Below are 135,318 nucleotides of genomic sequence, written 5' to 3' on the forward strand. Positions count from 1 at the left end.
GAGGATGGTCCTGGTGGAGCTGCACTGATTTTTCACTGGCTGGGTGGAGGAGTACCACGCATGTAGAAGGCTATGCATGAGCACAGGAGCCGGGTGGAGACAAGGGCACATTGAGTGGTAAGCAAGTCTTTTTTTTTTTAAATTAATTAATTTTTGGCCATGCTGGTTTTTAGTTGTGGCATGAGGGCTTCTCTCTAATTGAGGTGTGTGGGCTCAGTAGTTTTGTCGTGTGGGCTCAGTTGCCCCTCCACATGGAACATCTTATTTCCCCTACCAGGGTGCAAACCCCTGCCCCATGCATTGGAAGGTGAATTCTTAACCACTGGACCACCAGGGAAGTCCCATGAGCAAGCCTTCTTCACCTTGAGTGTCTTGTGAAGTCAGGTAGGCAAAACAACGCTTGTCTTCTGCTCCTCTTAGGTTCAGTGGCTGCAGCCTGAGAATAAAACTGAAGACAGATTACAGGCATACCCTGTTTTTTGTGCTTTGCTTTATTGTACTTCACAGATACTGTGCTTTTTACAAATTGAAGGCTGGTGGCCATAGCAACCCACTCCAGTGTTCTTGCTCGGAGAATCCCATGGACAGAGAAGCCTGGTGGGCTACAGTCCATAGGATCACAAACAGCTGGACACGACTGAAGCGACTTAGGTGGCACGGCATGGCCATCCTGCAAGAGCAAGTCTACTGGTGCCATTTCTCCAATGGCATTTGCTCACTCTGTGTCTCTGTGCCACATTTTGCTCATTTTTAAAATATTTCAAACTTTTTCATTATTATGTTTTTTATGGCAATCTGTGATCTTTGATATCTTTGATATGACTGTTGTAATCATTTTGGGCACCAGAAACCACACCCATGTATCATGGTGTACTTAATAAATGTGTGTGTTCTAACTACTCCACCAACCAGCCATTCCCCCATCTCTCTCCCTCTCCTCAGGACTCCCTACTCCCTGAGACACAGCAATAATGAAATTAGGCCAACTGATAACGCTGCCATGGTCTTTTAGTGTTCAAGTGAAAGGAAGACGGACATGTCCCTCACTTTACATCAAAAGCTAGAAATGAAAAAAAAAAGCTAGAAATGATTAAACTTAGGAAGTCATTTTGAAAGCCGAGATAGGCTACAAGCTAAGCCTTCTGAGCCAAAGAGCCAAGTTGTTAGCATAAAGGGAAAATTCTTGAAGTAAATTAGAGTGGCTACTCCAGGGACTTTCCTGGTAGTCTAGTGGCTAAGATGTTGCACTCCCAATGCAGGGGGCCCAGACTCGATTCCTGTTCAGGGAACTAGATGCCATTTGCTGCGACTGAGAGTTTGCATCCCGCAACTTAAAGGTCCTGTGTGTTACAACTAAGATCCGGCACAGCCAAATAAATTAGTATTTTTAAAAATTGCTTCTCCAAGCATTGAAACATATACATTACCGTATGTAAAACAGATAGCCAGTGGGAATTTGCTGTATGATGCATGGAGCTCAAATCGGATGCTCAATGATACCCTAGGGTGGTAGGATGAGGTAGGAGTTGGGAGGGAGGTTCAAGAGGGAGGGGACATATATATATACCTATGGCTGATTCATGTTGATGTATGGCAGAAACCAACACAATATTGTAGTTATCCTTCAATTAAATAAATTAAGAAAAAATTGCTACTCCAGTGAATACATAAATGATGAGGAAGCAAAACAGCCTTACTGCTGATATGGAAGAAGTTTCACTAGTCTGGTTAGAAAATCAAATCAACCACAACATTGCCTTAAGCCAAAGTCTAACACAGAGCAAGACCCTAACTCTCTTCAGTTCTGTCAAGGCTGAGAGGTGAGGAAGCTGCAGAAGAAAAATTTGAAGCTAGCAGAGGTTGGATCAGTTCAGTTCAGTTCAATTACTCAGTGGTATCCGACTCTTTGCGACCCCATGGACTACAGCACGCCAGGCTTCTTTGTCTATCACCAACTCCCGGAGTTTACTCAAACTCATGTCCATCAAGTCGGTGATGCCATCCAACCATCTCATCCTCTGTCTTCCCCTTCTCCCACCTTCAATCTTTCCCAGCATTAGGGTCTTTTCCAATGAGTCAGTTCTTCTCATCAGGTGGCCAAAGTATTGGAGTTTCAGCTTCAACATTAGTCCTTCCAGTGAATATTCAGGACTGATTTCCTTTAGGACGGACTGGTTGGATCTCCTTGCAGTTCAAGGGACTCTTAAGAGTCTTCTCCAACACCACAGTTCAAAAGCATCAATTCTTCGGCGCTCAGCTTTCTTTATAGTCCAACTCTAACATGCATACACCACTACTGGAAAAACCATAGTTTTTTACTAGATGGACATTTGTTGGCAAAGTAATGTCTCTGGTTTTTAATATGCTGTCTAAGTTGGTCATAAATTTTCTTCCAAGCAGCAAGTGTCTCTTAATTTCATGGCTGCAGTCCCCATCTGTAGTGATTTTGGAGCCCAGAAAGAAAAAGTCTGTCACTGTTTCCATTGTTTCCCCATCTATTTGCCATGAAGTGATGGGACCAGATGCCATGATCTTAGTTTTCTGAATGTTGAGCTTTAAACCAACTTTTTCACTCTCCTCTTTCACTTTCATCAAGAGGCTCTTTTGATGAGGTTGGCTCATGCAGTCTTAAAAAACAAGCCAGCTCCATAACATAAAAGTGCAAGGTAAAGGGTAAGGGCTGATGCAGAAGCAGCAGCAAGTTATCCAGAAGATCTACCAGAGATAATTGATGAAGCTGGTACACTGAACAAGAGATTTTTCAATGTAGACAAAACAGCCTTCTCAGGGAAGAAGACACTATCTGAGATTTTCATAGCTAGAGAGGAGAAGTCAATGCCTGGCTTCAAATCTGCTCTTTTAAGGAGTTAACACAGCTGGTGACTTGAAGTTGAAGCCAATGCTCATTTACCATTCTGAAAATCCTAGGGCCCTTGAGAATTATGCTAAATCTATTCTGCCTATGCTCAGTAAATGAAACCATAAAACCTGGAATAACAGCACATATGTTTACCAGTATTGAATATCTTAAGCCCACTGTTGAGACCTACTGCTCAGAAAAAAAGGATTCACTTCTAAATATTACTGCTTATTGACACTGCACCAAGTCACCCAAGAGTGCTGATGGAGATGGACAATGAGACTGATGTATTGTTTTCATGCCAAGGAGTAATTTCGACTTTCAAGTCTTATGATTTAAGAAATACAGCCAGAACAGCCATAGATAGTGATTCCTCTGATGGATCTGGGCAAGGGAAATTGAAAATCTCTGGAAAGAATTCACATTCTAGATGCCATTAAGAATATTTGTGGTTCAAGGGAAGAGGTTAAAATATCAACATTAACAGTTTAGAGGAAACTGTTGATTGATTCCAACCCTCATGGATAAGTTTGAGGGGTTCAAGACTTCAGTGGAGGAAGTAGCCGCAGGTGTGGTGGAAAGAGCAAGAGAACTAGAATTAGAAGTGGAGCCTGAAGATGTGACTGAGTTGCTGCAACCTCAATATAAAACTTTAATGCACAAAAAAGTACTTTTTCTGGATGAGCCAAAAACGTAGTTTCTTGAGATGGGAACCTGCTCTTGATAAAGGTGCTATGAAGATTGTTGACCAGACAATAAATGATTTAGGATATTATATAAATTTAGTTGAGAAAGCAGTGGGAGAGCTTGAGAGAATTGACTCCTGTTCTGAAAGAAGTTCCACTGTGGGAAGAGTGCTATCAAATAGGATTGCATACTACAGAGAAATCGTTCATGAAAGGAAGAGCTGGCAGCCTACATCATTGTCTTATTCTTAAAAAACTGTGCCTTTTGAGACACTTCACTCCCTGTCTATGGAATGTGTACTGCTACTGCTAAGTCGATTCAGTCGTGTCCGACTCTGTGCGACCCCATAGACGGCAGCCCACGGGGCTCCCCCGTCCCTGGGATTCACCAGGCAAGAACACTGGAGTGGGTTGCCATTTCCTTCTCCAGTGCATGAAAGTGAAAAGTGAAAGTGAAGGCGCTCAGTTGTGTGCGACCCTCAGCGATCCCATGGACTGCAGCCTTCCAGGCTCCTCCGTCCATGGGATTTTCCAGGCAAGAGTACTGGAGTGGGGTGCCATTGCCTTCTCCGATGGAATGTGTATCTCTCTAAATAAACCTGCTCTCATTTTATTATGGCTAACTCTTGAATTCTCTCCTATGCAAAGCCAAAGACCCTCACGTGGGGCTGGTCCCAGGGACTTGCCTGAGACCTGGAATGAGACCATTCTCTGTCTCCCATTCTCCCGCAACGGTTGCACATCCCAAAGTGTGATTTTTGCTGCTCCTGGATTAATCCATTTTGCTGGTAAAAATAACTTGGTTGGTGCTGCTGCTGCCAAGTCGCTTCAGTCGTGTCCGACTCTGTGTGACCCCCATAGACAGCAGCCCACCAGGCTCCCCCATCCCTGGGATTCTCCAGGCAAGAATACTGGAGTGGGTTGCCATTTCCTTCTCCATCCAATGCATGCATGAATGCTAAGTCACTTCAGTCGTGTCCAAGTCTATAACTTGGCTGTTTTATTGTTAACAAATGTAATCCAAAGGGCATTGGAGATTGACTTGTTCACTGCTCTGTGCTCAGCACTTAGAAGAGTGACTGGTGCTGGACGTTGTTAAATTGCATGTGCTGGAGTCCCCCAGATCCTGTAGGAGTAGCAGGTAAGCGACCTGGGAGGGTGGCAAGAAACTGGTAGCCTGAGCAGCCTCTTTAACCAGGGAGGGAAAACCAAAGTCACAGGAAAGAATGTGCTGTGTGTTAAGTTGCTTCAGTCGTATCCAGCTCTTTGTGATTCTATGGACTGTAGCCCACCAGCTCCTCTGTCCATGGAATTCTGCAGGCTAGAATACTAGAGCGGGTTGCCATTTCCTCCTCCAGGGGATCTTCCCGACCCAGGGATTGAACCTGCCTCTCTTATGTTTCCGGCCTTGGCAGGCGGGTTGTTCACCACTAGTACCACCTGGAAAGCCCCTCTTAACTGCCCTCTGTGTAGCTTTTCTCTGCTGAGGGTCACAGACTTGCTTAAGAAGGGAGGCAGATCCTGTACCTACTCCAGCCAACACTCGAAAGCATCCAGCCTCTCTCTCTCTCTTTTTTTTCTCTTGTTGCAGAGCACGGACTCTAGAGTGCAAGGGCTCAGTAGTTGCAGTGTGTGAGTTTCTAGTTACCCTGAGGCATGAGGGATCTTAGTTCCCCAACCAGGGATTGAACCCACATCCCCTGCTTTGGAAGGTGGCTTCTTAACCACTGGACCACAAAGGAAGTCCCCCCCCCCAGCTTCTCTCTTTTGTGTAACCTAAACCCTTCATCCTGAACCTCCAGCTCAGGTCTGAAACCTGGTAGGGGAGCAGGATTGATCTGTGAGCTTTTTTTTTTCCTTTTAAAATGAAGTGTAATAAATGTACAGAGAAGTGCACATGTGTGTGTAGTTTGATGAATTTTCACAAAGTGAACAAACCAGATAGTCCTCAATTCAGGAAACAGAATATCGTCCACCAGCCTTTCTGATGTTCCCCAAGTGCCACCTCCCCGTCACTACCCCCGCCTCTTTCCCTTGGGAGTCAGGGGGATCCTTCCCCCAGAGCCTCTGCTTTATGAAGCTGACCGGAGGCCCGGTGTCAAAGCTGCACAGGTGGTTTACATGCATAGAGAGGTTTGGCAACTACTCCTGGAAGTCGCATCATCTCTGTTGCAAGTGGAATCAGAAGCTGCTCTATTCCCAGTCTTGGGCTCAGCACCAGTAGCTGTCTGGCTAGGTTTCCCCATGAAGCAGTGGGCATTTCCTGTATCTGGGGCCTGCAGAACACGGGAGGGGCAACTCCTGGGCTCAGGAAGGCTGGTGGGTTAGTTCCAGCCTGGGCATGTGGCCCTCCTTCTCTGGCAGGAGGTGCATGAAGAGGTATTTTTGGAAGGTGCAGGAGTTCTGTAGCCATTTGGAAAATGCCTGCTCATAGGCTGGGCTGGATTTTCATTTTAAAATGATGATGTGGCTGAAGGGCCTGACCTGGCCAGTTTTCCTGGATCTACGGGTGGGGAAAGCGAAGAGACATGCTCATTTTTTTCCCCTTTTTCTTTAAATTGTGTCACCATTTTCTTTTTGTCTCAAATCCCTCTAACCCACAAGCTTCAAGAGAATCGTGAAGTGTCTCCCGCAGTTCATTGGCTCTTTGATGCTGTTTGCAGGTAGGTGTTTTTTCTTGTCTCAAATCAGCCAGGGCTCTGGGGTCACTTTAAGTCGAGTGAGAGTTTAACCTTCAGTTCTCCACCAAGGATCTCTGGCTCTGGAGCCCTCACCTGGAGTCCCCTGCGCTTCCAGGCAGGGCCCTGAGTGCCCTCCTACTCTCTCCCCTGCGTCTCTCTCTGCTTTGCCCTGCTGCCTTCATCCTCACTGAGAGCTGCAGCTTTTTTTTAAAAAAAAAATTGTAATTGATTTACAGTGTTGAGCTAATCCCTACTGTATAGCAAAGTGATTCTGTTATATATACGTATGTACATCTTTTTCATGTGTTTTCTATTATGGTTTATCACAGGATATTGAATAGAGTTCCCTGTACTGTACAGTCGGACCTTGTTGTTCACCCAGTGTATATATAATAGCTTACATCTGCTAACCCAACCTCCCACTCTGCCCCTCGCCCAGCCCCCTCCCCCTTGGCGATCACCAGTCTGTCTTCTGTGTCTGTGAGTCTTTCTGTTTTGTAGATAGGTTCACATTTTAGGTTCCGTATGTAAGTGATATCATACTGTATTTGTCTTTCTCTTTCTGTCTGACTTAGTATGATCATCTCTAGGTCCATCCATGTTGTGGAAAAGGCATTATTTCATTCTTCTTTATGGTTGCGTAGTATTCCATAAATATAATATTACATCTTGTCTATCCTTTCATCTGTCGATGGACATTTGTTTTCTTGTCTTGGCTATTGTGAATAGTGCTGCTGTGAGCACTATTATAGAGGTGCATGTATCTTTTTGAACTGTGGTTTTGCCTGGATATATGCCCAGGAGTGGGCTTACTGGACCATATGGCAACTCTAGTTTTAGTTTTCTGAGGATCATCCATACTGTTTTACGTACTGGTTGTACCAACTTACCTTCCCACCAACAGGGTAGGAGGATTCCCTTTTCTGTACACCCTCTCCATCATTTATTTGTAGACCCTTTTTTTAATTGGAGCATAATTGTTTTATGAGGTTGTGTTAGTGTCTGTTGTACAATGAAATGAATCAGCTATATGTATACGTATATCCCCTCCCTTTTGGACTTCTCTCCCCAACCCTCCATCCCACCCATCTAGGTCACCAAAGAGCAACAAGCTGAGTTCTCTGTACTGTATCACAAGTTCTCCATTTTGACCGGCATGAGGTGGTACCTTACTGTAGTTTTGATTTGCATTTCTCTAATAATTACCAATGTTGAGCATCTTTAATGTGCTTATTGGCCATTCATATGCCATCTTTTGGGATACCCTCATAGCTCAGTTGGTAAAGAATCCGCCTGCAATGCAGGAGACCCCGGTTCGATTCCTGAATCAGGAAGATCCCTTGGAGAAGGGATAGGCTACCCACTCCAGTATTCTGGCCTGGAGAATTCCATGGACTGTATAGTCCTTGGGGTCACAAAGAGTCGAATACGACTGAGTGACTTTCACTTTCATATGCCTTTTAGAGAAATGTCTATTTAGCAGCTGCAGGTGTTTTTTATTTTAAGTGATTTTATTTATGTATTTATTGGCTGTGCTGGGTCTTGTTGCTGCTCAGGCTTTTGCTGTAGTTGATGTGAGCGGGGGCTACTCTCCAGTTGTGGTGGGTGGGCTTCTCATCGCAGTGGCTTCTCTTGTTGCAGAGCACAGGCTCCAGGGCATGTGGGCTGCAGTAGTTGCAGTTCCTGAGCTCTAGCGCACAGGCTCAATAGTTGTGGCACGCAGGCTTGGTTGTTCTGCTTATGGGGGATCTTCCCAGATCAGGGATCAAACCCATGTCTCCTGTATTGACGGGCAGATTCTTTACCACTGAGCCACCTAGGAAGCCCCAGTTGCAGTTTTTGCTAATCATCTATCCATTCACTCACTCATCCATTCATTTGACCAGTGCCAAGCCCTGTCCTGGAAACAGGATGGAGGATCAGGTAGACAAACGACTTTGTATCATCACCATTTTTGCCTTCACCCTTGAGAACTCTTTGTCCCCACTTCTCTACTTCCTCCCAAGGCCATTTCCATGCTCTCTGAAGAACCTCTGCTCCTTCACTTCCATAGCAAAGGGAGCCTGTCCTCTCCATTATCTGTGTCCAAACCCCTTGCTCAGTTCAGTTCAGTCGCTCAGTCATGTCTGACTCTTTGCGACCCCATGAACTGCAGCACACCAGGCCTCCCTGTCCATCACCAATTCCTAGAGCTTACTCAAACTCATCTCCATTGAGTTGGTGATGCCGTCCAACCATCTCATCCTCTGTCGTCCCCTTCGCCTCCCGTCTTCGATCTTTCCCAGCATCAGGGTCTTTTCCAATGAGTCAGCTCTTCGCATCCAGTGGCCAAAGTATTGGAGTTTCAGCTTCAACATCAATCCTTCCAATGAACACTCAGGACTCATATCCTTTAGGATGGACTGGTTGGATCTCCTTGTAGTCTAAGGAACTCTCAAGAGTCTTCTCCAACACCACAGTTCAAAAGCATCAATTCTTCGGCGCTCAGCCTTCTTCACAGTCCAACTCTCACATCCATACATGACCACTGGAAAAACCATAGCCTTGACTAGATGGACCTTTGTTGGCAAAGTGATGTCTCTACTTTTCAATATGCTGTCTATGTTGGTCATAACTTTTCTTCCAATGGCCGCACTCACCATCTGCAGTGATTTTGGAGCGCAAAAAAATAAAGTCTGCCACTGTTTCCACTGTTTCTCCATCTATTTCGCATGAAGTGATGGGACCAGATGCCATGATCTCAGTTTTCTGAATGTTGAGCTTTTAGCCAACTTTTTCACTCTCCTCTTTCACTTTCGTCAAGAGGCTCTTTAGTTCTTCACTTTCTGCCATACGGGTTGTGTCATCTGCATATCTGAGGTTATTGATATTTTTCTCAGCAATCTTGATTCCAGCTTGTGCTTCATCCAGCCCAGCATTTCTCACGATGTACTCTCAGTTCAGTTCAGTTCAGTCACTCAGTCGTGTCCCACTCTTTGCGACCCCATGAATCGCAGCACGCCAGGCCTCCTTGTCCATCACCAACTCCCAGAGTTCACTCAGACTCACGTCCATCGAGTCAGTGATGCCATCCAGCCATCTCATCCTCTGTCGTCCCCTTCTCCTCTTGCCCCCAATCCCTCCCAGCATCAGAGTCTTTTCCAATGAGTCAACTCTTCGCATGAGGTGGCCAAAGTACTGGAGTTTCAGCTTTAGCATCATTCTTTCCAAAGAAATCCCAGGGCTGATCTCTTTCAGAATGGACTGGTTGGATCTCCTTGCAGTCCAAGGGACTCTCAAGAGCCTTCTCCAACACCACAGTTCAAAAGCATCAATTCTTCGGCACTCAGCCTTCTTCACAGTCCAACTCTCACATCCATACATGACCACAGGAAAAACCATAGCCTTGACTAGACGGACCTTTGTTGGCAGTAATGTCTCTGCTTTTGAATATGCTATCTAGGTTGGTCATAACTTTCCTTCCAAGGAGTAAGCGTCTTTTAATCTCATGGCTGCAGTCACCATCTGCAGTGATTTTGGAGCCCAGAAAAATAAAGTCTGACACTGTTTCCACTGTTTCCCCATCTATTTCCCATGAAGTGATGGGACTGGATGCCATGAGCTTTAAGCCCACTTTTTAACTCTCCACTTTCACTTTCATCAAGAGGCTTTTGAGTTCCTCTTCACTTTCTGCCATAAGGGTGATGTCATCTGCATATCTGAGGTTATTGATATTTCTCCCAGCAATCTTGATTCCAGCTTGTGTTTCTTCCAGTCCAGCGTTTCTCATAATGTACTCTGCATATAAGTTAAATAAGCAGGGTGACAATATACAGCCTTGACGTACTCCTTTTCCTATTTGGAACCAGTCTGTTGTTCCATGTCCAGTTCTAACTGTTGCTTCCTGACCTGCATACAGATTTCTCAAGAGGCAGGTCAGGTGGTCTGGTATTCCCATCTCTTTCAGAATTTTCCACAGTTTGTTGTGATCCACACAGTCAAAGTCTTTGGCGTAGTCAATAATGCAGAAGTAGATGTTTTTTCTGGAACTCTCTTGCTTTTTTGATGATCCAATGGATGTTGGCAATTTGATCTCTGGTTCCTCTGCCTTTTCTAAATCCAGATGCCTTCTCTAAACCCCTTGCTGCTGACCCTCATTTCTAGCTCTCTCGGTCTGAGACAGAGAATAAAAAAGTAATTCCTTTGGCATGAGTTTCTTCCGCAGCTTTCCCTTTCTGAGACCCTCTCTGTCCCCCATCCTCTCTCCATGCCAGATCCTGGAATGGAAGTGCCATTTGTGGGCACTGCTGTACTTTTGTCCTTCCAGAAACCAAAGCAGGGAGTTCCCCAGTTGCCTAATGGTTAGGACTCGGAGCTGTTACTGCCCAGGCCCCAGATTTGATCCCTATTTGGGGAACTAAGATCCCATAAGCTGCATGGGTCAGTCCAAATAAAAGAAACCAAAGCAAAACCAAAGAGTGGTGGCAGAGGTGAGAGGAAGGGATGGAGAGGGTCTCAGAAAAGAAAAGTTGGGGAAGAAAATAAAATAAGGGCTCTGAAGGGCTGGGCTGCTTGCTGGGAGATGACTCTCTGAGGCAGAAGCAGGGTAAAGGGTGACCTAGAAGATGGCAGTGGCTTCCGGGTGCTCACCGGGGTGTCAGTGAACACTCTTCCACTTCTTCTCTTTTCTTGGACCTGCCAGACTGTTTGAAAGAAGCAGTCTCTGAGTCGTTTAAACTGCCTATTGGTCAGAGGGAGAAGCTGTCTAGGCTCTCAGGTAAGGTCTCTGAATCTGAGCTGATCACCTGGAAGAGGTGTATAGCTAGGGAGGGAAAATAGATCCAGGGCATTCAGAGAATATGTGCTGAACCTGAGAGTCACTAAATGACACAGAGCAATACATATGCCATGTGAACTGGATGTTCATAAAGCCTTGATCAGTGAGTTTTCCAGAAAAGAGTCTTTAAAAAAATTACATATTTGTTCATTTCAAATAGATAATCCAAGCACAGGGCACAACATTTCAAAAAGTGCCAGAAGGTATGCGTAGTAAAAAATAAATGTCTTTCCCTCTTCTGTGCCCAAGTTCTTCAGTTCCCTTTGCAGAAACAACTACTGTTGTCAGTTTTTATTATTGTTGTTCAGTTGCTAAGTTGTGTCTGATTCTTGGCAATCCTGGCATGGATTGCAGCACGCCAGGCTCCCCTTCACTATCTCCCAGAGTTTGTTCAAACTCATATCCATTGAGTTGGTGATGCCATCCAGCTCATCCTCTGTCACCCCTTCAATCTTTCCCAGCATCAGGGTCCTTTCCAATGAGTTGGTTCTTTACATCAGGTGGCTAAACAAAGTATTGGAGCTTCAGCTTCAGCATCAGTCCTTCCAATGAATGTTCAGGGTTGATTTCATTTAGGATTGACTGATTTGATCTCTGAAAATCACAAGTGTGTTTGTGTGTCTGTGTGTACTTGAAAAAATACAAATGGGCATATTATATATACTGTTTTTAACTGTGTTCTTTTAAGAGTATATTTTAGAGTCTATTTTCTTAACATATACTGTATGGGTTGGGGTAGCTTTGAAAAGCAGAAAAACTTTGTTCCCATACAGCCCTGGAGCTTTACTTCAGATCAAACAGCTCCTTATTTGCAGCTGTTTTTTTTTTTTTTTTACAGACAGTGTGGTCCCGGGGCGACCTGAAGCTGTCTTGCTCAGGGAAACATCCTGGCATGGAACAGGCAAGGAGCTAACATCCCTGCCAGATTTCACTGGGATTCACGTCCCCCATTCATATGGAATTCCCTACATCTGGAATTTGTTCTCAGAGTTTATATGAGAGATACCAGCACCAAGCTCCTACCTGGCTACTCAATTTTTTTTTTTCCCCCAGGTCTTGTAGGTGGGTGAAGTGTTTTCTGGGTGTTGTGGAGGTCATTTCACAAAGCTGCATTTCTGGCTCATGGAGAGAGGCTGGCAGGGGCTGTGTTTAAGGGATTAATGCCCCATGGTGCTGTCTGTGGCTTCAAGATTACTCAGGTCAGGGTGAGCTGTTTCCCTGAAGCGGTCTGGAATGCAGGAAGTGGAATGGGACATAGCTCTTAATGTTAAAAGACTGGTTAATCAAACCACTTTGGGTGCAGGTGTATCTGAATCACCTTGTAGAATGCTGTGTCCTTTCCCTTTCCTCTTGCTCTCTGCCTGCCAACGTTGTTCATTTTCTTTTCTTTTTCATATTTATTTTATTCATTTATTTGGCTGTATTGGGTCTTAGTTGCATGGCACAGGGAATCTCTGATCTTTGCGGCATGTGGGGTCTTTAGTTGTGGCCTGTGGGATCTAGTTCCCTGACCAGGGATCAATCCCGGGTCCCCTGCATAGGGAACAAAGAGTCTTAGCCACTGGACTACCAGGGAAGTCCTGCTCCTTTTCTTTTGATGAGCTTTCTAATCCTAGTGGTCCATTTCTGCTGCCCCAAAGCAGCTTGGGTCAGATCAGATCAGCTTCCTATTTGATTTAATGTTCCAAAGAAAAAATATCACGGTGGGTATTTCTTTAAATTTCGTCAGATCGAATTGCTTACAAGATTTTTCCAATCAAATAAAGGGAAAACAACCAGATATAGTGATCCCTTGTTCTTAGAGTGGCACCATAGCCTGAGGCTCTTGGAGGTTTATTACCTTATTTGCTCTTTTAAAAAATAACAGCTTTATTCAGATATAATCCACATACCATATAACTCACTGATTTCAAGTAAACAATTCAGTGGGTTTTTTTTTTAATATATTCAAAGAATTGCACAACTATCGCCTCAATCAATTTTAGAACATTTTCATCAATCACTCCCTCCCATCAAAAAGCCCCATAGCCATTAGCAATTACTTCCCCCTCAGTCCAAGGCATCCACTAATATACTTGTTTTTTTCTATGGATTTGCCTGTTCTGGACATTTCATATAAAGGGGCTTATATAATATATGGTCTTTCAAGACTGGCTTCTTTCATCTAGCAGGATATTTTCAAGATTCAGCCCTGTTGTAGCATTTATCAGTACTGACTGGAAGAAACACAAGCTGGAATCAAGATTGCCGGGAGAAATATCAATAACCTCAGATATGCAGATGACACCACCCTTATGGCAGAAAGTGAAGAGGAACTCAAACGCCTCTTGATGAAAGTGAAAGTGGAGAGTGAAAAAGTTGGCTTAAAGCTCAACATTCAGAAAACGAAGATCATGGCATCCGGTCCCATCACTTCATGGGAAATAGATGGGGAAACAGTGGAAACAGTGTCAGACTTTATTTTTCTGGGCTCCAAAATCACTACAGATGGTGACTGCAGCCATGAAATTAAAAGACGCTTACTCCTTGGAAGGAAAGTTATGACCAACCTAGATAGCGTATTCAAAAGCAGATACATTACTTTGCCAACAAAGGTTCATCTAGTCAAGGCTATGGTTTTTCCTGTGGTCATGTATGGATGTGAGAGTTGCACTGTGATAAAGGCTGAGCGCTGAAGAATTGATGCTTTTAAACTGTGATGTTGGAGAAGACTCTTGAGAGTCCCTTGGACTGCAAGGAGATCCAACCAGTCCATTCTGAAAGAGATCAGCCCTGGGATTTCTTTGGAAGGAATGATGCTAAAGCTGAAACTCCAGTACTTTGGCCACCTCATGGCGAAGAGTTGACTCATTGGAAAAGACTCTGATGCTGGGAGGGATTGGGGGCAAGAGGAGAAGGGGATGACAGAGGATGAGATGGCTGGATGGCATCACTGACTCGATGGACATGAGTCTCAGTGAACTCCAGGAGTTGGTGATGGACAGGGAGGCCTGGCGTGCTGCGATTCATGGGGTCGCAAAGAGTCGGACACGACTGAGCGACTGATCTGATCTGATCACTCTTGTTTATGGTCAAGTAATATTCCATTGTGTGGCTCTGTCATATTTTACTTATTCATTAATTAGCTGATGGACATCTGGGTTTTTTCCACTTTGTTGGCTATAATGAGTAAGGGTTCTATGAACATTCCTGTAGACATTTTTGTGTGGACCTCACTTGAACTTGGGCATCCCCAGTGGCTCAGCGGTAAAGAATCTACCTGCAATGGAAGAGATGCGGTTCTATCCCTGGGTTGGGAAGGTCCCCTGGAGGTGGAAATGGCAACCCACTCCAATGTTCTTCCCTGGGAAATCCTATGGACAAAGGAGCGTGGTGAGCTACAGTCCATGGGGTCACAGTCAGACATGACTGAGCACATAGGTACACTTGATCTTTACAGCAACTCTCAGAGGTTTACAGACCTAGTTCTATAGACAACAAAACTCATTCCAAGATTGTAGACAGAGCCCATGCTTTTTCCAGTCTATGTTCACAGAGCTGAAATAACTGCTTCGACAGAACGTGCTGTGGATATGTCCGCAGGAAGGACCTGTGAACAGGAATGGTTATTTTTCAGTTGTGAAATTTCAGCCCTCTCCCCAATGTCCCCCTTCTCTTTGCCTTTTCCCTCCTCTCCTAGTTTTCACTTTTAAGTATCGGGGTTTCCGCCTCTCTGGTGGGTACAGAATCCACTCTCACTCATTTATACTTTGATGTGGAATATAATTTTGTGAGAATGTGATATTTGCACTTTCGAATCACCCCGATGAGGTGAAATCTCCTCTGCTAGTAGCAAGCACTGAGGTGCTATTTGAAGCAGGGACAGGCAGAGGGAGGATTTCTTGGAAAAGCTCCTTCTCCTGTCGGGTCCCAGGTTTCCAGGATGAAGGCCACCCACCGTGGGGGTTGGGCTGCGTGGACCGCCACCTGTCCGCGGCCTCCCCTCTACCCCCAGCTAGGCCGCGCGCACCGTTGCTCTGCAACCACCCGCTCACGCAGGTGGCGGCCCCAGAACCCTGCAGGGAGCGCGCGCACACACCGGGACTCAGGGCCGCCCGCGCAGCCCCGACGTCAGACCCACCCCTCTCCTCAGTGCCTGCCGGGCCCGGCGGGAGGCCGAGCCCCGCCCCCCTCGGAGGGCAGCCTGTGGAACCCACGAATCAGAGAGACCGACACATCGCCCGGCCGGGAGCCGGGCAACCAATCGCCGCACGTGTGTGATCCCGTGCCCGCTGGGGAGGCCGGCTGCGGGAGCTGAGGCGGCGACGGCGGGAGTCGCTGCTGAGGCGGCCGCGGGCGCGGGTCGTGTCAGCGCAGCTCCTCGGGGCCGGGCCAGGCTGGCAGCAGCTGGCGCCTGGCGGTGAGGGCGGGCTCCCGGGGTGGGCGGAATGGCCCCCACCTAGGGCCGTGGCAGTAGTGGCTGAGCCCAGGATGCTGAGGAGGCGGCGCGGCGGCTCCTCGCTCTTTCCAGGTAAGGGTGACGCCGCGCTCGTGGCGGCGCGCCTCCCCGGCCCCGCTGTCTCCCTGCTGCCGCTCACCTGGCTCCGAGTCCCGGCCGCGTCTGTCCTGGCATCCCTCGGCCCCAGTCACCGCCGGCCCGCGTATCTCCCCTGGGGCTAGTCCAGCCCCGCCCCCTCAGCGCGGAGCCCCGTGTCCCGGCCCGGCCGGGCCCGGCTCCGGAGCCCGCACCCCTGTCCTCGGCGCCCGCGTTTCCCGGTCTCGGGCTTCCCCGTGGCCCGACTCGCCCCCGCCGTGGTCGGCCTTCGCTCTCTCCCGCCCCCTCCTCGCCTTCCTGTCCCTCAGGCTGGGCCGGCACAGTTTCCCAGCCTCCGCAGTCCTTCGGGGCGCCTTCCGGGGATGAGCCGCCAGGGCGTCCCCCGGATCGGACTTCTGCCCTCGTCTCTACCGGGACTTCCCTTACCCAGGCTCACCCCATCCTTGCCCTCCTGTACTGGGTCCTCTAGGCATTTCACTCGAGCCCTCCCGCCCCCCACCCCACGCACTGTGTCCCTGGGTTTTGCCCTTTTGCCCCCAGATGCTTTCCTTTCCCAACTCGCCCCTTCTCTCTACATTTTCATTCCCCACCGTCGCTAACACATCTTTTCCTCTACGCTTAAACCTTCAGACATTGCTCCTCTCCTGAGTGCCCGGTCTATACAGTTTTAGCGTAAGTCGTCTTTAAATGAGCTACACCCATAACAGGTAAAGTGTGTTGCTTAGAGTTTGGCACACAGTAGGTCTGGTACGTGGTAGGTGCTCACGCGTGTTACCCTCTTCCTCCTTTGAGGCCTTTGTGCCCTCCAGATAGAGGTAGCAAGACGTCCAGTATCCAGTACCTCAAGAGTAGAATGGGAGGTGGCAGGATGAATTAGGCACCTCCAAGTGTGATGAAGAGATTGCATTGTCAGTTATTTACTTACAGCAGTCATTCCGAAGAATTGAATTTTGCCATCTTTGTGTCATGTATCGTTTTCTAATAATTGGCTTTGTAAAGAGTTCTTAATAAGGTTTGCAACTTAGTCCCACCACCCCATCTCCTTTGCTGAACTTTTATTTTTAGGGAAGGAAGAGCCCGCACCTCCTAGTTGAAATTGCATTGTGTCTAAGAAGGGTTTAGAGTGTTTATCTCCCAGCTGGATAGTCCAGTCCCGCAGTGAATTTTCACCCTTTAAGAACCTAGAGAAATCAGGTTTAGATTTCTTGGAATCAACCGTGGAAGGGATCAGAAATGCTTAGGAGTGGAAGTTCTGACAAGTTCTCTCAGAGTGAAGGAGGAATTAGCCACCCCCGCCCCGCTTTCTGGCTATCAGAGGAAATAACTAGAGTCGATTTTTAAAAAGAATAAAATAAGTTTGACTTTTGAAAATTATAAGCCGTGTTACTGGCCTCAAGCCATTCTTGCTCATTTGCTCTGATGATTTCCAAGCCTGGGTGAATCAAACAGTTGGCTTTTTCTGCTCCTGGAGGCTTGAGGAAAGCGTGTGACTGAACTGCTGGTGCTGTTCTAAACTTTTGGATTCCAACTTTGCTCGCGCTGCCTGGAGATCCTTTGACTCACTACCTATGTACCTCTTATGTACCTAGACCTCATTGCTATTTCTAGAGCTTTACCATTTTCCTCTTCTTGACTTATCTTACTCTTGATTTCTTTACATTTCTTATTTTGCCTCTTACCTCGCAGAATTGGTGGGCATCAGCCCTGAACCCTTAAGGGTCTGTCGTTTATCTGTGTGCTTGTACCTATCTGATTTCTGATCGCCTTTTCTTTTATCAGAGGAAGAAGGTATTACTTTCTGAGGCTAACATCTTTCATGTTCTGTATTCTCTCTTTTTCTCAGCTTGCACACATGCTCAGGTTTTCACCATCTACAACAAACCAAAACGAAACATTGCCTTGATGTTCTTTCCCTTAGATTAATGTGGTATTCCTTAGGATTTTGTTTTCTGTTCTTTCCCCTGTCCTCTAGTTTGTGTTATTACACTTTCGTTCATGGCTTCTAGTAGCACCCATATATTTTTGGTTTCAGTTCAGTTCAGTCGCTCAGTCGTGTCCGACTCTTTGTGACCCCATGAATCACAGCATGCCAGGCCTCCCTGTCCATCACCAACTCCTGGAGTTCACTCAGACTCATGTCCATCAAGTCAGTGATGCCATCCAGCCATCTCATCCTCTGTCGTCCCCTCTCCTCCTGCCCCCAATCCCTCCCAGCATCAGAGTCTTTTCCAATGAGTCAACTCTTCGCATGAGGTGGCCAAAGTACTGGAGTTTCAGCTTTAGCATCATTCCTTCCAAAGAAATCCCAGGGCTGATCTCCTTCAGAATGGACTGGTTGGATCTCCTTGCAGTCCAAGGGACTCTCAAGAGCCTTCTCCAACACCACAGTTCAAAAGCATCAATTCTTCGGCGCTCAGCCTTCTTCACAGTCCAACTCTCACATCCATACATGAGCACTGGAAAAACATGACCAAAAAAAATATTTTTGGTTTACAACGGTATATATTCAGTCCTCATTTTTCTTGAACTTCAGGTATTTCATATGTTTGTCTATAGGATAACTATACTTGGATACTTGTACTTCAAACTGGGGTATTTTTTCCTTTCTCTTCTTACTCATAGCTGCCTTAAGGACATCCACAAACCTCCTATTTTAAGTTCTGTACCCTAGAAACTTTAGAATCCTCTTCTTCTCTCCTATCATTATATCTGCCATAGATCCTGTTGTTGCTACCTGAAATCCTTTTCTTTTCTCTCCTCATTGCCAGAAGATTGCTTGTGGCCTGGGTTATGTTTTTCCTGAACAGATTGCAACCCAGGCTCTACTTTAAAACCACCTGGGAGTTTCAAAGGTTGAGGATGAAGGGATCAAGGCCTCCATAGAGATTCTGAGTCTTGGTCTGCTGTGGGGCCAGACCTTTTCATTTAAAAAATCTTTCTCATGCAGCAGTAATAGGCAGCAAAGGCTGAGAACTGGCTTGAGAGCTCTAAGAGGGACTGAGAATGGCGAGGAGCTATATATAGCATTTAACTCATCCTTTAAAAATCAACGTAAATGTCACTTTTGTTGGCATGGTTACTTTCCTGACTTTGTATGTTTACCTGTTAAAGTACTTATCACATTAAAAAATTTTTTTTTTAATTAGAGGGTAATTTCTTTACAATGTTGTGAATTTCTGCTATACAACAATGCAAGTCAGTCATCATTTTATATTTATATGTATGTATATATCCCTTTCCTCTTGAGCCTTCCTCCCACCTCTCATCCTACCCCCCAAATTTTATTTAAATCATTTCTCATGGGCCCATTTTTCTCATAACTAGGATTTTCTTGAGGTCTGTGATTATGCCCAAAGGTAAATTATTGTTTCTTACACTATTCACAGCACTTCTGATACCAAATATGTAGGTTTTTCCCTCACATTAAATAGTTCTCCAATTCTCCAGACAGCAACTGAGTATTCTACACTTTAACTTAATTATTACTATTAATACCTGGATTTAGTGCAGACCCCATAGATTAAGGACTCAGTCCCACAAGACTCCTCTCAACTTCAGACCAATCCCAAGTCTTAGGTTGTGACCTGTACTTGAAGCCAGTTGGCAATAAATTGAGGCTTCTTACAACTCCCTCCTCAGGTGTATAATTTGCTATAAAGGCTCACGGAATTCAGGAAAGCTCATTACTTACTTTTACCCATTGACTAAACAATGAAAACAGTGACAGATTTTATTTTCTTTGGCTTCAAAGTTACTGTGGACTGCCACCATGAACTTAAAAGATGCTTGCTCCTTGGAAGAAAAGCTATGACAAATCTAGTCAGCGTATTAAAAAGCAGAGACATCACTTTGCCAACAAAGGTTTGTCTAGTCAAAGCTATGGTTTTCCCAGTGTGAGAGTTGGACCATAAAGAAGGCTGAGCACCGAAAAATTGATACTTTTGAACTGTGGTGTTGGAGAAGACTCTTGAGAGTCCCTTGGACTGAAAGGAGATCCAACCAGTCAATCCTAAAGGAAATTAACCGTAAATATTCATTGGAAAAACTGGTGCTGAAGCTCCAGTACTTTGGTTACCTGATACAAAGAACTGACTCATTGGAAAAGACCCTGATGCTGGGAAAGATAGAAGACAGGAGGAGAAAGGGATGACAGAGGATGAGATGGTTGGATGGCATCACCGACTTGATGGACCATGAGTTTGAGCAAACTCTGGGAGATAGTGAAGGACAGGGAAACCTGACATGCTGCAGTCCATGGGGTCACAAAGAGTTGGACACGGCTGAGCGACTGAACAACAAAATTCTGGAAGCCGTTCCATATGCTATTAAGAGGTTCCAGGGAAACTGAGACTCCATTGTTCCTGGGTTAAATTTGTGGTTAAACACACTTTTATACTGGCTTTTGATGACTGACTTTTGATTGTATCCTGGACCTTTGTGATATTTTGTTAGGAGACTCTGGATCCTATTTAAATCTTTTATAGGTGAGGGAGATTAAGAATTGCTTCTAGTTATAAAATAAATCTTGGGGATGTAATATATAGCGTAGGGAATGTAGTCAAATATTGTAATAACTTTGTATGGTGACAGGTGGTAACTAGACTTATGGTAGTGACCATTTTGTAATGTTTAAAAATATTAAATCACTATGTTGTACACCTAAAATTAATATAGTAATGTAAGTCAGTTACCCTTCAATAAAAAGAAAAGTCTTCTGTTTTAGTAGCAGTTGCCCTAAAAAGTTTCATGCATAGGGCCCAGTCTACTTTCTTTTATTTTTGGTAGCAGCTTTATTGAGCTATCATTCACATTTCATACGTTCGCCCATTTAAGGTATAATTTTTTTTAGTATGTTTGGTATATTTTAGTTGTTGTTTAGTTGCTATAGTTGTGCCAGATTTTTTTGCAGTCCCATGGACTATATCCCGCCAGGTTCCTCTGTCCATGGGATTCCCCAGGCAAGAATACCGAAGTGGTTTGCCATTTCCTTCTCCAGGGGATTTCCTGACCCAGGGATCAAACCTGGATCTCCTGCATTGGCAGGCAGATTCTTTAGCACTGAGGCACCAGCAAAGTCGTGTGCAACCCTTATTACAGACAACTTTAGAATGTTTTCAAGAAACTGTGCACTCCCTACCTGTCACTTCCAACCCCCACTTGTCATCCTGTGAGTTTAGTTCAGTTGCTCAGTTTTGTCCGACTCTTTGCGACCCCATGGACTGCAGCACTCCAGGTTTCCCTGTCCATCACCAATGCCTGGAACTTGCTCAAACTCATGTCCATCAAGTCGGTGATGCCATCCAACCATCTCATCTTCTGTTGTCCCCTTCTCTTCTTGCTTTTAATCTTTCCCAGCATCAGGGTCTTTTCCAATGAGTCGGTTCTTTGTATCAGGTGGCCAAAGTATTGGAGCTTCAGCATCAGTCCTTCCAATGAATATTCAGGACTGATTTCCTTTAGGATGGACTGGTTGGATCTCCTTGCAGTCCAAGGGACTCTCAAGAGTCTTCTCCAACACCACAGTTCAAAAGCATCCATTCTTTGGTGCTCAGATTTCTTTATGGTCCAACTCTCACATCCACACGTGACTACTGGAGAAACCATAGCTTTGACTAGATAGACCTTTGTCAGCAAAGTTATGTTTCTGCTTTTTAATATGCTGTCTAGGTTGGTTATAGCTTTTCTTCCAAGGAGCAAGCATGTTTTAATTTCATGGCTGCAGTCACCATCAGCAGTGATTTTCGAGCCCAAGAAAATAAGGTCTTTCACTGTTTCCATTGTTTCCCCATGTGTTTCCCATGAAGTGATAGGACCGGATGCCATGATCTTAGTTGTTTGAATGTTGTTTTAAGCCAGCTTTTTCACTCTCCTCTTTCACTTTCATCAAGAGGCTCTTTAGTTCTTCTTCGCTTTCTACCATAAGGGTTGTGTCATCTGCGTATCTGAGGTTATTGATATTTCTCCCGGCTGCCTTGATTCCAGTTCCTGCTTCATCCAGCCTGGCATTTTGCATGATGTAATAAGCAGGATGACAACATACAGCCTTGACGTACTCCTTCCCCAATTTGAAACCAGTCCGTTGTTCCATGTCTGGTTCTAGCTGTTGCTACTTGACCTGCATACAGATTTCTCAGGAGGCAAGTCAGGTGGTCTGGTATTCCCATCTCTTTCAGAATTTTCCACAGTTTATTGTGACCCACACAGTCAAAGGCTTTGGCGTAGTCAATAAAGCAGAAATAGATGTTTTTCTGGAAGTCTCTTGCTTTTTCGATGATCCAGCAGATGTTGGCAATTTGATCTCTGGTTCCTCTGCCTTTTCTAAAACCAGCTTGTACATCTGGAAGTTCTCAGTTCACGTACTGTTGAAGCCTCGCTTGGAGAATTTTGAGCATTACTTTGCTAGCGTGTGAGATGAGTGCAATTGTGTGGTAGTTTGAACATTCTTTGGCATTGCCTTTCTTTGGGATTGGAATGAAAACTGACCTTTTCCAGTCCTGTGGCCACTGCTGAGTTTTCCAGATTTGCTGGCATATTGAGTACAGCACTTTCACTGCATCATCTTTTAAGATTTGAAATACTGGAATTCTGTCACCTCCATTAGCTTCGTTGGTAGTGATGCTTCCTGTGGCCCAGTTGACTTTGCATTCCAGGATGTCTGGCTCTAGGTGAGTGATCACATCATCATGATTATCTGGGTCATGAAGATCTTTTCTGTATAATTGTTCTGTGTATTCTTGCCATCTCTTCTTAATATCTTCTACTTCTGTTAGGTCCATACTGTTTCTGTGTTTATTGTGCCCATCTTTGCATGAAATGTTCCCTTGATATCTCTAATTTTCTTGAAGAGATCTCTAGTCTTTCCCATTCTATTGTTTTCCTCTATTTCGTTGCACTGATCACTGGGGAAGGCTTTCTTGTATCTCCTTGCTATTCTGTGGAACTCTGCATTCAGATGTGTATATCTTTCTTTTCTCCTTTGACTTTAGCTTCTCTTCTTTTCTTAGCTATTTGTAAAGCCTCCTCAGACAACCGTTTTGCCCTTTTGCATTTCTTTTTCTGGGGATGGTCTTGATCAGCGCCTCCTGTTGTGCAGTGTCACGAACGTCCATCCATAGTTCTTCAGGCACTCCGTCTATCAAATCTAATCCCTGTCCCTTGGCAACTGCTAATGTGTTTTCTCTCTCTACAGATTTGCTTGTTCTGGACATTTCATATGAATGTAATCATACGACATGTAGTCCTTTGTTACTGGTTTCTTTCACTTTGCATGTTTTCATGGTTCTTCAATGTTGTAGAATGTATCAGTATTTTATTTCTTTTTCTTGCTGGATAATATTGTTTTGTGTGTAGACCACATTTATATATTAATCAGTTGATGGGTGTTTGGGTATTTGTACATTTTAACTATTACGACTAATGCTGCTATAAACATCTGTGTACAAATTTTTGGGTGCGCATGTTTCATTTCTCTTGGATATACACCTGTGGGTGGAATTGCTGGGTCATATAACTCTAGAACTGTAGGTCTGATATCTTGAGCAACTGCTAGACTGTTTTCCAAAATGGCTACTCTGTTTTGCATTTCTGTTAGCAATGTATGAAGGTTCCAATTTTTCTACCTCCTTGCCAAAACTTGTTATTGTCTGACCTTCATGTTCTAGCTATCCTAATATGTGTGAAGTAATATCTCATTGTGGTTTTGATTGCATTTCCCTGATGGTTAAAGATGTTGAGCAACTTTTCATGGGCTTTTTGGCTATTTGTATATCTTTGGAGAAATCTGTATTCTTTGTCCATTTTCAGATTGAGTTATTTGTCTTTCTGTTTCTGAGTTGTAAGGTTTCTTTATATATTCTGGATACTAGACCCTTATCAGATATGATTAACAGATATAAATCTCCCATTCTGTAGGTGTCTTCACTTTCTTGATGGCATAAAGTTTTAAAATTTTGATTAAGTCCAATTTGTCTTTTTTTCTTTTGTTGCTTGTGTTTTGTGTTTCATATTTAAGAAACTGGTGCCTGTTCAAAGTCATGAAAATCTCCTATGTTTTCTTCCAGGAGTTTCATAGTTTCAGCTCTTACATTTAGATCTTTAATTCATCTTTGTGAATTTTGTATGAGGTATGAGATAGGGGTCCAATCTCATTTTTTGCTTATAGATATTCAGTTGTCCTAGCACCATATGTTGTAAAAATACTCTTTTACTCTTTGATTTGTCTTGACACCATTGATTGGAATTTTGATAGAGATTGCATTGAACAGTTTGGGGAATATTGGCATGTTAATTCTTATTAGTCTTCTAACTCATGAGTGTGTAATGACTTTTCACTCATTTAGATCATCATTAATTTACTTCAAAAGCGTTTTCTGTTTTTCAGTGTACAAATTTTGCATTTTTTTTGTTAAATATTTTTCTTTTGTTTGTTTCATTTATTTTAAACTAAGGAGCATCTTAGATTAGTCATTATATACATGTATTTTTATCCACTTTCCAGTTTTTCTTTTTTTTTAAATTTTTGTTTTGTTTTGGAGTATAGTCAATTAACAGTGTTGTGATAGTTTCAGGTGGACAACAAGGGGATTCAACCATACGTGTACGTGTATCCATTCTCCCCCAAACCCCCTCCCATCCAGGATGCCACATATCTCTGAGCAGAGTTCCATGTGTGTATTTCTTAATGTTTCATTCTTTTGGTGCTATTGTGAGTGGAATTCTTTTGTTAATTTTGTTTTTGGATTGTCAATGATAATATATAGAAATATAATTGAATTCTTCATATTAGTCAAGTATCTTAAAATTATACCAAACTCATGTAACAGTTCTGATAGTTTTTTAGTGTTTTATTAGAATTTTATATATACGATATATACTCTCTGAAGAGAGGTAGTTTTACTTCTTCCTTCCAATCTGGATTGCTTTCTTTTTCTTTCCTAATTGCTCTGGCTAAAATTTCCTGTATAATACTATTAGAAATGGTGAGAGTGTACATCTTGTCTTGGTCCTGATCTTAGAGGGAATTGTTAAATGTGAAGTTATCTGTGGGTTTTCTTAGTTGTCGTTTTTCAAGTTGATGATGTCCTCTTCTATTTCTAGCGTATTAATTGTGTTTATTGTGAAAGAGTGTTGTGGTGGTGGTTTAGTCACTAAGTTGGGTCCGACTGCATGACAGGCTCCTCTGTCCATAGGATTCTCCAGGCAAGAATACTGAAGTGAGTTGCCATTTCCTTCTCCAGGGGATCTTCCCAACCCAGGAATCGAACCTGGGTCTCCTGCACTGCAGGCAGACTGAGCTATGAGGGAAGCCTGAAAGAGTGTTGGATTTTGTCAAATGCTTCTTCAGCGCCTATTAAGATTTATCAGGTAGTTTTTGGTCTTTTATTCTATTAATAATGGTGTGTGACATTAATCTATTTTCATATGTTAAGTCACCTTTACACACATGGGATATACCACATTTGGTCATGGTGTGTGATCCTTTATATGTGTTGCTGGATTGATTTGCTGCTATTTTGTTGGAGATTTTTGCATTTAGATAGTGAATATTTGTTTATAGTTTTCTTGTATTGTTTTCGTCTGGTTTTGGAATCAGGGAAAACTGGCTTCACAGAATGAGCTGGAAAGTATTCCTATCTTTTCTGTATTTTGGAAGAATTTATGGGTTGGTGTTCATTCTTAATGTTTCATAGCATTCACCAGTGAAGCCATCTGGTCCTGGACTTTGGGGGAAGTTTTGTTTGCTAATTCAATTTCTTTACTTGTTATAGCTTTATTCAGATTACTTCTTTGTGAGTTGATTTTAGTACTCTGTGTTTTCTAGGAATTTGTCCATTTCATGTAGGTTTTGTAATTTGTTAGATTATAGTTTTTTTATAGCATTCCCTATAGCCCTTTATAATCATTAATGTAAAGTCAGTAGTTATTTACTGATTTTAGTTTTGGGTCTTCTCTCTTTTGTTCTTGTTCAGTCTAGCTAAGTGATTGTCAATTCTTCTGATCTTCTCAAAGAATCAACCTTTTATTTTGTTGATTTTCTGTATTCTTTTATTCTCTTCTGTATTTATTTCACTAATTATTTCCTTCTGGCTTTGGGTTTAGTTTGTTCTTCTTTTACTAATTTCTTGAAGTGGACAGTTAGGTTGTTGATTTGAAATCTTCTTAATTTTTAAAATTTAAAAGTTGAAAATTGAGATATAATTTACATAACATTGTATAAGTTTAAGATGTATAACATGCTAACTTGAGATCTTTTTTTATGCCATAAGTTTATTTACAAAGATAACAAGGCTGCTGAGTTCAAATGTTTGATCCTTTTTTCAGAGATTGCACCGCTTAAAATGATCCTCTTCATATCTGTCTCATGGATAATTTTTTAAGCAATTAATGTCTTACTATAAAGAAAAGTGCAGCAAATCCAGTCCCAGAGCACAAAATCATGCTAGTAACTTACACTTGTTTTCCACTGAAAATGGTATATTCTTCCCTGGACTTTCCTCCTAGTGGCTCCTACAGACCACGAAGATTGTGAACCTCTGGACGCTGTGTCCCATCATAGTGCCAAAGGCGCAGAGACTGAAGGCACAAGAAATGGCAGCAGGGTACCATGCGCTCCTTTCCTCACGACCTTGTTCCCCTGAGTTGAGTTTTTTTTTTTTAACTAGAAGTATTTACAGCTATAAATTTTCTCATAGTGTGCCTCTTGCTGCTTTTGTTACATACCATAGGTTTTGTGTTTTTATCTTAAAGTATTTTCTAACTTCCCTTACGATTTCTTCTTTGGCTTATTGGTTATTTAGGGGAGTAGTGTTTATTTTCACATCTTTGTGTGAATTTCCTAAGCTTTTTTTCTGCTATTGTTTTCCAGTTTCATTCCATTATCTTTGGAGAATATACTTTGTATGATTCCAGTCCTTTAAATTTACCAAGACTTCTTTTATGGCCTGTTTTAGAGAATGTTAACATGTGCACTTGGAAACAAAATATATTCTGCCATTGTTGTTTGGACTGTTTTATAGATGTTTGCTGTATCTAGTTGACTTGAGTGTTGTTCAGGTCTTCTGGTTCCTTGTGAATCCTTTGTCTGGTTATGTTATCCATATTGAAAGTAGAGTATTGAAGTCTCTAACTATTATTATTGAATTATCTATTTCTTCTTTCAATTCTATCAGTTTGTAGTTGTTGCTTCTTATATTTGGGGGTTTTGTTAGGTGCATATGTGTTTACATATGTACCTAATATGTTGACATACTTTCTACAAGTATGTCTTATAGAAAGCATATATTTGGATTTTTTAAAATTGTTTTTTATTAATGTTTTGATCCATTCTGCCAATCCTCACCTCTTGAGTGTTTAATCCATTTACATTTAATGTGATTACTGGTATATTAGGATTTATTGGGTTGACCAAAAAGTTCATTCAGGTTTCCTGGTAACATCTTATGGAAAAATCCAGTGAACTTTTTGGTCAACTGAATGTGCTGTACTTGGTTGCTGAGTCATGCCCGACTCTCTGTGACCCCGTGGATGATAGCCCGCCAGTCTTCTCTGTCCATGGGGATACTCCAGGCAAGAATACTGGAGTGGGTTGCAATGCCCTCTTCCAGGGCATCTTCCCAACCCAGGGATCGCAGCCAGGTCACCCACAATGCAGGCGGATTCTTTACTGTCTGAGCCACCAGGGAAGCCCTGGCCAATCGAATATGTCTCCCATTTTGCTATTTGTTTTCTATATGTCTTAACGTCTTTTTAGTTTCTCTATTCCTCCTATTCCTATACAAGAAATAAAGGGAGCCCTTAATGCTGAAATGAAAAGACACTAGACAGTAACCCAAATCCACACGAAGAAATAAGCACTAATAAAGGTAACTGCACAGATAAATACAAGAGATGGTGAACATATTTTTGCTTGTAACTTGTTTCTATATGAAAGAAGACAGCTGCATAAAGCAATAACTATAAAACTGTTGACAGGATTAAATTTTTTTGTATTAAAATTTTCCAGTATATGTTTTCATTAGCTTATTTCTTTTATTATAATATTTTTTATTTTTCTGAAGATTACAGTTAATATCTTAGAGCAATCTACTTTGGATTAATATCAATTTAATTTCAATAGTACACAAAAACTTTGTTTTAATAGAGTTCTGCTCATTTCCTCTTTCTTTGTATTCTTATTGCAAGGTGCATACTTTGTATTACAATCCTGTCAACGGTTTTATAGTTATTGCTTTATGCAGTTGTCTCCTTTTGTATAAAAAATAAGTTACAAGCAAAAATATGTTCACTGTCTTTTGTATTTATCTGTGCAGTTACCTTTATTAGTGCTTATTTCTTCGTGTGGATTTGGGTTACTGTCTAGTCTTTTCATTTCAGCATTAAGGGCTCCCTTTATTTCTTGTATAGGAAGAAATCTACTTTTTTCCTTAAAAAATATTTTTAAGGAAAGGAAGCAGCCCTTCTAGCATTGAATTCTTTCAGTTTTGTTTACTGGGAATGTCTTAGTTTCTCCTTCATTTTTGAAGGATAGTTTTACTGGATATAGAATTTTTGATTGATATTCTTTGTCATTTAGCAATGTGAATATGTCATCTCACTGTCTCTGGCCTCTGGTTTTGACTGAGAAGTCAGCTCATTATCTTACTGAGGATTTTCAATGCAGCAAGTCACTTTTTTCTTGGTATCTTCAATATCATGTTTTTGGCTTCTGACAGTTTGATTATAATGTGTTTAACTATACATCTCTTCGATTTATCCTACTTGATGTTTAGAGATTAATATTTTTGACTGAATTCAGGGTGTTTTCAGCTATTTCTATAAGTCTGATTTTTTCTTTTTGTCTTCTGAGACTTTGGCATATTTTGGTAAACTTGATGATATCCCACAGATCTGAGGCTGAATTCATTTTTGTTCATTCTTCTTTCTGTTATTCAGACTGAAGATTGATCTCTCTTTAAGTTTGCAGATTCTTCAGCTAGCTTAAATCTACTGTGGAGCCCCTTTAGTGAAGTTTTCATTTTAATTATTGTACTTTTCAACTCCAGAATGTCTGCTTCTTTTTTTTAAAGAATAATTTTTATCTCTATTGATACTCTCTATTTGGTGAGAAATCATTTTCATAATTCATTTTAATTCTTTAGACATGCTCTCCTTTAGTTCTTTGAATGTATTTACAATAGCTGATTTAAACTCCTTATCTACTAAATCTAATACCTGGGCTTCCTCAGGGATAGTTTTTATTGGCTGCCATTTTCCCCCTGTGTTTGGGTCATACTCTCTTGTTTTGGTGTGTCCTTCATGGTTTTTGCTGAAAAATGGACATTTTAAATATTGTAATGCAGCTACTCTGGAAATCACCCTCTCTCCCAGGGGTTTGTTGTTTTTGCTGTTTGCTTTTTACTTTTTTGGACTAATTCTGTTAACTCTGTAGCCTTTGTCCTGTGTAACCACTGAAGTCTCTGCTTGGTTTTCTTAGTGGTTAGCAAATGATTGGGCAGATTTCCTTAATGTATTCAACCCATAAGTCCCCAGCCTAGTGGAGGGACCCTGTGTGTGTGTGTGTCTCTCCGTGTGTTATGGCTCCCTTCATGCACCAGCAGTTTACATTGTGCCTTAACCTTTACTTTCTGCTTGTGTAGAACATCAAGATCAGACAGAGGTAAGAGTAGGGCCTTCCTAGGCCTTTCCTGGGTATGTACGTGCCTTCCAGATTCCTAAAAATATGTTGAAGCTTTCTGAACCTTCTATGTACATCTCTTTCCTCAGTTTTTCCTTTTAAGTTTTTGAATCAATGTATTTGCCCCAGTTGTTGTTGCCACTGCAGACAGCTGTGGCATTAAAAAAATTGTCTCTGATTATTTTAACAAATGCCCTGGGATAGGATTGTTCACATTGAGGGTGCTTGGATTCAGGTCCAGTAAGGATAAGCCCTGAGAATGGAGTTTTTCCAGTGAGCTGCTGGACAAGTTAAGTAGTACAGTTCTTTTTTAAAATAATGTTATTGATTTATTTTTGGCTGTACTGGATCTTTGTTGCTGTGCAGGCTTTTCTCTAGTTGTGGCAGGTGGGCGCTACTTTCTAGTTGTGGTGCTCTGGCGTCTCAATGCAGGGGTTTCTCTTGGGTCAAAACAGGCTTTAGAGCACGTGGGCTTCAGTAGTTGCGGCTCCCGGCCTCCAGAGGGCAGGTTCAGCTGTTGTGGCACCGGCTTAGTTGCCCCACAGCATGTGGGATCTTCCTAGACTAGTGATCGAACCTCTGTCTCCTGCACTGGTAGGCGGATTCCTTACCACTGAGCCACCAGGGAGGCCCTAAGTAGTACAGTACAGTCCCATGGACTATAGCCCGTTCTATACTATACTGTACTATAGTACAGTTCTTTAGAGATGTGGTTTTGAAGGGGCCTGCTAACCTCTTCTGCTCCTTAAGTGGCTTCTGGGCTGCTGTTATTCACAGCTGCCACGTTTACTGGTTGTTGGTTTCCCAGGCTTCCATGGAGCTGGGAAGAGGGAAATAGGGCAAGTTGAAATGCCATAAAGCTTGCTTTGCTTACTGAAAGTCAGCTGCTTTTCATGAATAAATGTTTCTTAAATTGTTGCAAGCTTTTGGTTAGTTTTAAGATCTCTGAAAAAGTTGGTTTTGACCATTTGTGCCAGCGTTCTCATCAATTTTATTGACGATCACGCTTTTAGAGGTCTTTCCTCTGCCATGCTGGATGTGTTACCTTTAGGCTTTTCTTATATTTATGTCATAGAAGTGTTTCATATGTTAGTTTTAGCACATTTTTTAGGTTACTGATAACTTCAAGACATTTTTGTTTTTCCTGTTTGCTTTTATTTTTCTGCACTCTGATTAAGCTGACTACTTGTATTATTTTCTGAATACATGCTATCCCTTTCTAGTTTGAGGCTTCTTATTATCTTATTTTCTCTGCTCAAAACACTCTTTCTTCCATCACTCCCACAGTGGGAGTTCTGTTTATCTTCTAAGATTCATTTATGAGCCTATGGATGTGATCCTTTCTTGGAAAACTTGTATTTTTTCACATCTTTTGTATGACCTTTTAATTCCATCATATATATATATAGAGAGAATATGCATCCTAATTTCTTGTCTTTTCCACCCTCCTGCTAAATGCTAGTTCTTTGAAGGCAAATGATGAATCATACTCATTTATATGCTCAGTAAATATTTATTTAATTGAAGTGTAAGAGTAAGGTTTTATAGCAAGAATGTTCCACATTTTGAGTATTGTTACTGGGAATTGTATTTTATTCATTTATTATTGAACTCCAGGAAGAGGTCTACTCTGGAAAAATATACCAACCACACCCTATACTATATAATCTTTAGCAAGGTACAGGAACATAAGAGTATAAAGGCAAAATTCAATTTTTCTCATAGAAATTATTTTAATAGTGATTTCTAATCAAAGATTCGATACCCAAATTTTTATGAAGAAGGTCGCAGAATTCCAGCTGTAAGTAACTTTGTGTCAGACACATAATTTCTCTTGACGGAAGTGGGGATTTATTTACATTTGAGAGTGATTGTACTGAAGCAAAACTAAACTGCAGAAAAACACAGGAATTGTAGAGCTACTTGATGCCTTTCACGTACGTCTGTTATTTCTTGGGACCAGATCTAGCTCTCCATTCTTGATCCCATCTTGATGAAGTCATCAGGGACTTGCAGAAAGTGTGCAAAAATGCATGGTATTCGTTTATACATATAAAGCAGAATGCATACATGGATTTAGAGTTTTCTTCTATCATTCTAATTAGATCTGAGATGACTGAAATAGGATAATTCAAAAGCTAGGTGCATTTTTTAAACCATAGGCTGATGAAAGCCTTATAACACTGCCAGAGTTTTAAATTCATTTCATTTGCATATTCATGTTGTCTGTGTTGCTTTTTGTTTATGCCAAGCCTAGGGAAGCACCATGGAATTGTCATCATAGTTTTAGAGCCAGACCTGGATCCAGCTTGGTTTGCCAGGTATTGATATCTTAAATGAGTTGCTTATTCTTTCTGAGCTTCAGTTTCCTTGTATGTAAAATGATTCTGGGACAGAAGTGTTAATTTATCTTCTGGTTTGTTGCAGTGAGACTAAGAGAGTACAAAAAAAAGTAAGATTCTGATTTATTCATCAATGAGAGTATGAAATGATAGATGAAATAGACTGATCAATAAAGAAAGTGGATTAGAAGAGCAAGGGCCAGAGGGGGAAAAACAAGAATTGAACTTTGTACTTTAGTCTTTCTGAATATAGTCAAACTGTATTTTCACATTGGAATCAGGAAGAAAGATTGATCAGTATTCTAATTATAGTGTAATTATAGTGAAATGTTAGCTGTCTGGGATTTTAGTGAGAAAAAAAGTTTAGTGGGTTCACGCAACATTTATTGATGTGCAATATGCAGGTAGGATAAAAATGTAGTCAGTATCTTTATAGCTAATTACACTCATAGAATCTAGTTATATTAACTTGTTGGCAATCAAGAATCCATTAACTCATTTAAAAGTCCCTACTTTCAAGAAGTACACAATCTACTGAAAAAAGACGAATTACATAAGAAGAAATAAGATATGGTAAGTACAAGGGCACTAGGAAGGACACCTGTGTCGAATGAAGCAGAGAGCTGTGAGGAAAGCTTCCTAGAAGGGATAGTCTTGAAACTGAATATTGAAGGACGAGTAGGAGTCGTAAGTGGTGCTTCAGGTTGTTAAGTTGAAGGCAGCATTGGGTGAGAGAGTGTGTGTGTGTGTGTGTGCATTTGGGGTGTTGATGATGTGGAGTGGTAAAAGCAGAGGCTGAGGGCCAGGTGAGGACTAGATCATGAAGGGCCTTATGTTATGGTGAGGACTTTTTTCTGAAAGAAGTAGAAAGCCATTGAAGAGTTTTAAGCAGGGGAGTGTCATAAGTTTATTTACATTTTAGAGAGATCTCTCCTGAAACAGGATAGTGAATGAACTGACTAAAGGAAGTCAGAGAGTAGTAGTCAGGAGGCTATGGAGTTATCTTTGAGAATAAGATGAGGGTGAGACTTAAAGCCATACCAACAAGGGAAGAAAAGGGAGAAGAAAAGATTCAAGAGCTATAAAGGAGGCAGAATTGATAGGACTTTATCTGCTGTGTATGAAGAGATTAAGGAAGGAGCTACAGAAAGGCTCCCAGATTTTTAGCTTGTGCATTTGGGAGGAAGTGGTTCATTTACCAGTAGAGAAAACTAAAGAGGAGGATTGGTTTACTAGAGAAAATATGTTCCATTTTGTGTTCTTTGAATTTGATAGGCCCAGTGGAAAATCCAGACAGAGTTTATCCCTTGGTTTTTGAATGATCAGTTCTTGGGATTTAGCATAAAAGTTTTGGCTGCATATAGATTTGTGAGGCATCAGAAAATAAATAGGGGGCTGCCATAGATGAAGCTGGGTGAGTGTAGGAGTGTGGTTGAGGGAACCCAGTTGTTCTTTGTTGTTCAGTCGCTAAGTTGTGTTCTGACTCTTTGTGACCCTATGGACTGGAGCATGCCAGGCTCCTCTGTCTTCCACTATCTCCTGGAGTTTGCTCAAATTCATGTTCACTGAGTTGGTGATGCATCTCATCCTCTGCTGCTGTCTTCTCCTTCAATCTTTCCAAGCATCAGGGTGTCTTCGCATCAGGTGGCCAAAGTATTGGAGCTTCAGCAGTAGTCCTTCCAATGAATATTCAGGGTTGATTTCCTTTAGGATTGACTGGTTTGCTCTCCTTGCAGTTCAGGGCACTCTCAAGAGTCTTCTCCAGCACTTCTCCAGTTTGAAAGCATCAGCTCTTTGGTGCTTGGCCTTCTTTGTGGTCCAACTCTCACGTCTGTATATGACTACTGGAAAAACCAGTGGTGGTGGTGGTTTAGTCACTAAGTCGTGTCCAACTTTTGCTACCCTATGGACTGTAGCCTGCCAGGCTCCTCTGTCCATGGGGTTCTCCAGGCAGAAATACTGGAGTGGGTTGCCATTTCCTTCTCCAGAGGATCTTCCCTACCCAGAAGTCAAACCTGGGTCTCCTTCATTGCAGGCAGATTCTTTACTGACTGAGCTACAAGGGAAGCCCCAGAAAAACCAATGCCATAAGTTAAATGATGTTTTGTGACTGGTTTAAAAATTTATGTACGTAGTTGGGGCTGTTTTTTGAGGCTTTCTATTTTGTTCCATTGATTAATATTAGTATCATAACAGTTAAAATATTTTTGCTACCACCTTAATATCTGTATGGTTCTTTCCAAAGTGTTGGAAAAGTTGTTTTCCCCATCTTCTATGAATTTTGTAGATTCAACTGAAAAAACTCAGTTGGAATAATGACTGGGATTGCAAAATTGTTTCATGACCTCCAGATTACTTTGGTTTTGTTTGTTTGTAGTTCCTGGTTTCATTTTTGACATTATTTGTTGAACATTTGCTTTCTTTCAGATGACTCTGTAGGCATTTTAAAGAGATTTAAGAAAGAAGATTTCACTAGTGCTTATTCATCTATAAATTCCTTTATATTTTATTTGATAATAGTGCACCTGCTGCGTGAGTGATGAATGGGTTTTAATTTGTGCTCTAAGGGAGCTTATAGTTTAGTGGGGGTAAACTAACCACAATACAGTGCATGAGTGTGCAGACTAATGTGTTTTTACCAAGGCTTGAGGTTACAGAAGAAGAAGCAATTGATTTTGAGGGGAAGGGGGATGAGTAAAGAGCACTCAGGAGGCATGTACGACAGAGAATGGGGCTTGACACAGGAGGCAGCAGCGTGGGCAGGGGCCAGGTGTGTGTGGAGGGCCTGGTGTGGATGCGGGGTGGTCCTGAAAGGGGCAGGCTTCTGGGGGGAGTGCCAAGACATGAAGCTAGAGGAAGAGCCGAAGCCAGTGTATGAGGGGTGCCACAGGCCTGTGTTCTTTAGAGGTCCTTTCACAGGTTGTTCACCTGATGGTCACAGCAGCCTGGGAAACAAGAGAACGTGCAGGTGTTCCTTTATCTTTGCGTTGTCTCTTCGGTCTTACTTCTTATACTTTCTACTCTAATTACATCTGGAAAAGAGTTTATCATTATCCCTGTTTTATGAATGAGGAACTTGATGCTCAATGATTTATCTAGTTCCATGTGACTAAGATAAAATGACTTTCAGATTAGAGCCCAAGTTTTCTGACTAATACACTAGGCTGCCTTTATATTATTTCAGTGGCATCTTCTTTTCTATTTTTCCTATTGTAGTTACTTGAATAGTTTCCTATTCTAAACTTGAGAGGTTGGTGGGAAAATTGCCCAGTTGAATAACTGAATAAGAGTGTATAGTTTGAGCAAAGTTGTTCTTTCTTTTCTTTGGGTTCTCTCTCATGGGTGACTTAAAAAGACAATAAACGTAAGTGAAGAATCCAGGATAGGAAAGCTAGCCTGCCGTGGGCTCTGACTTATAAGTCTGAGAAGGTTAGAACTTGGTAACTTGAACTTCTTGTTTTATTTCATTTAACCCTTTTATTATAAAAATTTTCAAACGTATACAGAAATAAATTATGTTGAGCCCTCAAGTACCCATTGCTCAGCTTCAACAGTGATTAACTCGTAGTCATATAATTTCTCTCCTTCCCACACATCTGCCTTCAGATATTTTTGAAGTAATTCCCAGACATCATTTCACTGGATTTGAACTTTAGAAATGCCATGCTTGAGTTTAACATGTGCTGTTGTCTCTATTTGTGTCCTAGACATTCAGTTCAGTCGCTCAGTCATGTCCAACTCTTTGCGACCCCATGAACTGCAGCTCGCCAGGCCTCCCAGTCCATCACCAACTCCCGGAGTCCACCCAAACCCATGTCCATTGAGTCAGTGATGCCATCCAACTATCTCATCCTCTGTCATCTCCTTCTCCTCCTGCCCTCAATCTTTCCCAGCATCAGGGTCTTTTCAAATGAGTCAGCTCTTCACATCAGGTAGCCAAAGGATTGGAGTTGCAGCTTCAACATCAGTCCTTCCAATGAACACCCAGGACTGATCTCCCCCAGAATGGACTGGTTGGACCTCTTTGCAGTCCCCGGGACTCTCAAGAGTCTTCTCCAACACCACAGTTCAAAAGCATCAATTCTTCACTGCTCAGCTTTCTTTGTAATCCAACTCTCACATCCATACATGACCACTGGAAAAACTTAGCCTTGACTAGACGGACCTTTGTTGACAAAGTAATGTCTCTGCTTTTTAATATGCTATCTAGGTTGGTCATAACTTTCCTTCCAAGGAGTAAGCGTCTTTCAATTTCATGGCTGCAATCACCATCTGCAGTGATTTTGGACCCCCAAAAATAAAGTCAGCCACTGTTTCCCCATCTATATGCCATGAAGCGATGGGACTGGATGCCATGATCTTAGTTTTCTGAATGTTGAGCTTTAAGGGAACTTTTTCACTCTCCTCTTTCACTTTCATCCAGAGGCTCTTTAGTTCTTGTTCACTTTGTGCCATAAGGGTGGTGTCATCTGCATATCTGAGGTTATTGATATTTCTCCAAGTGATCTTGATTCCAGCTTGTGTTTCTCCAGCCCAGCGTTTCTCATGATGTACTCTGCATATAAGTTAAATAAGCAGGGTGACAATATACAGCCTTGACGTACTCCTTTTCTATTTGGAACCAGTCTGTTGTTCCATGTCCAGTTCTAACTGTTGCTTCGAGATCTGCATACAGGTTTCTGAAGAGGCCGGTGAAGTGGTCTGGTATTCCCATCTCCTTCAGAATTTTCCACAGTTTTGTGATCCACACAGTTAAAGGCTTTGGCATAGTCAATAAAGTAGAAGTAGATGTTTTTCTGGAACTCTCTTGCTTTTTCGATGATCCAGCTGTTGTTGGCAATTTGATCTCTGGTTCCTCTGCCTTTTCTAAAACCAGCTTGAACATATGGAAGTTCACAATTCACGTATTGCTGAAGCCTGGCTTGGAGAATTTTGAGCATTACTTTACTAGCATGTGAGATGAGTGCAATTGTGTGGTAGCTTGAGCATTCTTTGGCATTGCGTTTCTTTGGGATTGGAATGAAAACTGACCTTTTCCAGTCCTGTGCCCACTGCTGAGTTTTCCAAATTCGCTGACATATTGAGTGTAGCACTTTCACAGCATCATCTTTCAGGATTTGAAATAGCTCAACTGGAATTCCATCACCTCCACTAGCTTTGTTCTTAGTGATGCTTCCCTAAGGCCCCTTTGACTTCACATTCCAGAATGTCTGGCTCTAGGTGAGTGTGAGTGATCACAGCATTATCTGAGTGATTATCACATTATCACAGTGATTAATTGCGTTGTGAAAATCTTTTTTGTACAGTTCTTCTTTGTATTCTTGCCACCTCTTCTTAATATCTTCTGCTTCTGTTAGGTCTGTACCATTTCTGTCCTTTATTGAGCCCATCTTTACATGAAATGTTTCCTTGGTTTCTCTAATTTTCTTGAAGAGATCTCTAGTCTTTCCCATTCTATTGTTTTCCTCTATTTCTTTGCACTGATCACTGAGGAAGGCTTTCTTATCTCTCCTTGCTATTCTTTGGAACTCTGCATTCAAATGGGTATATCTTTCCTTTTCTCCTTTGCTTTTCACTTCTCTTCTTTTCACAGCTATTTGTAAGGCCTCTTCAGACAACAATTTTGCTTTTTTGCATTTTTTTTTCTAAGGGATGGTCTTGATTCCTGTCTCCTAAACAGTGTCACAAACCTCAGTCCATAGTTCATCAGGCACTCTGTCTATCAGATCTAGTCCCTTAAATCTATTTCTCACTCCCACTGTATAGTCATAAGGGATTTGATTTAGGTCGTAACTGAATGGTCTAGTGGTTTTCCCCACTTTCTTCAATTTCAGTCTGAATTTGGCAATAAGAAGTTCATGATCTGAGCCACAGTCAGCTCCCGGTCTTGTTTTTGCTGACCGTATAGAGCTTCTCCATCTTTGGCTGCAAAGAATATATAATCAGTCTAATTTTGGTGTTGACCATCTGGTGATGTCCATGTGTAGAGTCTTCTCTCGTGTTGTTTAAAGAGAGTGTTTGCTATGACCAGTGCGTTCTCTTGGCAAAATTCTATTAGCCTTTGCCCTGCTTCATTCCGTACTCCAAGGCCAAATTTGCCTGTACTCCAGGTGTTTCTTGACTTCCTACTTTAGCATTCCAGTCCCCTATAATGAAAAGGACATCTTTTTTGGGTGTTAGTTCTAAAAGGTCTTGTAGGTCTTCATAGAACCGTTCAACTTCAGCTTCTTCAGCGTTACTGATTGGGGCATAGACTTGGATTACTTTGATTTTGAATGGTTTGCCTTGGAAACGAACAGAGATCATTTTGTCGTTTTTGAGATTGCATCCTAGTACTGCATTTTGGACTCTTTTGTTGACTATGAGGCATTAGGTCCAGCTTTTTCCCTTCTGGCCATGGGATTTATTGAAACGAAAATCCCAGTACACTCCCAGAGTCCCAGTAGATTCCCAGAGATCAGCAGTTGTGTATACTGTATTCTTCTTACCATTTGTTTTAGTGCCAGTCAGTCCCCAGGGGGTGGCTAGAAAAAGATATTCCTGTGTTGGTACTCTGATCATGAGCAGACATAAAGATTGGTTTTACAGCAGTGGGTTTATTTGAAGTTTCTGCTAAATGACAAAACTCATTCAAATTAACCTCTGGACACTTACTAATCATCAAGTTCAAAGACATGAATTTTTCTTTTTGCTAAAAAGCTGGAAGCAAATAGAGAAACCATCTCTGGACAGGACTTTGGACAGGAGGCAAGGTAGCATTGGCTATTTCTGTTTGCCCCATTGGTTGGCATGAATAAGCACATAAAGCAAGAAGCTAATGATTAACAAAGGAAAGAAAGCTTTTAGGGGATTGTTGCATTCCTATAATTTATCTTTTGCTGGAAAATCTACCCAGAACATCTTTGTATGTAGCACATGGCTACCTTCCGGATTTTAAAGGAAGGATGTAAAGAATGTGCTCATGAGCACATGTGGGCCTGTGTGTATGTGCCGAGTGTTGGGCATGGTCTGCTGACTACCAGTCTCTTACACCGCTGTGTTTGTTGGCTGAAACTGTTTGCTTAGAAATCTTTATAAAATTGACAGTGATCCAAGTATGAAGTTTAATGTCAGCCTTTTCTTTTTCTCCAGAACTTTATTTCTGGGAGTCTTTCATTTGGCTTTCTGGGGAAGAGAAGTCTTGTTAATAGTAATTTTTCAGATATGTCTGAGGCTGTGCTTTTTCTTTCTCCTGGAGATAAAGATGAGACTGAACTTTCTCATGTTTCCTTCTAGCTCAGCCTCAGCTTTGTAAATGTCCCATTTGAGAAAATGTTGAGCCTCCTTGTCTGAAAATACAGTGATGAGGACTTTAGGAAATGGAAAGAGGCCAGTGTAAGAGTGCATGTGTGTGCATATGCAGGCGGACAGTGGTCAAATATGTAATGGTAATTATCAGACAAGCTTTCTTCTTAAATTATAGAGCTACTTTTTCCCAGAGATTGAGAAGACTCAGTATTGAGGTATGAATAGAGGCCTCAAGCTCTGCAGAGTCTCTTTTCTATAGATGTTTTCTTCTGAGTCTGAGTAGTTTACTGATGCTTTTTGAAGGCTCAGTGTACACTGCGACCTTGTGCTCTGTGAAGCATGCTGTGGTAGGGAACGGGACATAGACAAGGTTTCTGAGCTTCAGGACTTTAAAATCTTTTGGAGTAAGTAAAATATACCCAATAAATGAAGTGACCTTCAAAGAACAGGTAAGATTTAAAGAGGTGGTGAGAAGAATGTGCTACTTGGGCCTTGGACCAAATGATGTAAAGTAGCATTCATGCTCTATGATTCTTCAAGTTAAGAAACGTCTAAAGGACAGGACCTTGGGCTTCATAAACTTAGTAAAAAGTAATGAGAATATTTCTGGGGAAACCGAGAATCCTCTTCTTTTCCTTTTCTGTATCTCTTACAAGGCCTTTGACTACTGTCTTACTTGCTTTTGAACATTTGGAAGGGGAGATAGAACATACTTTTTTCCCCTAAGTGTGTTGGGGAAGACAGTGTTCAATTTAAAATACAACAGTAATGAAGGCTTGAAAAAAATCACCTCAAATTATGTTAATTGACTCAACCATCAAGTTGTGAGGACACATGCTGGGATACATGGCAGGGTTTTCTTTACCCCAAACTGTCCCTTAGTGAAGAGGAAGTTGCCTTCATTTGAGTCCTTATGCTATGCTATGCTAAGTCGCTTCAGTCGTGTCCGACTCTGTGCGACCCCATAGACAGCAGCCCACTAGGCTCCACCATCCCTGGGATTCTCCAGGCAAGAATACTGGAGTGGGTTGCCATTTCCTTCTCCAATGCATGAAAGAGAAAAGTGAAAGTGAAGTCGCTCAGTCGTGTCCGACTTTTAGCGACCCCATGGAGTGCAGCCTACCAGGCTCCTCCGTCCATGGGATTTTCCAGGCAAGAGTACTGGAGTGGGGTGCCATTGCCTTCTCCAAGCCTCTAATGTGAAGAAGCCTCTACTATTTCACTTTGAACAGCAAACTACTGTTTTGGAATAGTGTTAATAAGCCTGACTTCCATCAGTGCTTTTGATGACTATTGACAGAATCAGTAGAATGACACAGAGGAATTTAACGTGAGATTTAGTGTTGGATGTCTTCAAATAAACCTTTTCAAGACCATTTTGAAAGATAATACCAGGCTTTGAGCAAAGGATTGACACGTTCTGACTTAAGTTTTGGAAAGATCTCTTTGGCTGTTGAGTTGAGAACAGACTGGGGGGGGGGCAGGAGCAGAAGTAAGGGCACCTTTCAGAAATCCTGGTGGAGAATCTGGATGGTCCTAGTGGAAATGTTAAGTGGTGGGATTCTGACTATATTTTGAAGGGAGAGCTGGCAGAAATTTTATCAGATTTGAATGTAGGGTAATGAGAAAGAGGTAAATAAAATATGTATTAAAAGTTTTAAAATCAAGCACATCTTACACCCTTTGACCTAGCAATTCCTCTTTTAAAAATTCAGAGTAGGACTTCCCTGGTGGTCCATTGGTTAAGAATCTACCTGCCAATGCAGGGGACGGGTTCAATCCCTGGTCCAGGAAGATCTCACATGCCACGGAACAACTAAGCCCGGGCTCCACAACTACTGAGCATTCTGGAGCCTCAGGCTGAAATGTAGGTTTCATTTCTATAGAACTCAGGAGTGCACTTGTTAGGTTGTATGATAAGTATATGTTTAAATATAAACGTAAGTATGTTTATATTTATTAGACTCTGCCAGACTCTCTTTTTCTGTAGTTTTTATTGGAGTATTGTTGATTTACAATGTTGTGTTAGTTTCTGCTGTACAGAAGAGTGAATCAGTTATGCACATATCCACTCTTTCTTAGATTGTTTCCCCATATATGTCATTCGACCGCACAGACTCTTTTTTATAGTGGACATACCATTGTGCAATGTATGAGAAAGAGTTGCTCCTTATCTTTGTCAGCACTTGATATTGTCTGTCAGAATTTTTTATTTAAGCCATCCTAATAAGTGTGTAGTCCTTTTTTTTTTAAGCAGTATTATTGAGATGTAATCCACAAACCATAAATTTTCCCACAACCTGGGTTTAGAACACTTTCATCAGCCCAAAAAGAAACCACATATTTGTCACTGCCATCTTCCTTTTCCCCTCAGCCCCAGGAACCTACTAATTTTTGTCTCTACAAGTTTGCCTTTTCTGCATATTTTGTATAAATGAGATCATACAATATGTGATCTTTTATGAGCTTCTTTAGTCAATTAGCATAATGTTTTTAAGGTTCATCCAAATTGTAACATGTATCAGTACTCCTTTTTATGACTGAATAATACTCTATTGCATGGATGCACCATTTATTATTTACTCATTTATCAGTTGATGGACATTCGGGTTGTTGCTACTTTCTGGTGATGAATAATGATGCCACAAACATTTGTGTACAAGTTCTTTTTGTGGGCACATGTATTCAGTTCTCTTGGGTGGAATTGCTGGATGGTATGGTAACTCTGTGTTTAATTTTTTGAGGAACTGACTTACTGTTTTCTAAAGTGACTATGCCCTCACCAGTTTACAGTCCCACCCACTGGCATATATGAGGGTTTCAGTTTCTCCACATTTGTTACTGTCTTCATTTGTTATTCTCTTCATTTGTTACTGTCTGTGTTTTTTATTGTTGCTGTTTAGCAGGTTTGAAATGGTATCCCATTTTGGTATTGATTTGCATTTTCCTAAGACTAACATTGTTGAGCATTTTTTCATGTGCTAATTAACTATTTGTATGCCTTCTTTGGAAAAGATCTGTTTAGAGTTTTTGTCCATTTTTTATTGGGTTATTTGTCCTTACTGATGAATTGTAAGTTCTTTATATTTTCTGGATACAGGTCCCTTACTGGAGATGTGATTTGCATATATCTTCTCCCAGTTTTTGGTTTGTCTCTCACTTTTAGGATATTGTCCTTTGAAGTACAAAAGTTTTAAATTTTGATGAAGTCTAGTTTATCTGTTCTTTCTTTGTCTCTTGTACTTTTGGTGTTGTATCTAAGAAACTATGACCTAACACAAGGTCACAAAAATTTGCACTTCTGTTTTTGTCTAAGAATTTTATCATTTTAGCTCTTCCAATTAGGTCTCTGGCTCCTTTTGAGTTAATTTTGGTGACTAAGTATTCCACTCCCTTCCTTTACACGTGGATATCGAGCTGTCCTGGTGTCAGTTGTTGAAAAGAGTGCTCTTCCCTCCCTGAGTTATCTTGGCGTCCTTGTCAAAAGTCAGTCGACCATGAATCTGATGGTTTGTTTCTGGACTTCCAGTCATCTGTGTGCCTGTTTTATAATGCTCGTATTGCATTAATTTCATTACTGTCATTTTGTAGTAAGTTTTGTGTTTTGTTTTTAATTTTTTCACTGCACGGCATGCGGGCTCCTAGTTTCCCTGGCCAGGAGTCAAACCTGCACCCTCTGCACTGGAAGCGGAGTCTTAACTCTGGACTGCCAGGGACGTCCCTGTAATAAGTTTTGAAATTGGGAATTGTGAATCTTACAACTTTGTTTTTTAAAATAGTTTTGGCCAGACTGAGATCATATAAACCTAAATAGAATTAAGTAACTCCCTGCTTAGAATCTTTATATGAGTCATATCTGATGGAATCTATGATAAAATTTTATATCCTTAACCTGATCCACAAAATGTTTTTATTTTTTTGTGGATCAGGTTAGGGATATAAAATATATTTATTTATTGAGGTCTTAGCTGTGATATGCAGGATCTTTCATTGTGGCACGCAGACTCAGGAGTGGGTGGACTCTGTAGTTGTGTAATGTAGGCTCTCTAGCTGCAGCATGTGGGGTTAGTTGCCCCACAGCATGTAGGGTCTTAGTTCCATGACTAGGGATCAAACTTGTGTCTCTTGCATTGAAAGGTGGATTCTTAACTACTGGACCACCAGGGAAGTCCCTGACTCATAAGATCTGACCCCTGCCCATCTTTCCAGTTTCATTTCCCATTCACTTCCTGTCTTGTTTACTTAAGCCTTAGCCTGCTCCTTGAAAGCTTGAAAAATGCCTTTCCATCGCAGGGCTTTTGTGTATCCGTTTAGTTTTGCTTAGAGTGCTCTTCTTAGCATTCTTTACCTAATTCCTACTCATTCTTCAGATTTTTACCTATCAGTTTTTAAGAAAGGCTATGCCAATTATTTTTAAAATACTTGTTTTTCTTTTCCTACTTAGAAAGGTAATACATGTTCACTGTAGCAAATTTGAAAAATAAGGAAAGGTATCTTACAAGAAAACCAGAGAATAAGCATTTAATGTTGTAGAGACATCTAATGCTACCTTGTTATTTGGTCCTTTGGCTTTATTTTCTTTATCTGTTTGGAAGCCTGCAGAACTGTTTCATTCACATTTGAAGTTGAACTGTATTTGAAATTTGAAATCATCATATTTGAAATTGCCAGGGTGTTTCCAGATTGAGTTTATTGTTATTTGTTTTGCTTGAAAGGTAGGCCCTCACATGTATAAGCTAATGTCTCTTTTCTTCATTTCAGAAAGATTTTTTTCCCCTTTGTGCTTGTGATACAGTTTTAGTTTCTAAAGCCAAAATGTCATTTTCCTCAGGTTGAATCTTAATTCTCCATTCTTTATATTACTATCTTTTCTCTCCATTATTTTCTTTCCTTCCCACTTACTCCCTTTTAAATTAAAAACTGGTGTAACATCTGAAGTGTGCCTTCTATGTTATGGATACAGTTTTCTGCATAGATATTTCAATGCTATATTGCTACCAATTATCTTAATTTTTTCTTTGCAGTCTGTTTTAAAAAAAGGTTTCATTTATTTATTTATTTTTGGCTGTGCTGGATCTTTATTGCTCTGCTTGGGCTTTCTCTAGTTGTGGCAAGCAGGGGGTACTCTTTGTTATGGTGTGTGGGCTTCTTAGTGTGGTGACTTATCTTGTTGTGGAGCATGGGCTCTAGGTGTGCAGGCTTCAGTGGTTGCAGTGTGTGGGCTCAGTAGTTACGGCAAACAGTTTTATGAGCTACAGCCTCAAACTACTCAAGCTCTTCTCGCTCCTTGCACACGTGCCGGCTGGAATGTCACACTGGCAGCACAGTGGGGCATGTGCATTACGCTCCCATTCAGCCTGAGCGATCTCCATTGATTCCAGCTTCAAAGGCTCTAGGCCTTGTAGTTTGTTCTGCCTTGCCCTACTCTGCCGAACCTCTGCATCTGCTGAGTGGATGAATGGTGGGGTGGGAGTAGTCAGGCACAAACACTGGAGGTTCTCACTGTTCTTACTCAGTGTTGAGCAGTTTTTAAAACATAAATGCTTCTTGGGTTGTTGTATTTCTTTGGTCAGTTTCATCCTGTTTTATAATTTGTTTTTGAGGCCCGGGGGTAGGGGAGGGGGCAACAGGGAGCAAGAATTAGCTTACCTTCTCATTAGTTCATAGCTAGAAGTCATGCTTCTTAGAATGTATTCTTTTTCCATTATAGTTAGTAATTTCCCCAGGTGTACTCACTGTCAGTCAGGATTGTTCAGTCGCCAAGTTGTGTCTGACTGTTTGCAGCCCCTTGAACTGCAGCACTCCAGGCTTCCCTGTCCTTCTCTATCTCCCTGAGTTTACTCAAACTCATGTCCGTTGAGTTGGTGATGCCATCCAACCATCTCATCCTCTGTTACCCCTTTCTCCTCTTGCACTCAATCTTTCCCAGCATCAGGGTCTTTTCCATGAGTCAGCTCTTTGCATCAGGTGGCCAGAGTATTGGAGCTTCGACATCAGTCCTTTCAATGAATAGTCAGGGTTGATTTCCTTGAGGATTGACTGGTTTGCTCTCCTTGCAGTCCAATGGACTCTCAAGAGTCTTCTCCAACACCACAGTTCAAAAGCATCAATTCTTTGGCACTTACCTTTCTTTATGGTCCAACTCTCACATCTGTTCATGACTACTGGAAAAACCATAACTTTGACTATAGGGACCTTTGTCAGCAAAGTGATATCTCTGCTTTTTAATATGCTGTATAGATTTGTCATAGCTTTTCTTCTAAGGACCAAGCATCTTTTAATTTTGTGGCTGTAGTCACCATCCACAGTGATTTTGGAGCCCAAGAAAATAAAATCTGTCACTGTTTCCACTTTTTCCCCATCTATTTGCTGTGAAGGGATAGGACCAGATGCCATGATCTTCATTTTTTGAATGTTGAGTTTTAAGCTAGCTTTTTCCACTCTTTCACTTTGATCAGAAGGCTCTTCAGTTCCTCTTCACTTTCTGCCAGTAAAGGGGTACCATCTGCATATTTGAGGCTGTTGATATTTCTTTTGGCAGATTCCAGCTTGTGAGTCATCCAGCCTGGCATTTCTCATGATGTGCTCTGCATATAAGTTAAATAAGCAGGGTGACTATAAACAGCCTTGATGTACTCCTTTCCCAATTTTAAACCAGTTCGTTGTTCCATGTTGAGTTCTGTTTTTTCTTGTCCTGCTTACAGGTTTCTCAGGAGGCAGGTAAGGTGGTCTGGTATTCCCATCTCTTTAAGAATTTTCCATAGTTTGTTGTGATTCACACAGTCAAAGGCTTTAGCGTAGTCAATAAAGCAGAGGTATATGTATTTTTAGAATTTGCTTGCTTTTTCTATGATCCAGTGGACGTTGGCAATTTGATCTCTGGTTCCTCTGCCTTTTCTAAATCTGGCTTGTACATCTGGAAGTTCTCGGTTCACATACTGCTGAATCCTAGCTCGAAGGATTTTGAGCATAATTTTGCCAGCATGTGAAACGAGTGCAGTTGTACAGTAATTTGAACATTCTTTGGCATTGCCTTTCTTTGGGATTAGAATGAAAATTGACCTTTTCCAGTCTTGTGGGACCTGCTGAGTTTTGTAAATTTGCTGGCATATTGAGTGCAGCATATATATATGCATACATATATATATGTACATATATATATCTGAGAGTTTTTAAGGAATGTGATTATGGCACTGGCATTTCTAAAATCCATACAATAGTCTGGCAGGTAAGAGGTGATGTTAGCCTTGAGTCTAAATTCTTCAGGGCAGCAGGCTGGAAACTCAGGGTTTCTGTGTTGTTGTCTTGAGGAAAATCTCCCTTTTCTTCAGGAAATGTGTCTTTTAAGGACTTCAGTTGTTGGATGAGGCCCACCTATGTTTTGTAGGATAACCTACTTTACTCACAGTTCAGTCTGTTGATTTGTTAGTCATTTAAAAAAAAAAAAAAAAAAAAACCTTCACAGAAACATTAGACTGGTGTTTGACCAAACACTGGGCACCATAGCCTAGCGAAGTTGACAGATAAAATTAAACACCATGCTTGCTCTCTGAAATTCAGGTTAAATTTACGTGCACATAGTATATGTGTCTAACGTGTATGCCTCTGCTCTTATGTGTCTGTGTCTTTGGTCATGCTGTATCTTCAGTTTAGAATATTCTTTGTGCCCAGATCTTATCTGTTCTTCTGAAGGCTAGATCACAGACACACACAGTTTTCTTTGCACCCTATACTAGCTCTTCTGAACTACTTCTTGTCACCTGATTACTCTGTGTTCTGTCATGCCATTGTGCTTTTGCACACAAATTTCTGTTGCTTAGTGTAGTCTTTCCTCTTGTTTTATATAAGGCTTTTGTAGCTTCCTGAGGCATGCTTTGTGTGTTTTTTCATTATACTCCCATGGTCTCCTTTGCTTATTTCTGTTAAGGCACTGATCACATTTTGCTGTCATTGTATATCTGTCTGCCCATGAGACTGTTTCTTGAGAGCAGGGGTCATTGCACTGCTGTTCTTTTCAAAGTTTATCCTCAGCCAAGCCCAAGTATCTGGACTGTATCTAAATAAATACTTTATAGAATGAATAAACTGAATCTGTCTTAAAAATTTGATAGTTGTATATTTCTTCTGTAATTTCTCTTTAAAGTATAATGTGGAGATAATGAATTCTTGGCGATGAAGCAGCTCTGACTATCAGAGATGAACCTTGAGTTAGACTTGAAACATACTTGGGAATATTGAATATTTGCTTGGCTAACTAGAAATAATTCTATTTATTTTTCCATTCTGTGCAATGTCTGTAGCTTCAGTATTGTTACATAAAGAAAAGCTGTTTCTGATTAGAAATGTTGATTTTTTTTTGCTTTCATTTATATATGCTTGTATTCTAAGAATATCAGTGTACTTAAGACTGCTTCAGCTTCTTTCTAGCTCAAATGTAATGGTGATAACTGATTATTAAATTTGTCAACAACCTCAGTGTGATGGTAAAATAACTTTTTCCTTCTCTATTAGATGTTGGTCATCTTTCTGAAGTACACTGTCCATGGCCTGAATGTTTTCTGAAAATCATTTGGAGCAAAATATCTGTTCAATAGCAAGATAATCACATCAAGATGGTTGGAAAACTGAAGCAGAACTTACTATTGGCATGTCTGGTGATTAGTTCTGTGACTGTATTTTACTTGGGCCAACACGCCATGGAATGCCATCACCGAATAGAAGAACGTAGCCAACCCCTCAAACTGGAGAACATAAAGACCACTGTGCGAACTGCCCTGGACATCAAAGCCAATAAAACCTTTGCCTATCACAAAGATATGCCTTTAATATTTATTGGAGGTGTGCCACGGAGTGGAACCACGCTCATGAGGGCCATGCTAGATGCACACCCTGACATTCGCTGTGGAGAGGAAACCAGGGTCATTCCTCGAATCCTGGCTTTGAAGCAGATATGGTCACGGTCCAGTAAGGAGAAAATACGCTTGGATGAGGCTGGTGTCACCGATGAAGTGCTGGATTCTGCCATGCAGGCCTTCTTACTAGAAATCATTGTGAAGCATGGGGAGCCAGCCCCTTATTTATGTAATAAAGATCCTTTTGCCCTGAAATCCTTAACTTACCTTGCTAGGTTATTCCCCAATGCCAAATTTCTCCTGATGGTCCGAGATGGCCGGGCATCAGTGCATTCAATGATTTCTCGAAAAGTTACTATAGCTGGATTTGACCTGAACAGCTATAGGGACTGTTTGACCAAGTGGAATCGTGCCATTGAGACCATGTATAACCAGTGTATGGAGGTTGGCTATAAAAAATGCATGTTAGTTCACTATGAGCAACTTGTCTTACATCCAGAACGGTGGATGAGAACAGTCTTAAAGTTCCTCCAAATTCCTTGGAACCACTCAGTATTACACCATGAAGAGATGATTGGAAAAGCTGGGGGAGTATCTCTGTCAAAGTGAGTAGATTTTATGTTTTTTATTTGACCCTATATTCAGCTAATAAAGGGGTGTGTGTGTGTGTAAACTATAGCTCTTTCCTGGAATAGAGAGAGCTTCATCAATGAGTTCTTAAAAAGTTCTCTAACTGGTTCATTACACTTTCATTTACTTAATTCACTTTTAAATTTATGAATTATCCTTTTTATGTACTTGATGGAGGCAAAAATGGAGGCAAACCCAGTTTATAGCAGTAAAAGCATGGCAGACTTTCAAGTCCAACATTCAAATTTAGTGGCTTCTGATATTTAATTTCCAGGTATTTTTGTTAATAAGGGTAGTTGACTTTTGTGTAGAGTATAGTCAGTATGAGGAAAAGCATCTACCATATTGAAAGTGAAAGTGTTAGTTGCTCTGTGACCCCATGGACTGTAGTCCTTGAGGCTCTTCTGTCCCTGGAATTCTACAGGCAAGAACACTGGAATGGGTTGCCATTTCCTTCTCCAGGGGATCTTCCCGACCCCGGGATTGAACTTGGATCTCCTGCATTGCAGGCAGATTCTTTACCATCTGAGCCACCAGAGAAGCCCATAATAAGTATATAGAACATTTTAGTGAGAGGAAAAATAAAGGTAAAATTATCTAACTCAGTCCCTTCATTTTATAGGGAAGAGGTCTGAGTCAGTCAGTCTGAAAGATCAAAATGATTTACTCAAATTTAGGTGGCAGGGCCAGAATTAGAATCTGTCAGATCAGATCAGTTGCTCAGTTGTGCCCGACTCTTTGCGACCCCATGAATCGCAGCACGCCAGGCCTCCCCGTCCATCACCAACTCCCAGAGTTCACTGAGACTCATGTCCATCAAGTCAGTGATGCCATCCAGCCATCTCATCCTCTGTCGTCCCCTTCTCCTCTTGCCCCCAATCCCTCCCAGCATCAGAGTCTTTTCCAGTGAGTCAACTCTTCACATGAGGTGGCCAAAGTACTTTTGTTTCAGCTTTAGCATCATTCCTTCCAAAGAAATCCCAGGGCTGATCTCCTTCAGAATGGACTGGTTGGATCTCCTTGCAGTCCAAGGGACTCTCAAGAGTCTTCTCCAATACCATAGTTCAAAAGCATCAATTCTTCAGCGCTCAGCCTTCTTCACAGCCCAACTCTCACATCCATACATGACCACAGGAAAAACCATAGCCTTGACTAGACGAACCTTTGTTGGCAAAGTAATGTCTCTGCTTTTGAATATGCTATCAAGGTTGGTCATCACTTTCCTTCCAAGGAGTAAGCATCTTTTAATTTCATGGCTGCAGTCACCATCTGTAGTGATTTTGGAGCCCAGAAAAATAAAGTCTGACACTGTTTCCATTGTTTCCCCATCTATTTCCCATGAAGTGATGGGACCTGATGCCGTGATCTTTGTTTTCTGAATGTTGAGCTTTAAGCCAACTTTTTCACTCTCCACTTTCACTTTCATCAAGAGGCTTTTTAGTTCCTCTTCACTTTCTGCCATAAGGGTGGTGTCTTCTGCATATCTGAGGTTATTGATATTTCTCCCGGCAATCTTGATTCCAGCTTGTGTTTCTCCAGCCCAGTGTTTCTCATGATGTACTCTGCATATAAGTTAAATAAAGAGGGTGACAATATACAGCCTTGACGAACTCCTTTTCCTTTTTGGAACCAGTCTGTTGTTCCATGTCCAGTTCTAACTGTTGCTTCTTGACCTTCATACAAATTTCTCAAGAGGCAGATTAGGTGGTCTGGTATTCCCATCTCTTTCAGAATTTTCCACAGTTTATTGTGATCCACACAGTCAAAGGCTTTGGCATAGTCAATAAAGCAGAAATAGATGCTTTTCTGGAGCTCTCTTGCTTTTTCCATGATCCAATGGATGTTTGCAATTTGATCTCTGGTTCCTCTGCCTTTTCTAAAACCAGCTTGAACATCAGGAAGTTCACAGTTCACATATTGCTGAAGCCTGGCTTGGAGAATTTTGAGCATTACTTTACTAGCGTGTGAGATGAGTGCAATTGTGCGGTAGTTTGAGCATTCTTTGGCATTGCCTTTCTTTGGGATTGGAATGAAAACTGACCTTTTCTAGTCCTGTGGCCACTGCTGAGTTTTCCAAATTTGCTAGCATATTGAGTGCAGCACTTTCACAGCATCATCTTTCAGGATTTGAAATAGCTCAACTGGAATTCCATCACCTCCACTAGCTTTGTTCTTAGTGATGCTTTCTGAGGCCCACTTGACTTCACATTCCAGGATGTCTGGCTCTAGGTCAGTGATCACACCATCGTGATTATCTGGGTCGTGAAGATCTTTTTGTACAGTTCTTCTGTGTATTCTTGCCATCTCTTCTTAATATCTTCTGCTTCTGTTAGGTCCATACCATTTCTGTCCTTTATCGAGCCCATCTTTGCATGAAATGTTCCTTTGGTATCTCTGATTTTCTTGAAGAGATCTCTAGTCTTTCCCATTCTGTTGTTTTCCTCAATTTCTTTGCATTGATCGCTGAAGAAGGCTTTCATATCTCTTCTTGCTATTCTTTGGAACTCTGCATTCAGATGTTTATATCTTTCCTTTTCTCCTTTGCTTTGGTCTAAATGAGCTGGTACTTCTGTCCATGGCATTTTATTGCATCTAGTGTTTTCTTTAGTCATCTGATGGATACATCTTCCCTTGAGTTTTACAAAAGGTTAGAGAATCACTGAAATTTAGAAGTTTAATCCATAATCCATACTAGAAGTTCCTTGAATTAAAATACTTCTAAAATCATTGCAATTTTCTTCCTTTCTCATAAAGTGATGACTAGGTTGGCTTGACTTGATCTGATAACATAATTTGATGACGTACACATCAAATAAGGACATAATGTTATAAAAAGTATTCTTAAATTCAGGTAGCATCTCCTCATGAAGAAAAGTTGACTTTGACTCTATTTTTTATCTTTCCATTTATAAAAGTAATATATATCCCCTGTAAAGATAAAGAAAAAGCAACGAACTTCCCTCATGTGTCCTACTTGCCCCTATCAAGGAATGTCTTCTTGATTTTTTTCAAGTGTAGAACTTGTACAGTAAACATTGCCTTCCTCATATGGATAATTTGAAAGCAACAGCTACTTTTCTGCAGCTAGCTTTCAGTTACTGACTATAAATTATTAGATATCATCACTCTAGTGGCTCCAGGTTATTTATTGATTCAAAAAAATTACAGTTTTAGCTCCTGTCATCACAGTTCATTGTTCTTTCCATATAATAGACCATAACTTGTTTCTAATCATCTGTATTTTTAGGTAAGCATTTCATTCTGTATGCTTATATGTTGGCCCAGAAATTCTGATGCTGGTTCCATCTATTAATATAAAATAAGCCTATTAACACCCCCCATCTCTCTAAGTAGGGAGTAAAGAGATTGGCTGAAGTTAAATTTCTGTGGAAATCAGGAGAAAATAATTTTGCAGGGACTTCTCTGGCAGTTCAGTGATTAAGACTTTTGGCTGTCTACTACAGGGGAGCACGAGTTCGATCCCTAGTTGGGGAACTAAACTCTTGTATGGCTCATGGGTGGCCAAGGAAATTCATAGGAAGTTTGAATCAGTGAACTTTAGAAGGGGAAGAGACCTTATTTAGCTGTAGTATATGAAATGCAGACCTGTGAAGTTTTATGCTTTGTCAAGAATCACACATGGCACAACTAGAACTTCAAATGCCTATTCCAAGACTCTTACCACTATGAGGTTTTTTTTTTAATTAACATATATAAAGATAGTTTAAAAATATATAGATAACTATATAAAGATAGTTTAAAATTACTGGCATTTAGGAGACTCCTGTATACTCCTTCCTAGTCAATATCCTCCTCAACCCCGAAGTAACCGGAGGTGATGAGGTTGCATATGAAGTTCAAAAACAGTCTTGCTTCATATAAGTGCTATCATGTCTATTTACTATCTTGTTCCTGGATTTTGTCATGTAACATTTAGATTCACCTATATTATTTTACATAGCAATAGTTCATTCTTTTTCCATTACTATGTGATATTTCAATATGTAAATATAACACTATTTACATATGCTTTATCTCAGTTTTCATATTTACCCTTTCACCGTTACCCACGGATACTTTAAAAACCTCCATTTTATAGATGAAAGGCCTGTCCCTCTCAGAGAGGTTGAGGAGCTTGTCCTCAGTTCCATGGTTGAAACATAGTAGAAAGAGGATATGGGTTCATGTCTCTCCATCTTTAGAAACTGTGCTCTTAACCTCTGTGTTATATTTACATTACAGGGCTTATGAATATTAAATAAAATAACGACTGTGAAAGTGGGTAAACAGTCAGACAAAGGTCCAAATCCTAGCTCTATCCTTTATTAGTTGTATGACCTTGAGTGAGTTACTTGATTTTGCTCATTCTTAGTTACCTCATCTTCCCCCTTAGTTTTCTTATCCTGGAAATGGAGATGAAACTATCCATTAAGGTTATCCTGAAGACTAAATTAGGTGACTATGAAGTCTTAGCCCAGTACCTGGCATTAGTAGGTGATCAAACATGTTACCTATTGGGAATTCCCTGCTTGTCCAGTGGCTAGGACTTTGCACTTTCGCCACTAAGAGCTTGGGTTCAATCCCTGGTCAGGGAACTAAGATCCCACAAGCTGCAGTGTGGCAAAAAGTGTTACCTGTTATCTTTATTATTATTATTATCAAGATGATGATAACTGTACCCATTGTGGATGGTGATCATAGTATGTACTTCATAGAGTTGTTGTAAGGATTAAATTAAAATTACTGTAAAGCCTTTAGTATAGGCCCTGGCATAAATGTTATAGTATATATTTTAAAATTATTATTAAATGTTTATGCTCTGTCAAAAAAACAAAAAAATGCACGTGAAACACCTAGCATGGTGCCTAGCACAGAACCAAGTGCTTCATAAGCTTTTGTTGCCACACATTCTCTATAAGTGTTTTAGTGTAGAGATGGTCTTAACTCATGAATGAAGCAAAATGGGCACCTGACTGAACAGCTCCTCTCGGGATACTGACAGGGCAGATTGGCCTTACAGTAGCAATATTTGAAACTACTTTATGGTGATCATCTGTTGCTATTGTCATGTTTTTCCCCTTTTGTTTGTTTAGTTTGCCTGTTTGTGAACTTCATATAAATGGTATCATAGTCTGTTTTTTTCTGTCCATTTTTGTTTGTTTTCTTTTAACATTATCTTGAGATTTATCTTTCTGAGGTGTATAGCTATTTTTAATTTGTTTTTATGGCCATTGTTCTATCCTGATATCAATTAATAATAATAGATACAATTATTTATACTATTGATGACCATTTGAGTTGTTTTTGGTTTAGAGCTATGTACATTTTTTTAAGGTTCTCCTCTTCAAGAGTTTCTCTTAAGATACACACCTAAGCGTAGGATTGCTGGACCATGGGGGATGTTCATATTCAGCTTCACTAGGTAATGCCAGATTGTTTTCCAAAGAGTTCATAGTAGCTTACACTGCTACTGTCAATATACAGATCCCCAGGAATCTATATCCTCATCAACATGGCTTTTTAAAAAAGAAACAGCAAACCTTCTTATTTACTGTTACTATAGATTACAGCCTGGCTTTTTAATTTTTCTAATTGAGTAAGAGTAAATGGTACTTCATTGAAATTTCAATTTGTAATTCTCTGTTAATGAATTTGAGCACCTTATATTTTCATTGGTTATTGGTAGTTCTCTTTTATTCCCACCTAAAAGGTTGCATTTAAGAAAGAAAATCGAGCCACTCTTAGAAAGGATACAGATGAAGAAGTACATAGGGTGACATCTGGAAGGGTCCCAAAACAGGAGCTTCTGGCCCCATGATATAAGGATACTCTGCCCTCTGCATATGGATGTGTTCACCAACCTGGAAGTTCCTAAAAATATAGTGAGTTTAGTGTTTGCTTAAAATAGCAAATGTGTATTTTGTCACAGTTTTGGTGGGTTGATAATATGGGCTTGTCTTAGCTGAGTCTCATAGCTCAGAATCTCATACAGGCTGCAGCCAAGGTTAACTGGTAAGGGACAGTTTCCCAGCTCATGTGGTTTTGGACAGGATTCAGTTCCTCATGGGTGTTGGATGGAGGACCTCACTTCCTTGCCATGAAGCTTTCTCTCTATGGTTACTAACACAGCAGCTGACTTCATCAGAGCAAGCAAATGAAAAGAGTCAAGGAGAGTGAGCAAGACAGAATTCACATCTTCTTAACCTAATCTCGCAAATGACATCCTGTCATCTTTGCCATATTCATTAGAAGCAAGTCTCTAGGTCCAGCCCCAGTCAAGGGGAGGGTATTACACAAAGGAATATCTGGATTTGGGAATCATTTTAGAAGAAGTCAGCCAATCTGCCCTCTGGTTGCCAATGCCTCATATGCAAAATATATTTTCCCCCTCACCAAGTGCCAAATTCTTATCTTGTTACAAGCTCAGAGTCCTTCATCTTGCCATCTAAATCAGGTCTAGTTGTGGTTGAGGCTTTTGGGTGTAGTTCCTTATTAAATACAGGTCCTTGAATACAACAATTTTCAATCTGAAGATACGTCTAAAGATACAAGTTATGTCCCCATCCCGCCCCCAGTGCTAGTATAAAATGGTGAAACAGGCGTAAGATAGTAGACCTTTTTATTTAAAATGAAGGTAAATGGGGGGAGAGGGCAAGGTATCACTGTTCAGTTGCTCAATCGTGTCCGACTCTTTGCGACCCCCTGGACTGCAACACACCAGGCCTCCCTGCCATCACCAACTCCTGGAGTTTACCCAAACCCGTGTCCATTGAGTTGGTGATGCCATCCAACCATCTCATCCTCTGTCCGCTTCTCCTGCCTTCAATCTTTCTCAGCATCGGGGTCTTTTCAAATGAGTCAGTTCTTCGCATCAGGTGGCCAAAATATTGGGGTAAGTAAAGTATCACGCTGGGAGGGATTGGGGGCAGGAGGAAAAGGGGACGACAGAGGATGAGATGGCTGGATGGCATCACCGACTTGATGGACGTGAGTTTGAGAGAACTCCGGGAGATGGTGATGGACAGGGAGGCCTGTCGTGCTGTGATTCATGGGGTGGCAAAGAGTCAGACACGACTGAGCGACTGAACTGAACTGAACTGAACTGAAGGTATCACTGGTTCATATCAATTCTGAAATCCATCTGGGAAAATGTTAGACATTCTTTGATTAGGTCTCAATTGAATATAAATAATTCTAGAAATTATTTTCCATGTCTCTCAGCTCTGCTCTTTGGGCTCTTGAGTGATCGTTTCATTTTCATGAAAGATAGCACATATTTTGTAGCTGTGTGGTTTTATTAGACTACCTCCTGCCAGAAGAATTCTGGAAATCCAATGTGTGTTTTCATTTTGTACTGTTTCTGTCTCTTTCAGTCCAAGTTGGTAATGTTGCTGCTGATAAACTTCTCAAAAACTTTGTGGGTCCTCTGTAAATCTTACTGGGGTTCGTTCCATTTGGATAATAGTTTTCCCCACAAACCTCTGAGATAAACCGTTCTTTGCTTTGGACTCCTGCTGAGATGCCTAAGGGATAATGTGCTTAAGCTTCCTAGAGGCCTTACTGTTAAATTGAGAAGACCTGTGAGGCACACCTTTAATTTGTTTAAATGACTCTGTGTGACTGAATAATTGGGAGCCATTTAGAAGTAACCTACCATTGAGGTTATTTGATTGAAGCAGTTATATGACTCCTTTTTCCCTCCTTGAAGCTACTATGTAAGTTACATTAATACATTTTGTAATGTTGATTTAACCTTGAATTTCTGGTAAATCTTCAACTTAGTGGAGCACTAATTATCTAATTAGTGCTGGATATGATATGCTAACTTTTAGTTTAGAATTCTTACATCTATTTCATGAGTGACACTGACGTGTAGGTTTTATTATTCTTACACTCTTTGTCTGGTTTTGATAGGGATAGAGTAGGTAGACAGGTAGTTTTAGAAATCCCACTAGGGGATTATAGATAGAGAGGGAACCTTAGGGAACTTTGGGAGATCCCTGTCCAAAATAAGGGACTTTCCTGTAGCTCAAACAGTGAAGAATCTGCCTGCAATGCAGGAGACCAGGGTTCGATCCCTGGGTCAGGAAGATTCCCTGGAGAAAGGAATGGCTACCCACTCCAGTATTCTTGCCTGGAGAATCCCATGGAGAGAGGAGCCTGATGGGCTACAGTCCATGGGGTTGCAAAGAGCAACTAACACTTTAAAACTATAAAGCTTTTATCAATGAAAGCATGAGATATGCCTCAGACCATTAAGTTAAAAAAATGAGGCCTGCATCCTGCTAGTCAAGTCTAGCAAGATAATGATCCTTAGAACCAAGGACAGGACTATAAGGGAAAGATGACATTCCAAAGTAGAAGACCCTCATTATAATGAAAACTGAGATGATTTAACGTATTTCAGTATATGTTACCACCCTTCTGATTTGAATAAGAACCAGGACAGTCCTGGTTTGACCTTACACGGTCAGTCTTCTGCCTGATGTGGAGGATCTAGTGATATAAGCCTAATGTCTACTCGTAGAATGAGGAAGAAGGTAGTCCTCTTCCCGTTCCCACTTTCCTTTGATTATAAACATGTAACTCACTTAATTCTCGGGCCAGAGCCCCCTTGCCTACCTGCTTGTATCCCTCACAAGCATCCTATATTAATAAATCTGAAGTGAAGTCCTTATCTATCACTTTGCCTCTCACTGAATTTCTTCTGCACGGAGACATACAGAACCTGAGCCTCAGTAAGTCCTGACACCAGGTGAGTGAGTCTAGTTAAAAAGTATGGGTTCACATCCCAGTCTGGGGTTTGGCTGGGTTCAAGTCTCAGTCTGTGGGTTCAAGTCTCAATCTGAGGTGTGAGGTTTCAGTTTCGTTATATCATACTGCTGGCCTTATTACTTAGAGAGTATTCCCTCCTGTTCTGTGCACCTTTTGGTTGTCTTTTCCGTTGTTATTGGATCATATTTTCTTGGTTCTGTGTATCTGAGTAATTTTTGGAGTTATGTTTTGAGTCTCTGAGTCCTGCTAAAATCCTCTGGAGTGTTTTGTTTTGTTGAGTAATCAGTCTGGTTAGTTTCTAAACCTCAAGTTTGTGTCTCCTTCTATGAATAATGTTTCCAGTATCATTTTACTTTTCACAGTTTGCTATACTGCTTTGGGTTTTGTCACTGACAAATCATTTGTGAGTTTGGAGCAGCAGTGGCAGTTTATTTCATAGTTTAATTCTCAAAGCCTTTGCTGTGCTACTTCCATCTCTCCCAGGTGTGAGTTGGAAGTTGTGCTAACTCATATACAAAATTATGGGACATGTTCTCTGGCTCTCTCTTTCCCTTGATTTCCGCCCCCCCACCCCACATACTAGCTGGGGCTACATTTCTTGTTATTCTGGCCTGAAGTATGGCTTTCTCTCAGTTTTAGCTGCGTGCACCATCACTGTGTATTTCTGTATGCTGGGTGTCACCATGAGGGGAAAGAGATGAGAGAAAACTGTCAAGAATAACAAGGATGTTTCCTATATTCTTCAGACCCCAGGGCTCCTTTTTCCCATTATTTTTTGCCTAAAAGATGGGGTTTTGTTCAGTTTTTGCTGCTTACATTTGTGCATCGGGTGTACTGATTTTTCTTTTATTCTAAGGATTTTAATGTTTCTAAGTTTTATTTGGAAAAGTCTTTAATTTTTGGAAGATTATTTTTGTTCAATTAGGTCTGGGTTGGCAGCAATTTTCTCCTAGTACTTTGAAGGTAGTATTCCACTGTCCATTAGTTGCAGTTGTTGCTCTTGAGAAATCTGCTGTCAGTCTAATTGTCAGGTTTTTTTTTTTTCCAGTTCTTTTTTTATATGACATTTCCATGACCATTTTAAGGTCTCTTCTTTTGTGTTCTGTGTTTTTACTAATATATTTTGTGAATAGGTATCAATTTCTTTAAAACATAGAAAGTGAAAGTGAAAGTTGCTTAGTCGTGTCTGACTCCTTGTGACCCCACGGACTGTATAGTCCATGGGATTCTCCAGGCCAGAATACTGGAGTGGGTAGCCTTTCCCTTCTTCAAGGGATCTTCCCAACACAGGGATCAAACCCAGGTCTCCCACATTGCAGGCATATTCTTTACCAGCTGAGCCACTAAGGAAGCCCAAGAATACTGGAGTGGGTAGCCTATCCCTTCTCAAGGGGATCTTCCTGACCCAGAAATCGAACTGGGGTCTCCTGCATTGCAGGCAAATTCTTTACCAACTGAGCTATGAGGGAAGCCCTTAAAAGATAAAGGTTATTTAAATAATTGCTTCTTGAATATGCTTTGTGTCTTTCAGAAGGAGTTTGTCCATTTTTTCTCAGTTCTTGACTCTATAGGCATAAATTTTTTATAGCATTCCGTTATTGTCATTTTTATATCTGTTGAATCTGTAACAATCTGTGGAAACTGTCATTCCTGAAATTGGTAATTTCTACTTGGAGTCTGTTGGGCTTTTTGAATCTGGATTTTATAGTTTCTATACAATGTGGGAAAACTTGTACATTATTTCTTCAGGTATATTTTTTACTCTTCTCTTTTGAAGGCCCCCAACTATAAATATGTGAGATTGTTTGAAATTGTTCCAGAGCTCACTAATGCCTTTTAAAAGTTAAAAAAAAAATTTAATTGAAGTATAGTTGATTTATAATGTATTAATTTCTACTATATAGCAAAATGATTCAATTATGCATATATACTTCCTTTTTTATATTCTTTTCTGTTATGGTTTACCACCAGGTATTGAATATAGTTTCCTGTGCTGTCCAGTGTGTGCATGTGTGCTCGGTCGCTAAGTTGTGTCTGACTCTTCGTGACCCCATGGACTGCCAGGGTCCTCTGTCCATGGGATTTCCCAGGCAGGAATACTGGAATAGGTTGCCATTTTCTCCTCCAGGGGATCTCCCCAACCCAGGGATCAAACCTGTGTCTCCTGCATTAGTGGATGGATTCTTTATTAGTGAATCAGTAGGGCCTTGTTATTTATCCACTCAGCAATTTGCATCTGCTAACCTCAGACTCCCACTCCATTCCTCCCCAACTTCTTCTCCCCCTTGGCAACTGCAAGTCTGTTCTCTGTCTTTCTTCTTCATATATAGGTTCATTTGTGTCATATTTAATTCCATGGGCTCCAGGGTGTGTGGGCTTCAGTAGTTGCAGAATGTGGGCTCAGTAGTTGCAGCTCCTGAGCTCTAGAACACAGGCTCAGTAGTTGTGCTCCATGGCATGTGGGATCTTCCTGGATTGAACCTGTGTTTACATATTTGCTGGTGGATTCTTTACTGCTGAGCCACCAGGGAAGTGCCCCAGGAATGGAATTGCTGGATCATATGGCAACTGGTTTTAGTTTTTTTGAGGAACCTTTGTAACCGTTTTCCATACTCGCTGCACCAGCTTACGTTCTCGCCAATAGTGTAGGAGGTCTCCCTTTTCTGTACACCCTCTCCAGCATTTGTTATTTGTAGACTTTATTGATGGCCATTCTGACCAGTATGAAGTGTTGTCTCATTGTAGTTTTGATCTGCATTTCTCTAATACTTCATTCAATATCACAGTAATCCAAGTCTATGCCCCAAAAGCAGAGGAGAAAAGGAAAGATATAAACATCAGAATGCAGAGTTCCAAAGAATAGCAAGAAGAGATAAGAAAGCCTTCTTCAGCCATCAATGCAAAGAAATTTAGGAAAACAACAGAATGGGAAAGACTAGAGATCTCTTCAAGAAAATCAGAGATACCAAAGGAACATTTCATGCAAAGATGGGCTCGATAAAGGACAGAAATGGTATGGACCTAACAGAAGCAGAAGATATTAAGAAGAGATGGCAAGAATACACAGAAGAACTGTACAAAAAAGATCTTCACGATCCAGATATTCATGATGGTGTGATCACTGACCTAGAGCCAGACATCCTGGAATGTGAAGTCAAGTGGGCCTCGGAAAGCATCACTACGAACAAAGCTAGTGGAGGTGATGGAATTCCAGTTGAGCTATTTCAAATCCTGAAAGATGATGCTGTGAAAGTGCTGCACTCAATATGCCAGCAATTTTGGAAAACTCAGCAGTGGCCACAGGACTGGAAAAGGTCAGTTTTCATTCCAATCCCAAAGAAAGGCAATGCCAAAGAATGCTCAAACTACCGCACAATTGCACTCATCTCACACGCTAGTAAAGTAATGCTCAAAATTCTCCAAGCCAGGCTTCAGCAATAAGTGAACTGTGAACTTTCTGATGTTGAAGCTGGTTTTAGAAAAGGCAGAAGAACCAGAGATCAAATTGCCAACATCCGTTGGATCATGGAAAAAGCAAGAGAGCTCCAGAAAAGCATCTATTTCTGCTTTATTGACTATGCCAAAGCCTTTGACTGTGTGGATCACAATAAACTGTGGAAAATTCTGAAGGAGATGGGAATACCAGACCACCTGACCTGCTTCTTGAGAAATTTGTATGCAGGTCAGGAAGCAACAGTTAGAACTGGACATGGAACAACAGACTGGTTCCAAAAAGGAAAAGGAGTTCGTCAAGGCTGTATATTGTCACCCTCTTTATTTAACTTATATGCAGAGTACATCATGAGAAACGCTGGGCTGGAGAAACACAAGCTGGAATCAAGATTGCCGGGAGAAATATCAATAACCTCAGATATGCAGATGACACCACCCTTATGGCAGAAAGTGAAGAAGAACTCAAAAGACTCTTGATGAAAGTGAAGGTGGAGAGTGAAAAGGTTGGCTTAAAGCTCAGCATTCAGAAAACGAAGATCGTGGCATCCGGTCCCATCACTTCATGGGAAATAGATGGGGAAACAGTGGAAACAGTGTCAGACTTTATTTTGGGGGGCTCCAAAATCACTGCAGATGATGACTGCAGCTATGAAATTAAAAGACGCTTACTCCTTGGAAGGAAAGTTATGACCAACCTAGACAGCATATTCAAAAGCAGAGACATTACTTTGCCAACAAAGGTCCGTCTAGTCAAGGCTATGGTTTTTCCTGTGGTCATGTATGGATGTGAGAATTGGACTGTGAAAAAAGCTGAGTGCCAAAGAATTGATTCTTTTGAACTGTGATGTTGGAGAAGACTCTTGAGAGTCCCTTGGACTGCAAGGAGATCCAACCAGTCCATTCTGAAGGAGATCAGCTATGGGATTTCTTTGGAGGGAATGATGCTAAAGCTGAAACTCCAGGACTTTGGCCACTTCATGCAAAGCCTTGACTCATTGGAAAAGACTCTGATGCTGGGAGGGTTTGGGGGCAGGAGGAGAAGGGGCCGACAGAGGATGAGATGGCTGGATGGCATCACTGACTCGATGGTCGTGAGTCTGAGTGAACTCTGGGAGTTGATGATGGACAGGGAGGCCTGGCGTGCTGTGATTCATGGGGTCGTAAAGAGTCGGACACGACTGAGCAACTGAACTGAACTGAATACTTAGTGATATTGAGCATCTTTTCATGTGCCTGTTGGCCATTGTATGTCTTCTTTCGAGAAATGTCTATTTAGGTCTTCTATTTTTCAGTTGGGTTATTTGTTCTTTTGTTGTTGTTGAGTTGTATGAGCTATTTGTACATCTTGGAAATTAAACCCTTGTTAGTTGCATCATTTGCAATTATTTTCTTCCATTCTGTAGGTTGTATTTTTATTTTGTTTATGGCTTCCTTTGCTGTGCAAAAGTTTGTAAGTTTGATTAGGTCCCATTTGTTTCTTTTTATTTCTGTTACTTTGGGAGACTCACTTAAAAAAACATGGATGTGATTTATTTCTGAGAATGTTTTACCTATGTTCTCTTCTAGGAGTTTTATGATGTCCTGCCTTACATTTAAGTCTTTAAGCCATTTTGAATTTGTTTTGTGTTTTCTAACTTCATCAGTTTACATGCAGCTGTCCAACTCTCCTAACACTACTTGCTGAAGAGACTTGTGTATTCTTACCTCCTTTGTCAGAGATTAATTGTCCATAGGTGTATTCCAAATCCTGAAAGATGATGCTGTGAAAGTGCTGCACTCAATATGTCAGCAAATTTGGAAAATTCAGCAGTGGCCACAGGACTGGAAAAGGTCAGTTTTCATTCCAATCCCAAAGAAACGCAATGCCAAAGAATGCTCAAACTACCGCACAATTGCACTTATCTCACACGCTAGTAAAGTAATGCTCAAAATTCTCCAAGCCAGGCTTCAGCAATATGTGAACTTCCTGATGTTGAAGCTGGTTTTAGAAAAGGCAGAGGAACCAGAGATCAAATTGCCAACATCAGCTGGATCATCGAAAAAGCAAGAGAGTTCCAGGAAAGCATCTATTTCTGCTTTATTGACTATGCCAAAGCCTTTGACTGTGTGGATCACAACAAACTGTGGAAAATTCTGAAAGAGATGGGAATACCAGACCACCTAATCTGCCTCTTGAGAAATTTGTATGCAGGTCAAGAAGCAACAGTTAGAACTGGACATGGAACAACAGACTGGTTCCAAAAAGGAAAAGGAGTTCGTCAAGGCTGTATATTGTCACCCTGTTTATTTAACTTATATGCAGAGTACATCATAAGAAACGCTGGGCTGGAAGAAACACAAACTGGAATCAAGATTGCCAGGAGAAATATCAATAACCTCAGATATGCAGATGACACCACCCTTATGCCAGAAAGTGAAGAGGAACTAAAAAGCCTCTTGATGAAAGTGAAAGTGGAGAGTGAAAAAGTTGGCTTAAAGCTCAACATTCAGAAAACGAAGATCATGGCATCAGGTCCCACCATTTCATGGGAAATAGATGGGGAAACAGTGTCAGACTTTATTTTTGGGGGCTCCAAAATCACTGCAGATGGTGACTGCAGCCATGAAATTAAAAGACACTTACTCCTTGGAAGGAAAGTTATGACCAACCTAGATAGCATATTCAAAAGCAGAGACATTACTTTGCCAACAAAGGTCCGTCTAGTCAAGGCTATGGTTTTTCCTGTGGTCATGTATGGATGTGAGAGTTGGACTGTGAAGAAGGCTAAGCGCCGAAGAATTGATGCTTTTGAACTGTGGTGTTGGAGAAGACTCTTGAGAGTCCCTTGGACTGCAAGGAGATCCAACCAGTCCATTCTAAAGGAGATCAGCCCTGGGATTTCTTTGGAAGGAATGATGCTAAAGCTGAAACTCCAGTACTTTGGCTACCTCATGCGAAGAGTTGACTCATTAGAAAAGACTTTGATGCTGGGAGGGATTGGGGGCAGGAGGAGAAGGGGCCGACAGAGGATGAGATGGCTGGATGGCATCACTGACTCGATGGACATGAGTCTCAGTGAACTCTGGGAGTTGGTGATGGACAGGGAGGCCTGGCGTGCTGTGATTCATGGGGTCGCAAAGAGTCGGACACGACTGAGCGACTGATCTGATCTGATGGTTTATTTCTGGGCTGTCTATTCTGTTCCATTGATCCATATGTCTGTTTTTTTGCTAATACCGTGCTGTTTTGATTACTGTAGCTTTGTAGTATTGTCTGAAGTCTGGGAAGGTTATGTCTCCTGCTTTGTCCTTTTTCCTCAGATTGCTTTGGCAATTCTGGTCTTTTATGGTTCCATTTAAATTTTAGGATTGTTTGTCCTAGTTCTGTGAAGAATGTCACTGGTAATTTGATAGAGGTTGCATTAACCCTGTAGATTGCTTTGGGTAGTATAGCTGTTTTAACAATATTAATTCTTCTAATCCAAGATGGTTTTTTTTTAATTTTTAAAAACAGACTTTTTTAAAGAGACGTTTCAGTTTCACAGGAAAATTGAGCACAAAATACAGGGATTTCCTATATAGTCTCAGCCCCCACACAGGAATAGCCTTTTGGGATCAAAATCCCAAACCGGACTGGTCCATTTGTTACAGTTGATGAACCAACATTGATACGTCATTATCATACAGAGTGCATATTATACAGGAGGGTTCAAGCTTGGTGTTGTTCATTTTACAAGTTTTGACAAATGTGTAGTCACATACCCACTGTTACAGAATCATACAGAGTAGTTTCACTGTCCTAAAAGTTCCCTGTGCTTTGCTTGTTTGTGCCCCTGGTGCCTGGCAACCACTGATATTTTTATAGTCGCTATAGTTTTGCCTTTTCCAAAATGTCATTTTGTTAGAATCATACTGTATGTAGCCTTTTCTTACTACTTCTTTCACTTAGTATCAATAGTGTGCATTTAAAGTTCCTCTCTGTCTTTTCATAGATTGATAGCTCATTTCTTTTTAGTACTGAGAGGAACATTTTATTGCTCTTTCCAAATAACTAGCCTCTGATTTTGTTGATTTTTTCCTACTGATTTTCTGTTTTCAACTTTGTTGAATTCTGCTGTAATTATTATTGTTTTTTCTTCTGCCTATTTTTAAATTTATTTTTTATTGAAGGATAATTGCTTTACAGAATTTTGCTGTTTTCTATCAAACTTCAACATGAATCAGCCATAGGTATACATATATCTGCTCCTTTTTGAACCTCCTTCCCTTCTCCCTCCCCATCCCACCCCTCCAGGGTGACACAGAGCCCGTTTCAGTTTCCTGAGCCGTACAGATTTCCATCCTGTTGGCTATCTATTTTACATATGGTAGTGTAAGTGTCCTTGTTACTCTTTCCATATGTCTCATCCTCTCCTCCCTTCTCCCCATGTCCATAAGTCTATTTTCTATGTCTGTTTCTCCATTGTTGCCCTGTAAATGAATTCTTCAGTACCATTTTCCTAGATTCTGTATATATGCATTAGAATATGGTATTTATCTTTCTCTTTAGTCACTTCACTCTGTACAATAGGTTCTAGGTTCATCCACCTCATTAGAACTGACTCAAATGTATTCCTTTTTATGGCTGAGTAATATTCCATTGTGTATATGTACCACAACTTCTTTATCCATTCATCTGTCAGTGGACATCTAGGTTGCTTCCATGTTCTCACTATTGTAAATAGTGCTGCAATGATCAGCGGCATACATGTGTTTCTTTCAATTTTGGTTTCCTCAGGGTATATGCCTAGGAGTGGGATTGCTGGGTCATATGGTGGTTTTGTTCCTAGTTTTTAAAGGAATCTCCATACTGTCTTCCATAGTGGCTGTGTCAATTTACATTCCCACCAATAGTGCAGGAGTGTTCCCTTTTCTCCACACCCTCTCCAGTATTTATTGTTTGTAGACTTTTTGATGATGGCCATTCTGACCAGTGTGAGGTCATATCTTATTGTAGTTTTGATTTGCATTTTTCTAATAATGAGCGATGTTGAGCATCTTTTCATGTGTTTGTTAGCCATCTGTGTGCCTTCTTTGAGAAATGTCTGTTTAGGTCTTTTTCCCACTTTTTGATTGGGTTGTTTGTCTTTCTGGTATTGAGTTGTATGGGCTGCTTGTATATTTTGGAAATTAATCCTTTGTCAGTTGTTTCATTTGCTATTTTTTCTCCCATTCTGAGGGTTGTCTTTTCACCTTGCTTATAGTTTCCTTTGCTGTGCAAAAGCTTGTAAGTTAATCAGGTCCCACTTGTTTACTTTTGTTTTTATGTCCGTTTCTGTAGGAGGTGGGTCATAGAGGATCTTGCTTTGACTTCAAGTGTTCTGCCTATGTTTTCCTCTAAGAGTTTTATAGTTTCTGGTCTTACATTTAGGTCTTTAATCCATTTTGAGTTTATCTTTGTGTGTGGTGTTAGGAAGTGTTCTAATTTCATTCTTTTACATGTAGCTGTCCAGTTTTCCCAGCACCATTTATTGAAGAGACTGTCTTTACCCCCATTGTATATTCTTGCCTCCTTTGTCAAAAATAAGGTACCCATAGGTGCATGGGTTTATTTCTGGGCTTTCTATCTTGTTTCATTGGTCTGTATTTCTGTTTTTGTGCCAGTACCATACTGTCTTGATGACTGTAGCTTTGTAGTATAATCTGAAGTCAGGAAGGCTGATTCCTCCAGCTCTATTCTTCTTTCTCAAGACTGCTTTGGCTATTCAGGGTCTTTTGTGTTTCCTTATGGATTGTGAAATTTTTGAACAAAAAATGTTCTGTGAAAAATGCCATTGGTAATTTGATAGGGATTGAATTAAATCTGTAGATTGCATTTTGTAGTATAGTCATTTTCACAATATTGATTCTTCCTCCGCAGGAACATGGAATATCTCTCCATCTGTTTATGTCATCTTTGATTTCTTTCATTAATGTCTTATAATTTTCTGTGAACAGTTCTTTTGTATCCTTAGGTAAGTTTATTCTTAGATATTTAATTCTTTTTGTTGCAATGGTGAATGGGATTGATTCCTTAATTTCTCTTTCTGATTTTTCATTGTTAGTGTATAGAAATGCAAGTGATTTCTGTGTATTGATTTTGTATCCTGCAACTTTGCTGAATTCACTGATTAGCTCTAGTAATTTTCTTACACTATCTTTAGGGTTTTCTATGTACAGTATCATATCTTCTGCAAACAGTGAGAGCTTTACCTTTTCTTTTCTGACCTGGATTCCTTTTATTTCTTCTTCTTCTCTGATCGCTGTAGCTTGGACTTCCAGAACTATGTTGAATAATAGTAGTGAAAGTGGACACCTTTGTCTTGTTCCTGATCTTAAGGGGAATGCTTTCAGTTTTTTGCCATTGAGAATAGTGTTTGCTGTAGGCTTATCATATATGGCCTTTACTATGTTGAGGTAGGTTCCTTCTGTGCCCATTTTTTGAAGAGTTTTAATCAAGGCAATGGCAACCCACTCCAGTACTCTTGCCTGGAAAATCCCATGGGTGGAGGAGCCTGGTAGGTTACAGTCCATGGGGTCGCGAAGAGTCGAACACGACTGAGCGACTTCACTTTTCACTTTTCACTTTCATGCATTGGAGAAGGAAATGGCAACTCACTCCAGTGTTCTTGCCTGGAGAATCCCAGGGACGGGGGAGCCTGGTGGGCTGCCATCTATGGCGTCGCACAGAGTTGGACACGACTGAAGCGACTTAGCAGCAGCAGCAGCAATCATAAATGGGTGCTGAATTTTGTCAAAGGCTTTTTCTGCATCTATTGAGATGATCATATGGTTTTTATCTTTCAATTTGTTAATATGGTGTATCACATTGATTGATTTCCGTATATTGAAGAATCCTTGCATCCCTGGAATAAACCCAACTTGATCATGGTGTATGTGCTTTTTGATGTGTTGCTGAATTCTGTTTGCTAAAATTTTATGAGGATTTTTGCATCTATGTTCATCAGTGATATTGGCCTATATTTTCTTTTTTGTGTGTTGTCTTTGGTTTTGGTATCAGGGTGATGGTTGCCTCATAGAATGAATTTGGAAGTGTTCCTTCCTCTGCAATTTTTTGAAAGAGTTTTAGAAGGATAGGCATTAGCTCTTCTCTAAATGTTTGATAGAATTCTCCTATGAAGCCATCTGTTCCTGGGCTTTTGTTTTCTGGGAGATTTTTGATCACAGCTTCAATTTCAGTGCTTGTAATTGGGTTGTTTATAATTTCTATTTCTTCTTGGTTCAGTCTTGAAAAATCGAACTTTTCTAAGAATCCGTTCATTTCTTCCAGGTTATCCATTTTATTAATAGAGTTGTTCATAATAGTCTCTTATAATCCTTTGTATTTCTTCATTCTCTGTTTAACCTCTCCTTTTTCATTTCTAATTTTGTTGATTTGATTCTTCTCTCTTTTTTTCTTGATGAGTCTGGCTAAGGGTTTGTCAATTTTATCTTCTCAAAGAACCAACTTTTAGTTTAATAATCTTTACTATTGTTCCTTTATTTCTTTTTTCATTTATTCCTGCTTGGATCTTTATGATTTCTTTCCTTCTACTAATTTTGGGGTTTTTTTGTTCTTCTTTTTCTAGTTGTTTTAGGTGTAGTGTTAGGCTGTCTATTCTATGTTTCTCTTGTTTCTTGAGGTAGGATTGTATTGCTATAAACTTCCTTCTTAGGACTGCTTTTGCTGCATCCCATAGGTTTTGAGTTGTCACATTTTCATTGTCATTTGTTTCTAGAAATTATTTTATTTGTTCAGTAACCTGTTAGTTATTTAGAAATATGTTGTTTAATATCCATGTGTTTTTGTTTCTTACAGTTTTTTTCTCGTAATTGATATCTAGTCTCATAGCATTGTAGTCAGAGAAGATGTTTGATATGATTTCAATTTTCATAAATTTACTGAGGTTTGATTTGTGACCCATGATGTGGTCTATCCTGGAGAATGTTCCATGTGCACTTAAGAAGGTATATTCTTCTGCATTTGGATGGAATGTCCTGAAGATATCAAATAGATCCATCTCATCTAATATATCATTTAAGACTCATGTTTCCTTATTAATTTTCTGTTTTGATGATCTGTCCATTGGTGTGAGTGGTGTGTTAAAGTCGCCTACTATTATTGTGTTACTGTCAATTTCTCCTTTTATGTCTGTTAGTGTTTGTCTTATGTATTGAGGTGCTCCTATGTTGGGTGCATAGATATTTACAGTTGTTATGTCTTCCTCTTGGATTGATTCCATGATCATTATGTAGTGTCCTTCCTTATCTCTTGTAATCTTCTTTATTTTAAGGTCTATTTTGTCTGATATGAGGATTGTTACTCCAGCTTTCTTTTGCTTCCCATTTGCATAGAATATATTTTTCCATCCTCTCACTTCAGTCTATATGTGTCTTGAGGTCTGAAGTAGGTTTCTTGTAGCCAGCATATGTATAGGTCTTGTTTTTGTATCCATTCAGCCAGTCTGTGTCTTTTTGTTGGAGCACTTAATCTATGTATATCATGTTCCTATTTCCATTTTCTAATCGTTTGGGGTTGATTTTGTAGATTTTTTTTCTTCTGTTGTATTTTTTGAGTATATAAGTCTGTTTAACATTTGTTGTAAAGCTGGTTTGGTGGTACTAAATTCTCTTTCCTTTTGTTTGTCTGAAAAGCTTTTTATTTCTCCCTCAATTTTGAATGAAATCCTTGCTGGGTACAGTAATCTTGGTTGTATATTTTTCTCTTTCAGTACTTTAAATATATCCTGCCATTCCCTTCTGGCCTGCACAGTTTCTGCTGAAAGATCAACTGTTAAGCATATGGGGTTTCCCTTGTATGTTACTTGTTGCTTCTCCCTTGCTGCTTTTAATATTCTTTCTTTGTGTTTAGTCTTTGTTAGTTTGATCAGTATGTGTCTTGGTGTGTTTCTCCTTGGGTTTATCCTGTATGGGACTCTTAGTGCCTCTTGGACTTGATTGGGGAAATTTTCAACTATAATCTCTTCAAAAAATTTCTAATACCCTTTCTTTTTCTCCTCTTCTTCTGGGACCCCTATAATTCAAATGTTGGTGCATTTGATATGGTCCCAGAGGTCTCTGAGACTGTCCTCAGCTCTTTTCATTCCTTGCTTTATTCTGCTCTTCAGAAGTTATTTCCACCATTTTATCTTCCAGCTCACTGATTCGTTCTTCTGCTTCAGATATGCTGCTATTGATTCCTTCTAGAGTATTTTTAATTTCAGTAATTGTGTTGTCTCTTTATGTTTATTCTTTAATTCTTCTAGGTGTTTGTTAATTGATTCTTGCATTTTCTCCCTTTTGTTTTCAAGGTTTTTAATCATCTTTACTATCATTATTCTGAATTCTTTTTCAGGTAATTTTCCTGTTTCCTCTTCATTTATTTGAACTTCTGTGTTTCTAGTTTGTTCTTTTATTTGTGCAGTATTTCTCTGCCTTTTCATTTTTTTTTAAGTTATTGTGTTTGAGGTCTCCTTTTCCAAGGCTTCAAGGAAAGTTGAATTCTTTCCTTGAAGAAGGTTGAATTCTTTCTTCCTTTTAGTTTCTGCCCTCCTAGGGCTGGTCCAGTGGTTTGCATGCGCTTCCTATAGGTGAGATTTGTGCTGAGTTTTTGTTTGTTTGTTTTTCCTCTAAAAAGGCTGAGTAAGGTGGTAATCCTGTCTGCTGATGATTGGGTTTGTATTTTTGTTTTGTTTGTTGTTTAGATGAGGCATCCTGCACAGGGTGCTTACTGGTGGTTGGGTGATGCCAGGTCTTGTATTCAAGTGGTTTCCTTTGTGTGAATTCTCACTAGTTGATATTCCCTAGGGTTAGTTCTCTGGTAGTCTAGGGTCTTGGAGTCAGTGCTCCCACTCCAAAGGCTCAGGGCTTGATCTCTGGTCAGGAATGCAGATTCCACAAGTGGTTTGTTATGGCATTGAGATTAAAACAAATATCCAAAAATGAGAAATCAGAGATGAACCCCAGATTAATGGCAGTTACAAAATCAGGCAAATAATAATTAAAATAATGGCATATACACATATACATATACACCCATGAGCATAGTGAAAACAGTCCAACAAAAATACAGTAGATTGATCTGGTGAACAAAGGAAATCAAAAATTATATTTACCAGTTAAGAACAAAACTAACTTGAGCACAAACTGGAAGACAAAACTAAAGCAAGGTGCCAAGTGGGGAATAAAGCAATGAAAACAAAACTAACAAGTATGTTTGAGAGGAGAGGAAAGAAATAAAGAATAGATATGCAAAGTTAAATAGACATAGATAAAGAAGATTTGTATACATTAAAGATTAACTGCAAGGGGAAAAGAACAGTAGGAAAGGCAAACAAAGGGATAAATGTTGAAAAAATATAATAGGTTAAAAAAAATAAAAATTAAAATTATAAAAAAGAAAAAAGAGAAAAAAACAGAACAAGAAAGGGAAAAGGAGGGAAAAAAAGGAAAACTCCACAGAACTGCAAAGCCCAATGTAGAGGCAGAGGTTTATAACAGTAGAAAATGTGACACAATATACACATATACATACGCACCCATAGGCAAAATCATAACAGTTCAACAAAAATAAAGTACAATAGATTGACCAGGTGAACAAAGGAAACCAAAAATTATGTCTACCAGAACAAAACTAAAGCACAAACTGGAAAACAAAACTAAAGCAAGGTGCCAATTGGGGAATAAAGCAATGAAAATAAAACTAACAAATATGTAGACAGGAAAGGAGAGAAAGAAAAGAATAGATATGCAAAGTTAAATAGAGGTAGATAAAGATTTATATACGTTAAAGATTAACTGCAAAGGGAAAAGAACAGTGGGAAAAGCAAACAAAGAAATAAATGTAGAAAAAATAATAATAGGTTTAAAAAAAATAAAAAAAGAAGAGGAAAACTCCATAGAACTTCAAAAGCCCAACGTAGAGGCAGAGGTTTATGGCAACAATTAAAAATATGACTGAGGAGAAAAAAAAGCTCAAAAGCTTAATAGGGGTTCTTAGTGCCAATAAAATCAGTAACTACAACAGAGGGGGAAAAACGGAAACCAGAGGGAAAAAAAATCCAAAAGAATCTACAGAACAAGTCAAAAAATAAGAATAATAAATGTTTTTCTTGAGTCACTGCTGTCAGAGTCCTTTCCCGAGCTGGGAATCACAGTCCACCTTACCTCTCTAGGATGCCCTCCAATACTGCTCATCTCTGGACCTGCTGTGGGGGCTGGTCAGATTCTAATCTGTTCCTACTCCTGTGTGTTCTTGCCTCCAGTGTCCACAGCTCTCAGAGCTAGTGCGTTTTTTTTGTGGGCACTTTCAATGGCCTTTTGTATATTCCATAGACAGAGTCTGCTTAGTTGATCATGTGGATTTAATCTGCAGCTTGTACAGCTGGTGGGAAGGTTTTGGATTTGGATCTTTTTCCTTAGCCACGCTGCCCCTGGGTTTCAATTGTGGTTTTATTTCCACCTCTACATTTGGGTCATCCACTGGGGTTTAGCTCTTGAGGCTGCCCTGGAGGGCTCGGGTTTGCTGCTTTGGGGGCCAAGTGTGGAGGTGCTGCAGAGGCTTGGGTCACAGGAGGAGGAGTTGGCGGCTAGGGTAGCAGGAAATACAGTGCTCTAGAAGGGTATGGCAACCAGTCTTGGCCAATACGCTCCAGTATTCTTGCCTGGAGAACCCCCTCTCTGACAGAGAAGCCTGGCAGGCCACAATCTACAGGGTCGCAAAGAGTTGGACATTACCGAAGCGATCCTGTGTGCATAAACGCGACTATTTTGCCTGTGGCAGCTCTGCCTCAGTGAGAGTTGAGTGTGAAGGTGGTCCAGCTGTTTGGCTTGCGGGGACCCTGGCGGCACCAGGTGTGCAGGGCTATGGACTGTCTTCGTTGCAGAAGTTATGGCCCTATCAGAGTCTTTTGAGCCACTATGTAGCTGGCGATCAGAAAGCCTCTTTGGCCAGTCTTTCTCCATAGCTCCACCATTCAGGCACTTACAGGGCTCCCTTGCCTGGGGTCCTTCTCTGTTGTTCAGGGCATCAGGGACATAGAGGGCCCCCCTGCCCCTGACTGGGGTCCTACTCTGTAGTTCAGTGCGTCAGACATTTGATGGGCCAGCCTCTGTATTGTTCAGCTACCGATGCTGGTGTGTGGGGAGAGAGGCTGTAGACTTTACCCCCTACGCCACTCAGCAGTATCGCCTTGCTTCCATGGCTGCCTGGCTTTCCTCCACCAGCATTTCCCACCACGATCTCTTCCCTCACATCTCCGCAGTCAACAGCAGCCCTTGCCCTGGGATTGCTCCAGAATCCCTAAACTCCAGCTCCCAGCCGCTGCCCCTTCCAGATCAGTGTTTCTGCCTGGGGTGTATATGGCTGCGGCAAGGACTGTCTGATTCTCATTCTGTTTAGGCTGCCACAGATCAGCTGTTTCACGCTCAGCCTTAAATGTTTCTCCTCTGACTCAGGCAGTTGCCCTTTTGTGGGGATCGGACCCCTGCTTCAGTTCCCCCACCCGCCAAGGGCAGGTCCAGTCTTACTAACATTCCTGTTTTTTCCCCTAGTTCCTTCATCCTACTGAGTTTTTCGTGGTTCTATATATTCTTTTCCACTGGTCAGGTACTCCTGTCCGCTCTCAGCTGGTGTACTGCATGCACTTCTGTGTCTGAAGGTGTATTCCTGATGTATCAGTGGAGAGAGAGGTACTCCATGCCCACCTACTCCTCCGCCATCTTGTTCTCTCTGCTGCCTGTTTTTTAACCAGTTTTTTTAAAATATAACTAAATTTTTTTTTTCTTTTTGGCTGCACCACTTGGGATGCAGACTCTTCATTTCTTAACCAGGGATGGAACCTGCCTTCCCTGCAGTGCAAGGGTGAAGTCTTAACCGCTGGCCCGCCAGGGAAGTCCCTAACCAGTCACCTTTTATTGCGTGTTAATTCTCCATTACTATATGAAAGGATTCAGGGTGCTGGGCTAAGGTTATGGTCAGGAATGCAGAGTGCCCCTCTTCAGTGGTAGTTGCATAGCTGCTCATGTTTGAGTCCTTGTAGGAACTGCATTAGTTGAAAAGCTAGCACCATAGAAAGCCCAGTGATGCTCCCTTTATTCACATTGATGTACTTGTTTTAATACCAGTAGTTTCCCTGGTGGCTCAGGCGGTAAAGAATCTGCCTGCAATGTGGAAGACCTGAGTTTGATCCCTGGGTTGGGAAGATCCCCATGAGGAGGACCTTGCAACCCATTCTAGTATTCTTGCCTGTAGAATCCCCACGGACAGAGGAGTTGGTGGGCTACAGTACATGAGGTCACAAAGAGTCGGATACGACTGACCAACTAAGCACACAGCCTCTTTGAAACACTCCAGCAGTGCCTTTATGGGTGAAATCCTACATCAGTATCCAGCTTGGCACTCCCCTAGTTTGACTTTCAGGAGCTTCTTCTCCTTCAGTAGTATGATTGATGCCATCTTGGAGTCCTGGCAGTCCACTCGACCAGGCTATGTGAAGACTGCTGCTGCTTTTTTTAAATATGCATTCTCTGTGATGTAAAATTTTCCTTCTAAGCACTGTTTTCACTGTGTTCCACATACTTTGATAAGTTGTATTTTCATTTTCCTTTAAAGTATTTATAAGTTTTTTTCTTGAGATTTCTTTTTTGATCCATGTATTACTGAGCAGTGTATAGTTTAGTCTCCCAAGTATTTTGAGATTTTCTAGCTGCCTTTTTGTTACTGATTTCTAATTTAAATCCATTTTAGTCTGTGAGAATACCTTGTATAACTTCTCTTTGTTTTTTATAGCCCAAATGTGATCTTGTTGTTTGTTTCATTTGTGCTTAAGATGTGTGTATTCTGTTGTTGAGTGAAGTATTTTATAAATGTCAATTATACCCAGTTGGTTGATCATTATTTTTCTCTCAGCACTTGAGATGTTTTACTCTACTCTGTCCTTGCTGATATTCTTCTTATAGAATCTGCCCATTTCAATTAGAGACATGTTAAGCTCTCTAACAATAATGGTGAATTCATCTTTCTCCTTACATTTTTATCCTTTCTTTTCTCATGTTTTTTTGTAGGCACCTACACATTAAGAATTGTTATATCTCTCAGAGTTGAGCCTTCTATCATGAATATGGCTACTCTAGCTTTCTTTTGATTATTGTTTAACATGATATATCTTTCTCCATCTGTTTACTTTTAATATATATGTGTCTTTGTATTTAAATTGCATTTCTTGTAGACAACAAACAATTGGGGCTTGCTTTTTGATCACAGTCACTTTCTTTTAATTGGTGAGTTTAGACCATTGATGTTCAAAGTGATTTTTATCATAGTTGGATTAATGTCTACTATAGTGATACTATATATATAGTGATATAGTTTTCCACTCTTTTTCTGCCATTTGTGGTTTTAATTGACCATTTTATATAATTTGATTTTGTCTCCTTTCTTAGCATGTCAGTTATACTTTTTAGTGGTTGCCCTAGAGTCTTCAATATACATTTACAACTAATGTAAATCCACTTTCAGATAACACTATACCACTTCATGGGTAGTTCAGGTACCTTATAATAGCAAAGTATTCCTGATTCCTCTCTCTGTCCCTTGTATAATTGCTGTCGTTAATATCACTTATACATGCTGTTTAGTGGCAAAGTCATGTCTGACTCTTTGCTGTCCCATGGACTATAGTCCATGAGGCTTCTCTGTTCCTGGGATTCTCCAGGTAAGAATACTGGAGCAGGTTGCCATTTCCTTCTCCAGGAACTAATATTTAAGCATATATAATCAAATACATAGTTGCTATTATTATTTTGAGCAAATTCTTATCTGGTAGATCAATTAACAACAAGAAAAAAATAAAAAATTTTGTTTACCTTTTCTTACCTCTTCTCTAATCCTCTTCCCTCCTTTATATGGATCAGGTTTCTAACCATATCAATATCTTTCTCTCTAAAGAGCTTCTTTTGGCATCTCTTGCAGGGCAGGTCTACTGGCAACAAATTCCCTCAATATTTGTTTGTGAAAGTCTTTTACCTCTTCACTTTTTGAGGAATAATTTCACAAGATACACAATTACAGGCTGGTGACTTTTTTATCTCAGCACTTAAAATGTTTTACTCCATTCTACTTGCTTGCGTGGTTTCTGAAGAGGTCACATGTGATTCTTATCTTTGCTCTTCTATAGGTAGGATAATTAATCCTCTGGCTTCTTTCAAGAGTTTTTCCTTATCTTTGGTTTTCTGTTCAAGTCTCCCTTTCTTCCTTCTCTCTCTCTTTTTTCTTCTTACTCCCTTCATTTCCTTCCTTCCTCTTTTTTCTTCCTTTCTCCCTCTTTTTTTTTTGTAGTAGAATTTATTATCTTTGTCAGAAAGAATATTTGAAGAAATAATGAATGAAAACCCCAGTTTTCATGAAACATATGTATCTAAACATCTAAGAAATAGTGAAGTCTAGGATAAAACCAAAAGAGATTCATTCCTAGATATATCATAGTCAAACTTTGAAAGATAAAGAGAACCTTTAAAGCAGGATGAGAAAAGGGCTCATGGCATGCAAAGATCCCCAATAAGAGGAACAACTGCATTTTCATTAGAAATCATGGATTCCTAAAAGGCAGTGGGATGGCATATACACAGTGCTGAAAGGAAAAAAATCAAACCTTTCATTGGGTTGACCCAAAAGTTAATGTTACAGAAAAACCTGACTGAACTTTTGGGCCAACCCAATATGCCTGTCAAAACTATCCTTCAAAAATGAAGGAGAAATGAGATGATCCCCCAGAACAAAAAGTTATAGAATCTGTCATCTGTAGAACTGCCTATGTACTACTGCCACGTCCAAGGTAAGAGAAACCCAAGTAAGATGGTAGGTGTTGCAAGAGGGCATCAGAGGGCAGACACACTGAAACCATAATTACAGAAAACTAGTCAATCTAATCACACTAGGACCACAGCCTTGTCTAACTCAGTAAAACTAAGCCATGCCCTGTGGGGCCACCCAAGACAGGTGGGTCATGGTGGAGAGGTCTGACAGAATGTGGTCCACCAGAGAAGGGAATGGCAAACCACCTCAGTATTCTTTCCTTGAGAACCCCATGAACAGTATGAAAAGGCAAAATTATAGAATACTGAAAGAGGAACTCCCCAGGTCAGTAGGTGCCCAATATGCTACTGGAGATCAGTGGAGAAATAACTCCAGAAAGAATGAAGGGATGGAGCCAAAGCAAAAACAATACCTAGTTGTAGATGTGACTGTTAATAGAAGCAAGGTCTGATGCTGTAAAGAGCAATATTGCATAGGAACCTGGAATGTTAGGTCCATGAATCAAGGCAAATTGGAAGTGGTCAAACAGGAGATGGCAAGAGTGAACGTCGACATTCTAGGAATCAGCGAACTAAAATGGACTGGAATAGGTGAATTTAACTCCAATGACCATTATATCTACTACTGCAGGCAGGAATCCCTTAGAAGAAATGGAGTAGCCATCATGGTCAACAAAAGGGTCTAAAATGCAGTACTTGAATGCAATCTCAAAAATGACAGAATGATCTCTGTTCATTTCCAAGGCAAACCATTCAATATCACAGTAATCCAAGTCTATGCCCCAACCAGTAACGCTGAAGAAGCTGAAGTTGAATGGTTCTATGAAGACCTACAAGACCTTTTAGAACTAACACCTAAAAAAGATGTCCTTTTCATTATCAGTTCAGTTCAGTCGCTCAGTCGTGTCCGACTCTTTGCGACCCCATGAATTGCAGCACGCCAGGCCTCCCTGTCCATCACCAACTCCCGGAGTTCACTCAAACGCACGTCCATCGAGTCGGTGATGCCATCCAGCCATCTCATCCTCTGTCGTCCCCTTCTCCTCCTGCCCCCAAACCCTCCCAGCATCAGAGTCTTTTCCAATGAGCCAACTCTTCGCATGAGGTGGCCAAAGTACTGGAGTTTCAGCTTTAGCATCATTCCTTCCAAAGAACACTCAGGGTTGATCTCCTTTAGAATGGACTGGTTGGATCTCCTTGCAGTCCAAGGGACTCTCAAGAGTCTTCTCCAACACCACAGTTCAAAGGCATCAATTCTTCGGTGCTCAGCTTTCTTCACAGTCCAACTCTCACATCCATACATGACCACTGGAAAAACCATAGCCTTGACTAGACGGACCTTTGTTGGCAAAGTAATGCCTCTGCTTTTGAATATGCTATCTAGGTTGGTTATAACTTTCCTTCCAAGGAGTAAGCGTCTTTTAATTTCATGGCTGCAGTCACCATCTGCAGTGATTTTGGAGCCCCCAAAAATAAAGTCATTATAGGGGACTGGAATGCAAAAGTAGGAAGTCAAGAAACACCTGGAGTAACAGGCAAATTTGGCCTTGGAATATGGAATGAAGCAGGGAAAAGGCTAATAGAGTTTTGCCAAGAGAACGCACTGGTCATAGCAAACACCCTCTTCCAACAGCACAAGAGAAGACTCTACACATGGACATCACCAGATGGTCAACACCAAAATCAGATTGATTATATTCTTTGCAGCCAAAGATGGAGAAGCTCTTATACAGTCAGCAAAAACAAGACTGGGAGCTGACTGTGGCTCAGATCATGAACTTCTTATTGCCAAATTCAGACTGAAATTGAAGAAAGTGGGGAAAACCACTAGACCATTCAGTTATGACCTAAATCAAATCCCTTATGATTATACAGTGGAAGTGAGAAATAGATTTAAGGGACTAGATCTGATAGATAGAATGCCTGATGAGCTATGGAATGAGGTTCGTGACATTGTACAGGAGACAGGGATCAAGACCATCCCCATGGAAAAGAAATGCAAAAAAGCAAAATGGCTGTCTGGGGAGGCCTTACAAATAGCTGTGAAAAGAAGAGAAGTGAAAAGCAAAGGAGAAAAGGAAAGATATACCCATATGAATGCAGAGTTCCAAAGAATAGCAAGAAGAGATAAGAAAGCCTTTCTCAGCGATCAATGCAAAGAAATAGAGGAAAACAACAGAATGGGAAAGACTAGAGATCTCTTCAAGAAAATTAGAAATACCAAGGGAACACTTCATGCAAAGATGGGCTCGTTAAAGGACAGAAATGGTATGGACCTAACAGAAGCAGGAGATATCAAGAAGAGGTGGCAAGAATACACAGAAGAACTGTACAAAAAGATCTTCACGACCCAGATAATCACGATGGTGTGATCACTGACCTAGAGCCAGACATCCTGGAATGTGAAGTCAAGTGGGCCTTAGAAAGCATCACTACGAACAAAGCTAGTGGAGGTGATGGAATTCCAGTTGAGCTATTTCAAATCCTGAAAGATGATGCTGTGAAAGTGCTGCACTCAATATGCCAGCAAATTTGGAAAACTCAGCAGTGCCCACAGGACTGGAAAAGGTCAGTTTTCATTCCAATCCCAAAGAAAGGCAATGCCAAAGAATGCTCAAATTACCACACAATTGCACTCATCTCACATGCTAGTAAAGTAATGCTCAAAATTCTCCAAGCCAGGCTTCAGCAATACGTGAACCGTGAACTTCCTGATGTTGAAGCTGGTTTTAGAAAAGGCAGAGGAACCAGAGATCAAATTGCCAACATCAGCTGGATCATGGAAAAAGCAAGAGAGTTCCAGAAAAGCATCTATTTCTGCTTTATTGACTATGCCAAAGCCTTTGACTGTGTGGATCACAATAAACTGTGGAAAATTCTGAAAGACATGGGAATACCAGATCACCTCACCTGCCTCTTGAGAAACCTGTATGCAGGTCAGGAAGCAACAGTTAGAACTGGACATGGAACAACAGACTGGTTCCAAATAGGAAAAGGAGTACGTCAAGGCTATATATTGTCACCCTGCTTATTTAACTTATATGCAGAATACATCATGAGAAACGCTGGGCTGGATGAAGCACAAGCTGGAATCAAGATTGCCGGGAGAAATATCAATAACCTCAGATACGCAGATGACACCACTCTTATGGCAGAAAGTGAAGAGGAACTCAAAAGCCTCTTGATGAAAGTGGAGAGTGAAAAGTTGGCTTAAAGCTCAACATTCAGAAAACGAAGATCATGGCATCTGGTCCCACCACTTCATGGGAAATAGATGGGGAAACAGTGGAAACAGTGTCAGACTTTATTTTGGGGGGCTCCAAAATCACTGCAGATGGTGATTGCAGCCATGAAATTAAAAGACGCTTACTCCTTGGAAGGAAAGTTACGAGCAACCTAGATAGCATATTCAAAAGCAGAGACATTACTTTGCCAACAAAGGTCCGTCTAGTCAGGCTATGGCTTTTCCAGTGGTCATGTATGGATGTGAGACTTGGACTGTGAAAAAAGCTGAGTGCCGAAGAATTGATGCTTTTGAACTGTGGTTTTGGAGAAGACTCTTGAGAGTCCCTTGGACTCCAACGAGATCCAACCAGTCCATTCTAAAGGAGATCAGCCCTGAGTGTTCTTTGGAAGGAATGATGCTAAAGCTGAAACTCCAGTACTTTGGCCACCTCATGCGAAGAGTTGGCTCATTGGAAAAGACTCTGATGCTGGGAGGGTTTGGGGGCAGGAGGAGAAGGGGACGACAGAGGATGAGATGGCTGGATGGCATCACCGACTCGATGGACGTGAGTCTGAGTGAACTCTGGGAGTTGGTGATGGACAGGGAGGCCTGGCATGCTGCGATTCATGGGGTCGCAAAGAGTAGGACATGGCTGAGCGACTGAACTGAACTGAACTGAACTGAAGAACTGCCTACAACAAGTGCTAGTGGGAGTCCTTCAAGCTGAAATATGAAGGAACACTATATTCAAATCTGTATTTAGAAAATAATAAAGAACGTGGGTAAAGTCACTACCTAGGTTGACTTAGCACTGGCCAAACTGGTCCCTAGAAAAAGGAGATCTTCAGAAGATCACTTACTTCAAAACGGCAAAGATAAAGCCACACTGCTCCCTTCTTTCATTCAGTACATAATTTCTGAATAGATTAATGAGGTGAGATCTGTTCTAAATCTACTTAAGTAAATAGATATAGTGAATGAATGAATTAGTAGGGTTAATATTAGTCAACAGGAGTTACAAATTAAAACCATAGTGAGATACCCTTACATTTCCACCAGAATAGTTAATATTAAATGCATAGGCAATACAGTGTAGGCAAGGATGTGAAGCAACTGGAACTCTTATTGTTGATGTAAAATAGTAAATTCACCTGGGAAAACTATTTGTTACAGGTGTTTAGCAAAATATATGCCTCTCTTATGACCCATCATATTTCTCCAGGATACATACACAACAGTAGAAGTTATAAACTTAAGAAAATCACACCAAAAGACTTTACAAAATATACATAGCAGCACTATTTATACAAATAGCCCGAAATTGGAAATAAATCCAAATGTCCATCATCAGGGGAATAGGTAATGTGATATATTCATGTGATAAGATACTATTCAACAAAGAACAAATTGCTGATACAACATGATTGAATCTCACAAATACTGTGCTTTTCATAAAAGTCCAGACACAAATGAATTTATAGTGTGTTTTCATTTATATGAAGTTCAAAGGTAGATAAAACCGATCTATGTAGTAGTTAAAACAATGGTTATCATAGGGCTACTACTGTGATGTAACACAAAGAAGCCAGTTTGGAGTCTGGAAGTGTTCTTTATCTTATTCTGGATGGTGGTTATGCGGACATATTCATAAAAATTTAAGTTAAACCCCTTATAAAAGTTACTGTTCTTGAAGTTCTGCTTGTACTTGTGAAAGATAATAATTTAAAACTTTGAAGAAATATATATATCCTTCTTGCTCTTCAGTGTTATTTAAATAGAGGTAAATAATACATACAATTCAATCACTGTGTAAGAAAATTCCAACTACAGTTTCATTACTTCTAACTGCTAAAAGCCTGAAATTAAAATATAACATATTAAAACAATTTACCTTTAGGAGATAAAAACATATACCTAATTCTAATGATGGATCTGCTGATTACCCTATTTGCTTTTAGGTAATAATTAAATAGGGGGTTCCCAGGTGGTTCAATGGTAAAGAATCCATTTAACAATGCAGAAGACATGGGTTCCATCTCTGGTTCAGGGAGATCTCTTGGAGAAGGAAATGGCAACCCACTCCAATATTCTTGCCTGGGAAATCCCTTGGACAGAGGAACCTGCCAGGCTAGTCCATGGGATCATAAAGAATAAGCAACGACTTAGCAACTGAGAATGCATGCATGTAATAATTAAATATTTTATTCCTGAAGTCCAGAATAGACTAAGGACAGTTATTAGCAACCTTTAACGAACTTGTGTCTGTTATTTCATGCTGGAGGAACAAAGCAGAATGAACAAGTGAGGGAACTTTCAAGAAATGAAGTGCCACTGTCTTTAAAACTACTTGTGGGCCATAAAGAAGAAATGAAATGTGTTCGTTTTGAAGAATGCAAGTCTGGCCAAACACCAGGATGTTGCTACACAGAGAAAACAACCAGGGACAAAACCACAACAGAGCTGCTTTCATCCCAGAATGTCAAGGAACTGAAGAATAAGGCCTGAGATATGACCAGGAACAGTGGAGAGGAAGGGTGATCGGGGAGGGGAGAGATTTTTTTATTTCTTGACCTTGTGCTAACTATTAATCTAAACCTAAAAATGCTGCTTTTATCTGAAGAATCAGAAATGGATTTATTCAATAAATTCTTATTGACCTCTTATTATGTGCCTAGGAGCCTGGTAGGTGGCAGTCCATGGGGTCGCACAGAGTCGGACACAACTGAGCGACTTCACTTTCACTTTTCACTTTCATGAATTGGAGAAGGAAATGGCAACCCACTCCAGTGTTCTTGCCTGGAGAATCCCAGGGACGGGGGAGACTGGTGGGCTGCCGTCTACGGGGTCGCACAGAGTTGGACGCGACTGAAGTGACTTAGCAACAGCAGGACTATTGTAGGCAGTTTATGTATAGCAACAAAAGAGGCAAAAAATCCTGTCCTTATGGAACATATATTCTCTGGGTGGGGGATAGCCCAGGAATGCATACACACATTATCACGCTGCAGTGAGCTTACATTAGATACCTATGTTTCTTGCTTAGCCTCAACTAAACATATATTATGGGACCTCTGGTTTAATGCTACTATCTGAGCCTCATTACCCCTTCTAATGAGACCTTGCTCAGTACTTCAGTAGTAAAATATTCTTGTGTATGAATCAAGATTGATCTGTCCTGATAAATGATAAATAAGAAATAGACCCAAATTATATGGGAACTTAGGACAGTGGCATATCTTTCACGAAGGATTAATGGTATTGGATCCTAAAGTCAATGTAGCTAAGAGCTGAAATTAATAAAAGAGAAATAGTAGAAAGAATAAAAACAAAATTCGGTATTTGAGATGATCGATTAAAAGGTAAACCCTTTGCAGTATTGATAAAAGTCTAAGAGAGTAAATATATATCACATAAAGGATGAGAAAGGAGATATAATCACAGATATAAAAGAAAAGAATGTGTGAGAATGCTACATGGAAGGACTTTTGTAATAAATTGAAAGCCTAGAGACAATAGCTGATTTTTCAGGATAGATGGAGAACTTAAATAGGTTGATTAGCTACAAAGAGCTTGAAAATGTGACTAAGAGATACCATTAAAAACGTCGTGAATGATCAAGAACTGAATTATTTCTAACTTTTAAAAAACAGATGAACCCAAGCCTGTTTAAATTAATTTAGGTCATAGAGAAAAAATTAGAAAACTCCCCAGTTCATTTTATGAAACCATGATTTAATGACAGAACCCAACAGAAGTTACAGAGAAGAAAACCTGACACCAATTATCTTATACACATTGATGCCAAAATCATAAATATTAGTAAACAAAACTCAGTAGTGTATCAAGACTGATAAGCAATTATCATCAAATAGTTTTCATTTCAAAAATGAAAGAATGGTTCCTATCAGAAAATCTATTAAATCACTATATCAATAAAGAGAAAACCAAATGATCATATCATTCAATGCTGAAAAAGCTCTTGGCAAAATTCAGTTGTCATTCATTAAAAAAACTTAAAGAATAGAAAAATCTACTTGAATTTCACCTAAATGTTTTTACTGAGCACCTATCATGTGCCAGGTAATGTTTTACAAGCTGGCATTGTATTTGCATGCTAAGTTGCTTCAGTCATGTCCGACTCTGTGCTACCTTATGGACTGAAGCCCACCAGGCTTCTCTGTCTATGGGATTCTCCAGGTAAGAATACTGGAGTGGGTTGCTATCCCTTCTCCAGAGGATCTTCCTGAGCCAGGGATCAAACCCATGTCTCTTATGTCTCCTGCGTTGGCAGACGGGTTCTTTACCACTAGTGCTACCAAAGTTCTACATGCTGGGGTTATAGCAGTCAACAAAACAAAATAACAAATCCTTTTTTTCATGGAACTTACATTAGCATTTGGGAGTTACCCATAAAAAAAATAGACAAGTTAAATGTCTCTTTTGTCAGGTAATAAGTGCTCAGGGCTTCCCTGGTGGCTCAGATGGGAAAGAATCCGCCTGCCATGCAGTAAACCTGGATTTGATCCCTGAGTTGGGAAGATCCCCTGGAGGAGGGCATGGCAACCCCCTCCAGTATTCTGGCCTGGAGAATCCCCATGCACAGAGGAATCTGGCAGGCTGCAGTCCATGGGGTCGCAGAGTCAAACATGACTGAGCAACTAAACAGAGCACAATAAATGCTAAAGAGAGAAAGCAGAAAATAGGTAGTTGCCAAGACCTGGGGTGTAGGAATAGAAGGAAGTCTTTATCAGTAAGGTGACAATTTGAGCAGAGCCCTGTGGGAAAGCAAGAGCAAGTGAACGAAACACAAAAATTCCTGCCTTCATGAGAGGAGGCACCAAAACTCTATACTACATAAAAAAAAAAAAAAAGTATATTAGGAGGTTATAAACGCGGAAAAAAGATCAGAAGAATGAAGGGGACCATGACCTAGGAGATTTTGAGGGGCGGGTTGTATTAGTAGTTAAATAGAGTGGTCAGGGTATGCCTCATTGAGAAGGTGAGATCTGAGGAAAGTCTTGAAGAAGGTGAGGTACTTAGCTAAGTGGATATCTGGGGAGTGTTCCAGGCAGAGGAAACAGCCTCTGCAAAGATGCCAGTGAGGAGATGTGTGGCCTAGGCAAGCAATTGCAAAAAGGTCAATGGGGCTGAAACAGGATAGATACGGGAGTATGTAAAAGTCAGCTTATTTTATGTAGGGCCTTGCAGACCATCATAAGAACTATTTAAAAGTTAGTTTAAGGGAGACTTTCCTGGTGGTCCTGTAGCTAGGACTCCATGCTCCCAATGCAGGGAGCTGGGATTATATCCCTGGTCAGGGAACTAGTTCCCACATGCCACAACTAAGACCTCATGCAGCCAAATAAATGATAAATACTTTTTAAAGTTAGTTTAATAATTTTAATAAGGCAGACACCCTTCTAACTATCACCAATATCATGAAATTGGACTGTTAGTCCAGAAACCTTTCCATGTACCCTAACTCAAATCTTCTCTTTCCCCACCAGACTATCCACTACTCTGGCACTTTTATAGAAATCACCTTCTTATGTTCCTTTATAGTTTTAGGAACTATATATATACATCTCTATATATTATAGAGATGTATATATATATATGTATGTAAATATACATGTCTATATATTATAGTCTCACTCATTAAAAGTAATTTAATGTGTCTTTTAAGTTTCTTTTAATCTAAAGGTTTCCAGGGAGTTCTCTGGTTGTTCAGTGGTTAGGACTCGGTGCTTTCACTGCAGTAGCCCGGGTTCAGTCCCTGGTCAGGGAACTAAGAACCTACAAGTGGTGTGGCATGCCAAAAACATTCTTTACCATACATTTTATTTTTTTAAGAGCTTGAGTCATTTAGCCTGTAAAGTTAATAATCTGAATTTTGATTATTGCAAAGTTTTTTCAGTCAAACTGCTGATTGTTCAATATATTCTTTTTTTTATGGTACTGTGGTTTATCATTTTATTTATTTATTTTTGGCTGTGCTGGGTCTTCGCTAATGCTCAGGCTTTTCTCTCATTGCAATGCGTGGGCTGCTCACTGTGCTGGCTTCTCATTGCAGAGCACAGGCTCTGCGCGAGGGCTCAATAGTTGGGGTGCACAGACTTAGTTGCTCCACGGCATGTGGGATCTTCCTGGGCCAGGAATAGAACCTGTGTCTTCAGTGTTGGCAGGCAGATTCTTTAGTGCTGAGCTACCAGGAAAGCCCCAACATATTCTTCTGATTCTGTACTTTGTGCAAATTGGCAGTTGAATCCAAAGGCTCAAGATCTGTAGAAATCTGATTTGGCAAGGCCATCATTATGTGTACTTTTCTTTCTTTTTGTAATTTTAGCAACCATTGGTCTTCAGTGCCTGGATTCATCAATTTTTTGGATCTTGCAAAATTTTTGTATTCCAATTCAGATTTCTGTTTTTTAATTGGAAAAATTTTATAACAAGATACCTTCTTGTATCTTTTATTTGGTTTTCCAGGGTTACAGTTCACATAGGAAAAAAGCATGGTAAATACTTGATTCTTATTCTTTTTTTTCCAAAACAGATTGTTTAATGTACATTCTTAGCATCTTATTTTTTATTTTTATCTTTTTGGTCACACTGTGTGACATGTAGGAACTTAGTTCCCCAATCATTTTATAGTACAGAAATTGGCAAACTGGCTTGCTACCTGTTTTTGAATGACCTGTGAGCTAATAATGGTATTTTGTGTTCATGTTCAGTCACTCAGTCGTGTCTAACTCTTTGTGGCCCCATGGACTCTAGCCTGACAAACTCCTTCTGTCCATGGACTTTTCCAGGCAAGAATATGGAAACCCATTGTCATTTCCTACTCGGGGGGATCTTCCCGACTCAGGGATTGAACCTTCGTAGGTGAATTCTTTACCACTGTGCCACTTGGGAATCCCCAGTAATGATATTTACTAAGTTTTAAAAGGTTGTAAATTTTTTTTTTAAGGAGGATGTACAACAGAGAATGTGGCTTGAAAGTCACAAAACATTTGCTGTCTAGTCTTTTACAGAGAAAGTTTGGTTTGCCAACTTATGCTCTAGTAGATTCTTCAGAAGGTGTCCATGGAAACAACATTCCCTGAGTCCTTAATTTTGATAACAGTTTCTCTGTGCCCTTTATACCTGAAAGTCAGTTTTGCTGGATATAAAATTCTTGGCTTAATTTTCTTCTATGTAAATGTTAAATAGATTGCTCCATTTTCTTCTGGTAACAAGTGTTGATGTTGAAAAGTCTGATAATCTAATTTTGATTCTTATTCTTTATTTGTACCTTTAATTTTACTGGAACATGTCTTGATACTCATTATTAAAAAGCAGATATTCTCAGATAGACCATGTACATTGTCAATCATGTAGTTAAATTTTTTTAAAGAGTGTCTTCTTTGAATTTTGGTTTTTAGTATTTCTGAACTTTCACTTTCTACTTCCTATTATTCATATGCTGAGTTCCGTTTTGTTCTTTATTTGACCTTCATAATTTGATCACTTTGTCTTGAATTTTTTCTCTTCATTAATTTTTTATTTTTTAGTATTTCTTCTATTTCCAGTTTTTTAAATTAATTTAAAATTGGAAAACATTTAAGTCTTTTGAAAGCATTATTCTATTTCACTTTTAATATCTTTTAAGAGTATCTATTTTATTTCTTTTTCTTTCAAGATTAGTCTTCATTTATGAAATAATCTTTTTTCATTTCTGATTTTCCCGAGTTCTGTCACTTCATTTCTGAGTTTTTATACTTATGATTTATATTGTTCTTTCCTATCTTATATCATTTTTAAATGTCTTTTAGCTGTTTAAAAATAATAAGTTATGAGGTGTGTATACACACACACACACACACATAAATGGCTGAGTCCCTTTGCTGTCCACCTGAAACTGTTACAACATTGTTAATCAGCTATAATCCAGTACAAAATAAAAAGTTTTAAAAAATGCAAAACAAGTCATGTTTACGCTAAGAAAAAACTTAGTAAGTTACAGACTTCCCTGGTGGTCCAGTGGCTAAGACACCACACTCCCATTGCATGGGGACCAGGCTTCAATCCCTGGTCAGGGAACTAGATCCCACATGCTACATCTAAGACCTGGCACAACCAAGTAAATCTTTTTTAAAAAATAAAATAGTAAGTTACAGTTTTAATATTTTGTGGCCATGTCTTTCTGACTGCTTTTCCTTATCCATAGGGATGTTATTTCCTTTTTTCCTTATAATAAAAAAACCCTTGAGATTTGGTCTTGTATTTTCTTGTTGTTCATTTGTACATAAAAATAATTTTCTTAAACTTTTAGGAGGAGTAATGGTTCAGGATATCTTTATCAATTGCACAGATCACTCTCTTCTCATTTTTTGGTACAGTATTAAATGGCTTGCTTTACTGAGATTCCTGGCTCTGTACCCCTCTGTCAAAGGTATCTGAACTTGCTCAGTCCTTTGTCTCTCTCCCTATTCTAATTCTTCTCCAGAAGTTGCCCTTCATTGTGATGCCCCATCTTGGATAGGACCTTTGGCTGGTTGGTTTTAAGAATTCATTTTTCCCAGCCTACTGATCCCTTTCTCAACTTAAGAGGGCCTCTTACTCTGATCTTTTGGTTTGGGTGAAACCCTTCCACTTTAGTGTTTCAGACTGGTCTGTTCTGGTTTTCAGAGTACGGCTATCTTTCATATGCCATGTTGCTTCCCTCTCTTTCCTCCCACAGAAACATTGCTTCTATGCAGGTATTGCGGCTGTGCTGGCTGTTTCCACACTTGCATTTGGGGGTTTGTGGGGCTACTTTGTTAACCTACTTTTGTTTTAAATGTTGGTTATGGGGTTTTGGTTTTGCTATCTGGTTTCTTGTTTTTAGGGAATATTTGGCAAGATGAAACAATATTCTGTGGTTTCTCAGATTCCCTCTCATTTGCAGGATGTGGATTCGGAATACTTGACATTGGCGGTGGGGGAATGGGTGGCGTTTGCAGGATTTTGAGTAGAAGAGTGACAAGATCTACCTTATATTTTTAAAGGCTCTGTCTGCTTGTGTAATGAGAATAGACCACAGAGACATAAAGGAAGAAGCAGGGAGACTTAGAAGAATATGATAGAAATCCAGGCAAGAGACAGTGTTGGCTTGAATCAGAAGTAGCAGTGACATTAATGAGAAGTGATCATATTTGATACATTTTAAAGGATAGTTGACAAGCTTTTCTGATGAAGTGGATGTGGAGTATGAGAGAAAGAGAGTAGTCAAAAGACAGTTCCACTTTTACTTTGTGTTATCCTGCACAGCCAGAAGAATCGAGCTGCTTTTAACTGAGATGGGGAGGGCTATTGAATTTCTGTTGTGTACACATTTAAAAATCCACTTTCACAAGATATAACCTGAACACTTTCTAAGAGTGAAATAGACTTTGAAAACATGACTTTTAATGGTGTTTCATCTTTTTACTGTATTAAGTCTAGCTGTGTGGATTATGTTACCCTTTTACCCATTCTGTTTTGCATGTCCATTCCAGCCCTGATGCTTTAGTCCAGAGGATTTGGTTTCCTTTAGTAGTTGCTGCATATCATAATTCAGACCTGTGGTTTGGCAGCCCGCCTAGCTGTAGGGTTTAACTAAGATGCGTGGAAGCTCCATGCTTTTAAAATGAGTGTCTTGGAGAATAATGTTCATCTCAGTCATTCAAAACTTTGGCACTGTCTCCATTCCCCGAGGAAGAATGCCTTCCACTGTGAATGCTGCAGAGTAGGGGAGCCTGGACAGTTAAGACTCCTGCTTCAAGCTCCTCACCTGCAGATTCACAGATATCTTGCCTTGCCTTGCAGTGCTGTGCCTGGGATGTGGGTGTTGAAATATATATGATTCATAGATATCTTGCCTTGCCCAGAGTCACAGATACCTTGCCTTGCCTTGCAGTGCTGTGCCTGGGATGTGGGTGTTGAAATATATATCTGTCAGGCTCTGTTTTATGGCCCCTGTGAGACTAGAGGGTATGGGAGTGAGAACTAGTTTATACTCAGGTACTCTTCAGGCCTAAGTGTTAGTTAACTTCTGGAAGGACTGAAGGAGTAAAGGATATTGGGTGAACTCCATCCTGTCTGCAGATTGTTGTCTGGAGAAGAAAATTCGATTCTTTGGAGGAAGTTCATAGCTCTCAAATAACTGTTTTCTTTTTACAAATATTTATTTATGTTTTTATTTATTTATGCTTGGCTGCTCTGGGTCTGTCATTGCTGTGCGCAGGCTTTCTCTAGTTGCAGCAAGCAGGGGCTACTCTCTAGTTGCGGTGTGTGGGCTTCTCCTTGCTGTGGCTTCTCTTGTTACAGAGCACAGGGTCTAGACACACGGGCTTCAGTAGTGGTAGCACACGGGCTTAGTTGGAATCTTCCCAAACCTGGGATTGAACCCCAGTCCCCGACATTGGCAGGCAGATTCTTAATCACTGGACCACCAAGGAAGTCCTAACTGTATCCTTTTGAACAGAGAATGACAAACTTTTTCTGTAAAGGACCGGACATTTTTGACTTTATAGGCCATATAATGTCTCTCGTAACTGTTCAGCTTTGATGTCAGCACAAAAGCAGCCATAGATAGTATAGAAACAAGTGGATGTGGCTTTGTCCCAATAGCACTTTGATTTGTAAAACAAGAAGCAGGCCAGATTTGGGTCATAGTTCGCTTCTATGTTCGCTCAGAAGTAACACTTCTGAGCAGTGTTACAAACTGTGTCTCAGGCCCAACTTCCAAGTCCTCATTCTTACCATTACATCTTGCTGCCTCTTAGAAAAAAAGGCAGACTAAATACCTAGAAACCATGGAAAGAGAGAAAAAAAATGAGCCAAAAGGGATGATTTGGAACTACAAAGCAATTCTCTGAGTTTAAGAGTGGGAAGTTTCTGTGGCTCCCCAACCAGCAGTGACCTCCTGGAGGATTAGGATCACTCTGTCTCTTGTTTTTCAATTTATTTTCTATTTTATTTTCCCCTATCCTATTCATCACACAACAGATGTCTTTCTTGAATCTGGTAAGTACAAAGTAAACAGTATGTTTCTTTCCTCCTTCGTCTCCCTCTCCACCCAAAAGCTGCTCCAAATACATCCTTAGCTCTCCTTATGTGTCGCTCTCTAATGTACCAGGCTCTCAAGTGTGTGAAAGTTGATGTGGTCCTTCTTGAGGAAGGCTATCATGAGACCACCACCCGCCACAGACCCTCCGTGCCGTTAAGGTACAGTCTTAGATTGGAGTTGATGAATTTTTTCTGCAAAGGGCTGGATAATAAATATTTTAAGTCTGGGGAATCGTATAGTCTTTTTTTTTTTCTTTCTTTTTTTTTAATGTTTGGCTGCGCTGGGTCCTCATTACCACTCACAGGCTTTCTCTAGTTGAGATGAGACAAGCCGGGGCTACTCTGTAGTTGTGGTGTGCGAGCTTTTCCCTACGGTGCTTCTCTTGCTGCAGAGCGCTGACTCAGTACTTGTGCATGGCACACTATTAGCAGCAGTTGTTGTCTCGCAGCATGTAGAATCATCTTGGACCAGGGATCAAACCCGTGTTCCCTGTATTGGCAGGCAGATTCTGAACCACTAGGTGACCACAGGGAGGTCCAGCCACAGGGCTTTACCTCAGCTACTTAGCTCTGCTGTTATGGCACAGAAGCAGCCATGGACAGTATGTGAACAAATGAGTGTGGCTGTGTTCTAATAAAACTTTAGAAATCTGAATTCCATATGATTTTCACATTTTATAAAATACTCTTTTGATTTTTTAAAGAAGCATTTAAAGTATAAAGCCCTTCTTAGCTTGAAGGACAGATAAAAATGGGCAGTAGGACTGGATTTGGGCTGTGACCCATAGATTGCTGACATTTGCCCTAGCTGTTGGTAATTTATGCTGACTCATGTCCCATTCCAGAAGAAGAATGGCCTAGTTCTGTTATGTACAGTCCCATAATATGATTTCTAACCTCTGACATCACATTTATCATGCTGCATATTAATCATGTATATGTTTATCTCTCTTAAGGGACTCTGAGCTTCTTGAGAGGAGGGCCATAACCTCATGTTTGCATCCTTAATATCTAACACTTGACACATAATGGGCTCAAAAAATATTTAATTTGGATTTTATGCTCAACAACATAAAATGCCATTACTGCTCCTTTAAAGAGAAGCACCTGATCACTATGCAGTAGGCCTTCCCAAGTTCTTCCCCTTAAGAAGTCCATAGCAACTGAAAGGTTGTTGTTGAATCACACGAATACACTGGGATTCTTGGCCCCCGGAGGAGAAGAATTCAATCCGGGGCCAGAGACGAGGCTTGATCGCTCGGAGCTTTTGTGTAATAAAGTTTTATTAAAGTATAAAGGAGATAGAGAAAGCTTCTGACATAGGCATCAGAAGGGGGTAGAAAGAGTACCCGCTTGCTAGTGTTAACAATGAAGTTATATACTCTCCAATGAATCCAAAGAATGTCTGGAGGTTGTAAAGACCTCATCAGACCTACTCCCATAATTTACATTTTAAGATAACACTGTCCTCAGGCAAGATACATCCTTGTAAAGACCAGGTCTACTCCCATAATTAACATTTTAAGATAACAGAAGGTTGAATCCAAAGACTGTCCTTAGGCAGGATACATTATTGTTATATAATCCTAAGGAATGTGGAAAAAGAAAAAAGTTTGTCCTTTCTTCCTCCTTGAGAATTCCAGAGCCCTCTCTCCTTGGGGACCCCTAGACTCCCTATCAACCTGCCTAGGAACTGACTCTCTCACAACTGCATTCATTACCAATGGAGCTTGTGACTCAGTGGTTACATAACAAAAAGCCTTTTCATTTTAGAATTCTGTCTGTCAGACAGGAGATGGTTGAACTTTATCTGTAAATCATTTATGCAATCATAATAAATAATGACTTTCACTTTTCTTCTGAATCAGTGCTACAATCTGGATACAAAAATAATAATAGCTGTTTTTTTACTGAATACATACTACATTTCAGTCTTTTAGTCAGCTCTAGTTTTCCTTTAGACTTTTGGAAACTTCCTGACTACTAAAAAAATTTATCTCTTCTCTTTTGTTCCCTACATCTGAAATGAAACTAAGCAATAATACTTAAGCTTTCCCTCTATGTTGTCTATTGATCTCTCTATTAGTGAATGATAACACTGTATATTCAGTCCTTCAAGTCAAAAATGAATTCATCTAGACTCCTTTCTCTCCTCCCCATATCTAATTGGCCACTGTCTTATCAGTTTAAAAAAATCTGTGCAGATTCTTTTCTTTCCGTCTCTATGCCATTTACAGTAGTTGAAGCTTTAATCATTTCTCAGTTCTTTCAGTATATAGTTGAACGTCTTCACTGGTTTTTCTGACTGCAGTTACCTCTTCCTTCAATCAACTCTTCCCGTAGTTATCAATATTGAATGCAGATAAGGATGATCTGGTCTTGTCGGTTCTGTAATAAAATCTGGTCTTGTCAGTTCGGTAATAAAAACCCTTATATCATTCCCCATCATTTTCAAGATAAAATCAACTTCCCAATCATGACATATAAGACCCTATCTATGTACGACTTCATTGGTTAACACAGATGTGTTTTAGAATTCAGAAATTTTTGGATGCTAGAAAGGTCATTTGATGTACGTAACACATAACATCCTCTGTGCATTCTAGGTCAGCACTCTGTAATCAAGTACATATTTCTGCATCAAAGACTGATTGTTTACTCCAAGAAGAATAAAGACTATAAATAGGTTCTTATCGGTTCAGGTTTTGCTCCCATATGAGTTACAGGAAAATGTTTAGTTTTGGAAACCTTTTGGATTTCAGGATTTTGGATAAGAGACTGTGGCCCTATATATCCAGTGGTCTGTTGGAGCTGGATTGCCTCAGCTGTTTGTTGTTCAATTGCTGAGTCATGTCTGCCTCTTTGCGACCCCATGGACTGCAGCACGCCTGGCTTCTCTGTCCTGGAGCTTGCTCAAATTCATGTCCATTGAGTTGGTGATGCCATCCAACCATATCGTCCTCTGTTGTCCCCTTCTCCTACCTTCAATTCTTTCCCAGCATAGAGAAACCTTTTTTGTGCATCTCTTCTCAGCTCTGTGGTTGATGACATAGTGGGAGTATTTACACCGTTGCATGCATGTGTGTTCATTGTCACTCAGTTGTGTCCAGCTCTGTGACCCAATGGACTGTAGCCCACCAGGTTTCTTTGTCCATGGGATTATCCAGACTGGGTTGGAGTGGGTTGCTAATTCCTTCTCCATGGGACTTTCCCTACCCAGGGATCCAACCCACATCTCCTACTTCTCTTCTTTGGCAGGCAGATTATTTACCACTGACCCACCCAGGAAGCCCTTTTTAATAAAACATTGCCCTCCTTATATTGTAGTGGAAGGATAAGATAGTTGGACGGGGAAGCCAGCTACTTAAATGCAGGGAAATTAGGAGACTTTTGTAGTAATCTGGGTGAGAAATGATGGTGACATGAACTAAGGTTAGTGGCAGTAAGACCAGTGGGAGAGATTTTCCTACTCAAAGATAGAGCCTCCAGCACTTGAATAATTTGGGAGTGATCTTGCTTTCTCCCTGTCCCATCTGAGATCTCTGGGTTTGCTTTGTAGACAGGTGGTGGTGCCATTTATCAGGATAAGATGTATATGAAGAGAAGTAGATTTTGAACAAAAGATGAGGGGTTCAGTTTTGGACCACCTTAGTTTTTGGGTGTGTGCAGGGTATATGGGTAGGGTGACCATATAATGTGTCATACAAACTTGGACGTTTATGGGTGTGAGTGTGATGTGCTGTTCATCATTAAGCTGGGGGCAGTTGATTTAAATTGGACCTGTCCTAGACATACTAGGATGTTCTTCACTCAGGTAAAAAAATATCAAGAAAAAAATCATAGAGATGAAGCCATACAGGGAAAATGCATAGAGTGAAGAGAGCATTGGAGTCCTGGAGAAATTTTTGAGAGAGAAAAAAGGTGGCCATCAAGACAGGGAGGAAACCTGGGTTTAGTGGCCTCACAGAATCCCAGGGAAGAATCATTTTATTTTCTCTTGTGTATTTTTGAAGGAGTGTAGCCCCTTTGAGGGATTCTTTATTAGATAATGTTTATCTTCAGTGAGAGATTGAAAAAGGAAAAGGTTTTTTTTTAACCTTTTATCAGAATACTGTGTTTGAATGACTTCTAATGTATTATGATATTAATATAAAACTCTTTTAGGCATTTTTTTGCCACTTTTATTTGATAGTCATTAGGCCTAAATCTGCTAGTTCAGATCCAATTTAAATACAGATGTCTTTTTATATTATATTTTGCGCTAATGTTATGAGTTTTTGATCAAACATAGTATCACTATAGGCTTAAAGTAAATATCTAGGTCAAGATTTAGAACACATTTATTTTGTAATAGCAAAAGTCATAAAAGCACTTTTCTTCCTTAAAAAATAGAGTTCTTTAGGAAATCAACAAAAAAATAAGACATAGGAATCTTTTGCATTGTTAGTGGATAGTGGTCGACTATTTTCCCCCTAATATTTTATTATGAAGAATTTCAAACGTACAAAAAACTGAAAGAATTATATCCACTAGCTACAATTAACATTTTGCTATATTTACTTTTTCACATAATGTGTACATCTTTCTGTCCCTTTGGTCATCTTTCATCAAGCCATCTTATTTACCTGTGTTTTTTTGATATATTTCAACTAAGTTGATCAGCTGTTTTTCTGAGCATCTTATGTTTGTTTTTTTTTTCTGAATGTTGTAATCAAAGTGTCAGTAATTCATTTTGTGCACATGTTTTCAGCTAACCCTTTTTCCTACTTCTAGAAATCTGAGACTGCCAATAATTGCTGTGAAATTGAGAACATTAAAAAAAAGTCTAGTAAATAATGTTAAGCCTGAAAAATGTGCTCCTTTTCAATAGCTTTATAATCCAGAGACTTGTAATTTTTAAAGTCATCAAAAATAATTTCTAATACTGTTTTTGATATTCTAAATACATATTTATTCAGATTATATTGTTTTCAGAGTGGAGAGATCTACAGACCAAGTCATCAAGCCAGTCAATGTGGGAGCTCTATCAAAATGGGTTGGGAAGATACCTCCAGATGTTTTACAAGACATGGCAGTGATTGCACCCATGCTTGCCAAACTTGGATATGACCCCTATGCCAATCCACCTAACTATGGAAAACCTGATCCCAAAATCCTTGAAAACACCAGAAGGGTAAGTGAGAACTTCCAAATGAATTGAGAAAACTGGGTATGGAATTTGGGTCCGGGAAAGTTTTTTGTTTTATTTCTTGCTTTTTTTATGATCAGAAAATTATTTTAAATTAGAAAAATCCTATTTGTAAAATGCTTCATCGTCAGAAATCTTCCACTGCATTTTAAGGATAACTATGGCTCTTTCCAGGGACTGTGGGGACAATTCTTCAATCTCTTTTTTCCCATATTTCTAAGAATAGTGCTTACTGTTGAAGAGATTTATCCTATTAGCTGATTATCATAAACTAGTCTAAACACCAGAATTGTTAGTGACCTCACTTCTAGTTTCTTTTTACTCTGAATCTAATGGCTGCTTTACTTTGGTTAGATGAGGCATGATTTCTTGGTATTTGAAAACTAAGCATTGACTCCATGAGAAGAAGAATTATAAATAGGTACAATAAACTACCCTCTGACCGAGAGAAAGTTGCTAGTAAAGTATGACTACAACTATATCTTTTAACAAGTTATGCTCACATCTCTATAATCTTATTTGAGAAAAGCTCAAAACTCAAAAAATCTGAATATATACCTTACCTGAATAATCTATCTCAAATCAGATCTTAATGTATTCTTTTTTTTTTATTGTGGTAAAATTCAAATAACAAAATTTACCATTTTAACAATTTATAAGTATACAATTCAGTACATTTGCATTGTTGTATGGCTGTCACCACCATCCATCTCAAAGACTTTTTTCATCTTTCAAATTTGAAACAACATACTCATTACACATTCCCCCTTCTTCCAGCCCCTGGCAACCACAATTCTACTTTCAATCTCTAGATTTAGTCTTTTTTGAAACTACAGTTTAAATAAGACAAACATGTTAGCATAAGTCACTGATAGGCTATTTGATTTTCAAGATTAAAATTTCTTTTTCTGGTATTCTGTTTTTATGCAGTGTTCTCCCCTCCCCACAATCTTATATCATCTCTTTATTCTGTCCTTCTTTTGATACTTTTAATTGACTAACTTATATTTCATGAGGCTGATTTCCATGTGGATTTTTTACTCTTAGATATTACTTTTGTTTTCTTTTTTCAAGTCATTAGTGGCTATTTGGAATGAGCTGTTTTCTTATAAACCATCATATAAGGAGGCAGATTTTTTTGTTTTAAAATTATCTTTATCCTTTTAATATTTTTCATATATATAAGGATTATTATAAAATTATAAGCTCGGCTTATAAAACTTATAAAATTAAAAAGATAGGAAAAAATTCACCTATAATGTTACCACCCAGACAAATACCATTGTTAGTATTTTGATGAATTTTCCTTTCTTCTGTACATGTTAAACAAAGGTAAGATTGCATAACTTTTAATCTTACTTTTGCACACACAAAATCTTATATCCCACCCTTTCCACTTAATATTCATGAGCATTTTCTCATCGTGCACATGTTTTTTAACATAATTTTTCATGGTTGTATAAATAACATTATATGAACCACTTTAAATCCTTTTGAAACACAGTAATAAGTGAATGAATGAATGAAAAGTGAATGAATGAATGAGGTTTCCCTAGTATATGTTATATATTCATTTCACTGTTTTTCTTTTGTTGTTTATCATTTTCTCTTCGGCAAACAGTGCTACAATGAACATCTTTGCACATACTGTATTTTAATGGGTTCTGTTTTTAAAGGTTAGAATAATTAAAGTGGAATTAAACTATGTCAGAGTATCTAAAATTTTAAGGTGCATGATATATGTTGATAAAGTTTTTTTAATCTTTTGAACTATCAGCATAATATATGTGATTTTATTTTAGATTTTTGCTAATTTTAATAGGTTTCATTGATTAATATAATCAAACATTTCCAATTATTACCTACATACATATATTCTTTTATGAAACTATTTCCTAAGTTTAAAAAAAGTTTTATGTGTGTTAAAGTTTTGTCAATTATGTTCTGCTAAAGACAGTACACAGTCCAGCATCCATTATCATAGTCCTTTTTAATCTCTTGGTAATTGGTAATTCATAGCTTTTGCTTTTGTGCATACTGAAATGGTTTTTATAAACCAAGGTACATGTATAAATGATATTTAGAGGTTTCCCAAGCAGTAGACATTATAGTTTTCCTACATGTGAGTTGGCTGGTTAGACTGTTCTTGGCTTGCTTAAGTGGTTAAGTAGGGAAGAATGCTGTGGTTTGAATCCTTGTGACTAGAGAGTTTGTTTCATACACATTTGTGGCTTTTGAAGAGTTTCAAAGTATACACTGGAAAAAACCTCCCTCCCCAACCCCATCTATCTCTAAAGTTAACAAGTAATTTTGGGAATAAAAAGATAAAGTATGAACCAAAGTTGCATTTTTGAGCTTTTTGTGATAAAGCATACAAGCCGACATCCTTGTTTCCTGGAATTTTCCAAAGCTATATATTTTCAAGGCTTTTTTCTGTAAAAGCTCAGATGCTAATATATCGAGCATTGATGATCGTGAAGTTTCATAAGGTAATGCTTAAAAATTGTTCTTCGCTTGTCAGCTGTGACATGAGATTGACTCCAGAGAAAGAAGACGGCTGGGGAGATTATGCCTTTTATTTATGGGATGGGAGTAGGGGGAAAATTCACGTTTTGACTGGGAATATAGAATTTAAAGTTCTAGGCTTAAAAATTGTTTTTCATGCAACTTTGTATAGTCTTGAAGTATTGGTGTCTGAGTCAGTGTATTTTGGAGACATGTTGCTCAATTTTGAGTAGAAAATCATGTGCTTCATGGCTTCTCTGACTCAGATGGTAAACTGGAAATGAAATACTAACATATTCCATGTCCTTTCCCATCACTTAGGTCTCTAATCCCCAAATTGTAGCACATTTCAGTAAATAGCGCCCTCTAGGTTACATTCCAGCAGTCTCCCTCCCCAGATTACATTCTAGCAGTCTCCTTGCCTGTGGGTTTTTAATCTTTTTAGATTTATAGACCTTGAGATCTGATAAAACTATGGGTCCCTGTCTGAGAAATAAGACAACATATATATAGAGAGAATTTTATTCTGTAATTTTAATGGATTCATAGATGCCTCTAAAGCCCATCAGATTAAGAACTTCTGTTTTATAGTCTCCTTGAAAAGCTCATTCACTCGTGTAATTTTGATTACAATCTATTTGCTGATTATCATAAATCTGTATCTCCTAGGGTCTCTTTCTTGAGCCCCAAGCTCATTTTTTTTTTCAGCTTTCTGTATCTCTCCACCTGGTTGTTCACAAGGACTTCAAACTCAATGTCCAAAATGAATTTATTGTCCATACCTGTTCCCTGATAGAAGCTCAACAGATTATTCTCTAAACTGAGCACGAATATAGACTAGGGGCGAGATTAGGCTGTGTTTATCTATATTTGCACTGTCTATGAGCCAGGGAGCAGAGTCCTCAGGACACATGGGTCAAGCCCCAAACAGAGCAGTAACAGACCTGGTTACTAAACCTGAAGAGGGAGCTGAAAAGCAAATCCAAGTGTGAATGGAATATCCAGTTGAAGACCAGATTAGATAGTACTAAGGAAGAACAAACAGTCAAATAGAAAAGCACGTATCAGTGTATAGAACCCACAGAGCAAACAAAAAGGAACTTGAATATTAGTTAGGTGGGAGAGGGAGTTGGTTTATATTCCTGAACCACACAGTAAGGGCACCCAAAGCTGGTGCTCAGTGACATCCTGGAGGGATAGGGTAGGGAAGGAAGTGGGTGGGGGCTTCAGGATGGAGGGGGCACATGTATACCTGTGGCCAGTTCATATTAATGTATGGCAAATACCATCACGATATTGTAATTATCCTCTAATTAAAATAAAATTTTTTTAAAAGGACACACTGAAAAAAAGAGAAGCTACAGCTGTTGGAATCAATGTTCTTGCATTAACGGGAGAGCCTGTACCACACACCTGTGTTTTCAAAAACTTCTCTGTTTTTCCTGTCTCCATCATAGCATTTCTGTTTGTCTAGTGATCAAAGGTAGTTAGGATTACCTAGCTTTGCAGATGACATGTAATTAATTAATCACCAAGCCCCCTTGATTATATATTTGAAATTATCTTGACTCAGCTCCTATTTTAGCTACCTTATTTATTTCAGTTTCTCTTCATTTTTCACATGAATTATGGTTTATTCTCCTTTGTGTATGTGAGTGTATTCATTCTTCTACATTTAAAAACATACTCAATGACAGTTACTTTTTTTAAAAGTTCAAATCTGAATGTATCTGAACATACTATTCCCTTGTGTACACCTTGAATAGCTCCACTAGTACTGTAGGATAAAGCCCAGACTTCTTAGAATGGTACTTTTCAATCAAATCTTTGGAAATTTTTTGATGCACTTTTTATTGTTGGTTTCTAAGTTAATTCCATTACAATTAGAGAATACACTAGTGTGGTTTCAGTCCTTTGAAATATATTGAAAATTGCTTTATGGCCAGCATATGTTCTCACATGTCACTTGAGAGGATGTATATTCTGCAATTGTTGCAGAATTCTATAAATATTGATTAGGTCATATTGTTTCACAGTGTTGCTCAGATCTTCTAATTCTTATTGCTTTTGGGGGGTCTAATTTTATCAGTTTTGGATAAAGATGTGAATTTGTTCTTTTATTTCTATCAATTTTGCTTCATGTGTTTTGAATCTGTATCATTAGGAGCATACCTTTTTATATATTTGTAAGTAGTTAGCTCTCATTATGAAGTGTGTCTCATCATCTCTGATGTTTCTCTCTGGAAATCTCCTTCGTCTCATGTAAGCGTAGCCATTTCATTGTTTTTATGCAACCATGTTGAAAATGTCATTATTTCTCCTTCATTATATGAGAATATTTTGCTTGGTGTAGAGTTCTAGATTGACAGGTTTTTTAGTTTTGTTTGCTTGTTTGTTTTACTTTCAGCACCCAGAATATGTTATTTTATTGCTTGTCATTGTTTTTATGGGAAGTCAACTAAAATTCTTATGAATGTGATAGCTTTTTTTGTTTGTTTGTTTTTTGATTTTGAGTACTAGTAAGTTCAGCAGTTCTGTACTTCTCTGACACATTGTTCACTTGATAGAATTTGTTGTTGTTTAGTTGCTAAGCTGTGTCCAACTCTTTTTGATGGTATAGACTGTAGCCTGCCAGGCTCCTCTGTCCATGGATTTCCCAGGCAAGAATACTGGAGTGGGTCACCATTTGCTTCTACAGGGGATGTTTCCAACCCAGGGACTGAATCCACATCTCTTGCATTGGCAGGCAGATTCTTTACCGCTGGGCCATCAGGGAAGCCCTGTTTTTTGTTTTTGACTACTATAAGATTTTTCTCTTCAGTTTTTGCCAGTTTGACTAAAAAGTGCCAGATTCACTGATCCTCTTTTTGCCGTCTCTCGCTTCAGGTTTAATTTGCTTTTAATTAACTTACGTTTGAATTCATTGATCCTTTCTTCTTCTGTGTCCAACCTGCTATTAATCCCATCCAACAACTTCATTTCAGATAATTTATTTTTCAGAACTAAAATTTCTGTTTCTTTGCTGGAATCCTCCATCTCTTCACTTATTCTGTTCATCTTCTCCTCTGAATTCTTTTAACATTTTAATAATTATTTTAAAGTTCTTATACATGGGTCTTTCTTTTGGCTCTTTTTCTTAATTATGAATTATGCTTATTTACTTCTTTGCATGTTTTAGAGTTTGTTTCATACTGGACCTTTTTTATAAAAGAAGTAACCTAGATAATATTTTTCCTTTATTTTTCCCAGATGGGGCATATTCTTTCCTCTCTCAGGCAGCTGGGGTATTTGGCTGATCATTCACATTTCATTGAGTCAGACTGAGCTGGATCTGAGCAGCAGTTTTAGTCCATTTACTTCTAGATTTAAATGAAATTATGGAGATTTGACCTTTAGCCCAACCCGCAGTTTCCTGTGTTCTGAGGATGAAAGGCTGATTTCTTTGGCTTTTTAAAAATAGCAGCTGGCAGGGAGTGGGTTGAAGCTTAAATTAATTTGTTTCACCTCTGGATTGCAGCTGCAGCAGGGCCCTGGAATCTAAGGACCACACAAGTTTGGGAGATCTCTCTCCTTTCTCTGCTTCCTCTGCTGCTTACTCAGCAGAAGTCCCTTGGGTTATAGTTATTAGACCAAGAGATTTATTTTTACATCTGGGCCTCTTCTAGATTGAATTCATCATACCAGTTCACACTGCCACTTAAAGTTCAGCTTCTTTTTGTCTCATCAGCAAAATCTTTCACCTCTGGTAGGCCTGCTTTTCTGCCTACCTATATGCAGATTAGCAATTGATTCAAGATAGAAAGAGACTCTTCGCTCACCTTTGAAGAACTCATCCTTCTCTGGAAGTCATCTAGACTTCATTGCTTCTTTGCATCCACTGCTCTTTGATGGCTTTAAAGAAAAGTTTATCCGATGTTTTCTTATCGTTTCAATGAGATCTTCTGTTTCATAACCATAATGGAACTCCTTAAAACAGCATTAAGATTCTTCGTCTGCTGCATTCAGTCTTACTTTTCAACCTCATCTCTCTTTATCCTTCTAGTCACACCACACTACCTGCCTTTCGTTCTCTTGGCACATTTTTATAACAACCCTGTACCTTTGCACTTGCTCTTCTTGCCTTGATTAACTTGCTTCTCTTCTTCATTTTACAACTTTGTCCTTTAAGACTCAGCTCACATGACGCCTCTTACGTGCCACAGATTCTTCTGCTATTCTTCGTGCCTACCTTTGCTCTTGCAGTTATAGTATCATTTATGTTATTTACTACTTCTTTTATACTAAGGATTTTTTAGAGGCATGGACCACATATACACTTGTATCTTGAGCACTTGAGAGTTAGTAGGTGTTCAATAAAATGATTGTTATTAGCAAAAATAAACCTTAGACAGAGGAAGAAGAATATTTCTTTGACCAAAAATACTGTGCCCTAATATGAAGTTCTTGTAGGCAACATTTGAAGTCATAGCCCAAACAATCTGGAAATTAACACACTTCTGAATAATTAATGAGCCAAAGAAAAAAAAATCATAAGAGATATTAGGAAATATTTTAAACTGAATGACAAAGAAGATACAACATATCAAAATTTGTGTTGATAATTGTTTTATAGTCCTGCATCTGTTCTATCTCAGGGAATGTACAATGTGCACGTGATAAGAATGTGTATTTTGCATGTGTTGGATGTAGTGTCCTTTAAGTATCAATTAGAAATTAAATCAAGGTTGTTGATAGTGTTATTCAGAGCCTGTATGACATTACAGTTTCATTCATACTGATCATTGTGCCTGCAGAACCTCCAGAAAGAAATAGTAATGCACTGTTGTGTATGCATTGTTATATTTCTTGTGATCTGTGATCAATGATATTTGATGTTACTGTTGTGATTGTTTTGGGAACCTCAAGCCATGCCCATTTAAGACAGTGAACTTAATTGACAAATGTTCTGTGTGTCCTGATTGCTTTACTGATTGGTGATTCTCCCATCTCTCTCCCTCTCCTTGGGCCTCACTATTTCCTGAGACATAGCAATATTGAAATTAGGTCAATTTATAACCCTACAATGGCCTCTAAGTGTTAAGTGAAAGAAAAAGTTATATACCTCTTACCTTACATCAGAGTTGGAGATGATTAAGCTTGGTGAAGAGAGCATGTAGAAAGCTGAGACAGACCAAAAGCCAGACTTCTTGCGCCTTCACTTAGCCAAGTTGTGAATGCAAAGGGAAAGCTCTTGAAGGAAATTAAAAGTGCTCCTCCAGTGAACACACAAATGTTAAGAAAGCAAACAGCCCAGGTCTCCCACATTGCAGGTGGATTCTTTACCAGCTGAGCTACAAGGGAAGCCCAAAATATTCCTTTCCAAATATTACTTCTCACTGACAATGTACTTGGTCACCCAAGAGATCTGATGGGAATGAACAATGAGATTGTTTTTTTTTTTTTCATGCCTGCTAACACAGCATTCATTCTGAAGCCCATGGGTCAAGGAATAATTTTGACTTTCAAGTCTTATTTAAGAAATACCTTTATAATACTGTATCTTAGATAGAAAGCAATTCCTCTGATGGAGCTGAGCTAAGGAAATTAAAAACCTCCTAGAAAGGATTCACCATTCTAGATGCTGTTAAGAACATTCATGATTCATGGGAAGAGATCAAAATATCAACATTAACAGGAGTTTAGAAGAAGTTGATTCCAGCTGTCATAGATGACTTGAAGGGGTTCAAGACTTCAGTGGAAGAAGTAACTGCAGATGTGGTGGAAACAGCAAGAGAACTAGAATTAGAAATAGAACCTGAGGATGTGACTGAATTGCGGTAACCTCATGATAAAACTTTAATTCATGAGGAGGTGCTTCTTCTGGATGAGCAAGAAAAGTGGTTTCTTGAGATAGAATCTACTACTGGTGAAGATGCTATGAAGATTGTTGAAATGAAAACAAAGGATTTAGAATATCATATAAATTTAGTAGATAAAGCAGCAGTAGAGTTTGAGAGGATTGATTCCAGTTTTGAAAGAAGTTCTACTCTGTGGGTAAAGTGCTATCAAACAGTATTGTATGCTGCAGACAAATCGTTCATGAAAGGAAGAGTCAGTGCAGCAGACTTCATTGTTGTCTTATTCTTAAAAATTGCCATAGCCACCCTAACCTACAGCCACCACCACCCTGATGGTCAGCAGTCATTAGCATTGAGGCAAGACCCTCTACCAGCAAAATGATTATGATTCACTGGATAGTGTCAACATAACTTTTATAGGCACTGGGACACCAAAAAAATCTGTGTGACTAGCTTTGTTGCAATATTTGCTTCATTGTAGTTGTCTAGAACCAAACTCACAGTATCTCCAAGGTGTGCCTGTATTATTTCCTGTTGTTGTTGAATCAATGTAGTGACACTGATAGACATTCAACATTGCTTTTTTCAAATGTTCATTTTTGGGACTTGAAATCTTGAATAAGTATCAGTGGGCTTCATGTGAATTCTTTATATATTTTTCACTTAATACATTTTGCATTTCAACAAGTGACTGCTGCTGTTTTGTCACTAAGTCATGTCCAACTCTTTGCGACGCCATAGTCTGTAGCCCACCAGGCTCCTCTGTTTGTGGGATTTCCCAGGCAAGAATACTGAAGTAGGTTGCCATTTCCTTCTCCAGGGGATTTGGGATTGAAAATGCGGCTTGTGTTGCGTCTCCTCCATCTCAGGTGGATTCTTTACGACTGAGTGACACGTTCTCCTAAATAGTGATTTGACAGACACGCGGGCATACAAAGACCTCATCTTATAGGGAAAGCCTACTGACCGTGTTTTATCACTGAATGAAGACTGTGCAGACTACTGCCAGTTCCTTTCTATTTTTCCACTACTTTTCAACCCAGAGATGCTGCTGCTCTTCAAGGAGACAGTAGGAGTACTCAGAAGCCCTGTGCCTGCGCCTCCAAATTATTTCTTCCTCCTCTTTCCTTCTTTCCACGGATAACTTCTATCCTAAATTCTGCCATCATGGATTTAATTTTGCTTGCTTTTAAATTTCATATAAATGAAATCATACAGTTTATTTTGAAGAAAGGAAAAAAGCAATCTCAGACACCATAGAACTGATCTGACACAACCTCTAGCCCATGGTTGATTAGAAACTGACTTTTTGTGCTCACCACTAAAATATGATGGTCTTCACCTGGGTACCAATGATCTCACAGAACCCCAACACAAGACAGGAGTCCTCTTTAACCACGATGAACTGAGAAAAGACAAGACCACTTTGTAGTAACAATGAAATACCAAATAGCCACCTCTTGCTTCTTAACCAAAAACAGCTTTATTCTCACTTCTATTGTTCCTTTCTTTTAGAGAAGATTTATTAAGATACCCATTTAGAGAATAATCACTGCTTGCTGGCAGCCCCCAGTCCAGAGAAAAACCCTGTTTCCTTGGACTTTTCCCCAAATCACCTAACCAAAATCATGAGAGTCCTTCCTGATGCTCTTTTCCTGAGACATCCCACATTTCCATGGTGTGTGTGTTCCCTTGCTTAAAGGAGTAATGAATTCAACATGTTCAACTACAGCTATATTCCTGGTAGTCTTTAGCTGCAGGGTATTGACAGTATTCTTTTGTGTCTGGTTTCTGTCGTTTAACATTCGTGAGTTTCATGTTGTTGCATTTCACAGTAATTCATTTTTGTTTTTAAATGTGATACTATAGTTGCACAACTATTTGGACATTTGAGTTGTTTATAGTTGTAGGGATGTTTTAATGTTGATACACAATATCCTTGTACATGTCTTTTAATGTTGATATACAGTATCCTTGTACATACAGTATCCTGGTACATGTCTTAACAAAAGTGCATACATGAGTATGCACTTTTGTTAAGAATATGCCTGAGAGTTACATTAGGATTTTCCAAGACAGTAGTCTTAAAATTCTTATGCTTCCAGGTGTAGCTGATTATAGCAAAAAGATGGAAAGTAAAACCTACAAAGGGAAAAGGCACATGGGGTAAAAACTCTGGAGGAAACCAGGTGCTGTCTTTCAAATGTCCCTCACAGTGGAGTCACATAGGGTTTGCTTCATTCCCCCGGCAACATGTGTGACAACACATGTGAATTGTTCCCAACCAGGGAGCTCACCAGAGCTTCTGAATCCAGGGTTTTTATTGGGGATTGGTCATGTAGGCATGTAGACCCCCCCCGCCCTGCCCCGCCCCAGAGAAAAAACAGATGTTCACCATAAATAAATTACTAACATAAACTAGCTGCTCAAACTGGGACAGGCCAGCCCAAGGCCTCAGACATGCATTCCTATAGACAGAACACTCTAGGCTCAGATCCCTGGAGCCAGCAAAGAGCAGTCCTGAAAATAGGCCTTTCTTGGGAATGTGCAACATTTGAGCAAAATAACCCTGCTAAGTTAATCTTTTCCATCACAGAATGAATGAATGTATGGGTCAGAGGGCATTTGAATGTGCAAATTTAGGAGATAATACTAAGTGACTATATTCTCTCACTAGCAGGTATATGAGAATTTCAGTTGTTCTACATCGTCAATGTTAGAGTCAATCTTTTAAAATTTTAGTCTTTCTTATAGGAGCGTAGTGATGTTTTATTATGGTTAAAATGAGTATTCCTTAATAACTAAAGAGAGCAAACCCTGTTTCATGCTATTTGCCACTGAACTATGTTATGAAATGCTTTTTCAAGTCTCTTACCCAATTTTCTACGAAATCATTTGCTTTTTCCTTAATGATTTTTAGAAATTCTCTTCGTATTTTGATGTGTGATGTTTTTATGTATCTCACATATATTCTCATACTTATCTGCTTTGCCTTTTCTCTCCGTTAAGGCTGTCTTTTTAAGAATAGAAATTCCTGGGACTTCCTGGTGGTCCAGTGGTTTAGGCTGTTACCTAATAATGAACAGAGTTCCCTGTGCAATATTACAGAAGGTTAATTTTAAATATAGCAGTGTGTACATGTCAATCCCAAACTCCCTAACTATCCCTCCTCCCATAAACTTAAATTCATTCTATAAGTCTGTGAGTCTATTTCTGTTTTGTAAGCAAGTTCATTTGTAACATTTCTTTTTCTATTCTGCTTATACATGGTATCATACGATATTTTTCTTTCTCTGACTTATTTCACTCAGTATGACAATCTCTCGGTCCATCCATGTTGCTGCAGGTGGCATTATTTCATTCTTTTTCATGGTTGATTCTTGAATTCATTTATTTCCAAAAATAGAATTGAATAGAATTGAAAAGTAGAATTGAATAGAATGAGTTAACAGTATTCTATAACATAATGTCATATCTAGCCCTCAAGGTTCAGTAGGTTCCAATCAGGGAGGGCCCAATGAAGTTGCTTCTTCTGCTTCTCTGCTTAATCTGTACTGTAAATTGGCCTCAGAAACTATTTTCGGTCTATCATCTGTAAAAATGGAGACCATTAGGAAGGAATCTCTTCATTCATTTCTTTTTTTGTCCAACAGTCCATTCATCCCTGCATCCAGGATATATAGATAATTAAGGATCTGTCCCTCTCCTTAAGTATGCTGAAAATAGATGTGTAACTAACTGTAGTTCAACATGATAACTGCCATAAATTTAAGGCATTTGGGATGCTATGTGAACACAGAACTGGCTCTACTGGATTGTCATGTTTAAAGGATAAGTTAAAAGTTCCTAGTTTGAGAAAAGAAGGAAAAAGCACCCCAGTGAAAGGAAATTGATAAAATTATTATTGACTGTACCTGTGTGTATTAACTGTCCTTCAGTGTTACTGAAAATTATGTTCAACACTTTTACCTTTGAATAGAGATGTATTCATTCTTGCCTGGTAAGTATCCCATGGTAAACTGATACAGTTTCTTAATCATCCTGCATGTTAAACTTTTCTCCCCTGGAAATCAATCCCCTGATGCTAAGTTTGCTCTGTTTATACTGCTTTCTTATAGAGGTTCCTGTGTCACATTTATTACACGTTCCCAATTCAATTTACATTCCAATCCATCTTGTCCAGCTTCACCCAAAAGTCAATACACTTTTTCTTAAAAACCTTTTTGGAGGAGTAGATGATGCTTATGAACTGATGAATATATTTCTTCTTGATATAGGGAATGTACTAATAGCACTTGTCCATTGTTTGTAACACACGATTGTTGAATGCTGCAGAAACCCAGTCTGAGGTTTGCAAAGCTGCCAGAATACTTTTAAGACAAATGAGAATATGTAAACATGCATGTTATCAGCTGTTTCATGTTTGTATTTTAGCGATAATAAGTCTCTAGTGGGCCAGAAGAGCCCAGTGGGATTAAAGATGTAAATTTCAAAATCTAGATTCCTTTCTGCATTATCATATCTGGCTGGAGTTGTGTTTTCTCTGCATGTGAAACTAACATTGTTTCTCGAGGGGAAATGCTTTTTATATTATTAAAAATAGTGAACTGCATAACAAAATAAATAGCGGGCCATGCATGGACCAATGGTGAAAGTTTGTCGTGAACTAAGAAGTAATCCAATTCTGTGCACTTGAGCGCTCTTGGAAAGAGGATGGAAAGAAGGAAGAAGGCAGAAAGGAGGAATAAATTAGATTTGAGCTTACAGTGAAATTTGAATTCATAACCAGAGGTTATAAGACTAATCTTTTAACCCTTGGAATGTGTGTGTATGTATACACATATGTGTATATACATGCACACACTTTGAAGAAAACAATGAGCAAAAGTAGCACTTTAAAATCTGCAGTGCATGTAGTATGGTCATGAGTATGTGTTTCTGGACGTTGTTTAAAATTTTCTTATTTTGAAAGAATGTTTTGAGTTAAGTCATTGTTCATCTTGAGTACCCAAGCCAGAAGAAACAGACTTTGTGACCTAATCTCAGAAATAACATTCATCACTTTTGCCATATTCTAGTTGTTAGAATCTAGTCACTAGGTCCAACTCACACTTAAAGGAAGGGAATTACACAGGTCTTAAATACCAGACACAGGGATCATCAGGGAATGTGGCCACAAACACTTTTAGCATGAAAATAATTTAGAAATAGTTTCATATTCTCCATAAGATCAAGCCAGATTCAGAATTAGGCCTCATAACATGTCTGCCACCTTTTCCTGTAAATTGTAGACGCTTGACTGTCTGAGATCCTTGGGGAACCCATCATTCTAGAAAGTCAGGTTTCTGGGTAGATGTGTCTCGTTTAGGACCAAACCTTAATATTTTGATGTAGAATTCCTCTGCATTTTGATGATTTATTTCATTACCTTCTTAAGTAAATTATTGATCATAATTTGAATTTTTATTTCATCCAAAGGAAATTACTGTTTGTATTAGAAAATGCCCATCCTCTCTTTATATAGGATATAGAACTGTGGGTCCCTTTCTTAAAGAACTCAAGGCTTCCTATCTGCCTTTTACAATTTCTGTGTCTTCCTTTGTTTCATTTGTCACTTCTCAGTTATCAGTACTTGCCCATTACCTTCCTGTTTGCTGTATCTGATTGCTATAGGTTGAAACCAGATAACTTGTGATGGTTAAAAATGTGTATAAAGGAAAAGGGACCTAAAAGACTCGATTAAATAGAAGACTCAATCTTCAGTCTGCAGGTATGTTAATGACATCCATTTTAGCTCCATGGAGACTTCTGTTTACGTCTTAATTGTAAACTATTACTATAGGTGAGGCTGTGGTAGCAGGTGAAGTGGTACTGGGCATGGCTGGTCAGCTTCTAATTAATCTTGTAAGAAAATGGAAAGTGGCCTGAGGACAAATAACAAGAAGATGCATTGCTTACTTCAGTCAGTATTCAGAACCTCTTCTTTCTTGGGTTTTTGAAGCTTCACAGGCAGCTTAGATAAATTCTCTTCTCTTCTCTAGCTTTGTACTCTAGGTAATCCACAACTGAAGGGTTTGCTTATAACGGAGTTGGTGATATCTCACTCCACAAATTTGAATCTGACATTAGTCAGAGTCACTTGACTTCTAAATACCACTTTTTAAAATTTTCCTTCTCTGTCATTGGTGGCCTCTTCTCAGTCTTTGCTGGTTCTCCCTCTTCTCCTCGACCTCTTAATGTTGGAATACCCCCATGCTTCAGTGTTAAGCCCTCTGCTCCCTCTCTCTACCCTGAGCACCTAGGTCATCTCATCAGGTATCAAGTTTTAAATACCATCTATAAGTTGATGATTCTCAAATTTATATATCCCAGCACAGACCTCTTCCATGAATCCTAGATTTGTATTTCTGACTACTTGACATTTTCATGTATTGTCCAGTAGATGTCTCAAGCTTAACATTTCCAAATTAAACCCCTGAAAATCCGTTATATCCCAGAACCTTTCCCAGCTGAGTTGATGGCAACTTCATATTTCCAGTTGGTAGTTGCTTAAGCCAAAAACTTTGTCATCCTTGACTCCCTTCTGCTCTTTAACTTTCCACATCTAGTCTATTAGGATATCTAGATATAATTAGGGGGGAAAATCCACAAAGGTACTGCTTTGCACCACCTCCACCACCACCTCCCTGTCCTGTCTAGATTACTGCTGTTGCTCCAGACTCTGTCCTTTATCCTCTGCAGACTAACAGAGCAATTAAGATGACCCTTTTAAAATGGAAGTTCAATCATGGTACTTAGTAACTTGCCATTTTACTACAATGGACAAATTAATGTCTCTGTGCCTCACAGTTACTTCATCTGTAAAAAGAGAATAATACCTCCCTCAGAGGACTGTGGGATTAGATAAGGGGAAACATGAAACGCATGCTCAGCACCAACCTGATGCAGAGAAAATCAAATTTGCCTGCTGTTATTATTTTTATTTCCAGTGCACCCTCTAAATCAGAAGCCTACTTTTGTCTCCTTGTTTTGCAGAGCTTGAGGTGGGAGGGTTCTCTAGGAACGTTTAGATTCTGTGTACCTAGCTCATTTCTGTCTAGTAAAATCCTCAGTTCATTAGTACCAGAGGATAGAATGTCCAGAAACACCATTCCTTTAGCCAGAGGAAATTCCATTTCTAACTTCGCTGTTTTTATAAGTGATTCTGTACTTGGTTTCCTGCACTAAATAGAAATTGCTTGGTCAATAGAAAGTTCCTAACTTCTGTCAGTACCATAGCTCCTAACTTTTGAAGCATTTTTTTCCCTAAAGGATAATGAGGAGACACAGTTTCCCACTTATTTGTTGATTGAGCCTTTTGTTTGATGTCTTATCCTGACCCCTTTTTGTTTTTTTTATTAAATTGTGATATCACATATTTAGGGTTTTGGTGTGTTTTTTTCCCCTTTCATATGAGCCTTACCTCTCTGAACATATTGATTCCTGGAAGACACTTATAATATTTAATATTCCCACTCATATTTTCTGTTATGTCTTGCTGGTTTTTACAACAAACCAAAAAGAGAAGGAAGAATTTAACGATAAGAATTTTCCAATAGTAATAAGATGCAGAGCGTAGTATAAAGGGAGAGTGCTGAGCTGGGGACTTCTGAGCCTCATTCTGCCACTGACTAGCCATTTGACGCTGTGGGCTTGTGTTGCACCTTCTACTTGAATTCTAGCAGAAGAGGCTGAGAGAAAGAAGACTCGGTTCCTGAGAGGATGTGAGGAATATAAAAAAAGTTTGTTAGGGACCAAACCCGCTAACAGTGGAAGGGGTACTGGAGCAAACATGCTGGTTTTGGTTCATAAAGGACCCAGGGTGCAGGACCTTAAGCCTGAGCAGCTTATGCCCAGGGCTTGGAGAGGGGGGCTTCGGACTCAGTTCTCTGAATAGAGGGAGAAGGAAAGACTTGAGAATCTGGTAAAAAGCAAAAACAAAAAGCCTATTCTGATAACTTGAGCCCCTGTTTTGATATAGTGTCTGCTTGCCCCACAGATAGTAGACAGAAGCACCGTGAAGTCAGTGTTAGCATGATATAGACACTTACTATGTTAGAAGGCTGGAGCACTAATACAGTGTTATATGTCAGTTGTATCTCAGTAAAACTAGGAGGAAATGAACAGAACTGGAACAATCTCTGGACTCTGAGGCTGGGGTAAAGCAAATAGGATTCTTACATGTAGATTCTTTGGAGAGCAGTTAGACCAGCTCTCAGGTGACCTGGGACTGTTTGAAGATATGAAGGAGATGGAGGCAGCTTTTGAGACCCTCCTAGCAGCTGCACTGTTGTTATCCTGCACACCTACCTCAGTTTCCAGTGTGATGCATTGCTAAAGAAATATCAAGTCTCTTTGTGCTTTAATTTAGGCTTCCTAGGACTGTAGCAGAGACCCTAAAGAATAGACTAGGTTTTAGAAATTGCAGAGGAAGAGACAGGAAAAAAGTACATCCATTCTCTGAGTCTCAGAAGGCATACTGCTACTTTTAGAAGTGAAAGTCATCTTATACCCAAGTGAAATCCTTTAAGTTAGTAGGCTTTAGTATTCACCATTTAAAAGGTTGTTCTGTGCTCGGAGGTGCTACCCACTGACTCTTCTCAGTAACAATCCATAGTTTCTTTCTATAGTTTCTCAACAGTTATCAAAGCTCTTGCTGATGGAAACCTTCCTCATGAATAGTTTCCAATTTTTTGCCATTGTTGACAGTGTTGAAAGAGACATCTTTGTACTTAAATAAATTGTGTGTGTGTGAAAGAGCAAGCCTAGTAAATTCTTAAGCTACTGGCTTAATTTGTTCAGTTTTTTTTTTTTTTTTGAAGTATAGTATATATACAGAAAAGTATACAAACCACAGCTCAGTAAATATTCACAAAATGCACACATGTTTATAATCACTACCCATATCAAGACAGAAAATCATCAGCACCCTACAAGCTTCTCTCATCCTTCTTCCCAAGCTCTGCCACCCCACTCTTCCCCACAGTAAACACTATCCTTATTTCTAACATCAGAGTTGCTTTGCCTGTTTTTGAGCTTTAAAGGTTTTAAATTGAGGAACTTGCCTGGTGGTCCAGTGGTTGAGAATCTGCCTTGCAATGTAGGGGAAACGAGTTTGATACATGCCTTAGAGCAACTAAGCCTGCATGCCACAACTAGAGAATCCATGCCCCACAACTGAAAGATCCCGCATGACACAACTAAGACTCAGTGCAGCCAAATAAATAAATATTAAAAAACTTTAATGGAGACACATGTTATATTATTTTTTGGAGATCTGGCTCTTTTCTCATCATTATGTATTGGGATTCATCTAGGTTGTTGGTATAGTATTAGTTCATTTCTAAAACTTCAGGATGGTATATCATTATATACATAAACACATTTATTTGTTCATTCTAACTGCACTGCTCTGCAGGGCCACCTTTGTCATAAACCATTTATCTGTAAATGAGGGTCTGTTTCTGGATTCTTCATTCTGTTTCATTAATATATGTGTCTGTCTTTGTGCCAAAACCTTACTGTCTTGATTATAGCTATATTTTTTGTATGTATGTGTTTTTTGTATGTTTTGTTGTTGTTCAGTTGCCAAGTTGTGTCTAACTCTTTGCACCCCCATGGACTGCAGCACACCAGGCTTCCCTGTCCTCCACTCTCTCCTGGAGTTTGCTCAAGTTCATGTCTGTTGAGTTGGTGATGCTATCTAACCATCACATCCTCTGCCTCCCTCTTCTTTTGCCTTCAGTCTTTCCCAGCATCAGGGTCTTTTCCAGTGAGTCAACTCTTTGCATCAGGTGGCCAGTGTATTGGAGCTTCAGTTTCACCATTAGTCCTTCCACTGATTGAGAGCTGATTTCCTTTAGGATTGACTGGTTTGATCTCCTTGCAGTCCAAGGGACTCTCAAGAGTCTTCTCTAGTACCACAATTCAAAAACATCAATTCTTTAGCACTCAACCTTTTTATGGTACAACTCTCACATCCCTACATGACTACTAGAAAAACCATAGCTTTGACTGTGTCTTTGCTTTTTAATATGCTGTCTGGTTTGTCATAGCTTTCCTTCCAAGAAGCAAATGTCTTCTAATTTCATGGCTGCAGTCACCATCCTCAGTGATTTTGGAGCCCAAGAAAAGAAAAACTTTTACTGCTTCTACTTTTTCTACTTTCCCTGCTTCTTTTGTATGTTTAATGTAACTTAATTATAGCTGAAAATAATGTCTTAACTTCCCTGGTGGCTCAGACAGTAAAGTGTCTGCCTACAGTGCAGGAGAACTGGGTTCAATCCCTTGGTTGGGAAGATCTGGAGAAGGAAATGGCAACCCACTCCAGTATTCTTGCCTGTAAAATCCCATGGATGGTGGAACCTGGTAGGCTACAGTCCATGGGGTCACAAAGAGTCGGACACGACTGAGCAACTTCACTTTCAATAATGTCTTAATATATTTTAGAATAAGTCCTTCCACCTTGTTCTTTTTAAGATTACCTTGATAATTTTTGACCCTATGCATTTCCACAAAACTTTTATAATCAGCTTGAAATTACCCCTCCTTCTTCCCCCAAAAAGCATGCTAGAGTTTTTATTGGAAATCCTGTGAGGAGAATGGACAGCTTTATTATATTGAATGTTACAATCCCTGAGAGTGATGTGCCTATCTGGTCTTTGATTTCTGTCAATAATATTTTATGGTTTCCTATGTAAAGATCCTACACATCTTTTTAAAAACTATTCCCTAATTATTGCTGCTTTTAGAAACATAACTTTACATATTGAAAAGTGCAAGTTTTTAATTATAAGATTTCATGAGGTTAAAAGTATATATCATTTTAAGAACCACCTAGTATTCAAATTACTATGGGAATATTGGGTACATTAAGAAAAGTAAAGCTGGAGATTTCAGAAGGAAATCAGGAGGAACCTGTTCCTAAATTATGTGAATTCTTTGTTGGATGCTGGAGAGAAATGGCCAAGGGCTTACTTTCTCAGCTATTAATAAAATAATTGGAACTTGGAATATTAGGATTCTTTTCTTTCTTCTTCAGAGACTCTAAGCCTTCTCCCAGGCAGCCCATATTTGGGAGCACCTAGGGAAGAGTAGAGCAGGTGGGGTCAGAGTGAATAGAAATTTCACTCAGTCCTCAACTCTGGCTGCTCTTGAACTGACAGACTTCCTTCCTATTCCCAAACTCACCAAGAATGAAGCAGTGAACCCACCCACCATCAGGCAATGCAAGCTTCCCAAAGCGATGATGACAGTGAATATTTCCTTAAACTTATACTTGGCTTTTATTTTTTTTCCTAGGTCTATAAAGGAGAATTTCAGCTTCCTGAATTTCTTAAAGAAAAACCTCAGGTACTGTATCTGCTTCCTCCTCTTGGTGTAATAATAAATGGGCTCTTGCATTGAAGTCATCCTCTCAATGAGATAATGATATATGCTGGGGGTAGAAAGACTGGCTCCTGGTAATTGTTGACAATCACTTAACATAGTCTCAATTTCAGAGGGCTCAGTGTCTTCTAAAGCTAGGGAAATAATTCATTGATAACTATAATCTGATTGCTTGAGGTCACTCACAAACCACACAGCATCCCATAAATAAGGAACCTGCCTTGGTGAGTCTGCTCCAGGCTTCTGATACCTTACTTGAAATAATAATGTACAGCCACCCTTTGTTCGTATTACATGTACATCATTGCCTTTTAGTTTTCCTCATTTGGAGCCTGGAAGACTTATGAATACATGTTACACACAGCCATTGGCCTTCAGCTACCAAGTTCACCAAGCTGGGAGTGGGTGATGTGAGTTTGAAGCTTATAACTTTAGTTTTTAAAAAAAATTAAAGCAGATCCAGAGATCTGCTTGTCATGTTACACCATCACTCACTTGGATTCCAATATTGTTTCTTGAGTTGAAGAGGAATAGGTGATGTTATAACCAACAGATGTAGAGTAGCCCAGAGTGTCCTGCAAGAGTGTATCTCCTGCCATCCCTGTGTAGTCATAGGAAGAAGTCAGTGACTATTGCCTGAGCCAAGAGAAAACGTCCCTGTCCAGCATGGTGATAATGCATGTCACTTCCAGGTTGCTGCTAACAGCAGTTAGCTTGTTAATAGGAAATGAGGACCCAGCACTGAATTCAGTCGCTAAAAGTGTTCCAGATCTGGGTTGTTGAGAGGAACCTCACAGACTGTATGAAGTCATATTGCCTGAAGCAAGACTAGAGTAAACAGGCTTTTCTCTAAGAGTAGCTGTATCTCAACCAAGGTTAAAAACTCTGTCTTCTCAGATCCTTGTCTTAAAACAACCATTAATAATTGATACATATTACTTGAGTATTTTAAACTACTTTCATGGTATATGCTATGCTAAGTTGCTTCAGTCATGTCTGACTCTGTGTGACCCCATAGACAGCAGCCCACCAGGCTCCGCCGTCCCTGGGATTCTCCAGGCAAGAATAGTGGAGTGGGTTGCCATTTCCTTCTCCAATGCATGAAAGAGAAAAGTGAAAGTGAAGTTGCTCAGTCGTGTCCGACTCTTAGCAACCCCATGGACTACAGCCTACCAGGCTCCTCTGTCCATGGATTTTCCAGGCAAGAGTACTGGAGTGGGGTGCCATTGCCTTCTCTGATGGTATATGCTTATTAACAAATATTTAATTATAATCCATCCATCCATTCATTTAATTTATTCAACAACTGTCTACTGAATTACTTTTATGTGTGAGAAATTGGAATGTGTCCTCAAGAGTCAGAGGGAAAAGAGATCTTCTCAAGGGGACTCCTGGTCTATCCAAAGACTTTGATCAACTTTTGCAACAAGAGGGCACAGGGGCCCTGAGCCTTGGCTGGGCAAGATGCACCAGAAACCTGGATGAATTCATGAACAAGTGGTCACTTACAGGCTATGGCAGCTGGAGCCAGAGAATAATCCAAGAGGCAGTCTTAAAGAAATGTCCAATCCAAACTTAAAGAAATGTCCAATCCAAAGGCTGTTTTGTGTAATAAATCTGAAGGAGTCAAGAAAGGGACTTTGAGACTGAAATTAATGGGACAGCCCTGATTCACAGCATACATAAAAATCCTTTCCAGGTTGATTATAGAACTCAATGTGAAAGGCAAAATAATAAAGTGTTTAGGAGGCAATAGAGAATATCTTTATGACCTTAAGAGGGAAAGATTTCTTAAACATTATAAAAACTACTAATCATTCATTTTAAAATGGATAAGTTGGACTACATTAAAATTGAGAATGTTTACTTATTAGAAAGCATCATATAAAAAAGTACACCTTAAGTAGAAGAAAATTTTGAAACAAAAGATTCATCAGTATAGAGAATTTCTGTAATAAATAAGGAAAAGATAACAAAAAATAGAGTAAAAGGCTTAATACAGGCACTTCAAGCCCCCTGTTCAGGTTAGTTTCATTTAATGCATCACATAGGTACTTAGAAAAGAGCCTATAAAAGGCTTTGATTTAACTCCTAATAAAGAGAAAACTGAAGTCCACAGAACCCTCACGTTTGATCTTTAGTTAGAATTCTCATAGAACTCAAGAAAGCACTGTACTTAAGATTACAGTTTTGGGAATTCCCTGGCATTCCAGTGGTTAGGACTCAACGATTCCACTGCCAGGGACCCGGGTTCGATCCCTGGTCTGGGAACTAAGATTACACAAGCCTTGCAGTGTGGAAAAACAACAACAACAACAACAAAAAGATTATAGTTTTACTATAAAGGAAACAAGTCAAGACCAACCAAATGAAGAAACACATAAGACAAGGTCTGGGAAAGTCTCAGACTCAGAGCTTCTGTGCCCTTCTCCGAGGTAGGCAGGTATGTCTCCCTCAGAGCACATCCATGTGTTCACCAACCAGGGTGCTCCACTGAACTTCAGCGTCCAGAGTTTTTATTGAAGTCTAATTACATAGGCATGATTGACTCACTGTCGTAGAATTGAACTCAATCCCCAAAGTCCCCTACCCAGAAGCTGGGCTGGGTCAGGGCCCCAGCCGTCAAATCACAGGTTGGTCTTCCTTGTGATCAGCCCTCATACTGAGTCATCTTATCTCTCAGCAGACACTCAGGTATAATCTAAGGGGCTCATAAATAACAAAGACATTCATGTTACCTGGAAAATTCCCAGGGTTTAGTCTCCCTACTAAGAACCAGAGACAAAAGCCAATCTTCTTTACTGTCAGCAGTAGCAGACAGAATTCATTAGGAAGTCTAATCAGAGCCTGCAAGCTACATCTGATATTTCAACAAGAGCAGTCATTTCTCATGCTGACTGACTTTAAAACATCTTTTGCTTCCTTCCACAGTCTGAGCAGGTGGAGTAGCAGAGCCAGGAACCTCTTACATACATGAGGTGAGGTTGGGGACACGGCTGGCCTGGACCTTTGGGTTTCATTCTCGTAGGAGGCAGCGCGGTGGGGTGGGGAGCACAGCTCTGGAGTCCGTTCACCTGGATTAGAATCTTGGCTGTGTTTGGCATTGAGCAGACTACTTAACTTCTGTGTGTCTTAGTTTCTTCATCTGTAAAGTGAGGACAATGTAAATAAGAGATTGGTAGAATGAACCATAGTAATGTCTGCCAGAAGCCTGACATGCAGTGAGCACTCAGCTTTAGTTGTTATTTTCAGTATGAGGAGGGGTGTTAAAGGGTAAAATATTTTAGCTGAAGAAACGCCCTCAACCACCTGTTTTCTGATAAGGAAACTGATCCTAGAGAGACCAGATTATCGGTCAAGGTCACATCACAGGTCGGAAGAACCCAGTGGTAATGAGCACCGTCTTCTGACGTCCAGCCAGGGATTCTTTCGCCACCCATGCTGCTTCCTCTGTGTGCGGCATGTGCCAACGTTTTTGCACTAATACTTTTGGGAGTTTCTTGGTTGGTTTTTCAAGTCTGCCCTTGCTGATGTTAATGCATTATGGTGTTGTATGTTTATAAGCCATGTTGTCTTGTAGTTAAGGGCTACAGTGTGGGGCAGGCCTTCTTGGCCTCCTTTCTATCCGAGTGATCATCAGGTACATGTCTTGGATTCCAGTGGCAAAGCTGGTTCTGAACCTAGACCTCCTGACATGGCTGTTCAGACCTCACACCACTCTCCAGATTTTAAGATTCCATTTTGATCTGAATAATGTGGTTATGTCGTAGACCAGGGGTCCCCAGCCTCTGGGATCTAATGCCTGATGATCTGAGATGGGGCTGATGCAATAATAATAGAAATGAGGTGCACAGGAAATGTAATGTGCTTGAATCATCTCCAAACTATCCCCCATCCCTGGTCCATTGATAAATTATCTTCCATGAAACCAGTCCCTTGTTTGCTTGTTGAGGTCCCTGGTGCCAAAAAGGTTGGGGACCATTACAACCATTTGGAGCTTGAAAAGCTTTCATTAAAATCTGATTTTTGTCATAGTTTTGTTTGCTGTTCTGTTTTTACTTTATATAATAGCCATGTATTGACTGTGTGCTCCATACCAGGCATGAAATACCAAGCATCACATATATATAGTATATAAATAATATATGATAAGTGATATCTTTAAGATCTATGAATTATTCATATATATATATGCACACACATATATATGAATGATTTCATTCAAGTCTGGCAAGTAGGTGGTATTTTTTATGTTCTACTGATGAGAAAACTGAGATTGAAAATTCAGTCTGAATAAGAAACTTTTATGATGTGCTGTGTATTAATAGATTACAGATAGAAAAAAGTGAATACTGCTATACCATGTCAAAATTACCAATGATAGTGAATTTATACTATTCATAGGTTTTAGGATATATGATTGTCTTTTGCTGAGGAGCAAAATGTATAGACTTAAACTCAGTGGGCATACAGGTATAACAGCATTTATCAGGTCTTCTGTAATTTTATTTATTCAAAATATTTTCAAAAGTATAGATGAGAGACTTCTCTGGTGGTCCAGTGGCTAAGACTCCATGCTCCCAACACAGGGGGCCCAGGTTCAATCCCTGGTCAGGGAACTAGATCCCACATGCCGCCACTGAGTTCGAAAGTTCAAATGCTACAACTAAAGATCCCACATGCGACAACTAAGACGCAGTGCAGCCAAAAAAAAAAAAGGTATAGATGAATTCCTTCCTGGAAACATTCATACAGGGATGCATTATCTACCAGCTGTTTTACAGGTCAGATGACTCCAGCTTTGAGTTACCACTACAGCAGCAATACATCCTGTTTGCTTGTCGAGGCCTGTAGTGGCCCTCATGCAATGAGAGAAGAACTCAGGAGAAGCTAGGAAGACACCAAGGTATCTCAAGACAAATCATAGTCTTTCATCTTGTCTTTGGGATCCCTTTGGTGTATGAACAGCAGTCAGTGTATCTCCTAAAGTTTGCTTTAAAGAACCTCAGTATCCACCTTTTGATATTAAACAGTCAGCATTCGACCCCTGGACATTTGACATCCCTGTCAAATGCCGCCAGAGTTGCTTCAGTTGCAGACGACAGTTTCAGTCATTTGGAAGTGGGCAGGAGCAGCCCTTGCTTTGGCTTCCATCCTTTTGTTTTGCATATCAAAGCTCCTGGCAGGCAGCTAAAAGCATCCCAAACTGAGGGAGAGTGCGCCTCTCCAGTAGTCCTTCTGAAGCAGCTGTTCTCAGTGGTCCATCCCCCTGCTTGTCTCCCCTGCTGTGCTGGGCTCACAGCTGGAAAGGAAATGGTGTCGTGCAGGGAAGAACAAAGTGAGATTAGAGTACACACCTCTAATGCATTCTGTTTGTCTGCCCTAGGGAAGACTGCTGCCTTTTTGGCCACAGAGAAGTTTCTAGGACTGGCTGTCCCCTGCTGAGATGAGTGGAGTGTATGTAGCATGCCTACATCTCCTGCTTATTTGCCGGTCTCCTTCCCCTGAGAGGGTGGGATGTCAGCACACGTTAGGACCCTCCTGAGTGACCTGCTTCCCATGTACAGCGCTCTCGATCCTAATTACATGCACAACCCTGCAGAGAAGGAACCCAGCTGGGATGTGTGCTTTCTGTTAAAACTGCTCTGGCCCTCATCTTTTCTTACCAGAGTCCAAACTTTGTTTTCAAGGGGAAGGTTTAAAAATGGGATCCTGTAAGCAAAATTGGGCAGTTTCATCTTGGACTAGGTTGTCTGTACATGTTCTAATGTTTTGTAGAACACTCGTACCTGTTGAAATGTTTGATGTGGATAATGTTAAATGTCTTAATTATTTAAATAATTCATTGTATTGTTTCTGAGAAGTTGAATTACCACATACATTTACAACTTGATGACTTTTGTATTTTATTTTTCAAAATAAAAGCTTTAAATGTGAAGCACTTTGCTAGTTTACATGTTTTCATTGCCGTGATTTTAGAGAAGCAATAAGACGTATCAGATGATGATCTAATAAACCAAAGTTTCTTCAGTTGCTGTATTTCAGATATTCTGAGTGGAGTTTTTGCTGTAATTTATTTCAGAGAGACCCACTACCATCCTTTTGTCTCAGAATCCTGTTCTTTTGTTTCCTTCTCAATTGTCTGGTCTCCATAAAGTCTAATTTCAGAGAGACTTCCCCTGATGCCCTTTCTGCCAACCTCATTCACAATATCATCTTATCACACTTTGCAGTTTTTAATGTTTCTTGACTTCTTAAATTGTCTCTTACATTAGATGGTAAGATCCTAGAAGGCAGAGATGTGTCTTTTTGTGTCCATTTTTGTACCCCTGACACCTAGCAAAATATCTGGCACATTGTAAGAACCTAATAAAATATTTGGTAAATGATTAATCTTCCCAGAAGCCTCTAACATATCAGTTTCAGATGAAGAAACAGAGGCTGGCCTAGTCAAGTCATTTACACGAGGCCCCTCAGCTAGTGCCACGGACATGGTTTCAATCCTGACCCTACAATCCTTCTTTCCGCTCCACTCCCCTAGCCCTGTCCCCTTCAACTGAAAATGAATCCTGCTGCCAGAGCAGTCCTTTGTTCAGCACTATGTCTTAAGTCACTCTTTTGTTCAAAAACCTTTGATTCTCTAATGCCTCACATATGACATCTGAATTGTTCTGCCTCCACAGTGTGGCCTTGGCACCCCTTGTGAACAGTACACTTCCTCCCTGGGCCCTTACACTATTTTCTGCTGCTTCCAGATGCCCAGAAACCCAGTCCCTCTCCTGTCTCCCTGGGAAATCCCAGCTCTGTTATGGGCTCAGCTGTCTTAAGTCCCATTGCTGGTTACTGCTCTAGTTACTACTCCAGCCTCCAGAAAGCAATAAAATCAGCTTTAGCATAATGTAATTCGTGTTTTTGTTTTTTCCTTATTTCCTGTATTAGTCTTATGTTACCAGCATTGTAGGGAGGAGGTCACACACCCTTCCAGAGCCTATTAGAATGGGAGGCAAGGACATTTGTAAACTATAGCCCAGCCTGACTCCAATACTCAGCCCTAGGTGAACATACGGAGAAGGCGATGGCACCCCACTCCAGTACTCTTGCCTGGAAAATCCCATGGATGGAGGAGCCTGGTAGGCTGCAGTCCATGGGGTCGCGAAGAGTCGGACACGACTGAGCGACTTCACTTTCACTTTTCACTTTCATGCATTGGAGAAAGAAATGGCAACCCACTCCAGTGTTCTTGCCTGGAGAATCCCAGGGACGGGGGAGCCTGGTGGGCTGCCGTCTATGGGGTCACACAGAGTTGGACACGACTGAAGCAACTTAGCCGCAGCAGCAGCATTTTCACAGACACTGGGTCAGGAGGCAGTACTAGCTTTCCAGATCAGCTAGTAAGTGATGAAATCAGGATGCAAGTACAGGCAACCTGGCTCTAGAGCCTACAACCTTACCCACCACTCTGCCTCTCAATAATCATCTTTTTACTAGAATAGAAACTTATCATTAGCACTGAGTGACAACTATTTAAATACCCGCCTTGTACTTAGTCATTTGCTGGCTATAATTATTGTGCCAAGAAGTGCTGCCTTGTAAATTTATGATCTTGGTGAAAATCAAGAAGAATGTACATAAAACAATGGGCTCTAGCTAACAAAACCTATACTGTTACCTACCACAACCTGGCTGGTAGGTGATGGATAAGTAATAGTCTAGGCAGGACTCCAGTGTTGCCGCCAAATTTGTCTTCCTAGGGACCTCCAGATCCTGGGGCTGTCTGGGCTTTTCTCTGGCAAGACCTATATTTTGGGCATTGAGCTCCCTTCCTTGCTTGTTTATCACTATCTTCTGTGGGGAATTTAGGTCTTTGCATAAAGCTGAGCTCTCCTTTTCTGAATTGGGCAAAAAAGATAATTTGTATTCATTTTGGATTTAAGTCTTAATAAAGCACACTATTTGAGGGTTTTTTGTTTGTTTGTTTGTTTTTGCAGGGAGGAATTCTGGTTATATATAAAAATAAATGACTGATTCTCCCTTTGGAATTTGCTGATTATTACTGGACATCCAAAATTATATTTTTCACAATCAGATCAGATCAGATCAGTCGCTCAGTCATGTCCGACTCTTTGCGACCCCATGAATCGCAGCACGCCAGGCCTCCCTGTCCATCACCAACTCCCGGAGTTCACCCAGACTCAACGTCCATCGAGTCAGTGATGCCATCCAGCCATCTCATCCTCTGTCGTCCCCTTCTCCTCTTGCCCCCAATCCCTCCCAGCATCAGAGTCTTTTCCAATGAGTCAACTCTTCGCGTGAGGTGGCCAAAGTACTGGAGTTTCAGCTTTAGCATCATTCCTTCCAAAGAAAACCACTATTTTGTTATGTCTGGTAGAAATGGCTTTATGGCCTTTCTCTGAGATGGAAGCTCTAAATGCCCTCTGTTGGTCAAACATGGAATAACTGCTGAATGTACAGAAAAGTAAATACGGAAATATAGATGTGTGTAAAAGTTTCCCCACAAAGATGTCCACTGCAATGAAGTTTAGAGAAACAAAAAACTGGAAAAGAAAACTAATGAAAGGCAGGTTTAGTTAAATGATTTATGGTACATCCACATAACAATATTCAGCTAATATGATACTGTAGAAAATGTTCATAACAAGGAAAAATGTTCACATTACATTAAGTGAAAACTTGAAATCACAAAGCTGTTTGGTTGCTCCCACTTCTGTTATTTAAAGGATGGATAGAAAACTAAATGGAGTCACTAAATTGAAAGACAACAGAAAGGACATGTGCCAAGACATTAACAGTCTTATCTCTTTGTGGTGGGGTTGTGGGTATTTTTATTGTCTTTCTGCTTAACCCTGTTTTCTAAATGCTACAATCATCATGAATTACTTTCAGTAAAGAAGTGAAAAACAATGAGAGCTTTATAAAAGAAATAAATCAAGAGATTGAATGCCCTAATCTTAGAAAATCTGGGGTCTAGAGTAGTACTGTGACTTACCCAAGACGAGCCATCTAGTTAGATTTAACAGGAACTTTCCATTCACTTATTTTCTGATGTCTCTTTATTTAGCCATTCCTTTTGATGAAAAATCAGTAAAATTAATAATCAAGTCTTGGCTATTGGTTGTTCGTCACAAATGAGTAGCTGAGACTTGAATTAGAAATGAAGCTTTGGTATTTCTGTACATAACAAGCAGCTCCCTTGTTGCAGTCTATTGAAACTCAGCCCTTGACACAAGTGTTTATAAAAAAGAAGAAAAATTTCTAAAAAGACATGAAGCTGGGTATTAACTATTAAGGCATTTAGATGGAGCAAAAGATCACAATGCACTTAGATCTATTTCTCTTGTGTAGGGATTCAGTTCAGTTCAGTCTCTCATTTGTGTCCGACTCTAAGACCCCATGGACTGCAACACGCCAGGCTTCCCTGTCCATCACCAACTCCCAGAGTTTACTCAAACTCATGTCCATTCTGTCAGTGATGCAATCCAACCATCTCATCCTCTGTCATCCCCTTTTCCTCCTGCCTTCAATCCTTCCCAGCATCAGGGTCTTTTCAGATTGAGTCAGTTCTTCACACCAGGTCGCCAAAGTACTGGAGTTCAGCGTCAGCATCAGTCCTTCCAATGAATGTTCAGGACTGATTTTCTTTAGGATGGACTGGTTGGATCTCCTTGCAGTCCAAGGGACTCTCAAGAGCCTTCTCCAACCCCACAGTTCAAAAGCATCAATTCTTCGGTACTCAGCTTTCTTTATAGTCCAACTCTCACATCCATACATAACTACTGGAAAAGCCATAGCTTTGACTAGATGGACCTTTGTTGGCAAAGTAATATCTCTGCTTTTTAATATGCTTTTTAATATGTTGGTCCTAACTTTTCTTCCAAGGAGCAAGCATCTTTTAATTTTGTGGCTGCACTCACCATCTGCAGTGATTTTGGAGCCCCCCAAAATAAAGTTTGTCACTGTTTCTGTTTCCCCATCTATTTGCCATGAAGTGATAAGTCCAGATGCCATGATCTTAGTTTTCTAAATGTTGAATTTTTCACTCTCTTCTTTCACTTTCAAGAGGCTCTTTAGTTCTTCTTCACTTTCTGCCACAAGAGTGGTGTCATCTGCATATCTGAGGTTATTGATATTTCTCCCAGCAGTCTTGATTCTAGCTTGTGCTTCATCCAACACAGTGTTTCTCATGATGTACTCTGCATATAAGATAAACAAGCAGGGTGACAATATACAGCCTTGATGTACTCCTTTCCCATTTGGAACCAGTCTGTTGTTTCATCTCTAGTTCTAACTGTTGCTTCCTGACCTGCATATTTCTCAGGAGGCAGGTGAGGTGGTCTGGTATTCCTATCTCTTGAAGAATTTTCCACAGTTTATTGTGATCCACACAGCAGAAGGCTTTGGCACAGTCAGTATAGCAGAAGTAGATGTTTTTCTGGAACTCTCTTGCTTTTTTGATGATCCAACACATGTTGGCAATTTGATCTCTTGTTCCTCTGCCTTTTCTAAATCCAGCTTGAACATCTGGAAGTTCACGGTTCATGTACTGTTGAAGCCTGGCTTGGAGAATTTTGAACATTACCAGAGTGTGAGATGAGTGCAATTGTGCGATAGTTTGAGCGTTCTTTGGCATTGCCTTTCTTTGGGATTGGAATGAAAACTGACCTTTTCCAGTCCTGTGGCCACTGCTGAATTTTCCAAATTTGCTGGCATATTGAGTGCAACACTTTCACAGCATCATCTTTTAGGATTTGAAATAGGTCAACTGGAGTTCCATCACCTCCACTAGCTTTGTTTGTAGTGATGCTTCCTAAGGCCCATTTGACTGCACTCCAGAATGTCTGGCTCTAGGTGAGTGATCACACCATTGTGATTATCTGGGTCGTGAAGATCTTTTTTGTATACTTTGTGTTTTGTTGCCACCTCTTCTGAGTATCTTCTGCTTCTGTTAGGTCCATACCGTTTCTGTCCTTTATTGAGCCCATCTTTGCATGAAATGTTTCCTTGGTATCTCTAATTTTCTTGAAGAGATCTCTAGTCTTTCCCATTCTATTGTTTTCCTTTCTTTCTTTGCACTGATCACTGAGGAAGGCTTTCTTATCTCTCCTTGCTATTCTTTGGAACTCTGCATTCAAATGGGTATATCTTTCCTTTTCTCCTTTGCGTTTCGCTTCTCTTCACAGCTATTTGTAAGGCCTCCTCAGACAACCATTTTGCCTTTTTGCATTTCTTTTTCTTGGGGATGGTCTTGATTCCTGTCTCCTGTACAATGTTATGAGCCTCCATTCATAGTTCTTCGGGCAATCTATCAAATCTAATCCCTTGAATCTGTTTGTCACTTCCACTGTATAATCGTAAGGAATTTGATTCAGTGCCGGAGTCCAACTCCAGCAGCCAGGGATTCAACCTGAAGAGGTGAACGGTGTCGGTGAATGAGACAGCCTCTCATTTTTCTTGGACTGCCTATTTATTTCAAGTTTAAGATTCTCTTTTATACTTTTACAAAAACATTAGGTCAGAGGTTTGACATTTTCAGTTCCCCCTCTCCCAGATTTATTATCTCCATAAATCATTGTTGCTCTTCAGAGTTCCTGCTTCAGTGATTATCTCAGAATCAGCCTTATCATCTATTATCTACCTCTTCTAATGTGTCCTATAGTTAACTTGTGATTACATTGTAACTCATGCTACATTCCTCAGTTTACTACTTATCTTCCTAAATCCTGTTTGCCCCTAACATCCTGAGCTCACTGTCTCTTAAAAAGGCTTCTAGCTATAGTGTCTCTAAAAATTCCTAACTTCTATAAGCTATAGTAAAATATTCTAGCTTTACAACATTCCTTAAATCTTTAACTTCTAACTGTTTTAATTATTTCTAAGCCCTAAATTCAGTAAACTCCTTTGCCATAAACATTCTCACAAATAGGCTTCAGATATCAATCCCTCTCATGGCCTCAAGCTACAATGTGCTCATCCTGGAACACTCTTTTGTAAAAGTCCTTGAACAAATGTCAATGATTAACTTTATGAATTATTTTCTGAGCACAGCTGCAGAAGGCTTTGTGCCTTCTCATGCTCCTCTCAAGAACAATAAGCACCTTAATATTCCTTTTCAGTCAACTCAGCCTAGGAGAGGAAAAGACAAGTCAGAATTACAAGGCCTAACTCCTTCATCCCGGGATCCGTGCCTGAGGAATGAGGAGAGGGGGCTGGGGGCCGTGCCTCCATTTTGTCAGTAATGCCTAAGGCAGCTCCCGACAATTCAGGTCATACCTGAAAGGTCTAGTGGTTTTCCCTACTTTCTTCAATTTAAGTCTGAATTTGGCAATAAGGAGTTCATGATCTGAGCCGTGGTCTGCTCCCAGTCTTGTTTTTGCTGACTGTATAGAGCTTCTACATCTTTGGCTGCAAATAATATAATCAATCTGATTTCGGTGTTGGCCATCTGGTGATGTCCATGTGTAGAGTCTTCTCTTTTGTTGTTGGAAGACAGTGTTTGCTATGACCGGTGCGTTCTCTTGGCAAAACTCTATTAGCCTTTGCCCTGCTTCACTGTGTACTCCAAGGCCAAATTTGCCTGTTACTCCAGGTGTTTCTTGACTTCTTACTTTTGCATTCCAGTCCCCTATAATGAAAAGGCCATCTTTTGGGGGTGTTAGTTCTAGAAGGTCTTGTAGGTCTTCATAGAACCCTTCAACTTCAGCTTCTTCAGCATTACTGGTCGGGGCGTAGACTTGGATTACTGTGATATTGAATGGTTTGCCATTCAAATTCAAATGCCATTCTCATCTCAAATGAGCAGAGATCATTCTGTCGTTTTTGAGACTGCATCCAAGTATTGCAATTTGGACTCTTTTGTTGACTATGATGGCTACTCCATTTCTTCTGAGGGATTCTTGCCCACAGTAGTAGAGATAATGGTCATCTGAATTAAATTCACCCATTCCAGTCCATTTTAGTTCGCTGATTCCTAGAATGTCGACGTTCACTCTTGCCATCTCCTGTTTGACCACTTCTAATTTGCCTTGATTCATGGACTTAACATTCCAGGTTCCTATGCAATATTGCTCTTTACAGCATCGGACTTGGCTTCTATCACCAGTCGCATCCACAACTGGGTGTTGTTTTTGCTTTGGCTCTGTCTCTTCATTCTTTCTGAAGTTATTTCTCCACTGATCTCCAGTAGCATATTACCCACTCCAGTATTCTTGCCTGGAAAATCCCATGGACAGAGGAGCCTGGCAGGTTACAGTCCATGGGGTCACAAAGAGTTGGACACAACTGAGTGACTTGACTTCACTTCACTGACCTAGGGAGTTCATCTTTCAGTGTAGTATCTTTTTGCCTTTTCATACTGTTCATGGGGTTCTCAAGGCAAGAGTACTGAAGTGGTTTGCCATTCCCTTCTCCAGTGGACCACATTTTGTCCTGGATGGCTGCAGGCTGTGCCCCGTGAGCCACCAGGCGTCCTGACTGTGAGCTAGAGAAATAACCACATATGCTTCTGTGAACCTACTAGACCCCCTGTGAAACAGACGTGGTCACAACTCCATTTGTCACTGGGACTCTGTAATGTTTGTGGCATGCAGGATCTTTAGTGGGATTTAGTTTCCTGACCAGGGATTGAACCTAGGCCCCCCTGCATTGGGAAAGTTCTAGATTGCTTTCTCCTAAGATGGTAGGCACTGGAGTGGTGGCTGCATGGTGCTGGAGCAGCTGTGAGGAGATACCCCACATCCAAGGGCAGAAAAGCCCCAGCGAGATGGTAGAAGGGGTGAATTGCCATTTAGAATCAAACCCCATTCCCGCCAGAGACACTCAGAGGGCTCAAACAAAGCTTCTGTGCACCAGGACCCAGAAACCCCACAGGGACTGAGACAGAACTGTGTTTGAGTGTCTCCTGTGGAGGTGCAGGTCAGCAGTGGACTGCCGCAGGGGCAGGGGCTCTGGGTGCTGCAGACTTGGGCATGGCATAAGCCCTCTTGGAGGAGGTCACCATTAACCCCACCACAGAGCCGCCAGAACTTACACAGAACTGGGGAAACAGACTCTTGGAGGGCACAAACAGAACCTTGTGCACACCAGGACCCAGGAGAAAGGAGCAGTGACCCCACAAGAGACTGGTCTAGGAGTCTCTGCTGGAGGCGTGGATCGGTGGTGGCCTGCTGCAGGCTGGGGGCACTGAGTGCAGCAGTACATGCATGGGATTTTTTGAAGGAGGTCGCCATTATCTTCATCACCTCCACCATAGTTTGAAGTTGAAGTGAAGTCGCTCAGTGATGTCCAGCTCTTTGTAACCGCAGGGACTGTAGCCTACTAGGCTCCTCAGTCCATGGAATTTTCCAGGCAAGAGTGCTGAAGTGGGTTGCCATTTCCTTCTCCAGGGGATCTTCCCGACCCAGGGATTGAATCCTGGTCTCCCACATTGCAGGCAGATGCTTTACCTCTGAACCACTAGGGAAGCCCTCCACCACAGTTTCAGTTCAGTTCAGTTCAGTTCAGTCGCTCAGTCGTGTCCGACTCTTTGCGACCCCATGAATCGCAGCATGCCAGGCCTCCCTGTCCATCACCAACTCCCGGAGTTCACCCAGACTCACGTCCATCGAGTCAGTGATGCCATCCAGCCATCTCATCCTCTGTCGTCCCCTTCTCCTCCTGCCCCCAATCCCTCCCAACATCAGAGTCTTTTCCAATGAGTCAACTCTTCGCATGAGGTGGCCAAAGTACTGGAGTTTCAGCTTTAGCATTATTCCTTCCAAAGAAATCCCAGGGCTGATCTCCTTCAGAATGGACTGGTTGGATCTCCTTGCAGTCCAAGGGACTCTCAAGAATCTTCTCCAACATAGTTTGGCCCCAGGTAAATAACAGGGAGGGAACACAGCTCCACCCATCAACAGAAAATTGGATTAAAGATTTACTGAGCATGGCCCATCAGAACAAGACCCAGTTTCCCCCTTGGTCAGTCTCTCCCATCAGGAAGCTTCCATAAGCCTCTTATCCTTCTCCATCAGAGATCAGACAGACTGAAAACCACAATCACAGAAAACTAACCAATCTGATCACATGGACCACAGCCTTGTCTAACTCAGTGAAACTATGAGCCATGGTGTGTAGGGCAACCCAAGATGGACGGGTCATGATGGAGAGTTCTGACAAAACATGGTCCACTGGCGAAGTGTTGGGGTTGGTAAACTACAACCATTGAGCCAAATCTGACCACACCGTTTATGTCTTATGACATAATTTACTACAAAACCTATGACATCACTTGCGTCTTGTCTATGGCTGCTTTTCCTCAATAGCAACGGAGCTAAATACAAACTCTATGGCCTGGTAAATTGAAAATATTTACTCTGGCCCTTTACAGAAAAAGTTTCAGACCCCCTACTCTTATAGATTATTTTAATCCTATATTGCCTCAGGATATTTTAATGTTTTACCAACCCACTCCAGTATTCTTGCCTGGAGAATCCCAGGGCCAGGGGAGCCTGATGGGCTGCCGTCTATGGGGTTGCAGAGTCAGACACGACTGAAGAGACTTAGCAGCAGCAGCAGCAAAGGACTCTTAGCTGACAGTTCCAAACAAATGGAACAAATATCAGCGCTAGGAAGCCCCCAAATGGCAAATTGTTTTTCTCCGATACTCTTTTACTGTCTCAGAGAAGCAGGCCATTTCTAACCTCAAATCTAGGGCAGTTTCTAAGTGGGCGGGGGTCCCTGCGGGGGAGAAAGGCTGTGGAATGGTGGAGCCGTCCCAAGAGATGGGGACCCCAGCAGACAAGGTGCATTTTATCAGGGCACGGGGGATTATATTTCCCGATAAATTCTTTTCCCACTTGATGGAATCATATTGAATAAAAGATTTTTTTTTGATGTCTGATCTTATTTGGTACTCTTAGAACATCTCATTTTTGACTGGACTCAGAAATAGAACCTCTCAGAGAGGACAGCCTCCGTCTCTTGGCAATCTGTTCCTGCTGTTTTTCTTTGGCCTCCTTCATTCTCTTGGCCAAAAGGTTAGCCTCTTTAGTTTTCTTAGTATGCTATTTCTTCAGAGCAATACACCGGTGTTTGTGTTGCAGAACTCGTGGAGTCACGAGACGCTGAATTTTGGGTGCTTTAGTCTTAGGTTTCTTCCCGTCTTTGTTTAGGGGCTTTTGCACAACATACTGGCGGACATCATCTTCTTTAGAGAGATTGAAAAGTTTGCGGATTCTGCTCGCTCTTTTGGGACCCAGGCGATAAGGCACTGTAGTATCAGTGAGTCCAGGAATATCCTTCTCCCCTTTTTTCATGATGACCAAATTGAGAACACTCAGACTGGCATCCACAATGCAACCCCATACAGATTTGCACTTTCTCTCTCCAGTCCTCCTTGGTCTGTAACAGGAATGCCCCTTACTCAGTAGCAGGCGAACTCAGCCATGGGTCAAGACACCCTGCTTCATGGGGAAACCCTGCTTATTATTCCTGCCACTGATTCGGACCACATAACCCTTCCATTCTTCACCCAAAGCATCAGCAGCAACTTCTGTGGCCATATGCTTCTCGTAGAAGGTACAAAGTTTTCATTCATCATCTGCTTCATTGAGCTTCCGGCAGCCAGTGGGCGGGAAAGAGATGTTCAGCTTCATTCTGAAGCAGCCGACAGCTTCCAAGGTGCCACAAAGAGCTGACTAAAAGATTTTTAAACTGTGAAGTGCTTAAACCTGAACTGATAAGACTAGTGAAAATGCCACTCAAGAGAGTGGGAGGGAGAACTGGGGATGTGGCTCCAGGTAACTCAGCCAGCCACCAGTGAGATTTGACTGTAATGCTTCCAGAGGTGCCTGGAACAAGAGTTCACTTAGAGACATAAAGGGGTGGGAGAGTAATTGGCAGCAGTTGGTAGGACAGCTACCAACTCAAACCAAATTGTGTGCATGCTAAGTTGTTTCAGTCTTGTCCGACTCTATGACCCCATGGACTGTAGTCCACCAGGGGATTTTGTCCATGGGATTCTCCAGTAGGGAATACTGGAGTGGGTTGCTATGCCCTCCTCCAGGGGATCTTCCTGACCCAGGGATCGAACCTGCATCTCTTATGTCTTCTGCATTGACAGGTAGGTTCTTTACCACTAGCACCACCTGGGAAGCCCTCAAACCAAAATAATGAAACACTATTTTCAGGGGACTTCCCTGGTGGTCCAGCAGCTAAGACTCTGCACTCCCAGTGCAGAGGGTCCAGGGTCAATCCCTGGTCAGGGGACTAGATCCCACATACTTGCAACTAAGACCTGGCACAGCCAAATAAATAAATAATTTAAAAAAGAATAATAAAACACTATTTTCATAGGATTCTGGATGTGATTGTTATCATTATTTTAATTTTTACTTTTTGGCTGCACCATGCGGCATGTGGGATCTTAGTTCCCCAGCCAGGGATTGAACTGGCACCCTCTGCAGTGGAAGTCTTAACCGCTGGACTGCCAGGGAAGTCCCAAGTTTGTTTGTTTGTTTTCCATTAACTTTTATTGGAGTATAATTGATTTACAATGTTGTGTTAGTTTCTACTGTTGGATGTGAGTTATTTTTGCATCTATATTTTACGTTTTATTATAATTAATTCATGGAAATATAAAACATTCATAAAAACTGACATACAAAGAGCTTAGGATGAGAACACTTTGGGGCCCATGTCATCTTGCACAGTGAAAATATGGTTACCAGTTACCATGGTTACCAATGTGCACTTCAAACCAAAGAGCCCCCCCCCCACTGAATGTTCTGCCCTGGATAACACCCCTAGGACTTTTCAGAACTTGAGGGGTGCCCCTTCTCACCAACCCAGCATGATGCCATCCTGAAATTCCCTAGCTCTATGATATCAATAACAATCCATGTCTTTATATACTAATAATACCAATAAAATACTGGAGAAAAAAAATCTACAGAGAGAAGTAATTATTTGAACATTTCTTTCATGTATTCATCTGTTGAGTTTCTACTCTATGTCAGGCATTGTTCTGGACCATGGAGGCTGATTACAGAGATGAATAAGACAGCAAAATGGATGCCCTCACCCTAGTTCTGAAAATCCAGGAAGGTAAAGACCAACAGGGGACCTCTGCTGCACCACAGCAAAAAAAAAAGTTTTAACATTTCCATATCCAAGATGGTCTGCTGAAAAAGCAAGAAGCAGGCCTCCAACTCAGGGTCCACTTTCCCCCTCCAAATCTCAAGTGCAGGGATCTGCTTGGTGAAAGTTAAGTCACCCGTAAAACCCAGGATTCAAGATACTATGGAAAAGTAGCTTTTAGATTTCAAGTTTCTGGCATTCAGCGAGGCACACTTGTGGGGGGTAGATGGGATTCAGAAAAGAAATGAGAGAGCCAATTTGAACATCAGCCATATTTTTCAAGTGGACAGTGGGTAAGGCTAAGGAACAGCAGTGGTTAATGAATGGGGGTGTGTCAGAGGCTGAGAGAGAGCTGAGCCGAGTTCTGAGCAAGTGTGTCCTTAGCCAAGCTTTTGTGCCTTGGGACTTGGGAAGCTGCTGGCAAACAGCCTCCTCCTCAAAGCTGGGAGAGAAAGGAAAGGCCAGTCCTTCAACTGGAAGGAAAAGAAGATGGATGCTTTTGTTCCCATTTTTATTTCCTTTATTGTTCTTATTCGCTGAATTAGAATTGGGAGAGAAAATTCAGTAGTTGGATCAGTACTTTGGAAATCTGTTGGCATTCAAAAGTTCTTTTCTTTAATGAGGCATGGAGGATAGAATCCAATTGACTAATTGCAGGGTTCCATGCCTGTAGGACTATCTGTTTGAGTGACTCCTGGAGGAAAAATAATCCCAGCAATGTTTAAGTGTCTGTGTTCTGAAAGAACCCACCCCTGCACGCCATGCCCCCTCCAAGGCTCATTGACCCTTTTCTCCAGACCTCATGCGGACTGGCCTGGAAATCATTTCACTGCAGGCTGGGGGTAGCCGCTGCCAGCGAAGTGCCCTGCTTTCCCAGAAAACCTGCTCCAACCCCTGCCTACTTGCTCAGCAAATCCTCATTCCAGGCAGCTGATCTTGGATGTCCCCTCACTGTGTAAACAGAAACCAACTGGGAAACTATATTCTGGAAGAAAATATATTCCTCAACCAAAAAGGAAGATAAAAACTCGAACACATTCAGTAATGTAACCATGATGGCACATGGGCTTTCCTACATCCCGAGTCTCTGGGGCTCCCTTCCTATTCTTTTTATAAAGCCTTGCTTTAAGGTGTAGGAATAAATGTCACCCCAATAGCCCTTAGCTCTCTGGTTTTCTCTATGGATTCCTAGGGGAGGAGAGGCCATCTGGCAGAGGGGATAAATGAACCAAGCTGGTCCAGGTAACTCCTTGTTGCGTTACCTACTGAACCAACCCAGGATCTACTCAGACTTCTTGTTACATAAGATAATAAACTTCTCCTATTATTTAAGCTAGGGATCCCCAACCTCTGGGATCTAATACCTGATGATCTGAGGTGAAGCTGATGTAATAATAATAGAAATAAAGTGTACAACAAATGTAATGCACTTGAATCATCCAGAAACCATCCCATCCACAGAAAAATTGTCTTCCATAAAACTGGCCCCTGGTGCAAAAAAGGCTGGGGACCACTGATTTAAGCCACCTTTGGCTGCA

At 40.3% G+C, this 135,318-nt stretch overlaps 1 protein-coding gene and 2 pseudogenes across 1 annotated transcript; 1 reads left to right on the plus strand and 2 right to left on the minus strand.

The window, feature by feature from the left end:
- Positions 1-15,318: 15,318 nt before the first annotated feature.
- TPST1 (tyrosylprotein sulfotransferase 1) lies at positions 15,319-121,586 on the plus strand. Its single transcript, XM_061401821.1, has 6 exons — positions 15,319-15,553; positions 47,390-48,335; positions 95,666-95,864; positions 115,562-115,612; positions 118,580-118,626; positions 121,035-121,586. Exons 2-5 carry the CDS (start codon positions 47,491-47,493, stop codon positions 118,595-118,597), a joined length of 1,113 nt encoding a protein of 370 aa, XP_061257805.1. The 5' UTR covers positions 15,319-15,553; positions 47,390-47,490; the 3' UTR covers positions 118,598-118,626; positions 121,035-121,586.
- Positions 25,925-26,183, minus strand: LOC133238294 (cytochrome c oxidase subunit 7C, mitochondrial-like; annotated as a pseudogene).
- A 9,565-nt stretch (positions 121,587-131,151) lies between the features above and the next one.
- On the minus strand, positions 131,152-132,846 carry LOC133238564 (small ribosomal subunit protein eS6-like; annotated as a pseudogene).
- Between the last annotated feature and the right edge of the window lie 2,472 nt (positions 132,847-135,318).

Source organism: Bos javanicus, chromosome 25 (genome assembly GCF_032452875.1).
Source record: "Bos javanicus breed banteng chromosome 25, ARS-OSU_banteng_1.0, whole genome shotgun sequence".
Lineage (NCBI taxonomy): Eukaryota > Metazoa > Chordata > Mammalia > Artiodactyla > Bovidae > Bos > Bos javanicus.

Coding starts and splice junctions, on each gene's coding strand:
- TPST1 (XM_061401821.1), top strand. CDS start 47,491: ATGGTTGGAAAACTGAAGCAGAACTTACTATTGGCATGTCTGGTGATT. Junction 48,336..95,665: donor GGGGGAGTATCTCTGTCAAA/GTGAGTAGATTT, acceptor TATTGTTTTCAG/AGTGGAGAGATCTACAGACC. Junction 95,865..115,561: donor TCCTTGAAAACACCAGAAGG/GTAAGTGAGAAC, acceptor TTTTTTTCCTAG/GTCTATAAAGGAGAATTTCA.